Source organism: Patiria miniata, unplaced genomic scaffold (genome assembly GCF_015706575.1).
Source record: "Patiria miniata isolate m_02_andy unplaced genomic scaffold, ASM1570657v1 HiC_scaffold_9, whole genome shotgun sequence".
NCBI lineage: Eukaryota > Metazoa > Echinodermata > Asteroidea > Valvatida > Asterinidae > Patiria > Patiria miniata.
The window spans coordinates 26,464,659-26,568,681 of NW_024037076.1; the positions used below are offsets into that span (position 1 = coordinate 26,464,659).

Genomic DNA, 104,023 nt, shown 5'->3' on the forward strand with positions numbered 1-104,023 from the left:
GTGTGGTGTAGTGAGAGCGGTCAGGATTAGATTTTGTCACAAAGTGCATTCTTGAAGGAGTCGAGTCTGGTTGGTTAATATTCTTGTCACAGTTCAAGGTCGTATGCCGTCATTGCTGAACATCAATCATGCAAAACGCGTCTGATACCCGACAGTTCAGTGTGTGAATGAAGTCATTCAGGGATGTTCAGATTCAGACACAGTCATAGTTCCTAAAGATTTTGATTACTTTTATAGTCTGTTTCGACCAGTGAAAATTAGCATCTCTCATGAATTTCTCAGCGAGTAACGACTACTGCGGGCAGTGGCGTAGCCACGGGGGTGGGGGGGGGGGGGGGGGTGCGACAGCCCCCCCCCCGTGAAACATTGTCGCCCCCCCCCCAGTCGCCCCCCCCCCCCCCACTGAGATTTTGAGTTTCTAAAAAAATTATCATTGATCTACATGACGGCCCCCCATGAAATGTTCCAGCCCCCTCAGCGCCCCCCCCCCCCCCCCAAAAAAAAATTATGGCTATACGCCACTGGAACAGACAAACAGGCCGAAATCATGTCACTGTTTGAAATTTATAATTTTTTTCGTTTAAAAAAAGAAAGCAAAAAAGGAGGCGGGGACACTAAACATGTTTTTTTTTTGCCTTAAAAGATTTAAATTGATGGTGAACGCATCGACATCATGGGATCGAGGTTGATGGTTACGGTCATTCCTCCTTCGCGCAGTCAGGGTCGCGATAGAGGGCGCCCTAATACAAACAACTGCACATGCACGTGCACCGTACCACTACCACAGTACCAGTATTCCAGTATATTAATAATAATAGGGAGTTTGGAAAAATGGACACTTGTGATCTACACTTACTCGGAAACAGCGACGAAAATGCACTGAAACTATCCCTGCAGTGTGCTGCCAGGCGTAAGTGCAGCCAATTTGCAATAATGGTCATTTATTACAGATATTAAATTAATGGAAAGAATGTATCCAGCAATGTCTAGTTAAGTTCTAGCTAGCTGGAGTTACCCAGCCCTGAGTTTTATCATTGGGTTGTCACCTAGATGACAACCCAATGATAAAACTCAGGGCTGGGTAACTCCAGCTAAGTTCTAGCCCCAAATGTGGCCAGTTTACTGGACTGCCTCTATGTTTACGGAGGCAGTCCAGTAAACTGGCCACATTTGGGGCTAAGCAATGTCCAGAGACGCCCTCGCAGCAGACCTGGCAGACCAGACAACTGTCATGACTGTAGGCCTAGCCATGGCTGAGCTTGAGTATTTAAACTCCAGCTTAAAGGGAATATACATCATTTGCTTTTGCTGTAATTTTCAGAAATGGATGGAATTGGGGGTTGGAAATATATAGCAAATATAGTTACACCATGGTTACACTGACTTTTTTGAGGTTTTGGGTTCGAAAATGCTATAAAAACCAAGAAAAACAATCATTTTCCTGTAGTCTGGTTCCCTGACTCCATATAAGAAGAAACAGAGCAGTTTACATACAATGGGGAATTGTAAAGTCAGGGAACCAGTCTAGCTGGCTTGTACCCGTTCATAATCATAGGTGTGTAATCGATTGCAAACAAGTGCGATGGTCAATTGGGGCCAGTAGGCCTATTTGAAAAAAAGCCAGTGTTTTCCAACGCTGGTCGGCCGACCAGCGTTGGAAATTGATACAAAAATGACACTTTTCTTGAACATGTTGAAAATGACAGTATACCAGGTGCCATGATTTTACAGGATGCTTTACACTGTCATTCACTAACAGTCCAGCAAGGTATTTCAAAATGATTTGGTAGTTTTATTTTTGATGTTTGCAAATGTTGTATTTTCCCTTTAACAAGTTCATCTGGAATTCAGATGTTCCTGATGAGCTTGTTAAGCTGGAGTTATCAAGCTAAGTAAACTGACTAGTGTTGTGGAGTATGAATGAGCAAACTGATGAGTATGACTGAGTCAAGAACATTGTCCACAAAGTACTAAGTTAAAGGGACACTAGGTCCTGAAATCCCCGAAAAGGTTATGTTTTGGATTGTTTACTTAGCCTATTTCAAACATTCTGGTTGAAAGGAAACCAACCTAATGTCTTACCGCTCCCGAGAAAAGACGTAAAAAAACCCGCTTGTTTACATCGGACATGACGGAGTACGAATACGTTTTTCGTGTCGTTCTCATGTACGCTATACACGGTGTGTGTCTCGGGAACAGTGCGCGGTGACCAATCACCAATGCAAAAAAATGTGGTTTCTTCAACGTCCGCAAAAGGCGAACACTTTACGCGTACGAATGAAATCACTAACTAGCATCCAAACAGCTCGAATTTATGGGGTCGCAAAAGTGGACCCCGAAATTCGTTCTCGCACGCATAATACAGGAATAACACAAAAACGCCCAGTTTTGAAAGGATAGTTGTGTGGATGTTTATATCCTACTTTTAAAAGTTATTTCCGATTATCATCATCTCGTTCAAAGCGCGTTTTGTAGCCCAATCTGGCTGTTCCAGGACCTAGTGTCCCTTTAAGTAGGCCCATTTCCTAGCAAAATCATATTTATGTTTGATATTGGATATTCATGAGCGAGAACTAGGTACTGTACTTTGCCCCCGTCCAGTGAAGGCGATCGCTACATACATTTATTTAAGATAGTGGATATTTTGCCGGAGGTAATGCCGGCAAGCTACATGTAACGTTTACTAAAGGTTTGCCGGCGGCAATCCATATCAACAGAGGGCGCTGTACTCTTTAAGATCGGGCTGAATTATAAGAAGTATTAAATTCCCACCAACGGTTGTTTAGCACACTTGGCCAAGTGGATAAGCAACGGATCTCATGAGCGGGAAGACCCGGGTTCGATCCCGATCCCTGCTGACGACATTTTTAAGGTTTTTTTCCCCCATCCCCCAAAATAAGAACTTTCATCTTTTATTATTTTAACATGTCTCAAACATTTTATTGCAGAGTATTACATTTTCTTTTCAGATTTGTGGCTCTGGAGGATTTTTTTTAAAGGGAAATAAAGTCCGAAATTGTAAAATGGTCTGATTCCCATCTTGAGGATACGAAGTTACAATGATAGTGTTGGCATGGAGCCAGACTAAAATTTGTCTCCGGAAAATGTCTTAGTACAAAAAAATAGTACTTGCGCACTCACGGTACATTGAGCTGTGATCGCCATCTTTATTTTCGTGTTGCGTTTTGTCGTCATTTTACCCCCTCAATTTCCCTCAAAAATTAAAACCCTGCCCTTTATCTATGACATACTTGCATGTTCTTAATGTCGCCAACTAGTTTGGTAGATAAAATAATTTAAAAGTGGATTTGTTCCCTTATAGGAACCGGGCCCGTAAATACACGATCGCCGTTAAAAAAAAGTAAAGAAATAAACTTAAATCTTAAATTTCCTAAACAAAACCATTTTATTTTTGGGTCTGCAGTGGGGTATGGAGTTGTTGCAATTGGCTACAACTGCCCAGTTCAAGAGAAACAAGGCGGCGACAAAAACAAGGTGAGATTTCTGTGTCGGTGTGAATACTTCTGTTAGTATCCAGAACTAAAAAATAGTGGTGGGAGAAATCAGAGATTTCAAAATCCGGTTATCCTAATTTTTTTTCACACCGAATAACGGTTATCCGATTTCACCGGAAGTTCTTATTTATGCCAACAAATAGTCATGATATGACAACAAATGGTGACAAATGAGGTGTCTCATGCTTGCCCTCCATAGTGATTGGATATACGTACATTAGTCCGAGTAACTAGGACTCTACGAATCACCTTTTTTAACATTTGGAGATGGTCGGGCGATAGTAGGGTCCTAGGATCTTAGATTACATGGCGATACCAATAACCTATTTTGACCATTTTCACTCGTAACCCTATTAAAAATCTTCAGATTTCACCCCAAAACAGTCCTCAAACTGCCTGATGCAAATGGTGGTGGTTAGGTTCACATACCTTTGGGAAGAAAAGAGAAATTTCACCTTCAATTCGGGAAACATCCTTGTCACACACGCCTTGTTGGGGGCTGCCATTTTAAATTCAGGAAAAATTGACTAGCATCAGACAGACCAATCACAGGGCACTTTGGTTGGTCACCTGGATTGGTGACCAATCAAAGTGCCCTGTGATAGGTCAGGTGACCAATCAAAGTGCCCTGTGATTGGTCTGTCTGATGCCAGTCAATTTTTCCTGAATTCAAAATGGCAGCCTCCAACAAGGCGTGTGTCACAAGAATGTTTCCCGCATTGAAGGTGAAATTTCTCTTTACTTCCCAAAGGTATGTGAATCTAACCACCACCATTTGTATTTTCAATTCCCACTGAAGCCTTCAGTGGCGCATCAGGCAGTTTGAGGACTGTTTTTGGGGTGAAATCGGAAGATTTCGATAGGGGGTACGAGTGAAAATGGTCAAAATAGGTTATTGGTATCGCCATCTACTCTAAGATCCTAGGACCTACTATCGCCCAACCATCTCCAAATGTTAAAAAGGGCGATTCGTAGAGTCCTAGTTACTCGGACCACATTTGCATGTAATTTTGCAGGATCAATGACCACTTGGCCTTTACAAAAAAAATCCAGAGTTGTAAAGTTGAAAAAAAGAATGGTAGGAACTCTCTGATAAGTTGAATGGGTAGGCTATTCCAAGAAGACCACTAGCAAGTGAATGTAGTTACACTTGGAGGCTACGGAGCAAATTGGGAGAATTGTTCCAGTTGTTTTCTTTAGCTGTGTCACAAAAAAAAGGAAGCCTTATTTTTTTGTAAGGTAGGTTTCGAATATCCGGATTCTAAAATCGAAACCAAATAGTGGGATTCAATCCGAATTTAAAAAAATCCTGATTTAAGTCCCACCACTAATAAATTAGTATTAGTTTTAAAAATTGATTTCTGTTATAGGCCTAGTATTTTTATTTTTATGCTGCAAATAAGGTCCTGATTTCAATCTGGAGTTGAAGCCTGCACAAAATTGAGCTTGTCATTACAAGAATTGTTCGACCATAAGATGAAGAAATTTATAATGTTTTTTTTTTTTTCAATTTTACTCATTCAGTCATCTAGCCCCATTGGACTTCCTCTGTATTGCATGCCAAATTTCCTGAAAAGTTGTGTTCCTTGAATTGAAATCTAGACTGTTTTCCTCGCCTATTGTTTGCTATGAAAAACTAACTTCCACACCTGTAATTTTCAGGGAAAATATGAAGAGAGTTTATTTGCAATTACAGCAGGATTTTTCTCAAGGTCATGGGTCATGTTCATTTGACCTTTGATTTTGCCTCGTTTTTAACCAGGTTAGTAGCTTTCAGATAGCGGATATCAAGTGAAAAAGAAATCAAATTCGGGAAAACTCAACTTGTCGAGAAATTTAGCAGGCATCATTGTGTTGCTGTAAATACTGAGAAAGTCCAGTATTTGAGAAAGCCCGGAGATTTCAAAATTTGGAAAGATCGTTAATAAGAACAAAGGTACATGTATATACTTTCGGACAATGGATAACTCGAAAACGTGTGGTCTATTATGATCATGCAATTGAATTTCTAGGTGTACAATTTTTACTGTTTTTCAAAATGTTTAGGTGAAACTCCCAAATGCACCTGCTGCTGTTAAGCTAGATGGTCAGACCAAAGCGGCTGTGGGGGTAAGTATTCAAATATCTAGCCAAGCTGTCAGCATTCATCTAAAGTGGAGGGATATTTTGTTTGTGGATGGATTTTTACTACACTTTTCTTCGTGTTTTGGTTCATAATCAGAATTTGGGGAGAAGGCTTGATATTTTGCCCCCTACCATGCCTACCCTCTCCAAATTAGAACGTGTTTGGAGACCTGTCATTTCTGCAAGAACCGTCTTAAAGAGGTTGTGGAATGCTCGAAGACATTTCCGTCATTTTTCGGGTATATGTAGCTTAAGGTGTGATGAAATATAAATGACTATTGCGTTTGTCATGAAATGAGTACAAAAGGTACTTTTGAGAGCTGTTTTTTAGGTCCCGTTTCGACACGAACGTTCAATTTGTGTAAGAGTCGTCGTTGGGGGCAGCAAACAACACGTAGTAAATCGTGACGTAATAAACAGGACTCGTTTATACTACGCTGCATAGGGAGTCCTGTTTATTACGTCGCGATTTACTGTGCTTTGTTTGCTGACCCCAACGACGACTTTTACACAAATTGCACGTTCGGGTCGAAACAGGACCTGAAAAACAGCTCTCAAAAGTACCTTTTGTACTCATTTCGTGACAGACACAGTAGTCGTTTTTATTTCATCACACCTTAGGCTACATATACCCGGAAAATGAGGGAAATGTCTTCGAGCATTCCACAACCTCTTTAACTTGACATTGGTCATCAAAGCAATGAAGTATTTAGAACACTTTTACAGCATTTGAATCACACACAACAGGGCCAGATCCAGGAATTTTTGCAAGGGGAGGGGGTTCAGGCCTGTCAGATTTGCTTATATATAGAATTGTTGATGACACGCGGACATGAGAGAATATGCAGCACATTGTTACGGATGCAATAATTATAATAATTTTTTTTGGGGGGGGGGGGGTTGTCAGAAGGGGCGGGGAGTGGCTTTAACCCCCCCCCCCCTTCTGGATCTGCGCCTGCACACCAGCTAAGATACATGCGTGGAGCAGTCTCTCTAGGATGGACTTTTTTTCTACGGTGTCGTTTGCTGGATTCATGCCAGTGGACGGTTTTGTATTTTGAGTGAATCTTTGTTTTGCCTGTTTTTTTTTTCGAAGTGATGTTCCTTTTTTTTCCCAAACAGGTACAATCAAAAGGTTTCAAACAGTTGTCACGGGTGAATATGGTGTTATCAGAAGGCTCAGAAACACACAAATTGGTGAGTAAAAATGGGTAGAATTCATCACTTTTATAAACGCTGTCCGTTTACAAGACCAAATCGGAAGGTACTTCCTGTGGGATAAACTGTTCTTACTTCCGTGGGATTAAACCCCGCTCCGATCATGGTGGATTGCAACATGGATAGGCAAGACGACAGTTTGAGAAGGCCTATTTGAATAAACTGTGGGAAAGACAAGCGTATCTCACTGTTTCTGTGTTACTTGTGGCCTGATATAGGATTTGAGTGTTGACTTTTCGGGCATTCGAAGTTGGGCAGGGGAGAATTAGAAAAGGTTCATCACATGTTTAAGTATCCTATTTGTAACTTTACCAGCCTGCTACTCTCCCAATTGTGGCCCCCATCCATTTTTGTGTGTGTGTGGTGCAAGATTCCATGAACTTTATATCAAAAGTTAACCCTAACCGCCCTGGATCCTTCAAAATCCTCTTTGTCAAAGTGGAGGAATTTGGAGGAATGTGGTTACATAGCAAAAGTGCGTCACTGATTTCGTAGGATCTTTGTCAAGGTCTTGGGCCAGACCTTGTGTTGGTTTTTGCTCAGCCATGCATAGATATAGGCCTGGATTATGCTTGAAATCCTCCGTACTGCTCCAGGATGTCACTGGCCAAGCCTCAACATATTGACAGTCACTGCAGCAGGATTTTGCAGGATTCAGGCAGTGGTCACCCCTCCACGGACCATATTTGGAATTTGCAGGGTTGAGGCTATAGGATATTTTTTCATGAGGCCAATTGGAGGATTTTGCAGGATTGAGGCTACATCCTAGCAAAAAGGCCTAGGGAGTTAGGGTTAATCAAATATAAACATTTTTTTCCACCATACAATATCTCCAAAATTTGACCATGTCGCGTCAATTTGACATCTTACATATATACAGCAACACTCCCTCGCATCAGATGGCTTCCAGCCCCCTCCCCCCCCCGCATGTTTTTTTAAAAAGAATATTCCATACGGGCCTGTATTGACTTATGATCGTCTCAGTTTACAGCTTTGCCTCCCCCCATGTTTTCTGCTTTCAGAGGCAGGACAATATACAGTCCTATGACCTGCTAGCCGTGCAGCCGACCACAGAGAAGATGTTCCACATGGCTTGCACCAAGCTGGAGATTGACATCGTCTGCGTGGACATGACCGAGAAACTTCCATTTTACTTCAAGAGAGTGGCGATAAACGCTGTAAGTGTCACCGTTGCACACCCAGGATTTGCAATCCGAGGGGTGCAAAAACTCCCCCAGTATTTTCTTGATGACTCGACCTGGGTTGGGGATGGACCTCATTTGGCGCTAAGGCCCCCTTTACACACGGCTGCGACCTTTGTACCACCTATGAGCGACCAAAAATTGGCCAGGACGCTCAATGGTCGCCTAAACCCAGAAAATCCTGTTTCTATGTACAATGTACATGTAACTGCCCCAGCGATCCTTATGCCTCCCTTGAACCACCAAAACTGCAACTTTCGGGCATTTTCATGTCGAGCTACGAACTACCTGTGTGTCCTCTGAGCCACTTGCCTGCCTCCCTTGTGCTTCCCCTGTGCAACCTATGGCCATGGTGGCTCAAGGGTTCCCGTGGTCGCTGAATGGAGGCATAGCGGTCACCACAGTCATCGTTCAATGTACACTATTGGTCGGCCAAAGGAGGCACAAGGGAGGCAGAAGCATCGCCCAGATTGACGGTAAAATTTGCAACAGAACGGATCTATTACGTAGCAATCATTGGCCGACCATTGCGCATCCATTCTGCAACCACGCCAATGCTTGTGCCTCCCTTCTGCCTCATTTGAGCCACCTTTGAGCAACCAACTTCCTCGGTGACCTTTGTGCGACTGTTTTGAACATGTTCAAAAATTTACGGCGACCATGGCTTCCATGGCGATGTCTGAACATCCTGTGTACCACCTTGAACGACCTAGGCAACCATTCGCCCTCCTTTTAGCCTCCAACAGCGACCTGGCCAGTTTTATGGTCCCACAAGGGAGGCCCAAAGGTTGCAGCCCTGTGTAAAGGGGGTCTAAGCAAGCTGTTTATGATATTTGCTGTGCACTGTGTATTGTTGATCTCCATTTGGGCAGTTTCTGTTATTACTAGTGTCATGGTCACACACTATGAAAATGTACACGGTTAAAAATGCAGTTTGACGGTTAAAAAGCAAACCACCGCGTTTCAACCACAATTTAACCGTGTGCATTGAGTTTTAATCCTTAACCCCATTTTAACCGTGTTTCCACCGATCCCTCACACCCATACCACTTCATTGTTATGCAGTACTAATCCTCTCGCCGCCCGCGCTCTGGCCAAACAAAGGGTCACTCATTTTAACCGTGTGTAAAACCATGCTCTGTAAACCGCAACGTACCGTTAGGTAAGACTTCTTGACGCCTTTATTATATCCAATTAAAGCGTGTCAATTGTAATTATGTCAATCACCTGGTAAAGTCTGCGTGTTCGCTAGGTGCTAAACGGTCTTTTGTTGCAATTGTTGGTCTTGAACAACGACTGTGTTGATGGTCCACATAATTTGAAGGGTATGAGACCGCTACCAAACCGCGCGTCCAGGGGTAAGTAGATGGCCTGATTATCTTAGAAAGGCTTAGTTGTAATTTATGAATGGCATGTTTTTTTTCTAAACAGACACGAATTGTTGCGCCAATGGGCCGCACTGGCATAATGGCGAACCTTTAGGCCAACAAAACAAAAAAACACCTTTGGTTCGGGTCACCCGACCGACCCCATTTTTGAAAGCGATAAATGTGACCCACACAATTGTATGGGTTTATTAGAGAACAAAACTATTACTATATCGACTTCCGATCAAAATTGGTCAAAATCGCCGACCGCCAAAATGATTTAAAGTCATTATCAGCAAGTGAATTTGTTTTCTGTCTTATTATCCAAAAGAAAACATCGTGTTATAGTTTGAATGTACTTCAAAACTTCGTCAATGCAGTCCAAAAAGTCTGGTCGTGTGTACGTCTCATGTTCCTGTGCGTGCGCCATGCCGGGGCGGGGGTTACGAGCGAAGTTCTGAGCTAGCTAGCTGTACAGCAGCGCGGTATTGCGTGACAGGGGAAATTCCCACGAAAATGTCCGTGCCTATACAAGCAATTCTATTGGTTGACCGCGAGTTACACGGCCGTACAGACTTTCGAGCCTAGGGACGTCATGCATCATGGAAACCGATTTTTGATGAAATTGTTGTTTGAAATTGTGGCAGAAATCATGGAAACAAAGTGTCCTAACGATCATTTTTTAAAACTAAACGCTTTCAGGTTGCTGAAAGCAAGTCTTTGTTGACATCGCGTTAGCCAATAGAAAAATTCGTTATGCTATATCATTCTACAATGGCCACGAGGTTACGACTTCACTGCGGCGTACGTATACGGCTCTCGTGCACGTGCACGCAAGACGGCAATATTTGCTCTACACATCGGAGAATGCGAACATTTTCCAAAAAAACAAAAACAGGAAATTTCTTTCAGTGGAATCTTAAAATGACATTCAAGGAATTCTTTGTGAAAATCCATAAAGCCCCCCCCCCCCCCCCCCAAAAAAGTCTCCGGTTTCTGGTATGCGCGTTGCCGTGGCCGGCCATGCGCGTCGGCAAAATCAAACAGTTTTTTTTTTAATGAAAAAAAAATGTCTCAAAACAGCCAAACTCACTGGTTTGACTGAAATCCTGCTGCTGCACAATTCTAACGTGTTTTTAGGTAGGGTTATGATCGAGAATAAGCTTTATGTGGCCTCTCTGGACTCCATATATTTGCACTAAGTTTGCAGTCGGGCACCATTTGCAGTCATCAGCCGACATTTGAAGCAAAAAAAATCAGGTAAAAAAAAAAAAAAAGCCCCGTCGCCGTACCACTTTTTGGGCAAGCTCCATACCAGAACCGGAGACTTTTTTTGGCCTAAGTTGACGACGATTTTTTAATTGATATCGCCGCAAGAGTCCAACCTGACGAACCATGGAAAAGCGCAAGCGTAGTCTAGAGAACGTCGGCACGACAGTGGTTGAAAATTGTCCCTTGCTCCGTGGTTGATGAACTTCCGAACGTCTTACGATAAAACCTGTCTCCAAACTCATCTCAAAATACATAGATTGTGGACCAATTAAACGTACATGTATTGGCTCCCGAGAAAAAAAATAAAATAAAATGTCATGCCGACCGACGACTCAATAGTCGCAGTGTTTACGATTTTGTGACAGGAGTACGCACATTGTTTGAAGTCTCTCTACTTTTCCACTCAGGATCACAGATGGAAAACTTGTGGGCATTATTTTGGTCGTTCTGGAACTACACTGTATATCGTTCCGATCGTGCTACTTCGGCTCTCGTGTATCTCCGCGTTGCGGCGGCGTGCAGCGGTCTTCAATTCATGCACCCCAAGTGGTACTATGTGGGTTTTTTTGCAAAATGTTCCCATATAAGGTATGTGCACGTGTTTTTTTATGTACATCTGTGGTTCAATGACACGATCCCAGAGAAAACACTATTTTATTTTTTTTTTGCAAGCATTGGAAATCTTTTGACGTGAACTTTTCGTTACAACCGTAGGCCTACGCAAGTTTTGCGAACTCCAAGTTTTTTTGCGAGATTCCGCAGGTAGCCAATATTTTCAGACTACATTTGGAAGGACTCCCGGTGTAGCGTGAATATCCGACTCCATGAAATGTGGACTCTTTATTAAGAAAAAGGTCCTTGTTTGAGAAGAGAGAGTGACCTGTCACGTGTGAAGGATTAACCAATAATAGGGTTCCGATTTTCACAGCAGTCGGATTTTCACATGACACCGGCACAAATACAAGAAACTAGCTTCTTCTTTTTTTTATAAAAGTTTGGGTTAGAAATACTTTATAAAAGTCAGAGGTAGAGGTTCAGACTGTGAGTGCGTTTGGGCATAGAGCAAGGACGGCGACGACACGACAGCGTGTTTCCCAGCCTCCCGCGCCGGGCCTCTGCGTTTAGAGGCCGGCCGGTCAAGCTGTCCGTACGTGCACTGGTTGGGCGGCACGTGCGGTTCGCTGTTCGCATTAATTGTACGTACGAATAATTTCTCATCATTAAGTGATCGGACATCCAGTGATTGGGAGTTGCTGTTTTATTTGTCATGCATCTAGGATTTGGCAAGGACAAGTGGCATATGAAGATGTTTGCAGATATTAATAACGTTAATTTAGAAATTCGTTTGGGAACTTTTTCAAAGATTTAAACTGAAATTTATTAATGATATATTTATATTCGCACCCAATCATTTGTAAAAGAAATTACGTTTGTTATTGCAAAAAGTTCTGTTCGATAATAAATAATTGTGACATTTTAAAGAAAAAAAAATCGTTTTGGAAACTTGATTAATTAATTCAAATTTGTTTAGCTTCCATTTAAAAAAAAAATTACACTGATTTAATTCATTATATTGTCATATTCGCCCCCAGTATTCGTTAAAGAAACTGTTTGCTTTTGTTCTGCCATGATGTTTTGCCAAGAAGTTTTTGTTGAAGTATTTGTGAAGTTCGCGGGCGATAAGCTCCTTTTGTTAATTCAGAATAAACTCCTATTGTATTTTCTCTCTTTTACCTTTTAAGTGTATTTCTATCCGATTAATACCTGAAGCAATCTTTGAAAACTATAGCTTGTTTTGCTAGAAGTTTCGTCATAGTCTGACTTATTTAAAATGACACGGGATGGGAAAATAAAGTCCGAGAACCTTGTGCGCACTAGCGAAAAAAAACCTGCCGGATGGACTGGGAGCTAGTCGAAAAGCCCACATGCAAAGTAGTGTGGTTCCTCTTGTTCCATGGCATATCATAGTAGGGACTTAAGTTCAGGCTCCAGACAATATGGCTAAAGCTCCTTTTTTTTAGAGACTTTGGAAAACGGAGTCGGTCGATTTGGCTACGTTTAGTACTTATCGATATAGTTTTAGCATGGTGTTAGAGAGTTTATGGAAAGAAAAAAAATAAGTACATGGTTACACGTCGGGATAGTTGTGTAAGATTTCAGAATCTAATTTTATTGGGATCGTGGTGTCCATCACGATGCCGATCGCGATGAATGGTGTACATGCATGTATTGCATGCACTGTTGCAGTGCAACACCGGCGATGTAGGCCTACGTGTACTGTGTTTTGTTCACCATGGTCCATGGTTTGAACATCAACGAAAACTTATAACACAAATCTGAGGCTGGCGCATTAGCAGATAAGCGCAGTGCTAAGCGGTAAACATTGTTGGAAGGTTGGGTACATGCATGACATTTTGGTCAGTTGTTTGTAGGCCTAGACTAGTCATAGTATTTACATCATTATGCCAAGACCGGTTTGCAAATTTTGGGGGAATTGTTTCTATATAGTGTTTTTGTTGATATCAAACGCTTTTCCTTGATGCAGCACTAAACAAGAGCGTGTTTAAAATGAAATTCCCTCGACATAAACCAGGATGTCGCAATATAACTTAAAAATCATTGGTCTCATTGAAGTTAGAACATCATTCTTAATAGGGACTCTTTGACCAAATGTTTTCCCCGGTCAGTGGGAATGTGCAGCAGGCGCGGATCCAGACGGGGGCACACCCGGCCCGTGCCCCCCCTTTTCGCAACTTTTTTTTTTTTTTAAGAGTCGTCTTAGGGCTGGCGGGCATTAAATACATTCCTTTGAGAACATGGCTGTCTTTTTCGTTTTTGAGGAGTCATTATGGCGGGAGGACGGGCGGTTATCAAATCAATCGCTTTGAACATAACTATCATACATAATTATAAACAAAAATATACAATGTATAAGTTTTGAAGGTAGCCTGTCAATCATTGTCTCAAAATTTATTTCAAAGCAAGAATATATTTTTATAAGACACGTTTATTTCCCGGCTGGAATAGGGGGCACATTTAATACAGCACTTGCATTTAATGCTTCATGTCAAAATATATTCCAAAATATATTCTAGAGTAGAACATGTACCGGTACACGAAATAATGTAGGCCATGTGGGTTTTTTTAATAAATGAAGAATAAAATCGTCAATCCCTTTTTTATTTTCCCGACCTCAGAGAGAGATTTACGTCTGGTTCTCTAAATATTTTGTTAAAAGCAAAATGATTAAAAAAAACCTCGCCCGTTAAAGTTTGCACTCTAAGTTAATTCTTTTGTAGATTCCAGGGGAAATAATACGAATTATGCTCGGTTTTTCTTATTTTTAAATGAATATATCAGGATTAACAACATCCCTCAAATAATAGCGTCAAAATATATTCCAAAATATATTCTAGAGTAAAACATTTTCACAAAATAATGTAGGCCATGCGTTTAATTTTTTAAATACAAGAAGAATTAATCGTCATCCCTTTTATATTGTCCCGGCCTCAGATAGAGAGAGACATCAAATAAATAGGGGTTATTTTAATACGATTTAGTATGTCTTGTTCTCTCGATTTATTTTTAAAGTAAAACGATTTTAAACACCCTAGCCCATTAAGTTCTGAACTCTCCGTTAATTCTTTTGTAAATTCCAGGGGAAATCTTAATACGAATTATGCTTAGTTTTTCCTAATTTTAAAAGGAATACGAATAAGATCATCAACAGCCCTTTGACTTCAAACTTAATTTCAAAATGTATTCCGAAATAATTATATTCTAGAGTAACATTTACAAGAATAATGTAGGCCATGCAGTTTTATTTTTTAAATATGCGAAGAATAAAATCGTACTACGAAAAAAAGACATCGGGAGCCCTACATTTAATGAATTATTTGGACTTGGAATATCATCCCCCAATCGTGTATCTATGTGCATGTAGGCCTACACAACACGGAGGTGAAATTTCACGTTCAATTCAGTTTCCCACATTTTTCGCATAAAGTTTTCTACGAAAGCCCGTTAGTGCCATCGAATGTATAAATTGCTCTTTTGCAAGTATATGTTTGGTGAATCTTGTTTTTCGGATGTATATGTTTGTGGAATCTTGTTTTTCGGATGTATATGTTTAGCAAATCTTGTTTTTTGGATGTATATGTTTAGCAAGTCTTGTTTTTTGGATGTATATATTTGGTGAATCTTGTTTTTTGCAAGTATATGTTTCCCGAGTCTTGTTTTTTGCAAGTATATGTTTCCCGAGTCTTGTTTTTTGCAAGTATAAATTTGGCAAATCTTGTTTTTTGCAAGTACGTTTCGCGAGTCTTGTTTTTGTGAAGTCTATTTTTAGTATCAGTCTTGTTTTTTGGAAGTATATGTTTCCCGAGTCTTGTTTTTTGCAAGTATGTTTCGCGAGTCTTGTTTTTGTGAAGTCTATTTTTAGTAACAGTCTTGTTTTTTGCAAGTATATATTTCCCGAGTCTTGTTTTTTGCAAGTATATATTTCCCGAGTCTTGTTTTTTGCAAGTATATGTTTTCCGAGTCTTGTTTTTTGCAAGTATATGTTTCCCAAGTCTTGTTTTTGTGAAGTCTATTTTTAGTAACAGTCTTGTTTTTTGCAAGTATATGTTTCACGAGTCTTGTTTTTTGCAAGTATATATTTCCCGAGTCTTGTTTTTTGCAAGTATATGTTTCCCAAGTCTTGTTTTTTGCAAGTATATGTTTGGCGAGTCTTGTTTTTTGCAAGTATATGTTTGGCGAATCTTGTTTTTTGCAAGTACATGTTTGGCAAATCTTGGTTTTATATGCCCCGCGGCGAAGCCGACGGGGCATACTGTTTCCGCCTTGTCCTTCCGTGGGTGTGCGTGTGGGTGTATGGGTGGGTGTGAGTTTGTGTTACATACCCTATGTGGACTTGTGAACAAAAGAGGTCCACATAATGCAGGTTGTGTTAACCTTATGTGGACTAAGCCGTGTCCACATAAGGTTTTGCCCTTTCTGGAAAACAGGTTTAGAGGCATTTTTGGGTTAGGTTTATCTGTAGCAGAATGAAGAGAAACACTATAGGGAATCATAGAAAAAAGATTGGGTTAAAAGAGTTTTCACAGTTTAAGTAAAGTTATTTTTTGTACCGAGTTTTCCTACACGAAAACAAAGCAATGTCCACACTAGGTATGTAATGTAAGTCTGTGTGGGTGTGTGTGTGTGTGTCCGGACAAATCTTGTCAGCGCGATAACTTGAGAAATCCTTAACATATGAACTTCAAAAATCTTGTATTTATTCTGAGATCATAGGGATTAGGGATTAATTCATATAAAACCTTCAGAAAACACTAATGCTGTCAATGAACGTTCCATGTGACCAAGGTACATGTAAGTTGATGTTAAAAGAGTGGTGTTATGTCATGGGAATAGTCACGGTTGCGGGGCATTTGTGTTTTTAAACACAACTGACTTGTTTTAAGTCTGTTATAGCTGCGGTGTGCATCATGAGGACGCTGTTGTTTGTGATGAAAGCATAGCCATGCCGGTAGAGAGCAACCAATTAATTCGTTATTACTTCAATTTAGGCCTTAATTACGACGAAATAATTGCATCACTTCTCGCAAACAACAATATTATCATCAGCAAACGGCATCTTAACCGGAAACCGCGAGTTTTAGGTATTTTTCGGCGAAAAAGTCACACCGATATTGTAGACGTCGCCACCTTTATTGAAGGAGAGTTGCAAAAATGATCCGGGCAGCTGCATGGCTAGGGCCTATAGGGTGCACTGAACTAATTCAAGCGAGAATTTCTACGCCAGCTGATTAGCATAAAAAGTGCCCCCCCCCACAATTTCTTTTGAAAACGGAGACCGTTTGGATTTAAAAGCGGTGGAATTGTTTAAATATACCCAAGGATCAACTCCCTGGTTTTGGGGCTTCCATCGGAGGGTAGGCTTGATAAAATCACGGATGAAAAAATGGGTCCTTTTTGCCTGTGAAAGTGGAAGGGTGCCACTTGTAAAATGGCTACATGCAGGCTCGGGAACTATCACTTTTCGGGAGGTGATTTTATTTGGGTGTGAATATTTAAAAATGTAATTGGCTAATGTACTTAAAATTGAAAAGAAATGAAAAGATGAAAGACAAGACAATAATTTAATTTTTGTTTCAGAAACCCCAGTGATGTTGGCTTGCATGTTACTTGGGCCTGAACTTTGTTGATTTTACACTGTTTTCAATGGGGCTTGAATTAGTACAGTGGATCCCTATAGATGAATGCACTTGCAATGCGTTCAGAGTGGTATCAATATTGATAGAGAAACTATCAATATTGTCAAACTCGTTTTTTTAACAAAAAGTTAGCCGAAAATCGTTAAAACGGTCACCATGAGTACTAGCTAGTAGGACTATTCCAAAAATAAAAATAGGGGTGCAACAATTTTGTGTGGGGAGGAGCAGATCAGGTCCCTACATACTTCCTAAAAACAAGACTCGCCAAACATGTACTTGCAAAAAACAAGACTGTTACTAAACATAGACTTCACAGAAACAAGACTCGCGAAACATACTTGCAAAAAACAAGACTCAGGAAACATATACTTCCAAAAAACAAGACTGTTACTAAAAATAGACTTCACAAAAACAAGACTCGCGAAACATACTTGCAAAAAACAAGATTTGCCAAATTTATACTTGCAAAAAACAAGACTCGGGAAACATATACTTGCAAAAAACAAGACTCGGGAAATATATACTTGCAAAAAACAAGACTCGGGAAATATATACTTGCAAAAAACAAGACTGTTACTAAAAATAGACTTCACAAAAACAAAACTCGCGAAACATACTTGCAAAAAACTTGACTCGGGAAATATATACTTGCAAAAAACAAGACTCGGGAAATATATACTTGCAAAAAACAAGACTGTTACTAAAGATAGACTTCACAAAAACAAGACTCGCGAAACATACTTGTAAAAAACAAGACTCAGGAAACATATACTTCCAAAAAACAAGACTGTTACTAAAAATAGACTTCACAAAAACAAGACTTGGGAAACATATACTTGCAAAAAACAAGACTCGGGAAACATATACTTGCAAAAAACAAGACTCGGGAAACATATACTTGCAAAAAACAAGACTGTTACTAAAAATAGACTTCACAAAAACAAGACTCGCGAAACATACTTGCAAAAAACAAGATTTGCCAAATTTATACTTGCAAAAAACAAGACTCGGGAAACATATACTTGCAAAAAACAAGACTCGGGAAACATATACTTGCAAAAAACAAGATTCGCCAAACATATACATCCAAAAAACAAGACTTGCTAAACATATACATCCAAAAAACAAGATTTGCTAAACATATACATCCGAAAAACAAGATTCCACAAACATATACATCCGATAAACAAGATTCACCAAACATATACTTGCAAAAGAGCAATTTATACATTCGATGGCACTAACGGGCTTTCGTAGTTTTCCCCCTGTCTCTGAGAAAAAAATGCCCAAATAAAATGTCAGCTCCGAAAAACCTTTCCAGAGAATGATTGATAGCCGCATTGTTCAAATTGATACAATGCCACTCTTGTTCGTTACAAAGCATATACATTTGGGCTCAGCTGTAGGCCACCGAACTTTAAGGCCTTTGAGAACTTGCCGTCAGTAATTGGAAGATTCTTAAATGATAAACAGTGATGATAGTATCTCAGCCAATGAAATGAGCCGGTTCCCGGCAAATAAATATGCCATAGGTTGCTTTCATCACGGGCCGTCTGCTTTCATGAATATGACTTCCTTCAACGCGCAACTGGAGTGATTATCTATCTGAGCCACAGGTGCATGGCCGCATGCCCGTCACATTCCAACCTGGTTGCTTGGAAATACTGTTGCTAGGAGGCTCCCCTGTGATGCCTGGGACTGCCGGTTGCGTAGCCAGAAATCTTTTATGTGACTATTTTGAAACCTTGTATGTGAAAGCGGTAGCTCAGGAATGCTGCCGCTTTCGGGAACTTTGTGCTGGCAAAGTTTTTTATATTTTGGAAATTGGAATTTGGATGCAGTTTGCATTTCCGTTAAATAAAAGCTTTTTTTGTGTGTTTTCTTTTTAAGAAAATCGGAGGCCCCCCCCCCAAAAAAAAAATAAACGATTTTCCTCAGGCCTTGACATTTCTTGAAGTGATTCGACAACACTTGCAGAATGCAGACGATTCATTTCGTCTTAAATTATTTAGCCTGCAGACTTCAAAAGAACATGGAAAAAATGGTGGTTAAAGTGTATGCAAGTGTATATACAAATTAAGTATATATGACCGCAGTTACCACACATTATACTGGGACTCAAAAGTGAAGCCAATCACATCCGCGCGAGCTCGATTTACACCATAAACAAACCCACACACACACACACACAAACGGGATGATAATGTAGAAAATACGAATTGAACTAAAATCACCAATTACATTACATGGTAAAAGAAAGAAAATACCAGGAGAGGGGCAAAACGAAAAGGATATTATTAATGATGATGGAAGCAACAAAAAAAACCAAAAAAAATGAAACGACAATAACATCAACCAAAATGGGGTGGGGTGGGGGTAGGGGCTGCTTGGGGCCAAGGGCGGATCGGGGGGGGGGGGCAAAGGGGGCCATGGCCCCCCAAAAACAATTTTTTTTTTTTTATATATGACATCGCAAAAAAGGCAGGCAATGAGTACACCACCATCTTTTCCTCAAAAAAACATTGGTTAAAGTGGTCAGAAATTGCCTCAGATCGCACCACAGAGCATCTAGAATCCAATAATTTTTCGGGGCCCTTAAGCGGGCCCCGAACCCCACGCCGTAATTTTTTTGACCCACTTTTTTGGAGGACCAAATTTGTTTTTGCCCCCCCCCCCCCAAAAAAAAATTGTGTTCTGGATCCGCCCTTGCTTGGGGCAGGCTGTCCCCTAATGAAATTCAAATTATTTTATTTTCTTTGTTTGCAAGGCAAATTTTTGGGTAGAAATGTATGTTTTAATAGTAAACATGACTTTTTTTTGGCTCGCTCGCTCCGCTCGCTCGCAAAATTACATATTTCATTTTTTTTTTTCACCCGGGGGCTGTCATCAGCACCTTCTAATTTTGGGGTTTCTTTTCAGCTAACATCAACAGTGACTTTAAATTCTATATTTGATAGAAACAAAAGTATTATTAAAATTAAAAAATAAACATTGTGAATTTTGATCTTAATGGCTTAAAATACTCATGATGTAGGAGAGAACATATAAAATCGTAGAGCTTCCAGTGCCCTCAACCCTGCCTGCAAGGGATTTCGCGCTTCAGTCTCGTTATGTGTGCAACGCGCACAAAGTTTTTGTGCCCCCCCTTTTTGAAAATCCTGGATCCGCCCCTGATGTGCAGTTGTTGACTATCCACATGTGATAATGAAGAGTACTGGTCACTGCCTTTAATAAGTCCTTTGTCCCTTTACCCTCAGAATTTACCAGTTTATTATCCTGACATGCTAGAGGATTTGCATAGCTAATGAGGCCCCTTATCATCCGCCCATGGGTTGCACAGTACATGTATCTAGTCATCCAGTTTATGATGGGTTAATCCCTGGCTTAACCACACACATAACATAAAGCCAGTCTGAAGAAATCCTATTGTGCTGTGATTTCAAAAAAGTCACTGAGGTGTACTCATGGGTGTATCAACAACAAGTGTGTATATTGGTATAGTTCTGCATAATATTCGTGTGTTGTTTGATGCCTGTACATGTTTTTGTGCATGGTCAGGGAGTGTTTGAAAACTTTCAGTAATACATACATGTATATATTTTAACAGTTACTATTTCTACTTGTGTGCAAAAATGATAAATGAGGGCATTGGACACATCGCCAAAGCATAATATTGAAATTTTGCTTTTTGGACCTAAAATGAGAACCGATGCGTCAAATGTCACGAAACTTGATGCTAGATGTCGTAACCACCTCCCAAACAAGATATATTAAGAAAAATTTCCTTGTTTGAAAAAATAAAATTTTATGTGCAAAAATGATAAATGAGGGCATTGGACCCATCGCCAAAGCATAATATTCAAATTTTGCTTTTTGGACCTAAAATGAGAACCGATGCGTCAAATGTCACGAAACTTGATGCTAGATGTCGTAACCACCTCCCAAACAAGATATATTAAGAAAAAGGTCCTTGTTTGAAAAAATAAAATTTTATGTGCAAAAATGATAAATGAGGGCATTGGACCCATCGCCAAAGCATAATATTCAAATTTTGCTTTTTGGACCTAAAATGAGAACCGATGCGTCAAATGTCACGAAACTTGACGCTTGATGTCGTAACCACCTCCCAAACAACATATATTAAGAAAAAGGTCCTTGTTTGAAAAAATAAAATTTTGTGTGCAAAAATGATAAATGAGGGCATTGGACCCATCGCCAAAGCATAATATTCAAATTTTGCTTTTTGGACCTAAAATGAGAACCGATGCGTCAAATGTCACGAAACTTTACGCTTGATGTCGTAACCACCTCCCAAACAACATATATTAAGAAAAAGGTCCTTGTTTGAAAAAATAAAATTTTGTGTGCAAAAATAATAAATGAGGGCATTGGACACATCACCAAAGCATAATATTGAAATTTTGCTTTTTTGACCTAAAATGAGAACCGAGGCGTCAAATGTCACGAAACTTGACGCTAGATGTCGCAACCACCTTCCAAACAAGATATATTAAGAAAAAGGTCCTTGTTTGAAAAAATAAAATTTTGTGTGCAAAAATGATAAATGAGGGCATTGGACACATCACCAAAGCATAATATTGAAATTTTGCTTTTTTGACCTAAAATGAGAACCGATGCGTCAAATGTCACGAAACTTGACGCTAGATGTCGCAACCACCTCCCAAACAAGATATATTAAGAAAAAGGTCCTTGTTTGAAAAAATAAAATTTTATGTGCAAAAATGATAAATGAGGGCATTGGACCCATCGCCAAAGCATAATATTGAAATTTTGCTTTTTGGACCTAAAATGAGAACCGATGCGTCAAATGTCACGAAACTTGATGCTAGATGTCGTAACCACCTCCCAAACAAGATATATTAAGAAAAATGTCCTTGTTTGAAAAAATAAAATTTTATGTGCAAAAATGATAAACGAGGGCATTGGACCCATCGCCAAAGCATAATATTCAAATTTTGCTTTTTGGACCTAAAATGAGAACCGAGGCGTCAAATGTCACGAAACTTGATGCTAGATGTCGTAACCACCTCCCAATGAAGATATATTAAGAAAAAGGTCCTTGTTTGAAAAAATAAAATTTTATGTGCAAAAATGATAAATGAGGGCATTGGACCCATCGCCAAAGCATAATATTCAAATTTTGCTTTTTGGACCTAAAATGAGAACCGATGCGTCAAATGTCACGAAACTTGATGCTAGATGTCGTAACCACCTCCCAAACAACATATATTAAGAAAAAGGTCCTTGTTTGAAAAAATACAATTTTATGTGCAAAAATGATAAATGAGGGCATTGGACCCATCGCCAAAGCATAATATTCAAATTTTGCTTTTTGGACCTAAAATGAGAACCGATGCGTCAAATGTCACGAAACTTGACGCTTGATGTCGTAACCACCTCCCAAACAACATATATTAAGAAAAAGGTCCTTGTTTGAAAAAATAAAATTTTATGTGCAAAAATGATAAATGAGGGCATTGGACCCATCGCCAAAGCATAATATTCAAATTTTGCTTTTTGGACCTAAAATGAGAACCGATGTGTCAAATGTCACGAAACTTGACGCTTGATGTCGTAACCACCTCCCAAACAAGATATATTAAGAAAAAGGTCCTTGTTTGAAAAAATAAAATTTTATGTGCAAAAATGATAAATGAGGGCATTGGACACATCACCAAAGCATAATATTGAAATTTTGCTTTTTGGACCTAAAATGAGAACCGATGCGTCAAATGTCACGAAACTTGATGCTAGATGTCGTAACCACCTCCCAAACAAGATATATTAAGAAAAATGTCCTTGTTTGAAAAAATAAAATTTTATGTGCAAAAATGATAAATGAGGGCATTGGACCCATCGCCAAAGCATAATATTGAAATTTTGCTTTTTGGACCTAAAATGAGAACCGATGCGTCAAATGTCACGAAACTTGATGCTAGATGTCGTAACCACCTCCCAAACAACATATATTAAGAAAAAGGTCCTTGTTTGAAAAAAAAAAAATTTATGTGCAAAAATGATAAATGAGGGCATTGGACACATCACCAAAGCATAATATTGAAATTTTGCTTTTTTGACCTAAAATGAGAACCGATGCGTCAAATGTCACGAAACTTGATGCTAGATGTCGTAACCACCTCCCAAACAAGATATATTAAGAAAAAGGTCCTTGTTTGAAAAAATAAAATTTTATGTGCAAAAATGATAAATGAGGGCATTGGACCCATCGCCAAAGCATAATATTGAAATTTTGCTTTTTGGACCTAAAATGAGAACCGATGCGTCAAATGTCACGAAACTTGACGCTTGATGTCGTAACCACCTCCCAAACAACATATATTAAGAAAAAGGTCCTTGTTTGAAAAATACAATTTTATGTGCAAAAATGATAAATGAGGGCATTGGACACATCACCAAAGCATAATATTGAAATTTTGCTTTTTGGACCTAAAATGAGAACCGATGCGTCAAATGTCACGAAACTTGACGCTAGATGTCGCAACCACCTCCCAAACAAGATATAAGAAAAAAGGTCCTTGTTTGAAAAAATAAAATTTTATGTGCAAAAATGATAAATGGACCCATCGCCAAAGCATAATATTGAAATTTTGCTTTTTGACCTAAAATGAGAAATAAACAACACAAAATTTCAATATATTTTTAAGACATCGTGTTATTTTTGAACTACGAAAGCTATACAAACAATGGCCACAAAAAGTGATTAAAGCTTACCTTAAAGTATTTACGTTCGATAATTCTTAAAAAAATAATGGAAATATCAGGTCGTGCACACCATGATACACCCCGCAAGTCAAGTACGGGAAACTGGCCAACACTGTCATGACAAATATACGACCAGTACGACCTCGAAATAAATTCACGAACACGGAGAATACATACAAAGACAAGATTGATCAAGTTCCGTGAATTAACTTGCAAACAATTCCGTGTTTTCTTGGCATTTCATTTTCAGTCCGCCGTACTTGTAATATTGTTGATGTACCCTAACGTGGCGCGGCCCCTAACGTGGCGCACTTTTATTTTTCGCCTGTAGCGCCTAGCTAGAGCAAAAGTTTAAACTGAAATTTCACAGAGAGTGAAATTTCATCAAGTTCTAAACATTCCCGTTCATAAATCGCGAGTTTATTTACCCGCTACAAAGTTAAAAGAAAAAAATATTTTGGCGTGATTTTCCGATTTTATTTTCAAGTGCAAAGTGAACCCTTTGAAAATGCCCCGAAAAATAAGAAAATAATTTTCTGACAAACATCTGGCTGGGTTTGTAAGTAAAGATAATAATGATTTATCAGAATTTATCAAGTTTACAGAAATTCTTAAATGTTAATTTGGAATTTTCTGAGATTTATTCAAGTGCGCCACGTTAGGGAACACTCCGCAAATTTGTGCCCAATTTCCGGACGCGACCGTTTTTGCATTTCGGATTAAATTTTATGAAACTGAAATTGTTCACAGAGGTTAAATAACAAGCGTTAATAAGGTAAAAGTACCAGTATTTCACTGCATGAATTTGAAGTTTATCAACAAAGAGGTTTGGCAACACTACACGAGGAAAGTTGGGTAAGCTTCGAAGTGCGCCACGTTAGGGAACACGACTATACACCGCGCGGCTGGCATAGCGTGCATAGACTGGTTACCGCATTTTCATCATGCCTTCCTTGGCCCGGCGGTGCGGCGGGAACACGGTCATCGCACGTGTTCTTATCGTCACCGCGACATCGAATTGCGAACTCGTACCGTTAGGCCTAATGCAAAGCGAACCGAAAATAACGGAGGTAATAGGCTGAAAACAAGTTAGTAAGTAGGCGAACAAATTAATACCACCATTTTTGACACATGTTTTGTGAAGACAGAAAAGACAACATAATTTTTTTAATTAATTCGTTCATTTATTAGTATTATTTTTTTTAACTTGCCGAAACAATGTTTAGGGTAGCGGCTTAAATAAATAGGGTGGGCCTAATAGTAATAAAACTGTTCCGTCGTACGGACGCCTACAGCAGCGCGCTGACGGCTGCCGCCAATCTATACTCTGCGTCCGACCTCGATTGGAGGGGGATGAGCCGTTTATCGGAAATGAATGCGGGAATCAATGTGCCTGTTGCTAGCTTGCGCCACATCACTTGCAGCCGACTAAGGCAACAAACTTGTCAATCACAAACCGTTATGCACCATTACTTGATGAGCCATTAGCCACCTATTTGTTACAGGATTATCACCTTACACAAAGCACTTAGCCTGACCGTGCGGGATTAAAAACCGCAAAGGCAAAGCGCCCGAAAACAACCCCATTTTAACCGAGAAGCAAGACTGGATGTGAGGGATTAAATCCGCGAAACTGACCGCAGAGTTAATGAGCAACTCTGGAAGCCAAGTCCCGAAAAGACACCTGTTTTAACCGTGTACTTTTTGGTCCCATTATTTAACCGTGTTTCAATCGTGTGCCGGCACGGTTAAAATGTGTGGTTTCCATTTTTAACCGTCAAACTGCATTTTTAACCGTGTACATTTTCATAGTGACATTTGTCAAATCATGACTGTTTGATTTATGGGCAGGAAGGATCTGTTGCAGGTTCTTAGCATTTACATGTACATCCACCATGAATATTCCTAAAAGATCTGCTGATGTTGTTGATCAAACAGGCAATAGAGAGGGGCTTGTACTTTGAGATCCCGTACGCACCGGCCATCCGCGATTCGACGATGCGGAAAAACGTCCTCAGCAACGCCATGGCGTTGATCACTCTGTGTCGAGGCAAGAACGTCATCATCACCAGTCAAGCTACGAAGGTGGGCAAAATGGGCCGAATTTCAAGCCAGGCCCACTCCTGTTTAATCTTTTGCCAAAATTTGTCAAACATATTTCTCATCCCTCGTTGTTGTGACCAGAAGGTTTGACCTTTGTATGAGATGCGTGAACAACGTCAATTAAAGGAATGCCTTCGAATGATGGGCTAATCATTCGACTTGATACCGTATGATTTGTGAGGACTTGTGTTTACAGCTTCAAGTCCATGACTGACTCCAAACTGACTCATATTAAGCTCCTTTTCATTTGGATGATTTGTTTTTGTAGCCGCTGGAGATCAGAGGGCCCCATGATGTTGCCAACCTGTATCCTTTTCAAGCAGTATCATTAGCAGACGACCCTGTCATTAAAAAAATCCTCTGCCATCATCTTAAGTTTAGAAGATTTCCTTTGGTTGGGGGGGGGGAGGAAGGGGGAAGTGGGGGAAAGGGGGGGGGGGGGCGCCACAGCGATTGTGTGAAGCAGACTCTCTGTGCTTGAAGATAGCCAGGATTTTTTTTCTCGTTAAGCTGACCACCTCAAAATAAAACAGTGCGGGGGGGGGGGGGGGGGGGGGGGGGGGGGGGGGGGGGGGGGGGGGGGGGGGGGGGACACCATCGTGCTATAGGAGGCACTGCTCAATGCAGACAATATTGCATACCATTAGACAATAGGTGGCGCTCTTTGTTGTGGCAAGTAAACACAGCTGTGAAACACCTGTTTATTTTACACCACTGCGGACCTCCTGTGTACTAATGCAGACGTCTTAAGCACTCTACTACCAAATTTTCCAGGGTCAGCTGGCTGGTTTTCTACAATCGCTCACAAAGCACTGATCATACAGTGCTAATAACGCCGGAGAAGGGCGGAAACACAGTATTCAAATGTACATCTCCAGACACAAAAAGTCCATTTTATAGGTACTCTGAAACAGGTCGACTTAATTGAGGTATCAAGTTACAGAACTGACAAAAATGTTTCCTTAATGGCGAACCCCAGAGGCCTGCTGTTTGGGTTATCGGAACAAGAGGCCAAGAACGCCGTGTCTACAAATTGTAGAGCCGTACTGTACCATGCAGGTTGGTATGCCTGATGATACAGCATGATTTGAGGGGATTTGGGGCGAAATTACTAGTTTGGGCCCATTTGTACAACTTTCTGATGCAGATGGAGGGTGTCAAAATCAGCCAATTGCAACAGACCAGCAATTTCGCACATCTACCCCGAGAGTATAAATGTAGTTCTGATATGCTTGTGTGGGCCTCAAACAGTTCAGAACAGTCTGTGGTATGCCAATATACCATGCACTTGCGTAACTCTTTCAGTAAAGATGAAATTTCTTGTGGGCTTTCCTAAGAGAACAGCCTCCAGATTTTCTGTACCCGAAAGGCAAGCCTACTGTCTTGAGTCACCGACTGACTGGCCGACTCAGTGACTGAACAACTGGCTAACTGACACGTGTATAAATCAGCCCTAAGGCCAAAAAAAAAAGTCTCCGGTTTCTGGTATGGAGCTTGCCCCAAAAGTGGTGCGGCGACGCGGCTTTTTTTTTTTTTACCTGGTTTTTTTTTTTTTTTTGCTTCAAATGTCGGCTGATGACTGCAAATGGTGCCCGACTAAACTTGGTGCAAATATATGGGAGTCCAGAGAGGCCACATAAAGCTTATTCTCGATCATAACCCCACCTAAAAACACGTTAAAATTGTGCAGCAGCAGAATTCCAGTCAAACCAGTGAGTTTGGCGGTTTTGAGACATCATCTTTTATTGAAAAAAAAACTTTTTCATTTTGCCGACGCGCATGGCTACGGCGACGCGCGCGCATACCAGAAACCGGAGACTTTTTTTTTTTGGCCTAACCTCCTGGGGGTACTTTGGCAAAAAATCCTGCTAAAACGCAGCAACATGTAACACTTGTCAAAATGACCAGCCTGCTCCGTGTAGCAAGATCCATCCTGTCAAAGCTCCGGAGGCCAAACTGCATTTGAGTCTGTTGTCACCAACTGCAGCAGGATACAGCTGTGATATTGCTCAGTGGAACAAGTTGTCATTGTTTCAGAATTGGTCGTTTATGCACTGGTGTTGATGGCTCAATGCAGCAAGGCAACACAGACTTTTACACCAGATGCACTGTGTTGTGTCTGGCAGGGAAAGGGTGACATACTTTTTGGACCAGCTCGAATGGTCAACCCTATAAATTCTTGAAATCTTCTTGACATCAATTTTGCTTTTCTGTCCTCCCGTCAGCCACGAGACGGAACACCATCAAGTCCGTGATGTCGCTCCAGCAGATCGGAGACCTCTCGGGCAAAGACCGGTGGAAAGTAAAAGCAGGCCAGGAGGCGTGTGGTATGAGTATCCAGGAGGGGGGTGATCCCACAGAGGACGAGGGGTCAGGGGTCGTGGCCCAATCCCTTGAGGGGTCGGAGGGCAGGGCCAAAACCAGCAAGAGAAGGAAATCAAAGTCCAAGCGTAACAGCGTGGACGAACAGTCGGCAATGAAGAGAACGCGACAAGACTCGGCAGGTGTGGACTAAGGAAAGACTCTTAAGCTTCCGACTGTCGGAACGATTTTGGATGTCAGCTGATAGACTCCGTGCGTAAAGAGTAGAGGGCGCTTTTGTGACCACCTATGACAGCCCCAATGGGAGGGACACTGTGTGCGCACTGGTTGGCTCACGTACGGCAAGATGTACGCGTTAGGCGCCATCGGCAGTACTTTTTGAATGGTTCCTCCCAGCGGTCTCCTCCAACTCTCCCTTTGTAAACTATTGAGGGGGTTCTTGTGCTCCGAGTCCTTTGATCACAGCTTACAAAGCTTTTAAGGTAGCAGACCAGTAAATAAACTTGCATAGACCCCAATGGTAAATGCTCCCACTTCAAAAATTCGGGAAAATACTCACAACTCTCCAAGATGTTCGAGACACACATCAAATTAAAGCTAATTTCATCATCTTTCATTTTCTTTTCAATTTTCGGGGGGTCAACTGATGACTTTTAGGAGAAATTTCCATCTGAAGATGATCACCCCTGAAAATAGTCCTGAAGCCCATCGCCATTTTGAAAAACGATGCCTACACTCCATTGCAAAATAGAGCGCTTTTAGGGTCCAAATTACATCCAAATTACACAGAACTGCAAGCTCTCAGTCCTGTGCACGGCTTCCACCCATATTTTTTACAAACCCTCAAGTTCATGGCCCACAGCATGCTCAAATACTGAGGATTTTGAGGGCATGCAAATCGTGATTTGGCCGGCGTAGGCAATTTCGGACAGATTTACTGGTCTGCACCCTTAAAATCTCTGTTGGTATAATGTAGCGCAAACATGTACATAAAGCTACATGTATATGAAAAATGAAACAACCCATGTTCTATTTCCATACTTCCTAATGAGGATTAGGTGGTAAGTACCTATATCTTCGTTGTGAAAGAGACATGTCGAAAATTAGTGGAATATAAATGAAACCTATGCTCACACAATACACCGTTTGCAGCATTTTTATTTTCAAAAAATTAAATCCTATATTAATGCAATTAACACTGTTGGTAATGGTTACAAGTTTGTGGAAGTGCAAGCATTTCTCGTGCATCTTGTTCGTTTTAAACCAATAAAAAGATGTACTCATGTTTGAACCCTAATAAAAAAAACCCCGATACCCCAAACAACCCTCTTTGAAGAAAAAAAATACAATAATTGTCCCCTTTTGGGGGGGGGGGGGAGAGGAGAAATATAAACATTTCAATTCATGTTTAAATTCTGAAAAAAAATAAAATAATTTACAGATCAAACTGAAGCAAGTATGAAGTCATCTAAATTTGGAAAAAAAAATATCATATTTCTGTATGCAAACATGCACCACATGTTTTATATACATGTACTTAAAAGTAGGATGACGTCATGCATTGTTTTTCTGCAAAAGCTGGCTTAGCTGGGGAACTGTCTACATCAGTAATGTGAAATATCCACAATCCATGAACCACTGTCGCTATTCTTAACCGCAGGTAGGCTTAACATGCCATAATGTCAATGTCACTTATCGAGCGGATGGCTGAATACATCATACAGGCTGCTTTGAGTTCAGACCACAAAATCCATGTTGTACAGTTGAAGGGTTAGGAACCAAAAGCTCGGCCCAAAAGCAAAACAGAACGCAAACGTACGACGTCACATCAAGTAATCGCCTGGCAAAATTCTTAAAAGCTGAGCATGTTTCAACTCCAAAGTTTGGCCAGACAACAAATTTGCTGTGCATTATAACATTTCCTTGAAGTATGAACAAATCTTTAACCCTAACCCCTTGGGTATATTTACTAGAAAGTATCCTGAATCCGCCAAAATCCATCAATTTTGCCATGCAAAAAAAAAATGTGGTGGCCAGTGAGTCCATCAGAATCCACCAGTTAGCCGGGAGTAAATTTGTTGAGATCCTGAATCCATCAAAGTTCCCCAACTGCTCAATATGGAGGTATCCTGAATCCATCAAAATCTTGCAGTACCGCTAGGCTTCATGTCCTGAATCCATCAAAATCCCCCAACTTTTTCAATATTGAGGTATCCTGAATCCGCCGAAATCCGAGTCCCCCGAAACAGGGGTGTCGATTTTGATGGATTCGGGTACGTTAGGGTTAAAACTTGGCTAGATCCTCTCGTCAACTTGACATCTCCTTCTTCGCTGCCGCCTCTTCTTTCCTCTTCTCCTGTTTCTTGGTCCAGAGTTCCAGGTTCAGCTCCTCCCGATTCCTGGCGATCTCAACGGCGAAGAACTGTATCCTTGTGACTGGCATAAAAAAGTAACGACAAAAATTATCCTTGTAAAGTTGAATCATTCTCCCAAAAAATAAGGAAAAAAAGGATTATGTTGATGATTGCCGTATTGTGATGACTTTGTCACAATTTTGTAGCATCAGCGAGAGCATTTACCAGTCAATTTTACTACTTATGATGTCTGATCATCCAAATTAATGGGTAATGAGGGCCCATGCTAAGGTGGGATATAAACCCAGACCAATTGCTGAGCACATTTTGTCGTTTTTTTGTTTTCATCAACAAGGCAAATTGTTGGCACTTTCTGTAAAAATGAAAACACTTCTTGGCAACAGATCGACAACAGATTTTCTTGAAAAACTTGCCAAAACAGTTTTTCCTCTTGACAAGGACGGTTAAATGTTTGAAAATAGACAAAATTATACCCAATAAGAGCTCATATCACAAAGGTGAAGTCATAAATACACATTTTGGTTATGCATTTCTCCAAATGATACACCTCCAGAAGTCAACCCCCCCCCAAAAAAAATCCACTTTTGAGGCATTATTTTGAACTTAAACAGTATAACTACATTTTAAACATTGTCAAAATTTTGCAAAAAAATCTGAAAATAAAGAAAATCCTCTCCAACTTGTTTTTTTTTTTATTATTATATCTCCATTTCATTTTCTGACCAGAAGTGTCTGGTTTTAACAGCGCGTCAAATGTTAGACTTGTTCAATGTCAGCATCTCACCAAATATGGAGTTCTGTTCCGAGTAGTCTCCCTTGCAGTCCAGACGCAGCAACGTGCCAAAGTTGAAGTCCTCCACCACACCTTCGTACTGGGTGCAGAAAGGTCTCCATTTCTGAGTTTGAAGAACAAAACTGATTTAAATCGGAGGAATTGAAAGATCTCCATTATTTTTCACTCACTTTTCAGTCCAACAGAAATGAAATATTGAAATTTTTTTTAGCCAATTTACAACTTAAATCCTTAGTAAGATTTGAGGCTTTGCATGGTGGAGATACTGAATAATGAACATGATGAAAGGTTTGCGGAAACACCATGTGCGAACAATTTCTCAACTAAGAGAATGTTTCTGAAAAGAACAAGAGGTATAAACTCGACGTTCCGGTCAGTATGCTCTGACCGTCGTCAAGAGACAGTCAGAGCATACAGACAGCCACTCTCTTGAAGACGGTCAGAGCATACTGACCGGAACGTCGAGTTTATACCTCTGGTTCTTTTCAGAACCATTCTCTTAGTTGAGAAATTATTTGCACATGGTGTTTCCGCAAACCTTTCATTATTTAACTTAAATCCTAGTTGCCAGAGAAATTTCCGGTAACCTTGAAAACTTACTAATGCTTTTCTCCACAAGGCTTGCAAATGTTTTTTTTTTTTCACTAGATTTCTAAAAGTATAATTCTTTTAAAGAAGATTTTATACTACGTATTGCACCTTTTAAGATTTAAAATGGAAAAATTAGGAACATCAATGAAGTAAGATACCAGGGTTAAACTTTTAGGTTAAATTTTGTTCATTTAATTTATATCAATTGACCCGAGTCCAAATGATGTCAGGCTTCATTTCACATATGCCCTTCCTAACGTGGTTTTCGTCTCCACCTGGCTCCCGTAAGATAGTGGCAGAACTTTTACTCGCTCAACCAAACATACATCCAAACTCTCTAACCATCAACTTTACAATAGATGCACCGTGGTTTGAAATCAGTCAGGAAAAAAATTTACTGACCAACTTTGCCGCCTCAGATTTCAACTCTTCCTGGTCGATGACGTCGACCTTCAAGTCGGGAAAATGCTCTCTAAAGCTGTGGTAGATGTCATCGTCTTGTTTGGTTAACTTTAAGACACGATTATCCACGGAAGAGATCAGCTGTAGAGGATGAAAAAGTAAAGGCACAAAACATTTTTTCAACGGATTCCATTTTTTTTTTAACAGCCTGAATACATTCTGGGAAGGAAGTGCGTGACCCAGTACACATACAAACGCCCTCTATTGTTCTTAAAAAAACATTAGCAGAAGCTAGACCTGTGAACGTGGCTATATACATAACCACGCTCCTTTTATATCTGTGGACTTTCGAAAAAATTCTACAGTAGAAATTCGTATGGGCTCCATTTCCCTCGAATTTCTTTGGAATGACAGATCCTATGCCACTGGAAGTTCTTGGATAAACTCTTATGTACCGGTAAGTACTGAACATACAGTGCTCGTTAAATTTCGAGATTGTAAGTGGAAGGTCTCCAACTGGGATTTCGAACATGTCCAAAGTCCAGAGAATTTAAACGAACTGTGGCTTTGTTTATAGCCACGTTCACGGGTCTAGGAAGAAGCCGAAAAAAAGATTTCACATTCTAAACACAGCTTACGTTGAAGTACGTTTCGGCGTGATGGTAAGCCTTGATGGCCCAACGCAGCTCCAAGTTTTCCTGTGACAGAAAAAAAAAGTACCACAAAAATACGAAACGGAAAACAATCAGAACAATATAAAATTTTTCCTTTAGTCTGTTACTGGTAGTGTCAGCAACCATGTGCTACATTTGTACGTGTATAATCGACAACTGTGTCTAATATTTTGAAATTTTGCATCGGGCATTGTCGGAGAGGTGCGAACATCAAGAGGTGGTTTCAGGCTGGACAAATTCTTCCATTTTCTTGACTGTTTCAATAATACTTTTTGTGTCCAAACTCCAAAGGAGTCTTCACCCTTTCTAACAGAGTTTGAACTTGCACACATACATGAAGCTAAAATTTTGGTAATCCTTACTTTTAGGACCCCTTTCCTATATAACAATTATAAGGTTAAAAGACTCACCAAAACAGCTGACTAAATGACACTCAAAAGTGACATTCTGATCATATTTATTGACACATTTGAACATTTGGCAATGACACCTCTTGAATATCAGCAGGTTCGATTTTGTAGAAAGAGGGCAGGGTTTTCAGTTATGAGGGGTTAAAGATGACAAACAGAAAATAAATTTAAAAAGAAAGATGGCGAACTGCAAAAAAAGGTAGGAAAGTCACATTTTCTTTGAAAGCGCTTTCAAAATTATAACTAACATGAGTTTGTCTGAAGAAAAAAAGACTTCTTCAGCCTGCAAAAGTCACTTTGGTACTGGACAGTCATCTGCAAAAGTCAGTTTTGAACAGAACTCGTACAAAATAGAGGTGTCCTAAAAGTAAGGATTACCAAAATTTTGTTGGAAACAAATAAAAAGGAAATAATATTAATAGCCACTGTTGCTCTTCTGTTGACATTTTCAGCAACAATGTTCGGTACGTTTCGTACATAAAAACTGGGAGCCAAGGACAATATTCGGTATAGCCGAATGTTCGGTATAGCAGTGTTCGGTATAGCGACGTTCCACTGTAGTGTACTTCACACTCACATCATTGCCAAACTCCTCTGCCGGTCTTGACAGTACATTGACTGCTGCGGTCATCCCTCCAACACCCTGAAATAAGGAAACACAGAACACCATGCATGAAGAAATGAACGATGCACTGCCCATTGTCCGCAGAGAGCCGTGATTAATAATTTAAATTAACACAACCTGTTGGTATCCTAGGCTCGTCACATGTCTGTACATAATCGTAGCTATCGTTACGGCAGCCGTAATGCAATTTTCGAATGCTATCGTTACGGTATTTTAAATTCACCATTGGGAATCTATATCAGTTTTTTATCACATTTATGAATTATAACTACCCGTCCAACCTGGGCCCAATTTCTTGGCTCTGTTACCTGCTTATTGTAGCAGAAAATTCCATGCTTACGGCAAGCGTATTTCACGGATTAGCGAGGAATTTTGGCTTCTGCGCATAGCGTAACTAAGGATTCTGCGCTAGTCATGCTAGTTACAGGGTTAGCGCAGAATATTTCTGCTTGCGCTGCTGTAGTGTAAGCACAAAATGATGTTCGTCAGCACGGAATTCCGTGTTTTTTTTAAGGGAAATTTTCAAATAAAGTCCGAGAACCATTCGGTTGAATGATTGTCTGTTTCCAACAGCCAAGTCTAAAGATCCTGACGTCGTGGACGTTGAATACTTAAGTTGTAGGTCATGGAACCAGATGGTTGATATAGATTTGCAATGTTTCTGCAATGACCTAACGAGTAACGATAGCAGTTGGAAATTGTATCACGGCTGCCGTAACAATAGCCACAGCGAAGTTTTTGAATTAAATGAACACACAGTCACAGACTACAGTCATGACAGTCAGAGATAAGACGTTCTTACTAAAGATTTCATAACTTCATGATCCATTGTTTTCGGCCCAATGCAGTCGCAGAATTAAGTATGCACACGTAGTAGACGTACGACTAAAACTGCAAGTTGTCAGGTTGTGCCAATGTAACGTGTACGCGATGATTCATAGTATCACACATGCACACTGCATGCACTGTATCTCGTGTTATTTATTTTGTGACACAATTGTGTACACTTTGACGGTAAGTCTGGATAGTAGACTTCCTATTAATGGTACCAGACTAGATTTTATTTAAAAGCTTTAATGTGCAATTAATTTATCGTATAGACTTCAGCTACTTATCTTACCTTAAGCATTACATAATAAATAATTGTTAGCATAGAATTTACTTTTTAACAAAAAATAGATTCCAAAAAAATGTTATAGTAAAAAGCATATCTTAACGACTTTAAGTAGTATTTTAGACGTCACAAACCTTTACAAGCTCCATGGTTCCCTTCTCAAATGCGTGCAATTTCACCCATAGTACTGGAACCAGCGAAACTAAATCGACACTGCACTTTCTACGTAAAAAATAACATGAACTATTTTTGTGCACAATTCCGCGCATCAGGGTGGTGACGACGTTGTCCAGTCCACGACAGATTTGTCACCGTGAAATTTGACAATATCCCACAACAAAGATGGAGATCAGTACTATGAATGAAGATTCGGAGTTGATATCAGAGTTACCAGAAGGAACGGTGAGTATCTTTACCTCGTCTGAAAAACGTTTAATCACAAGTGTTTTGTTGCGTTTACTGGGCCGGCCAGTTCTTCATCAGTTCTTCGTTGTTCTTTGGCATTGCCGGCCATTGCCTGTGTGTTAACGAATAGGTCTAGTGCCAAACACTAATTTAACACTTACTTACTGGCATGACTGGTAATATTAACAATAGAAATAAGTTTTTAAACTTGGTTTTGCGTTATCCCTGCATTTTCCACTGTACGGGGGGACTCTGTTTAATTTTTAATTTTGTTCTAGAGCTAGCCTAATAAATCAGTGAGTCACTGAGTGCTAGGCTAGCCTAATTAAATTATTTCTTTTTTGTTTGTTGTTAATGTTATTGTTAACTTGTCTTAATCTGTATCATTATTAATGTGAAAATTGCGCATGAATCAAATTAAACAAGTAACACTAAGGCCCCTAACACTTACATTGTTGTACTTCCAGAACAGTGAGTAAGGTTTTTACTAGACCCACTAACTGGGCCGGCCCTAGAACTCCTTTTTTGACATGTGGGATGTAGTCTGTCGTACGCTACAACAGAGTGAACAGACCACATCCCAAATGTCAAAAAAGGAGTTCTAGTAGTGCCCCAGTTAGCAGTGGGTCTAGGTTTTTACAAACCTTACAGAAAGATCCAAAATTTTAAATTTTTTCAAACCTCCAAACTCTCCTGTCACGAAATGTTCGGCCTCAATATTTCACAAGTATTATCTTCATGTGGATACATGTACATGTAGGTACCTCTAGGATGGGTTGAGATCCATCAAATGTGACATACATTGACATACATGTTCTCGGTACAGTACTATGCATCAAACAAACATGGGTGGAATCGGTCCCGATTTTGCAGAAATCATGGAAAAAAATCCCCGCACTGAGACAACATTCACGTGCACATGTGAAACATGACGCGCCTGGGTTATGGCAGGGTTCGACCTTAGCGGTGGTCCGCTGGCCAAATGCCAGTTGAATTGCCGGCGGACCAGCTGAAACACCTTGCCAAGTGGTCCGGCTGGCCAGCCAAAAAAATCTGCGTCAAAAAAATGGTTGTTGTATTTATTTGGTTTCTTACTTACATTCGCTATTTTTTTCAAAAGAAACCTCCGTTATTTTTACAAATTCGATATGACTACTTCGCAACTCGATGTCACGGTGACTTTCATCATGTGCGTAAACCCAGCTCAATGCGGCGATGACTGGTTCCCGCCGCGCCAATTTAGAAGACACGATGAAAATGCGGTAACTAGTCTGTGCACGGCTATGCGATCGATTACTCCTAGAGCCTCATAGATTAAGAACCCCGCAAAATTGTTTTCAGCACAAAACACTAATTAAGTACAAAAACGTCCATCAAAATGCAGAAATTTCTCACAGAACCGCTCCACAGTTTGCCCCTAAACTCCGTACCACATCTCATGACATACTCACAAAATATGCGCAGAACAAACATCGCTGGATTTTGTCTTTTTTGGGGCTAAAATGATGAAAAATATGCCCTTTCCGGACTGAGCTACTTGAAACGTGCAGGATGATTTTCAGTTCGCGCGGAGCGCGCCGCGGGGGGTACGGTACAAGCACTTGTACGCATGCGCATACTATCATTTCGCTTGTACCGTACCCCCCGCGGCGCGCTCCGAGCGAACCGAAAATCATCGTGCACGTTTCAAGTGTCAGGTTGGCTCAGTGCGGAAAGGGCATATTTTTCATCATTTTAGCCCCCAAAAAGACAAAATCCAGCGATATTTGTTCTGCGCATAATTTGTGAGTATGTCATGAGGTGTAGTACGGAGTTTGGGGGCAAACTGTGCAGCGGTTCTGTTGGAAATTTCTGCACTTTGATGGACGTTTTTGTACTTGATTAGTGTTTTGTGCTGAAAACAATTTTGCGGGGTTCTTAATATATGAGGCTCCACTACGTGGAGCATCATACTTTAGTTCTAGGAGTAGCGATTGACAGCGCTAGCATGGCTATGCATTGTGCAGACGCCAGGCACGTGCTCTGTCAACTGGTCGGATTCGACATCGTAAAAATGCCAAGAAAACACCGATGGAGAAAGAACATTTTTTCAAGTTAATTTACAAAATTGATCAAGCTTATCTGTGTATGTATTTTCTGTGTTCATGAGTTCATTTTGAGATCGCACTACTCGTATTTGGAGTGATACATGCCCCGTGTTTCCCGAAATTTTTGACGGTAAAAACGGGTCTGTCGGCCCATGGTGGGCCGCTCACCACACACGCACGCATCACACACCTCGGAGTTTTGGCCAGCTCCCCGCGTCTTGACTAGCGTTGTGCATATGGTGCGAACAACCTGAATTTTCCATTATTTTTTGAAATTATCGAACGTAAATATATTGACAAAAATTAAAGCCTTTGGTTTTATTCACTTTTTGTTGCCATTTCGTGTATAGCTTTCGTAGTGCAATGAAACTAGTTCAGGCTAAAACTTCGCATATAATTGAATACCCCATTCAATCTGCATAAAAAAATTGGCAAAAAAGAGAAGAATTTCCGACCGACCGACCCTATTTTTGAAAGGCATGTAATCGGAAGCAGAACTATTTTTTTGGCCTAATTAAGGTAGGTTTTATTCACTTTTTGTGGCCATCTTTTTGTGTATAGCTTTCATAGTGCAATAAAAATAAAATCAGGCTAAAACTTCGCATACTGAGGCCTAATTGAATACCCCATTCAAGCGGCATAAAAAAAATGGCCCCCCAAAAACCCAAAAATCCGACCGACCGACCCTATTTTTAAAAGGCATGTAATCTGAGGCAGAACTATATATTCTTTTGCGGCCTCAGATCATGGAGGAAGAAAATAGACCTCTATTGCTCAGGTGACATGATGACATGGGTGTTGATGACAATAGTCTTGTTATGACTTATGTGAAACTGATTAACTGGTGGGTACACGCTGTATAAGACGGACCAGTCAAAAACCTGGCGGACCAGTCAAAATTCTAGCCAACTGGTCCGGCTGGCCAGTCAAAAAAAAAGTTAAGTGCAACCCCTGTATGGCCGTAGCATACATTTGTAAGCGGGAAACAAAATTGCATGTGGGAGTCTAAAGAGCCAATCACAGGGCGCCTTGATTGTTTATGTTGAGTATGGCATCCAACAGCTTTTAGGGTCCGACTCCGCGTCACACTAGGGTGCATCAACAATACACTGCCAAACAGATTAACTTAAAGTTGTAGTAAGCAATGTTGAAAACCAACAGGAATGTCACAGAAAGATGGCAAGGTTTTTATAATGAGGGAGATGAAAAAATGATGAAACACTGAAAAAAAATCTGATGTGGGCGGGAATGAGAAACTGGTTCATTTTTTTTTTTGGCCTAAAATAAAGATGGTGATCACAGTGAATGCTCAGTAGTCAAAACTGTATTTATAATTGCATTGCGTCAACTGTAAAAACTGGTAAGAAAAATTGTGTATTCCAGAAAGTGTGGACCTACATTTTTGTAACACTAACAGTAACTGTTCAAAATCACAAAAAATTTGCTCTAAATTAAACAACAATTGATTGCTTTTAAAGGTTGAAGAAGTCATTTTGGAACTGATAAGAACACTAAAAACGAAAGAGCGGCCTGTAACTTCACAATCACCAACTTTTTACATCCACTCTAGTAGGCCTACAGTCTTAACCAGTTCGTGCCGGGATTATTTCGACAAGAACGAAACGTGGCACGGAATTATTATTCACTCGACCTCAAGCCAGATGGGTTGAAGCCATCACCCTCAGGCAGCACACTCGTATTTCCAGCCCCGCTCACTGCGAGCGGGTCTCTGACGACATATTTCCGCCCTCGCTCCCTAGGTGTTTATCTGTCATCCGTTCCGAATACCGCTAAACCTTTGCGTGTACACGTCATCTGGCCCGAACTGGTTTAGTGAAAGACTTAGCGGTGTCGAAATACTTCGTATCATCATTCAGAAAGGTTGTTGTCCACATTGGTGTTCAAAGGCCTAGTTGTAATTTTAAGAAATGAATACATTTGGTGTCTACATGTACCATGTGTGTTCCGTAGTAATATCGTTCCACTGACGTGTTTAGTGTTTTGTGTCAATTTGTTTCAGAAAAACAAGAAAAAAACAGTGTCTGTTTTTCTAATGATTGTTGATTCAAAATATTTATCTGGAGAATAAATTTCTTTTCCAACAATGTAGACTGATACAAATGTTTATGAAAATATCAATTTATTTTTAATAAATATATACTCTCTAGCCCTCAGCGGGCTTATTGCCCTATCTCCCCTCCTTAGCCTTTCTGAAAGTACCCCATTGAATTTAACAGGATCCACCAACTGCTAAAAAAAATGAATTCGGCTGAATTATCTAGATTCTATTGGCCCTACAAAATTCTACAGAAAAACAATTAGAGATCCTTTGTTCACCACTGGAGTCAGTGTGGTCCCAGTGGAGTTGCTAAACAATGGTGGACTGAAATGACTAATAGAACTCAGCAGAATACACATGTACATGTATGTACATGTACATTGTACAGGAGCTGCAGGTTGTACACACAGTGTTGTGTTGTATGTAGCATCGTGTGTGTAACAGGAGCACATTGCAGAAATCTTAATCTTAAAGGGAATAAACAACATTTGCAAACATCGAAAAATAAAACTACCAAGTTTTTACGAAATACCTTACTAGGATGTTGGTAAATGACAGTCTAAAGCATCCTGTAAAATTATGGCACCTGGTGTCAAGTCATTATCAAGAAAATGGTATTTTTGTATACATTTCCAACGGTGGTCGGCCGACCTGTGTTGGAAAAACCTATTTTTTAACTACTGCATCAAATTTACCATTTTTTCAGACCAAATTTTGTTTGCTATTGGTTACATGTTCATGAACGGGTGCAGGCCAGCTAGACTGGTTCCCTTACCTTACAATTTTCCGACATCTATAAATTGATCCATTTTATCTTTGGTGGAGTAAGGGAACCAGACTACTTAACCATTATTGTTTTTCTTGGTTTTTCAAGCATTTTCGAACACAAAACTTCAAACATGTCAGTTAAACAATATTTGATCTACATGTATTATACTAACCCCTCAAATAGTTCATTTCTGAAAATTACAGCAAAAGCCAATGATGTACATTCCCTTTAAGATCTGTAAATAAATTATACACGGGTGTGTACATGGGCGTATTCAGGTATTCAAACCGTGGACGAAAAATACCGGTACCAGAGAACAAAAGAGGAAAATATCGTCCACGATTCCCAGCATACATGGATCCGCGATTGGGGTCGTGTACAAAACATATGGGAGTCTTCCTAAAAAGTTAAGAGTACAAACAAAAGAGGGACAATAGGACGTCCACGATCGACAGTGTGAGAACTGTACCCTATGGACTGGTACAATGTATGGGCATGATGGGCTTTGTCATAGGACTAACTTTGTGTGGGCAAATCAACAGTAATTATTAATAACTTTCAATCCTGCGCAGTGAGTAGCCTTGGAATGAGATGACTAATATAAAGGTGGAGTTTTCCTGCCGCAGTACTGTGTACATGTACGTGTGTACATGACATACATGTATGTTCATGGACCATTTGGAAGTGTTCCCTAATGCCTGCATTTGGGGAATGTGCAAAAAATGTACACTTGTAGTGAGACATGTCGACATGCTTGCCTCATGACTACTTGCAGCTCCAATTTTCATGTTATACGTACAAGAACACTTGGATTTCGTTGGTTGTGTAAGACCATAGTCTAGCATAATGGTATCAGTGCAGGATGTTGATGCATATTGTTCATTATGAGTCGCCAACGTTAGTGTCCCTTATGGTCTGTGACAATATCAATCACTTGTACATGTACATGGATTCATGTGCATATATGTACATGTACATGAAGTACATATTTCTTGAATCACAGATGAAACTTATTTTCTGATACGAAATGTCTTAACCTAACCCCCTAGGCCCTTTTTGCTATGAACAATCCTCAATCCTCCAAAATGTTGCTCTTAGGCAAAAAAAAAAAGTCTTTGGTTTTTGGTATGGAGCTTGCCCCAAAAGTGGTGTGGCAACGCAGCTTTTGTTTTTTGTTTTTACTTGTTTTTTCTTCAAATGTCGGCTGATGACTGCAAATGGTGCCTGACTAAATTTAGTGCAAAATGTATGGGAACCCAGAGAGGCCACATAAAGCTTATACTCGATCGTCACCGCATCTAAAAACACGTTAAAATTGTGCAGCAGCAGGATTCCAGTTAAAGAAGTGAGTTTGGCGGTTTTGAGACATCATCTTACATTGAAAAAAAAACTTTTCAATTTTGCCGACGGGCATGGCTACGGCGTCGCGCGCGCAGACCAGAAACTGGAGCTTTTTTTTTTTGGCCTTACGTTCAAATGAAGGATGCCCAATGCCTCAATCCTTCAAATCATCAGACAGTCCTGCATCTCAAAATGTGTCCATCCTCAATCCTCCAAATCATCCTCTTCAAACACCATTCATCCTCAATCCTCCAAAACCCATGAATGTGCTTCAACACCATTCATATTCAATCCTCAGGCATGCAACTTTTCCTTGGATCCGTTGATTTCCTCATTTTTTGCTCTCACGAATGCCATTACAAATTGAAAAAACACTGTACAAACTCTAGTTTGTTTTGGAGGTTTTCCTTGTTTGTTTCTAATTCTAAATTCCCATGCTTGAATCCTCCAAAATCCTCATGTTTCTCAAACACTATTCATCCTCAATCCTCCAACAATCCTCCAAAACTGCCGGGAGGATTTTAGAGGATTGAGGAGGGTAAGGCTTATTAAAGATGTATTCCCGTGTTATTTTCGACTTCCACCTCGAAAATATATATTTTTTCCACTGCTATTTTCCTAGCAATGAAAAAGTTAGCCTATTCATTATTGAATGAGACACTGAACCACCAAAAAAACCACTGAAAGTTCAGGCTGTTGTGACTGTTTTCAGGCTTACATTTTGTAATTGAAAAATTCCCAGGAAATCCTGATTCTTGGAAACAGACTTTGATACACACATGTACAATACATACATAGGAACTAGTCAGAATCAGTAAACATTAACAATGCTAGATCCATGTAGTATTTGGGGAGAAAAAAAGAAAGCGACCAAAAAAAAAATGTACTAAATTGCATGCGAGGTACCGATATGATTCTGAAAAATCAATATTTATAAGGAACATTTTCAGAATGTGTTTGTGTAGACCACAAGCTTTTGTTTCCTCTTGATCAATTATTCATATCAATTCATAGAACACACTGCCAAAAACATTTAAAGAAATGGGGGAAGGATAAAACCAAGTTGCCCTCGTAATTAAGAGTTGAGTTTCATGCACCAATTGAAATTATGCTGAACTCCCACAGGGCAGACATATCAGATTCCTATGCAGTATGGGTCATCAATTACCATACTCATATCTTGTATGATATGCAGTGTCTTATAACCGGTTCAGACCTGCGCTGTACGCTCGCATGCCATAACAGCGATTCAGAATTTTGATGTGAAATCTAAGGCAGGGCTATGAAATTTCAAAGTTTATGTTTGTTGGCTGCATGCGTGTGTATTGAAAGCACCTGCCTATAATAAGTACCGGTATTACGAGGCCTATTGGCTTGGCTGTAGAGACGTTGGCCAACCATTGCTCTGGCAGTATAGGGTTAGATGGAAGCTTGTTTTTTGTTTGTTGGGTACAGTCTTCCGACGCATACGTGTCGTTCTTTACCGTAAGGGCGTCATGCGATCCTGCTTTTACGATAGTACATGAACCTCGCCATCAGGCAACACCGGTTCTTAGGATTAGTGATTGGTGGGGAAGATATGATGAATAAAAATATGAATGACCTAGTTAGGATGGACTCAGGTTTACATACATGAACATGTACCAGTATGTACACACTGTACCGTACCGGATACATGTGGATGTATTGCAAATTCACCTGAAAAACAAAGTCCCAATTATTTAACAACAAGTTATCCGTGTTCCATTGTTGTAATGTCTGTTTATTATTTACCTATAATGTCTATTTATTATTTAACTATACAAACATTGAAGGAAATTTTTTTTTTTACATAATTTTGTGTACGACAGCTGCACTTTTGAAAGATACATTGTACATGTAAATGTACATGTGTGAATGTACATGTACATGTACATGTACATGTACTGTACATGTACATGTACATGTACATGTACATGCAGGGTTTGTGTATAGTTTTTGCACTGCTTTGAACTGCCTGCTCAGTTTACACTTTTGAATAAACAAAGAAAATTCACAAAGTTTTAAAATATCAGGGAATAAAAGACATGTACATGTACATGTATACCAAAAATAAAATGTAGTACATGTACATGTATGTAACTGTACACGCACATTGTACATGTACATGTACATGCATACTTTATGTACATGAACTTTCATCTGATGAATTTACATGTACATGTACAATGTACATATATACATGACATATACATGTACTATGTACGTTCATCATGCCTGTGCATTGGACAATAGCTGTGTTGCCAACCACGGTCGTTGAAATTTATGCAAACTGTAGCCCACCCATACAAAACGAAGTTCATTGTTAACAAAGAGAGGTCAGTTGTGTTCAAGTTAGAGGAAGTCCCTAAGTTTTGAAATACCTGTTGCAGCTGCCAAAATTGTCATTCAAGGAGGGATTTTCCCCAATTCACATTCATTTGTGTAAATATTGTTCTGATTCTTGGATAGCAGTACTACTGTACATGTATGTGCAGTGTACATGTACATGTACATACAGTAGTACTAGTAAGCATCATGTCTACAAATGGCTGTGGATATGAATGAATTTCTGCATGTATACTGAATTTTTATCCTTGTGGAGACATTTCTTTGTTCTCGTGTAGTAAAGTTTTTCGAATTTGAAAGTGAAGTTTCAAATTGCTCTTATTTTAACCCGAATTAATTTCTTCGGCTGCATTTCAGACTTAATATCCCTTTTCTAAAACTCTTCCTTTTGTGACTGATCAACCCACCTTGGAAATTCCTAGTTTTTGAGTAAAATCCATATATCTACATGTATTTTGTAAAAACCTTGTGGAGACGTACAGTATTCATCTATAGAAATTGCCCTCTGGAGACGTATACAATCTTTTGTTCCCTATTGTGTGCACGTCTCCAGAGGGCACGGTGTATCAGATCATACAGTCCTGTTTATGTATGTACATGTACATGTATGTACCTACCCATACAGCATTTCGTAACCTCTCGACAAAAGTACAACAGGAAAGGTGCATGTACATGTATCTATGTGAAATAATGTATGTGTGGGAATTTGTATGGAGATCTGTGCATGACATGACAATGTACATGTACATTGTACAATTCGAGAGTGTTCGTTGTTTGTGTACATTGTCATAAAAGTATTACAAATAATAACATGCACCTGTAATTTGGTGGGTTTTTTTGGGGGGGGGGGGAAATTTTGATTAGAACTGTGTTATTTTATTATTATTCTTACTTATTTCTGGTAATGAAACCAAAGATTCCTCAAAAGCGCCCTAGGCACTGTAGCTCGCAAGCCTGAGGAAACCTGTAGAGGGAAGACAGTGAACAAAATCACAGTTTTAGACGTGGGCCGGAAAACCCCTGAAGGATATTCTGGGGAAAAACCCACGGAATCAGGCTGGGACTGTTGCCCATTGTGTATTTACAATATCAAATCTGCCTTTGAGCACAGTGTTCCTGGTACATGTACATGTATGTGTACACGTAAGCATTGTATGTAGTACTGAGAAACAGCTTAACAAAAGATTTTTTGTACAATGTGTATGTACAATGTACAAGTCCAGTCCACAAATTGTTATTGAAATTTTTTTCAACCCAATGGGACATACATGTACATCATACATGTACATGTACATGTATGGAGTATGTGAATGGGCAAGGATTTATTGATGTCAAATACACAGATTGACAAGGCATACAGTTCACACTTACACCTGTCTGTACATGGGTTGGCCGTAGATTTTGGATTTTCCACCAGGGTAGAGCCTCTCTACCCTGGTCCTAAGCAGGTCTGAATTTCGACCCAAATAAGCGCTGGACCCGAGTAGGAACTGTGCTTTAATTAACCCTAACCCCCTAGTAGTAGTTCTAAGGACTACCCTGCTAAATCCAACAGAGTCCAACCGGAGTTTCCTGCTCAATCCACTGTGCCTCATTTTCAGTTGTCTGCTGAATCCAACGGAGGCCAACTTGGCGTTGTAATGCGGTTCAGTTGCCTGCTGAATCCAACATTTTGCATCAGGAATGCACACAAGGGTTTACTGCTCAATCCAACAGGCTCCATCGGGTATATGATTTAGTTGGATCCTGTTGGATTCAGCAGGATTAGGGTTTTAATCTTGCTAATGTGAAACTTAAAAGAGATTCTTCAAAACTTTGCGGTTTGACGCGGGTCCAGCACAGTGATTAATTTTTTTGGTACTTGTCTCATAATTCTGTTTTTTTTCCTTCCCCTCTACCAGACGATACCAGTGAGGTCACTCTCCCGCAACAAGGAACCCTCGCCAAACTATGAAGGGGAGAAGGAGACATGCCTCAAGTATTTCGACCTGTGGAAGGAGAACGAGCAGTTGGAGTTTGTGGAGCACCTGATAGCGCACATGTGCCACTACCAGCATGGCCAGCTCAACTCCTATCTCAAGCCCATGCTGCAGAGAGACTTCATCTCGGCGCTACCCAGTGAGTGTGGCCAGTGGCGTATTTAGGGTCTAATTTATGCAGGGACACTTAAAGAGGGTCATTATTTCCTGGAAGGGCGACTCTCAGTGGGCAATGTCATATAATCCTGAATTTTAAGGGGCGGGAGGGGAAAGGCGATTGGCCGGGGGGGAGGGGACCAAGGGCAAATGAAGGGGGCACAGCCCTCATGCAAGGGAGGCTTTGTCCTTTCTTATTACAGGGTGAGTAAAAAAAAATGAAACCCAAATGTTGGGACCATTGTTTTAGGGAAGTTCTGCATGTAGCATTTTTAAAATCTAGGATATGAAAGCCCAATTCATAAGCTTTCTTTTAGTACAAGAATCATTCCAATCACTCATGTGCTTTTTAAGTTACAGAACTTTAAACACAACCACCGTTTTAAGGTTCTGTTCACAGATCACATAAAAGTTCGGTGTTCTTTCAGCAAAACGAAAAGAAATCACATAGAGATGTGTGCGTGAATTGTTTTCGTTTTGCTGACAGAACGCACACCTTTTTTGTGATCTGTGGACAGAACCTAAAAACGGTGGTTGTGTTTAAAATTCAGTAACTGGAAAAGTACATAAGTGATTTGAATGATTCTTGTACTAAAAGAAAGCTTATGAATTTGGCTTTCATATCCTAGATTTTAAAAGTGCTACATGCAGCACTTCAATAAAACAATAGTCCCGACATTTGGGTTTAGTTTTTTTTTACTCACCCTGTATAGGCAATTTATTGTAGCTAGTCTCAAGGTCAACTCTAGTACAGTAAACTTTCGTTAACTCAAAGTCTGATACCTTGAAACTCTGTTTAACTCGAACTAGTACTCCATTCCTGTCAAGAGATTAGGATTTTATACCCCCATACCTCGAAATATCCGCACCGTTACCTCTTACCTCAAACTTTTGTATGGCCAGTCCATGCAAAATGCCGCCAAAACAGTCACAAAGAAGCATTTATTTAAACAACTTCGCAAAAATGTTTTAACTCCAACTTTTGTTCGGCCAATCCATAGCTACTGCTGCCGAAACAGTTGCAAAGAAGCGTAATCAACATCGCGAAATGTTTTTCATGACTTGCTACTGCCCAGCAGACTTGATCTTTTCATGCGGGGATGCAGCTTGTATGCAACGTTGTAATCAAACATCAGACTCTGGAAAGCTCAATTTTTTTTATCCATTCCCTTGGGGTTCGACTTCATGGGAGTTTTGTACTGTACTTGATGTTCTCTTCAGATTGATTGCTTAGTGGTGATTGCGCTTAAACTGTCATGGGGCATCAAGCCCATCCTAACCCTGCTGAACCCAACAGGATCCAACTATATCAAAGGCCCGTTGGAGCCTGCTGGATTGAGCAGTAAACCCCTTGTACAAATGTACATGTACATATTCAGAGTCGGATTCTGTTGGGTACTGATAAATAACGCCAAGTTGGACTCTGTTGGATCCAGCAGACAACTTAGAATTAGGTACAGTTGAATTCTGTTGCATTTAGCAGGAAGTAATCGTTGGATTTAGCAGGGTAGTCCTGAGGAACCCCTAGGGAGTTAGGTTTAATGCTTTTTTACTGTACATTTTTTATGTAATTACTGCCAAACATCCAACAGTTTACAAAGTTTCACCATTTTTATCCAAACAAAAATGGATGAACTGAGTTAAATTTTACCTGTTGTGACAGGTCAAATTTAGTTGTGCTTGTTCGTTCTGTCTAAGTCAGTTTTTGTGTCTAGATAATTTCACCCTGTGACATGACGCCCTTTCTCAATCTGGCAAAAATCCTCCAAAATGTCTCGGTGGATTTTGAAGGATCTGCGAGAATTAGGGTTCAAATATTGGATCTACCCAGACTTTCGCCCAAAGAAGACCAGACCTGTACCGATTAAGTACCTTGTAACTTGTTCCTCATCCCTCCCAAACTGTCTTCTTCCCCCACAGAAAAAGGTCTAGACCACATAGGGGACAAGATTCTCTCCTACTTGGACGCCAAGTCGCTCTGCGCGGCCGAGTTGGTGTGCAAAGAGTGGAAGAGGGTCATATCAGACGGGATGCTGTGGAAGAAACTCATCGAGCACAAAGTCCGGACCGACGAACTCTGGAGGGGGCTGTCAGACAGAAGGGGATGGTAAGAGAAAAACTTTTCAAGTCACGGAATTTTGAACACAACACCGTTTTAAAGTTCTGCCCACGGATCACAAAAAAAGGACATGTAAGTGTTCTTTCAGCAAAACGAAAACAATTCACATGCATCCCTATGACAAATGTATGAGAATTGTTTTTTTGTACATGAAAAGCACATGAGTGATATGAATGATTCTTGTACTACAAGAAAGCTTAAAGCCAGAGTCCATCATTTGCAGCTATCCAAAAAAGTAACTGGCGTAATTATTGTTGAAAAACATACTGGTTGAAAGATAGTAAGGGGACTAAACTCCCTGTGAAATTATTCTTTCTGGCAAGCTCTCATTTTGAAGAAATCAACGAAAGAAGGCATTTCCAACAGTGCGTCTTAAAAAGCACCGTAGGAAAATTTAAATTAGTAGTTCGTTTTGTTATTCGGCGCAGCGTGCGCAAGCATTGGCACAACGCACAGGTTGCTATAATTCGTCGGATCAGTGCGCGACATCGCGTAAAGCTGCAATTCAACACAATTCGAAACCTGATTTAGCAACTTTTGATTTGAAATTGAGATCCTAGAATGCTGTTATTCTCGGAATATACAGCTGAAGCTGAGCTGAAACTTCATCAGGTTAGTAGTTCAGTATCCTTCATTAGATTTTGAACTCTTTTGTTGCTTCAAACGAACAAAATGCACAAATTACAAATGATGGACTGTGTCTTTAATGACTGAGCTTTCATATCCTAGATTTTGAAAGTGCTCCAGGCAAAACTTAATTCAAAAATTGGTCCTGCCTTTTGAGTTTCAGTTTTTTTTACTCACCCTGTACATGTAGTATCTGAAAATACTTCCGAGACTGAAATTTTGGGGTTGGGTCTCCAGGTGGCCATGTTTTTTTCAATCGGGTACCTGGTTCCCGTGCTTCCCGTAAATTACACATCCCTACACTTGGACTTGCAACTGAATTGCTTGTGCTTTATGACTTAACCCTAACTCCCTGGCGTCTTTTACTAGGAACTGGACCAAGTCCATCAAAATCCATCAATCACTTTGCGTCCAATACAAAACTGTACATGACATAATGGAATCCACCACTGACGCACTGGTTGACATTCATGGACTTGCGACACATGGCTTTTATCACAATAGCAGTACAGGAAGCTAGGCAAAATCAGTTGGATACCCCTAGCACTGCTTCAGGCCATTAGGCCCAAGTCCATCATACTCCATCAGTATTTAGTCACGCCAGGCCTTCTGGACCAAGTCCCCCAAAATCCACCAAAATGGGGGGGGGGGGGGGGGGTGGATTTGATGGATTTGGGGTGGTTAGGGTTAATAGCAACAACTGTGCAGAACAGCTTGAAGTTCAAATGAAACAAGTTCTACAGTTCTAGATGAAGTTCGTCAGTTTTAAAATGACCTTACACAACTGTCTAATGCCAGTTTCTGTTTTAGTTTCATGAAATTCATGTATTCACAATTTACCTCAACTATATCTGTAAAATGAAAATACCAAAAGTCATTGACATCATGTCGGAATAACAGTGACTACAAAACCTAAACTCAGTCATAGTCTCACAAACTCTGCCTTTTTTTTTTACATACACTGCACTTGTACTTGCACTTTTCACGATGTTTGCATAACCGGCCGATAACCCGTACACTATTTATTCTTAATTACACCCTGCATATCCGGAAATCCACGAGGATTTGCTACGCGCTCTACCAACATCCGTTTGACATTTTGAAAGTTGGTCGGCGCTTAATTTCCCCACGTACTTGCAGTCAGTCTTGCCAATTATCTAAGCACTCTTTTGTCATCCATATATGCGTACCACTCATGTACGTGTACTCGCGGATCTTTGTTCAGCAGATAAGTTTCATCAATAATGTATTTTTCACTTGTTCTCTGTTCACGTCATTAACAAGTGTAATTTTTTTGTTGTCTCTGTTTGGATTCTAGGGGGCACTATCTCTTCAAGCCCAAGCCCGGAGAAACGCCGCAATCGGATATTTACTTTAGGAAGCTCTACCCACGAATTATTCAGGACATAGAGGTAATTAGCTTGATTCAGTTTTGTATTTCTATATCTCATTCAAGATTCTTTGTGGAGGATAACTTAAAGGGAAAATACAACATTTGCAAACATCAAAAAATAAAACTACCAAATCATTTTGAAATACCTTGCTGGACTGTTAGTGAATGACAGTGTAAAGCATCCTTTAAAATCATGGCACCTGGTATACTGTCATTTTCAAGAAAAGTGGTATTTTTGTATCAATTTCCAACGCTGGTCGGCTGACCAGGAAAAAACTGGCTTTTTTTTTTCAAATACTGGCCCCAATTGACCATCGCACTTGTTTGCAATCGATTACACACCTATGAACGGGTACAAGCCAGCTAGACTGGTTCCCTGACCTTACAAGTCCCCAATGTATGTAAACTGCTTTGTTTCTTCTTATATGGAGTCAGGGAACCAGACTACAGGAAAATATTGTTTTTCTTGGTTTTTATAGCATTTTCGAACCCAAAACCTCAAAAAAGTCAGTGTAACTATATTTGCTATAAATTTCCAACCCCCCAATTCCATCCATTTCTGAAAATTACAGCAAAAGCAAATGATGTATATTCCCTTTAAACATGTATGTACGTATCTTTACATTCGTTCCAGTGATTGCCCGAGATTTACATTAGTTGCTCTTTAATTTGCTTTTGTTGCTTCAAGTGGTTTATAAGGATGCATGCCAATTGGTTTTCTTGCGGTTTTCCTCGTTTCGTGTTATTGTAAGACATTTATATTACCACAAATTGAAAATGCCTGTGAAACATAATGAGCCAGTCTCATATACTGTTTCTTTTTCCTGTAAATTATTTATCTTAGTTGGTAAAATTCTAATCTTTCCAAAGTTTTTAACATTTTCTCGGAGCGGCTGAAGTCGAAAGGAAACAAGCTACATTTGTAATTTAATTCCAATGATAGGAAATGAAATGAGTTTTCATACTTCCTTCTTCAAAGGGAGATTTTTGAAATCTTGGCTTCGTCTCAAGTTTCGCTTCAGGCTTGTTACAACTGATAATGTAGTAACCAACGGATAACATATCACCAACCGATAATGTCACACAAATTGACAATTTTGTATCTCTAACGGGTAATGTGACAAAAAATGACGGATACTATAGTAATTGTCGCTACACTATCATCAGTCAATTTCTGTTACATTATCGGTTAGGACTGATAATGTAACAATTGACTCATAGTGTAATACATTCTATACTACATTATCAGTCAATTTTTGTTACATTATCGGTTAGTGATACAGTATCGGTCAATTGTTGTTACATTATCGGTTGGTGATACGTTATCCATTGGTTACTACAGTATCAGAACAACAAGGCTCCATTTGCATGATTTTAGTTGCAAGACTGTGGCTTCCAACAACTCTAATTTCTTACCGAACATAAAATCCTATTTGGTAAAAAAAAGCCAGGATTTTACAATTTGGCGTATTTGGTTTGAACAGAAAAGCTTCTAAATGACTCTGGAGCAAGATGCTTTGCCGAAGCTAGAGTTGAACCGTACGATCCAAATTCTCCTCGTTGGATCCGGGTCCAACACCAAGATTTCAGGGAACCCTTTTCACTTATTCTTGACTGGCAAGAACCCAACATGGCTTGTACACGGGTCCGGCGTCTACACGGGCAAAAGCCAACCCTGGTCGTTGAAAGTTGTGGTCATGTGTTTCACTATCTCTCCGTTTTCAGAATATAGAGAACAATTGGCGGTGCGGCCAGCACGAGTTGTTCAAAATCCAGTGCCACAGTGAAAACTCCAAGGGCGTGTATTGCTTACAGTATGACGACCAGAAGATCGTCAGTGGGCTTAGGGACAACACAATCAAGGTAAGTGGAGCTGCGTTTAGTAGACCAACGAGGTTTAAACCAAATAGCCCTGGATCCTTAACCTTAGACATTAACAAGGAACCTTCCCGAGTCCTCAAAAGTACAGCACTGTAGAAACAAGCGCGAGTGCACAATAAGCTCTGGCCCAGTTCCGGAATGTCTCACTTCATATGCAAAATAGCCGCGCATGCGCATCGATCGAGACAAAGGGGCGTGCTGCGAACACGTTCGCCAAGAGTGCATTTACTGACGACGGCATTGCATGTGGTCATTTTTTTGTCAGTTGGTAGTTATATTTTATGGGAAACTTCGTGGGCTCGTTTTTTGGTCAATTTTCCGGGGACAGACCGACCGACCGACCGACCACAGAGTGACATGTAGAAGCTCCTGCCAGAGTTTGAAAAACAAATTGCACATTCCTTTTACTTCAGGGGTGAGATCGGAAGAAAATGGAAAATCCCTGAAATAATCGGCAGAGGGTTTGAGGATCAGTGGGGGATACTTTAAAAAGCCTGATATCAGGAAAAATCCTGACCCCTGGTACTTACACAAAAATGTACATGTTCATTTAAGCCACGTTAAAATCCTCCAAAATGTAGTGAATCTTGAAAGAGTCATGATAAAAGTTACCCATTTAAAAATTACCAATTTTATGACAATAACAGACTTGAAACTCTGGCCGTGTAAGAAAGTTGTGACTGCGGCTGGAAAATAACACATGCGCCTATGGAAGCCACTGGCTTGTGGCTACAGCCAATTCCCATAGACATGTGTGTGTTACTCCCAGCCACTGCCAGTTGGTTCGGACACGTCCTCTGACTTGGAATAGCTATTTACGCTCTCCTGAATTCTCTATTTAGCATGTTTAGTATTATTACTATTGATAAAAGACAATAAAGAAAGAAAAATTCAGTCTCAAAAAAACGTACAGAAAGTTAAGTTTAACATCTTGAGCAGCTCCAAATTCTTACTTTTTTGGGGATTACGCACTTAATTTCTCAATTTTCTCCTGAAAATCCTGTGTTTTTTTGTAGATCTGGGACCGTCAAACGTTGCAATGCATACAGGTGCTCACTGGTCACACAGGCTCCGTACTGTGCTTACAGTACGATGACAAAGTCATCATCACTGGGTCAAGTGATTCTACAGTCAGGTGAGAGCCATTGGGGTGATTTGGGTGGATGGGCTAGTGTCCGGGGAGGGGTGGGGGGGGGAAACAACCAACAAAAAAGGTTCATGACAAAAAAATTACATGTTTGAAAGGGCTTCATGCGATTAATTGTATTTGTTTAAATTACTGTACTCATTATTATTGTTATTAATTACTTCTGGTAATGAAACCAAGGATTCCTCAAAAGCGCCCTAGGCACTGTAGCTCACAAGCCCGAAGAAACCTGTAGAGAGGAGGAATTACAGTTTTAGAGGTGGGAGGAAAACCCCAGAATGATATTCTAGGGAAAACCCACGAAATAAGGCAGGGACTGAAAACCCAATCCACTTATTGACCCAGGCGGGATTCGAACCCTGGTCACAGCGGTGGAAGGCGAGGAAAGTACCGCTACGCCAACCTGACTCCCCATGCGGCTATGATGGCCAATTTTCAGCTCAATTCACAAGATTGTTGCATGTACCAAAGTAAAATTTATTAACCCTAACCTTCATCTTATTGCAAAATCCATACATTGTGGTGAATTCTACACCCAAACTTTTGGACTCTGATTATGGTGGTGTGCCTGACCCCATGTAAAGCATAATCAGTTTACTAGTGCAGTACTCACTCCAACAGATTCCAACGAAACATGCAGTTGGATTTTGAAGGGTTGGGGTGGTTTTAATATAGGGTTAATGATGACTTAAAATGTAGGAAAGTGAACATTAAGAAGAATTGTATTGAGCAACCATTGTTTCGATCAGAAATATCTCGGAAGCTGCAGGCCAACAAATTCTGGTTTTAAATTTAAATATTACAGTTGAACCTCCCCTCCCAACCCTCTCCCCAAAAATGGACAATTGCAACAAAACAAGCAAGTTGTCGCATCTGCAATCACTAAGCCATATTTTGAATAGTTTAATCACATGAGGGATTGCACTAGATTACCATTAGCCTAGTGGTGATGAATTGATGGGGATCTTGATCTATTCTTGCAGAGTATGGGACGTCAACAACGGCCAGATGCTGAACACACTCATCCACCACTGCGAGGCAGTGCTACATCTCAGGTTCAGCAACGGCCTGATGGTCACCTGTTCAAAGGTACGTTTGTTGTCGGCTGCTTGGTGCCGTACATCTCTGAATCTCATTTCTGGGTCAATATTGGCGTTCAGTGAATGTAGGAGACAGAGTTTGTTGACAAAATAAACATGGGTAATGTGTGTAAAACATAGGCTGATATCAAAATGAAATGGCCTTTCCTTTTGACTAGTTACTTAAACTTCACAAATTGTGAATTAGAGAAAATCTAAAATTTAGTACGATTTGAAAACCCAACTGAGTAATGTTGTCGCCTGAACCATCCCAAATCCACTGTTACTTTACATGGGGCTGGCTGGTATCTCCAGGAATTTACCATCTGCTTACTACATGGATGTAGGCAGATTCGAATGTACATGTGTCGGCTCTGAAAAATATCTATGTCATTATTTGGGTCATCACAAAGGTACTGTTTAACTTATAATCTTGGTAAAGGATATTTGGGATACAGTCAACTCTCGTTAATACAAACTCAGTTGGACTTTAGCCAAAACATTTGTTGTATCAGCTGTAGTTTGTATAAACAGGAGCATCGGTCCCATTCATTGTGCACATAAATGCACAGTCGGGACCAAAGCTTCATGTTTGCTGATTGCTATAACCAGAATATGTTTTAAAGGGAATATACAACATTTGCAAACATCAAAAAATAGCACTACCAAGTTTTTACGAAATACCTTACTAGGATGTTGGTAAATGACAGTTTAAAGCATCCTGTAAAATTATGGCACCTGGTGTGAAGTCATTTTCCAGAAAATGGTATTTTAAAAAAAATTTCCAACGGTGGTCGGCCGACCACCTTTGGAAAAACCTAACTTTTTTTTCAACTACTGCTCCAAATTTACCTTTTTTTTTCAGCCCAATTTTGTTTGCTATTGGTTACATGTTCATGAACAGGTGAGGCCAGCTAGACTGGTTCCCTTACCTTACAATTTTCCGGCATCTGTAAATTGATCCATTTTATATTTAGTGGAGTCAGGGAACCAGACTACTTGAACATTTTTGTTTTTCTTGGTTTTTCCAGCATTTTCAAACACAAAACTTCAAACATGTCAGTTAAACAATATTTGATCTATTATACTAACCCTTCAAAGAGTTCATTTCTGAAAATTACAGCAAAAGCCAATGATGAATATTGCCTTTAACAGAGTTTGTATTATTTTTTTTGAGGGGGAGAGCTTTTTTTAACAAGAGCTGTGATAAATTTTTTGCGCCTCTCTGTAGGACCGGTCCATTGCAGTATGGGACATGCGGTCGGCTACCGAGATCAACCTCAGGCGAGTGTTAGTCGGTCACCGGGCGGCGGTCAACGTCGTGGACTTCGACGACAAGTACATCGTCTCGGCTTCCGGAGACAGGACCATCAAGGTAAAAAGCTTTGGGACGGGCGATAATAGGGAGGTTTGGCATCTGAATGGATACGTGCACTCGTATGTTTAGCTATCTGTAATCATTATGGACCATTTTATTGTTTCGTATCATGTACGCGTATCCATACCCTTAGTTATTGGAACCGTTACCAATAAAAGTAGTAATCTAAAATTTTAGCCTCCAATGAAAGCCTGGTATCTGCGGCTAATCCTGCTTAGAAACACAGACAAATGGCACATATGTTAAGTAATTCATCCTCTTTAACCCTAACCACCCTGAATCCTTCAAAATCCTCTTTGTCAAAGTGGACGAATTTGGAGGATTGAGGTTACATGGCAAAAGTGTGTTACTGATTTCGTAGGATGCACTTTGTCAAGGTCTTGGGCCGGACCTTGTGCTGTTTTTGCTCAGCCGGCCATGCATGAATATAGGCATGGATTATGCTTGAAATCCTCTGTACTGCTCCAGGACGTCACTGGCCAAGCCTCAACATATTGACAGTCACTGCGGCAGGATTTTGCAGGATTCAGGCAGTGGTCACCCCTCCACGGACCATATTCAAGAAATAATGGACGAATTTGCAGGATTGAGGCAATATGCTATTTTTCTATGAAGCCAATCGGAGGATTTTGCTGGATTGAGGCTACATCCTAGCAAAAAGGCCTAGGGAGTTAGGGTTAATCAAATAAAACTGCTCATGTGCACATCAAGATTTGACAATGTTTTCTTTCGGGATAAACATTTCAACATGTGCATGCAAAAGTGTAGCACGGTACCAGCAAAATTGAAGAGATCATCGTGTTCTGACGTAACCTTGTGCAAAAAAAAGTTTGGACAAAGAGTTTTTTTTAGGTGTCTTGTGTGTCCAAACTTTTGTGCGTACGAAAGTTTCTCTTTTTGATTGCAAGAAAAATTGCACAGGATGCAGATTTGGTCACCACGTTGCCGATAGCCTTGTTTGCACTTATCTGCCGCGGTTATCCCGAAAAAATGGTTCCGTGTTGTTGTGCACCAGACTATTTTGGAATACCGAACTGGCCTTTTGTAAATTCAGAAAAGAGGGTGAAAATCTACAATTTGCTCAATTTACTGATGTGTTGTGTGTGATTTATCCGTGCAATTTACCCGTGTAGCGGATAGCGAATTGCATCCGGCGCTCTAACCGCATCCGTTCGTTTGCGAAACCTCTCCAATCTTTAGGGCTACAGTTTTACTATCTTTGATAACCACGTTTGCTGGTTGTGTCCTTGTTTTCTAAGTTATTTTGTTTGCATTTTTGTGCTGGAAAGGTAAAAATTAAAAGTTGGTTTAAAAACCTCCGGAACACGTGCATTCATTTTACTTATGCCTGTTCCACAGGTTTGGAACACGTCAACGTGTGAGTTTGTCCGGACGCTCAACGGCCACAGGCGAGGCATCGCGTGTCTACAATACCGCGACAGGCTAGTGGTCAGCGGATCGTCGGACAACACTATCAGGTAAGGAGGGATCATCTTAAATACCCGTGATAAGTTTATCGGCAGTTGGCCCATTGTATCGGGTGTTAGTTGCGGGATTATGAACAAGTTCGCCAGAATCTTCACCCAATTATTTCAGTTATCAGTTTGTTAACCCCTTAGCGCTGGCTGACGGCTATAGACGCAGCTCGATAAAAGCCAATAAGCCAGGAACTGCTATGCCGCATTCATGCTGCATAGCGCATCCATTCACAGACAACGGCTGAATGCTTGCATGTACACATTCCACCTAATGTGCAGCTGTTCACGGCCAAACAATACCGGCGTCAAGGGGTTAAGAATATTGATAACTTCATTACGGGAAGATTTTGGTGCGGTTGTTCTGAACCCTGCAATTTATACTCGATATAATTTGCATATTATGGATAAACTTGTCCACAATTTTTTTTCCTTGATTTTAAACGAGATGACTCGTTTGAAAAAGCTTGAAAAAGTATCTCTGCTTATCTTAGGGGTGAGTTTGGGGAAAAAATGAAAAATCAACAAAATAATTGGCAGAGGGTTTGATGGTCGCCGAGGGTTCAAAAGCAATATATATGTAAGGTTGTATTTGCCTAAAGGCACCCCTTAAAATGACCGTTTCTTTTCATCAAAACTTTTATAGATATAAAAACACCTTTACGGTGAAATCTCAGGAATTCAAGATTTCAAACAGGATTCTTTCAAATACCCGAAATCGGGAAAAATCTTGGAAAATTAATTAATAATTGTGCTTATATAGCGCTTTCTATCGTATCAACGATCTCAAAGCGCTTTACAATTATTACCCCATTCATCAGGCCATGGGACCACACGGCAGCCGATATCAGCGCTCAATCGGTCCTCGACCCTCACAGGTACCCATTTATACTCCTGGGTGGAGAGAGGCAATTGTAGTTAAGTGTCTTGCCCAAGGGCACAAACACCATGTTCTTGGCAGGGTTGGAACCCACGCACCTTCGTATATGAGTCAAACACCGTAACCACCGGATCATGGCATTCTACAATCTCAGCCTTGTTAAAATCTCAGCCTTGTTACCTTGGAGTCTTTCTTCAAATTGTAGACAAAAGTGCAGTCAGTCCTAAGAGAGAATAAAAAAAACAATCAAAGAGAAACTGGAGAAAAATGTCACAGTATTCACAGTGTTGCTGTTAAAAGTTGTGCGACTCTTTGCTTTTTGGTTTTGACAACAACTGTAATTTTTTAATCATGACGACATCCTGTGAAAAAAACAAACAAATCTTGAAATAAACAAATGTGAGTGCACAATAAGCTCTGGTCATCTTGCATGAAAGTCTTGCATAAAAGTCTTGCAAAAAATCTATCAAAATGATCCCTGCCAAAGCTTACAAATTGTGACGCCCAAAAATGCGACGCCAATGGCACATATGGAACAGCGTACTTTGGATTAATACCTAGATTTACATGTACATGTATAGCGATTTGTGATAAATACCATGTGACTATAACATTCCTGCACACATTTTGCTTCCATTAACAAAGTTTTTGTAAATATCTCTCCGAATTGTTACAAACAATTTTTGTTCAGTATTTATTTTATTTTCTTTGCTTTTTTTGAAAATTAAAATTTGGTAGTTATATTTTGTGGGGAACTTACACGCATGAGGCTTATTTGGGTCAATTTTCTGGGGACAGATCGACCGACCACCAAGTGACATGTAGAAGCTGCTTTCAGAGCTTAAACATGGTTCTGTATTTAAATACCAAGGCATAATGATAATAAATAATAATAATAAAAACCATTCTTATATAGCACATATCACCGTGAGGTCCCTATGTGCTCTCATGAAATCAACAATTATACAAATTGAACAGATATGTTTTGACCCGGGTTTTGAATTGTTCTGATGTTTCGGCCTGTTTGACAATATCTGGTAAGTTGTTCCTTAGCTGAACTGCAGCTGATTGGAAGAAGCGGGAACCATAGGACTTAGTTTTAATGACTGGGGCTGACAACAGAGATTTATGGGTAGAACCCAGATTTCTAGCTGGTTTGTACTCCTGAACTAAACTTTGAAGATAAACAGGGGCTATACCATGGCAAAATTGATATGTGAGACCCAAAACTTTAAAATCTATTCTTGCCCATATCGGCAACCAGTGCAAATCATGTGACATTGTTGCCACACTGCCCTTATTCCAACAAATACTTCCAGTTGTCGGAACCCTGCCAAGACTTCTGATGACTATGTATGTGTGGGTACATGTGGTTGGGATGAGTTGCACAAAATGTTGAATAGTTCTGACTTTCCTTGGGGACTTGTCTCGCGTGAGTCATGTCATTTACTGCTTTCTGGACCGGGATTATACAGCCTTGACAAGTGACATCATCCAAGGCTCTGACAGAGCACCAGAGATACCTAAAAACTTCTTTTCAACCTTTGATCTTTTTAAAAATCTTTTTTTTTTCTCTCTTAACCCTCTTACTAGTTAAGAGGTCACAAACGGTCAAAATTTTCTTCCTCGCCTCCTGGCATACTGTGCACAAACCAATGGGGGTCTTGACTAATATTAACCCAAGTAGTGAGAAGGCTAACAATGCATGTTTCCATAGGATAGGAGGGTGAATTTCTTTGGTACTATCTTGCTAGACTCTTCATCCAATAAACGGCTGATTTTTGTTGGCTGGAGGATTCCTAAATGCCCCCAAACCCACCACTTTTTAGGAATTTAAGGACACATTCCTTGTGCCTTCATCAGGCTTTCCGTAAAATTATAGTGGCTGAGTCGTGCTATCCTTAGTCCTGTGGAATCTACCAAAAACCTGGCTGTGCTGGTGGAATTTGTTATTCTGAAAAACAATATTTTCAGAAGTGTTTAGATATAGTGCGTAGTGATAGACATTTATTGTAAAGATTTGCCGTCGTGAAGTATTTGAGAAGTGAATTATGGTCTCCGTGCACAAATAAGAGAGGGCGCTTTTTACCCCTTTCGAGAGATCAGTGGACGGGACACAATGCATGCACGTACTGGTTCGCGACCGTACAGCACGAAGTACGCGCGACTTATTTTATTCCGAGTGTGCACAAAGCCAGAGCGTCTTCGCATGAGCGTCAGATGTCATCAGCGATGCATTAGAATGGCTCTCCCAGTGGCCTCCCCCAACTCTCCCTTTCTTACCGTTGAGGGGGTACTTGCGCACAGAAGTAGAACCCAAACCAGTTAATTTAACGCTAATGAGTGTTTTAATTGCGATTGTCTTCCAGGTTATGGGACATAGAGTGTGGGGCCTGCCTTAGGGTATTAGAAGGCCATGAAGAGCTAGTGCGGTGTATTCGCTTTGACAACAAGCGCATCGTCAGCGGGGCGTACGACGGGTGAGTATTCAGACTTGATCCCTGCTCTGTACTGGCAGATTGGCTAGAACCATAAAATCTTAAATTATTTCCCTTATTATTCCAACCTTTCAACATGACACAGCTTTCCAGGGTTTAGTCTGGTTCCCAGACCAAAAGATTCTGACTATTCCTGATGAATCTTAGGTCAGGCAGCCTCCGTGGCTAAAAATAAACATGACGACATTGATGGCCCTTTTTCAAAGCTCGGCTTCGTTTCCGATTTCACTTTATCACTTTTAGCTTTTAATGTTCGATCTGATCACATTTTCAAGTAAATCACTTGCTTCGTAATATCATACAGCTATGATAATACAGTTTGATGTTTCTGTAAGATAACATTGACTAATGTTGATCTGGAATCTTCAAAATTAGGCACCCAAATAGCACTGTTAGCAGGCGGAGCCGAATGAAGACCGAGTTTTGGAAAATCTCAGTAACGATCGTCAAATTCCAAATTGTACACGACGCAGCAAAAAGTTCGCCCATACGATCCGAGTATATTTGATGCACAACATCGTCGTTGAAAAGTTTTCTAAATGAAAGCAATGAATATTAATTATCAACTCATTTAAAAAAATTTTAAGATGGGTCATTCCACCAGGTTGGGACACAATGTGTGACGTATGACCATATTATGAAAAGTATGAATGCCTTGCTTGCAGTTGCTCTACTTAATATTTGTTGTTGGGTGTTTCACTATTGCTGAAAGTTTTTAATCATTTGAATGTAGGTTGCCAAAAATATGAGCAAAAATGTCATTCAGACGTAACATTGACACCGTATTATATTTGTACTTTTTTTTTTAATTTCTGTAAAACATTACCCAAATTCATGTTATGTACTTCTTAAGTATACATGCAACACACTAAGAACAGTTTTTGTTATGGTAGTCGGCTTTCAGATGAAGCAGAAATGATAGCTTGGTTGTGGACGTAACATTGACACCGTGTCAGCCCCAAATGTCACACTTCCATTGAGTGATTTTGACATCATTACTATATTTACCGTTGCTATATTTGAACCCTGAAAATACCCAAAGAAGCTTTTCTTGGTGCATTAGGTGTCCATTCATAAATATGCAATGTCAGATTGGGTAATATTTTACATGTGTAAAGAAATAGCAAAAAAAAAGAAGAATATTTGGATGTAACATTGACACGGTGTCAATGTTACGTCTGAATTAATACATTTTGCTCATATTTTTGTCAAAGTACTTTCAAATGATTTCAAACTTTCTCAAGTATTGAAACACCCTGAAACAAATATTATGTTGAGCAATTGTTTAGAATGCATTGATACTTTTTGATAATATAACCAAATTTTGGATGTAACACGCACTGTGTCCCAATCTGTTGGAACGACCCACTTGTGATTGCCTTGTGATGGCTTTGTGAACTGCCTTGCGATTGACTTGACTGAGGCCCCACACCAGTGGTTCCTAAATCCACACAGCTGGGTCGAAGACCTTGTTCAAGTAAATAATTCAGGATTAAGAAAGTTACCCAATAAAAAAGAAGGAAAAAAAAACAACGACCTGAAACAAAAACAACTTCCATGACAAAAGCAATTTTGGGTTGAATGCCCCCAAGGCATACCTTTTGCAGGTATTGACCATGACAACTGTATTGTGTGGCACGCACCACTTGCGGTACTTGGCCGAGACCCAACCAGCGTCATTCGTCATGCATTAATCATACGCTGTGGTTGTCAGTTACTATGGATACCTCAGCGAACAATGAATTTTATGATTGAGTGGGAGACAAGTGACAGCCCCCACCCCTTGCTTATCCTCCACACCCCCCCCCCCCCCCCCCCCCCCCCGGCACACACTCGAAACCCTATCACCTGCAGTCATGACAAAATGTTATTGTTACCCCGTCTCGGGTAACGAGAACAGGAAATGACAATAGCAGGACTGTTTATGACCGGGAAGACTGATCTATCAGAGGACGTGGCGGTTTTATTTTAATGCTTAGAGCGATTTATATCAAAAGTTCTGTCTACTTGACCATGGATGTGCAAGACTGGCACACAGACTTTTGATCCCTCAAATTTGTCCTCCAAACCTCATGCTTACAAGTACATTGTACAGGCATGACAAAAAATCAGGCATGCAGCTATTCCTCAGATCACTGATTTCCTTTTTGTTTTCTCTTGTTATGTCATTAAAAATTGAAAAACACTCCACAGAGTTTTGTGAAACTTGGAATTTTCTCTTTTTTTGTGACGTCTCAGTTGCATGCTGTAAAAAAGAAATGTTTGAAGTTCACTATGATTGCAACCCATTTTTGGGGGAAAAAATATGTTGAACAGCAAAAAGAAAGAAAGCAAAAAAATGGATATCACAGTGGATTAAACTAGTCAGAAGAACCACTATCGTAGATTACAGCACTGCCATGACAACTGATATCTTGGTTGAAACCCATTTTGTGGGGAAAAAAATATGTGGTAACAACAAAAAGAAAGAAAGAAAAAAAATGAACTACAATGGATTTAAATTAGAGTCGGAAGAACCACTATCGTAGGTTACAGCACTGCCATGAAAACTGATATCTTGGTTTCAATGTAGTACATATAGCACCTTCTGTTATTCTGTGTAATCGACGTGAAACCATCATTGGGGGGGGGGGGATTTGGGTAAGCCTCTCTAGGATCACCCCCTTTGTTCAAAGGCCTTGCCCGGCTTTCTTCTAACAACCTAGTATTTCCTGTTCAGATCTAGTGCTAGGATCTCCCACAGGGGGGAAAGCTCTGGGTCAGGACTGAGTCATTCCAAGCCTCCAAGGCTCAGTGATGACTAGGCAGATGAGTTATTTTAGAAGTGATCAGGTCGTGATTATGCCCCCCCCCCCCCCACCTCCCTCATGACGTAGGCGGCGGGTGATTTCCCTTGGGGCACTGGCCGAAGAAACAGTGACCGCTGGGGGAAGATTACCCGACTCCGAAAAATCTAAGTGATTGGTTTTCTCAATCCTTTGGATGGAATTGTGGGAAGGGTTGTGATTGGGGGAATAATCCTATTAACGTTTTATTTTTGTGTTGTTCATGTAATTTCTATGTCCGTTTGCCGTTGCAGTAAAATCAAGGTGTGGGATCTGCAAGCAGCACTCGACCCTAGGGCAACCTCTGGCACGCTGTGCTTGAGAACGCTAGTGGTAAGTTCAAGCAAAAACAAACAAACAAACAATTTAGGAAACGAGTATTTGCGACCCACTCCAGGAAAAGGTGATATAAGTCGTAAAAAATAAAATTCAAGTTATATGCACGACTGGAAAGCCCTCAATGTAAGCTTTCATTTGATATATGACACAGCTCTATAGCCTTTCTCGTTGTGGAGATATGACGAATTTGCATATTAATTAGTTCCATGGAGTTCAAATTACACAAATGAGAAAACAGGCTTTGAAATAGCTGGCTCTGTTGTGGATTTATTTCACGACTAAAGCGCGACTTATTTCACCTTTTCCTGGAGCTGGTCACATTTAGGAAAGAGAATAAAATTTTCCTTACAATACTGTTTGTTGCACTTCAATCGAACAGTTGTTGCTGTTTAAAGGGAAAATACAACATTTGCAAACTTCAAAAACTAAAACTACCAAATAATTTTGAAATACCTTGCTGGACTGTTAGTGAATGACAGTGTAAAGCATCCTGTAAAATCATGGCACCTGGTATACTGTCATTTTCAAGAAAAGTGGTATTTTTGTATCAATTTCCAACGCTGATCGGCCGATGAGCGTTGGAAAAAACTGGCTTTTTTTTCAAATACTGGCCCCAATTGACAATCGCACTTGTTTGCAATCGATTACAAACCTATGAACGGGTACGAGCCAGCTAGACTGGTTCCCTGACCTTACAATTTTCCAATGTATGTAAACTGCTCTGTTTCTTCTTATATGGAGTCAGGGAACCAGACTATAGGAAAATGATTGTTTTTCTTGGTTTTTATAGCATTTTCGAACCCAAAACCTCCAAAAAGTCAGTGTAACTATATTTGCTATATATTTCCAACCCCCCAATTCCATCCATTTCTGAAAATTACAGCAAAAGCAAATGATGTATATTCCCTTTAAAGTGTGCAATTAAGGACATATCAAAAAAAGTACAATACTGAGAAAAAGGCCTTTTAAAGTTTCAATTTTTGTAGTCTTGAAAATGAAATATGCAAATTGTTTTTCACTTTTATTCCACGTTTTCTTTTTTACATTTATTTCTTTAAAATATGTGAAGTAGATACATCAGAGATTATAAATATCAATAAATATGAAAATCAAACAAACATCCCCGTTCCTTTTTTTTTGTTTTTCATTCTTCTCCCCAACGGGCTGTGCCCAGTTCCGACTCATTTTGCTAGAACGCCTCACATATTAACCGTAATTCCCTAGCGTCTTTTACTAGGAACTGGACCAATTCCGTCAAAATCCATCAATCACTGTGCGTCTAATACAAAACTGTACATGACATAATGGAATCCACCACTGACGCACTGGTTGACATTCATGGACTTGCTTCGCATGGCTTTTATTGGCAGTACAGGAAGCAAGGCAAAATCAATTGGATACCCCTAGCACTGTTTCAGGCCATTAGGCCCAAGTCCATCATACTCCATCAATATTTAGTAACGCCAGGCCTTCTGGACCAAGTCCCCCAAAATCCACTAAAATGGGGAATGGATGTTGATGGAGTTGGAGTGGTTAGGGTTAATGAAGTACCATTGTTCTTTCAGGCATAATTTCTGAACCTACATGTATTGACCAATCTGGGCGCGCTTTCAGTTTGATCGTAAAGGACGCTTTCATTGTAGCCTTGGTCAGGTGTTCAACGACAGAGTCTATGATCGATGGTTGGCCGCGAAAAACAGTATGCTATACTGTATTCACTCATCACAAGCACTGCAAGAAGCGCGAACAGCGGCCTCACGCGGCTATGCAAATCAGCTGGTACTGAACGAACGCCTTGGAACAGCCGTGGGCCTCTTGTATGAAGTGGTCACAGTGTGTGTAAATACATGTGTTTCATCCATACTTTTCTGCAGGAGCATACGGGGCGTGTGTTCCGGCTACAATTCGACGAGTTCCAGATTGTCAGCAGTTCCCACGACGACACCATTCTCATCTGGGATTTCCTCAATGTGCCCTCCACCGAGTCCCTGTCCGGCAGTGGTAAATCACCCTCACGCTCCTACACCTACGTCACACGGTAGGGGTACGATCCCTTGTCGGCAAAAAAAAAACAACAGATAAGGAACAATTTCAAGTGTGTACAGAGCGGAAAGGAATATCGGACATTTTTACGCCCAACTCCTGCTTGCGTTTCCCAAAAAAAAAAAAAAAAAATTCAGACAAAAGAATTTTTGTATGTATGAGGTTCAGCCCTTGTAATAAGTTGGTTATAAGTTTGTGATTATGGGATTGTGAACTCAGCGTATACATTCACAATGTTTCTTTGAACGAGGGACAAGCTGTTTCTGCCACATTTCTCAGAGGGAACGTTGTACCCAATGTAATCTGTAATATAGTGTAAGCACTGTGTATGATATTCAAGGGTCTCTTGTGTAACTCAGTCCGAACTCTTGAGGGCTCACTTCTGAAATTCCAACATGGAGAATTTGGTGGACCCTCTTTATGACCTCACTCAATATCCCTGTGCACAAAACAGAGGGCGGTGTATTGCCAGGGTTTATGTGCCTGTTGTGTATGAGCGTCATGCACACAGTATACATGTATGTCAATTTTTGTATTAAATTAGTGTGTGTTGCTTAAACTGTATTCCAGTGAAATGTACCTACAGGGAGAGGAAACCTCCACAACAAAATGGTACTGTCCAGACCAACCTCAAATGCAACTTTGTTCCAAGCCCCATAAATGTGGCCAATTTACTGGACTACCTCCGTAAATAAAGGCCACACTTCCACCATGTACAAAAACATGTCAAACTTTGTCAAATTTTGATTTTCACATTTAGGCTTAGTTTGTAGTTTATTTTTGCTTTAGAAGCATACTCACCCTCATTTTAGGCTAATCTGAAAGTGCTGCCATTCTCAGATGTCTATTTTTCGTGAAATTTCCAGATTCGTTTGCACACGTTTGCCTATCAAAATTTCAACATGAAATTTCACGAAAATTAGATATTTAAAAAAGGCAGCACTTTCTGATAAGCCCATAAAGAGGGTGAGTATGCTTCTATAAAAGCAAAAATAAACTACAAACTAAGCCTAAATGTGAAAATCAAAATTTGACAAAGTTTGACATGTTTTTGTACATGGTGGAAGTGTGGCCTTTATTTACGGAGGTAGTCCAGTAAATTGGCCACATTTATGGGGCTACCCTGTTCCATACAGTGGGTTGTAGGTATAGGCCTTTTCACACTAGAGCCTCTCAACCCGGGTTAAACTCAACCCTGGGCGAACCCAGTGCCGCCCCGGGTTGAGTTTTTACTTTTCAACCCTGGCCCCGCATTCAAATTCAACCCCGCATCGCTTCGCACTTGTTTCGTGCAAACCGAGCTCATTTGGCTCGGTAACTGCTGTTTTGAACCCTGGCAAGAGTTTCAACCTAGGTTGAAAATCTCAACTCTTGTCTGGAGCAGGGTTGAGTTCAACCCGGAACGAAATCAATCTCTGGGTTGACGTGGGGTTGGCACCGGGTTAAATTTTTGTACAAGTGTGAAACGTTACATGTTTTCATCCCTGCGTCAACTCCGCGTCAACCCCAAGATTTGTCTATTGTGAAACGACTTCATGCCCGTTATGATGGGCAAACGGCTAGAGTTATGAACAATGAGTTATCAAAGATTTGGAAAGAAAAACAACTTTGTTACCTCTAAAAGAAGTAAAAACACAATTATAGCAAACAGTTACATTTTGAATTCAACTGTGGATGATACTTCTTTGCAAGATTGAGCACTACATACCAACTCACCGTCGAAGCATTTTGTCATAATGGCCCGGGTCAATACACTTTCCTTGACGACGTACCACGTTTTACGCATAGCAACCGGATCAGCCATTTTATGGCGAACGAGCATACGGCATTGGATGATTTTTCCACGATCACATATTTATTTCTGCTCAACCGTGGTTAATTGTTTTGCCAGTGACTGCAAAACATGCAATTGAAAGTCGCTGGTGTCATTTCTACCGGTGAAGGAAAAAACGCAAAACAGCTTTTTAAACTCTGGGTGGTCGCGATCTTTGGTGGAGCGCGTGTTCGCTACGCCAACGACCGCCCATGACCACAATTATGTCATTACTTCATTAGGCCAAATATAAAAAAAAACTTGTTTAGCGTCCCCGCCCACTTCCTTTTTGGAGGCTGCTCCTTTTTTTTTTAAATGAAAAAATAATAAAACAGTGACATCATTTTGGCATCTTTGTCTGTTGCATCTAGCCCATATAAAGCTGGTATGTCATTTCCTGAGCCCAAGTGGCGACAATTTTTTTAAAAAAGCTGGCGGCCATCTTGAAAAATAGCCCGGTCGGGTTGCCATTTTGGAGGGGGGGGGGGGAGGGCCTTCTCCTTCCTGTTTTTCAAAAAGGTTGGACGCTAAACATTTTAAATTTTTTGGCCTTTCTAGACAAAGTCTTATTCTGAGCATGAGTTGTCACATTCCAGTGCGAACTTTAGCCATTCAGGTCAGGTCTTGTAGCTTGTAGACAATCACACTTTTTTGGTTTTTGTGGTCCTGCGTGAAACCGACACAAAAACAACCAGAAAATGGTAAGCTTAACGAGCCAAAAATGGCTCAGATTGGCTCGCGTGATCTGTACAAACAACTGGTCATTCTAACAACTTTTTAAAGAGGTTCACCAATTTGTTTTTTTGGGAGGTTTTGACTATTTGTCAGTTGTAATATTATTAATCTGTATTCTGACAATCATGAACACCCATTTTCCTTTGTTAATTTTTTTTTTCCATTTACTAACGAATATGGGTTAGCAATGTACAAAACCACACATTAGCCCTGTACAGGAATTCTCGAATTGGGCACAAAAATCCTTATGTAAATAATTGTGTTCAAGTTTCCTGAAATCAAATTCTTTTTTTTTTCGGCTGGGGGAGGGGGTTGTCCACTTACCTATTTTTTGTTTCTGATGCATGTGGACTTTTTTTCTGGCGACCTTGATGAACAGAATACCAGTTCAATGCGTTGGATATGTGTATCATTTACAATAGCTTCCTTTTCTTGGCAATGTCTTTTTTTTAAAAAGATACATGTACATGTCATTTAGTTACTTATTTTACCATGTTTAGTCTTGAGTTTAATTAAAATCATTTTTTTTTCAGACATGTCAGAGACTAACATGTATGTTCCCACAGCCAGTTATTTTTTTGCTCACTGCATTTCAAGAATTCAAATTTTCTTGTGAACATTTCATTTTGAAATAATCGTTGCATTTTTTACTCAGAAGTATAAAATGTTATGGCGCCCTCAATTGACAAACTTGTACCAAGTTGTGATTAGTTCAAATGGCTGCTGTAATAACTGCTTGTACATGTACAAGCAAAACACATTTTTGCCTCATATAGGCTGACTTATTAGTGAAGTTGAGAATGAATGTTCTCTTAAAATTTTTTTTAAGTGATTCATTTGAAAGTAATGACAAATCGCTTCGTAACCCTTTTAAAATCGTTTAGTTCCATGCATTTACAGCATGTACTTGTACTTTTTCATGTACATCTTTGTGTGTGTTCCAAGTGCATTATATTTAAATCCGTTTATCTTGTGTAGGTGTGTACATGTACTTGCTGGTCTGGTTATGTGATTTCATTGTTCATTTTTTCCCCCGTGTATACGCTGTTTCTGCCCAGGCAGTTATCAAGACAAAAAGTTAGTTTATGATATGCATTCTGTTTTTTAAAAATTATTTTGTGGGCTAAGCCTGTTAAGAATGTCTGACAAAGTATCTGTTCTGTGCATTTAAAAACAGAAATCCCTTGAAAAAGTCTAAGAAAAGTCTCAATCTGATTTTTGTTTCGTTCCATGTTTTTGGTGTTCCTTTTGTCTATCCTTGTATTGCCTTTCTGGTAACAATTTGCATATATTTCTACAGTTGTCTCCTGAATGTGTGTTTAAATATAATGCGATTTATTTTTTGGCAGTTATGAAAATTGTTTTATTGACTTCCATCGAATATTTTCACCAATGGGCTTTATTCGCGAGTCGGCCATATTAAACCTGAAGCGAGTTAAAATCTTTATATTTGGAACTTGCGAATAGAAATGAAAGCAATGAAATAGTTATTTAACAAATTAAAAAAATACCAGTCAGCTCTGATGAACAATTCAAAATTTGCGATTAAACAAAGGCTAATGTTTTAACCCCATGAGCTCGGGAAGCGGTCATGGCCGCGGCCGCTAATCCTCATTGGAATGCAGTTGCCAGCTGTGGTATGCCGTGGCACATGGCTAGTGGGTAGTTCCACAGCTGCTGCTTTTGTGCAGTCCCGCTACCACACAAAGGCTGTGCAGTCATGCGGGTCACTTGCTCTATGTGTGGAGGAATGTCCCCATTATAACCCGTGCTTAAGGGGTTAAGCCACATTAAAAAAAATGAAAGTGAGGCTTGGAATGCATAAATAGTCTGGCACCATCCCATTCAACAGTTTACAAAATAAAATTCAGTCAGGGAACATGATCAAAAATGGCTACCTCGCGAATAAGGTCTTTTTGGGCATATGTCCGTAGAATTGGGATATTTCTTCTTTTTTTAAATTCAGCTGAAAAGATAACAGCGTTGCTATGTGGATGTTATAAAAGGTTAATGTCTCATTGTCTCGTACATGTACGAGGATTAAATTATTGATAATAATAAGGCATCAATTTATTGATGTCATCAACTCCTAGAGCAGGAATCAATGTGATTGGTTCAGGTTTTGATATGAAATTTACATGTGTTTTGCATAAGAGAAGACAATATCATTGTAATATCTTTTCTTCGTGCCACAGTGTTCAATGGTACAGTGATAATAATGCCTTTTGTATTTATTACAATCATTTGATTGTCCTTCCATTATGTTTTTTGGTCTGACATTGTTTTGTGCTTTTGCTACATGCATCTTACAATATATTTTGGTTCTAGATGATTCTCAGTAGTCGTTACTTATGGTTAAATGAAACATTTTTGAAGTAATTTTCAAGTATAGACATTGCATCTCTATTTCTGCTTCATGACCACACATTTCAGGATTATTATTTTGTTCCTGTTTATATGGCTCATACATGATGTGTAGAAAGATTTTGTTAAAATCGAATTAAAAGTTTCTTTTTTTTTCTTTGAAGGGGGTTGGAATTGTGTAAAATTTAACCCTTTTTAAGAGACAGTTCTTAAGATCATTCATTATTTTTGGGGGTGGGGTGGGGGGGGGGTTAACATATATGCATGGATATTCTAGGGCCAAAACGTACATAAAGTATGTAGTTATTTATACAAATGGAGTTATGTCTGTACAGACCGTTCAAGTATTTGTCTGGATAGAATTGACAAATATGAAATTCACTGGCCTTGTATCTAGGCAGATATTTGGTCACCCCTAGGCAGATAATTATTGGTAATTTGGTCGCCCCTTACAGGTTTTATCATTGATTATTTGTTCAAAACTCTAGCATTTCAAAAACAATGTCATCCTGGAGTTTCCAGCGAATAAGAGAATTACTCCGTAGTTGTTGATTTGATTTTTGTTAAGTTATTATTTTTTTTGTGTATTGAACATAAACTTACAAACGGCGTTGTCGATGCCGGCTCCTACTGGTGGAAAAACGTGACCAAAATTATGCCTGTTTAGTGTTGATTGGAAAAGTATTTTAAAAGTTGTTATTTTTTTCAGTGAACATGACGCAAAGTACCAGCAGGTCCAGAGATTTTCTTTCATTAGGTTAAAAAAAATGTGTCCTATTAGGACACAAATTCAAGCCATCGGCTTCTAGGTTTCAGACAATTATAGTTGCGCAAAAGTCGCCAGTTAAATTGTCACAAGCTTCTTGACCACGGCAATGTGTAAAATGTCTTAGCCTAATTTTTATATTGCACAAATTTCGTTTTTGATTTTGTTATCAAGTGTTTTTTTTCGGGGGCCATATGGCTTCATGTTGTACGAAAAAAATCTATGTTTTGATGGAATTATTGCCACAGTTGTTTAAAATGGTGGATTTCTGTTATATCCTTCTAGCTTTTTGCCAGGGACCCTTTTTTCAGCGTTGTAGAATGTATTTAGATGAAATTAGAATGTTCGACAGACAAAGTAGTAAATTGATTGTACATGTGTATTAAAACAAAATACAGAAACAAATGAACTGTTGTAGCATTGTCTGTCTTCCAATAGCCTCTCTTGTTTCCAGAAATATTTATTTTTGGTCAAATTTCGATGAAATTGTAAGCCTAACCCCTTGCAAACTATTTTAAGAACTTAGGTCGAGAAATGAACATGCTGGAAAGCTACATGAGGCTCCCTCGAGCACAGAAATACTCTTAAAAAGAAACTATTCATCTTAAATGGTGGGGAAAATCAATCAAAAATAGTTATTTTACGGAATAACTTGACATATTTTTCCCGAAAACGTCAAAATGTTGGGTGTCTGAGTATTCAATTATGCTGGTCTTGGTCGAAAATATGGTGGAAAATCAATCAAAATATCAATTTTTACTAAAAATATTTCAATATTTTTGCCCATTACCTCAAAATTATGGGTGTCTGGGTATTCAATTATGCTTGTCTTGCACCCATTAGCATTTCTCACTTGTTTTCAGAAAAGTAATTTTTCGGTCAAATTTTAATGTAAAGGTAAGGCTAACCCCTTGCATTTGTATTCAATTTTGGATGGAAAATGAAATTTTTCCAAATTTGAAGGGAAGTTGCCTAAGGGTCCCTAGATTCCATTCCGACTCGATTTTTAGATAGAGGAGTTCTTTTGAATGAATTATTCGTCGTAAATATGGTGGAAAATCAATCGAAAATGTCAATTTTCATTAAAAATATTTCAATATTTTTGCCCATTACCTCAAATTATGGGTGTCCGAGTATTCAATTATGCTTGTCTTGCATCCAATAGCATTTTTCTCCTGTTTTGAGAAATGTCATTTTTGGGTCAAATTCAATGAAAATGCCTTGCATTTGCATTCAATTTTGGATGAAAAATGAAATTTTTCCAAATTTGAAGTCCATTCCCACTTGATTTTGGGAGAGAGGAATTCTTTAGAAGGAATTTTTCGTCGAAAATATGGTTGAAAATCAATCGAAATATCGATTTTCATTAAGAATATTAATTTTATCTAAATAAGTCGGCGATTTTTGCCCAAATCTTCAATATGTTCAGTGTTTGAAGGTCGATTGATGTTCCTCTTGCATTCCAAGACATTTCTGAGTTGTTTGGAGAAAAGACAATTTTTTGGCCAAATTTGATCAAAAAGTAAGGCTAACCCCTTGCAATTTTTTTCAATTTTGGCCGAAAAATGAAATTGCTTGAAACTTGCAGGGAAGATGCCTGAGGGTCCCTAGAGAACATTGAACTGGAATTTTGGACAGATAAGGCATTTTAAAGATAGTTGGCGTCGATAATTTAGGTCAAAATGAGTGAAAATTATTATTTTTGTCTCAATTAATCGGTGATTTTTGCCCAAATCTTCAATATGTTTAGTCTTTGAAGGTCGATTGATGTTCCTCTTGCATTCAAAGACATTTCTGAGTTGTTTGGAGAAAAGTCAATTTTTGGCAAAATTTGATCAAAAAGTAAGGCTAACCCCTTGCATTTTTTTCAATTTTGGCTGAAAAATGAAATAGCTTGAAACTTGCAGGGAAGATGCCAGAGGGTCCCTAGAGCACATTCGAACTGGAATTTTGGACAGATTGGGCATTTAAAAGAAAGTTGGCGTCCATAATTTAGGTCAAAATTAGCTAAAATTATTAATTTTGTCTCAATTAATCGGTGATTTTTGCCCAAATCTTCAATATGCTTAGTCTTTGAAAGACGATTGATGTTCCTCTAGCATTCAAAGACATTGCTGATTTGTTTGGAGAAAAGTCAATTTTGGGCCAAATTTTATCAAAAAGTAAGGCTAACCCCTTGCAATTTTTCTCAATTTTGGCTGAAAAATGAAATAGCTTGAAACTTGCAGGGAAGATGCCAGAGGGTCCCTAGAGCACATTTGAACTGGAATTTTGGACAGGTTGGGCATTTAAAAGAAAGTTGGCGTCGATAATTTAGGTCAAAATTAGTGAAAATTATTATTTTTGTCTCAATAAGTCGGTGTTTTTTGCCCAAATCTTCAATATGTTTAGTCTTTGACAAACGATTGATGTTCCTCTTGCATTCAAAGACGTTTTTGAGTTGTTTGGAGAAAAGTAAATTTTTGGCCGAATTTGATCAAAAAGTAAGGCTAACCCCTTGCATTTTTTTCAATTTTGGCCGAAAAATTAAATTACTTTAAACTTGCAGAGAAGATGCCTGAGGGTCCCTAGAGCACATTCGAACTGGAATTTGGGACAGATTGGGCATTTAAAAGAAAGTTGGCGTCGATAATTTAGGTCAAAATTAGCTAAAATTATTAATTTTGTCTCAATAATTCCGTGATTTTTGCCCAAATCTTCAATATGCTTAGTGTTTAAAGGTCGATTGATGTTCCTCTTGCATTCAAAGACGTTTCTGAGTTGTTTGGAGAAAAGTCATTTTTTGGCCGAATTTGATCAAAAAGTAAGGCTAACCCCTTGCATTTTTTTCAATTTTGGCAGAAAAATGAAATAGCTTGAAACTTGCAGGGAAGATGCCGGAGGGTCCCTAGAGCACATTCGAACTGGAATTTGGGACAGATTGGGCATTTAAAAGAAAGTTGGCGTCGATAATTTAGGTCAAAATTAGCTAAAATGATTAATTTTGTCTCAATAATTCCGTGATTTTTTGCCCAAATCTTCAATATGCTTAGTGTTTGAAGGTCGATTGATGTTCCTCTTGCATTCAAAGACGTTTCTGAGTTGTTTGGAGAAAAGTCAATTTTTGGCCGAATTTGATCAAAAAGTAAGGCTAATCCCTTGCATTTTTTTCAATTTTGGCCGAAAAATGAAATAGCTTGAAACTTGCAGGGAAGATGCCTGAGGGTCCCTAGAGCACATTCCAACTGGAATTTGGGACAGATTGGGCATTTAAAAGAAAGTTGGCGTCGATAATTTAGGTCAAAATTAGCTAAAATTATTAATTTTGTCTCAATAATTCAGTGATTTTTTGCCCAAATCTACAATATGCTTAGTGTTTGAAGGTCGATTGATGTTCCTCTTGCATTCAAAGACGTTTCTGAGTTGTTTGGAGAAAACTCATTTTTTGGCCGAATTTGATCAAAAAGTAAGGCTAACCCCTTGAATTTTTTTCAATTTTGGCCGAAAAATGAAATTGCTTGAAACTTGCAGGGAAGATGCCTGAGGGTCCCTAGAGCCATTCCAACTGGAATTTGGGACAGATTGGGCATTTAAAAGAAAGTTGGCGTCTATAATTTAGGTCAAAATTAGCTCAAATTATTAATTTTGTCTCAATAATTCCGTGATTTTTTGTCCAAATCTTCAATATGCTTAGTGTTTGAAGGTCGATTGATGTTCCTCTTGCATTCAAAGACGTTTCTGAGTTGTTTGGAGAAAAGTCATTTTTTGGCCGAATTTGATCAAAAAGTAAGGCTAACCCCTTACATTTTTTTCAATTTTGGCCGAAAAATGAAATTGCTTGAAACTTGCAGAGAAGATGCCTGAGGGTCCCTAAAGCACATTCCAACTGGAATTTGGGACAGATTGGGCATTTAAAAGAAAGTTGGCGTCGATAATTTAGGTCAAAATTAGCTAAAATTATAAATTTTGTCTCAATAATTCCGTGATTTTTTGCCCAAATCTTCAATATGCTTAGTGTTTGAAGGTCGATTGATGTTCCTCTTGCATTCAAAGACGTTTCTGAGTTGTTTGGAGAAAAGTCAATTTTTGGCCGAATTTGATCAAAAAGTAAGGCTAACCCCTTGCATTTATTCAATTTTGGCCAAAAAATGAAATAGCTTGAAACTTGCAGGGAAGATGCCTGAGGGTCCCTAGAGCACATTCGAACTGGAATTTGGGACAGATTGGGCATTTAAAAGAAAGTTGGCGTCGATAATTTAGGTCAAAATTAGTGAAAATTATTATTTTTGTCTCAATAAGTCGGTGTTTTTTGCCAAAATCTTCAATATGCTTAGTGTTTGAAGGTCGATTGATGTTCCTCTTGCATTCAAAGACGTTTCTGAGTTGTTTGGAGAAAAGTCAATTTTTGGCCGAATTTGATCAAAAAGTAAGGCTAACCCCTTGCATTTTTTTCAATTTTGGCCGAAAAATGAAATTGCTTGAAACTTGCAGGGAAGATGCCTGAGGGTCCCTAGAGCCATTCGAACTGGAATTTGGGACAGATTGGGCATTTAAAAGAAAGTTGGCGTCTATAATTTAGGTCAAAATTAGCTAAAATTATAAATTTTGTCTCAATAATTCCGTGATTTTTTGTCCAAATCTTCAATATGCTTAGTGTTTGAAGGTCGATTGATGTTCCTCTTGCATTCAAAGACGTTTCTGTGTTGTTTGGAGAAAAGTCATTTTTTGGCCGAATTTGATCAAAAAGTAAGGCTAATCCCTTACTTTTTTTTCAATTTTGGCCGAAAAATGAAATTGCTTGAAACTTGCAGAGAAGATGCCTGAGGGTCCCTAGAGCACATTCCAACTGGAATTTGGGACAGATTGGGCATTTAAAAGAAAGTTGGCGTCTATAATTTAGGTCAAAATTAGCTAAAATTATTAATTTTGTCTCAATAATTCCGTGATTTTTTGCCCAAATCTTCAATATGCTTAGTGTTTGAAGGTCGATTGATGTTCCTCTTGCATTCAAAGACGTTTCTGAGTTGTTTGGAGAAAAGTCAATTTTTGGCCGAATTTGATCAAAAAGTAAGGCTAACCCCTTGCATTTTTTTCAATTTTGGCCAAAAAATGAAATAGCTTGAAACTTGCAGGGAAGATGCCTGAGGGTCCCTAGAGCACATTCCAACTGGAATTTGGGACAGATTGGGCATTTAAAAGAAAGTTGGCGTCTATAATTTAGGTCAAAATTAGCTAAAATTATTAATTTTGTCTCAATAATTCCGTGATTTTTTGCCCAAATCTTCAATATGCTTAGTGTTTGAAGGTCGATTGATGTTCCTCTTGCATTCAAAGACGTTTCTGTGTTGTTTGGAGAAAAGTCATTTTTTGGCCGAATTTGATCAAAAAGTAAGGCTAATCCCTTACTTTTTTTTCAATTTTGGCCGAAAAATGAAATTGCTTAAAACTTGCAGAGAAGATGCCTGAGGGTCCCTAGAGCACATTCCAACTGGAATTTGGGACAGATTGGGCATTTAAAAGAAAGTTGGCGTCTATAATTTAGGTCAAAATTAGCTAAAATTATTAATTTTGTCTCAATAATTCCGTGATTTTTTGCCCAAATCTTCAATATGCTTAGTGTTTGAAGGTCGATTGATGTTCCTCTTGCATTCAAAGACGTTTCTGAGTTGTTTGGAGAAAAGTCAATTTTTGGCCGAATTTGATCAAAAAGTAAGGCTAACCCCTTGCATTTTTTTCAATTTTGGCCAAAAAATGAAATAGCTTGAAACTTGCAGGGAAGATGCCTGAGGGTCCCTAGAGCACATTCCAACTGGAATTTGGGACAGATTGGGCATTTAAAAGAAAGTTGGCGTCGATAATTTAGGTCAAAATTAGTGAAAATTATTATTTTTGTCTCAATAAGTCGGTGTTTTTTGCCCAAATCTTCAATATGCTTAGTGTTTGAAGGTCGATTGATGTTCCTCTTGCATTCAAAGACGTTTCTGAGTTGTTTGGAGAAAAGTCAATTTTTGGCCGAATTTGATCAAAAAGTAAGGCTAACCCCTTGCATTTTGCAGAGAAGATGCCTGAGGGTCCCTAGAGCACATTCCAACTGGAATTTGGGACAGATTGGGCATTTAAAAGAAAGTTGGCGTCTATAATTTAGGTCAAAATTAGCTAAAATTATTAATTTTGTCTCAATAATTCCGTGATTTTTTGCCCAAATCTTCAATATGCTTAGTGTTTGAAGGTCGATTGATGTTCCTCTTGCATTCAAAGACGTTTCTGAGTTGTTTGGAGAAAAGTCAATTTTTGGCCGAATTTGATCAAAAAGTAAGGCTAACCCCTTGCATTTTTTTCAATTTTGGCCAAAAAATGAAATAGCTTGAAACTTGCAGGGAAGATGCCTGAGGGTCCCTAGAGCACATTCCAACTGGAATTTGGGACAGATTGGGCATTTAAAAGAAAGTTGGCGTCGATAATTTAGGTCAAAATTAGTGAAAATTATTATTTTTGTCTCAATAAGTCGGTGTTTTTTGCCCAAATCTTCAATATGCTTAGTGTTTGAAGGTCGATTGATGTTCCTCTTGCATTCAAAGACGTTTCTGAGTTGTTTGGAGAAAAGTCAATCTTTGGCCGAATTTGATCAAAAAGTAAGGCTAACCCCTTGCATTTTTTTTCAATTTTGGCCGAAAAATGAAATTGCTTGAAACTTGCAGGGAAGATGCCTGAGGGTCCCTAGAGCCATTCGAACTGGAATTTGGGACAGATTGGGCATTTAAAAGAAAGTTGGCGTCTATAATTTAGGTCAAAATTAGCTAAAATTATAAATTTTGTCTCAATAATTCCGTGATTTTTTGTCCAAATCTTCAATATGCTTAGTGTTTGAAGGTCGATTGATGTTCCTCTTGCATTCAAAGACGTTTCTGTGTTGTTTGGAGAAAAGTCATTTTTTGGCCGAATTTGATCAAAAAGTAAGGCTAACCCCTTACTTTTTTTTCAATATTGGCCGAAAAATGAAATTGCTTGAAACTTGCAGAAAGGATGCCTGAGGGTCCCTAGAGCACATTCCAACTGGAATTTGGGACAGATTGGGCATTTAAAAGAAAGTTGGCGTCTATAATTTAGGTCAAAATTAGCTAAAATTATTAATTTTGTCTCAATAATTCCGTGATTTTTTGCCCAAATCTTCAATTTGCTTAGTGTTTGAAGGTCGATTGATGTTCCTCTTGCATTCAAAGACGTTTCTGAGTTGTTTGGAGAAAAGTCAATTTTTGGCCGAATTTGATCAAAAAGTAAGGCTAACCCCTTGCATTTTTTTCAATTTTGGCCAAAAAATGAAATAGCTTGAAACTTGCAGGGAAGATGCCTGAGGGTCCCTAGAGCACATTCCAACTGGAATTTGGGACAGATTGGGCATTTAAAAGAAAGTTGGCGTCGATAATTTAGGTCAAAATTAGCTAAAATTATTAATTTTGTCTCAATAATTCCGTGATTTTTTGCCCAAATCTTCAATATGCTTAGTGTTTGAAGGTCGATTGATGTTCCTCTTGCATTCAAAGACGTTTCTGAGTTGTTTGGAGAAAAGTCAATTTTTGGCCGAATTTGATCAAAAAGTAAGGCTAACCCCTTGCATTTTTTTCAATTTTGGCCGAAAAATGAAATTGCTTGAAACTTGCAGGGAAGATGCCTGAGGGTCCCTAGAGCACATTCGAACTGGAATTTGGGACAGATTGGGCATTTAAAAGAAAGTTGGCGTCTATAATTTAGGTCAAAATTAGCTAAAATTATTAATTTTGTCTCAATAATTCCGTGATTTTTTGTCCAAATCTTCAATATGCTTAGTGTTTGAAGGTCGATTGATGTTCCTCTTGTATTCAAAGACGTTTCTGTGTTGTTTGGAGAAAAGTCATTTTTTGGCCGAATTTGATCAAAAAGTAAGGCTAACCCCTTACTTTTTTTTCAATTTTGGCGGAAAAATGAAATTGCTTGAAACTTGCAGAGAAGATGCCTGAGGGTCCCTAGAGCACATTCCAACTGGAATTTGGGACAGATTGGGCATTTAAAAGAAAGTTGGCGTCGATAATTTAGGTCAAAATTAGCTAAAATTATTAATTTTGTCTCAATAATTCCGTGATTTTTTGCCCAAATCTTCAATATGCTTAGTGTTTGAAGGTCGATTGATGTTCCTCTTGCATTCAAAGACGTTTCTGATTTTTTTGGAGAAAAGTCAATTTTTGGCCGAATTTGATCAAAAAGTAAGGCTAACCCCTTGCATTTTTTTCAATTTTGGCCGAAAAATGAAATGGCTTGAAACTTGCAGGGAAGATGCCTGAGGGTCCCTAGAGCACATTCGAGCTGGAATATGGGACAGATTGGGCATTTAAAAGAAAGTTGGCGTCGATAATTTAGGTCAAATTAGCTAAAATTATTAATTTTGTCTCAATAATTCCGTGATTTTTTGCCCAAATCTTCAATATGCTTAGTGTTTGAAGGTCGATTGATGTTCCTCTTGCATTCAAAGACGTTTCTGAGTTGTTTGGAGAAAAGTCCATTTTTGGCCGAATTTGATCAAAAAGTAAGGCTAACCCCTTGCATTTTTTTCAATTTTGGCCGAAAAATGAAATGGCTTGAAACTTGCAGGGAAGATGCCTGAGGGTCCCTAGAGCACATTCGAACTGGAATATGGGACAGATTGGGCATTTAAAAGAAAGTTGGCGTCGATAATTTAGGTCAAATTAGCTAAAATTATTAATTTTGTCTCAATAATTCCGTGATTTTTTGCCCAAATCTTCAATATGCTTAGTGTTTGAAGGTCGATTGATGTTCCTCTTGCATTCAAAGACGTTTCTGAGTTGTTTGGAGAAAAGTCAATTTTTGGCCGAATTTGATCAAAAAGTAAGGCTAACCCCTTGCATTTTTTTCAATTTTGGCCGAAAAATGAAATGGCTTGAAACTTGCAGGGAAGATGCCTGAGGGTCCCTAGAGCACATTCGAACTGGAATATGGGACAGATTGGGCATTTAAAAGAAAGTTGGCGTCGATAATTTAGGTCAAATTAGCTAAAATTATTAATTTTGTCTCAATAATTCCGTGATTTTTTGCCCAAATCTTCAATATGCTTAGTGTTTGAAGGTCGATTGATGTTCCTCTTGCATTCAAAGACGTTTCTGAGTTGTTTGGAGAAAAGTCAATTTTTGGCCGAATTTGATCAAAAAGTAAGGCTAACCCCTTGCATTTTTTTCAATTTTGGCCGAAAAATGAAATAGCTTGAAACTTGCAGGGAAGATGCCTGAGGGTCCCTAGAGCACATTCCAACTGGAATTTGGGACAGATTGGGCATTTAAAAGAAAGTTGGCGTCGATAATTTAGGTCAAAATTAGCTAAAATTATTAATTTTGTCTCAATAATTCCGTGATTTTTTGCCCAAATCTTCAATATGCTTAGTGTTTGAAGGTCGATTGATGTTCCTCTTGCATTCAAAGACGTTTCTGAGTTGTTTGGAGAAAAGTCAATTTTTGGCCGAATTTGATCAAAAAGTAAGGCTAACCCCTTGCATTTTTTTCAATTTTGGCCGAAAAATGAAATTGCTTGAAACTTGCAGGGAAGATGCCTGAGGGTCCCTAGAGCACATTCGAACTGGAATTTGGGACAGATTGGGCATTTAAAAGAAAGTTGGCGTCTATAATTTAGGTCAAAATTAGCTAAAATTATTAATTTTGTCTCAATAATTCCGTGATTTTTTGTCCAAATCTTCAATATGCTTAGTGTTTGAAGGTCGATTGATGTTCCTCTTGTATTCAAAGACGTTTCTGTGTTGTTTGGAGAAAAGTCATTTTTTGGCCGAATTTGATCAAAAAGTAAGGCTAACCCCTTACTTTTTTTTCAATTTTGGCCGAAAAATGAAATAGCTTGAAACTTGCAGGGAAGATGCCTGAGGGTCCCTAGAGCACATTCCAACTGGAATTTGGGACAGATTGGGCATTTAAAAGAAAGTTGGCGTCGATAATTTAGGTCAAAATTAGCTAAAATTATTAATTTTGTCTCAATAATTCCGTGATTTTTTGCCCAAATCTTCAATATGCTTAGTGTTTGAAGGTCGATTGATGTTCCTCTTGCATTCAAAGACGTTTCTGAGTTGTTTGGAGAAAAGTCAATTTTTGGCCGAATTTGATCAAAAAGTAAGGCTAACCCCTTGCATTTTTTTCAATTTTGGCCGAAAAATGAAATGGCTTGAAACTTGCAGGGAAGATGCCTGAGGGTCCCTAGAGCACATTCCAACTGGAATTTGGGACAGATTGGGCATTTAAAAGAAAGTTGGCGTCGATAATTTAGGTCAAAATTAGCTAAAATTATTAATTTTGTCTCAATAATTCCGTGATTTTTTGCCCAAATCTTCAATATGCTTAGTGTTTGAAGGTCGATTGATGTTCCTCTTGCATTCAAAGACGTTTCTGAGTTGTTTGGAGAAAAGTCAATTTTTGGCCGAATTTGATCAAAAAGTAAGGCTAACCCCTTGCATTTTTTTCAATTTTGGCCGAAAAATGAAATGGCTTGAAACTTGCAGGGAAGATGCCTGAGGGTCCCTAGAGCACATTCGAACTGGAATATGGGACAGATTGGGCATTTAAAAGAAAGTTGGCGTCGATAATTTAGGTCAAATTAGCTAAAATTATTAATTTTGTCTCAATAATTCCGTGATTTTTTGCCCAAATCTTCAATATGCTTAGTGTTTGAAGGTCGATTGATGTTCCTCTTGCATTCAAAGACGTTTCTGAGTTGTTTGGAGAAAAGTCAATTTTTGGCCGAATTTGATCAAAAAGTAAGGCTAACCCCTTGCATTTTTTTCAATTTTGGCCGAAAAATGAAATAGCTTGAAACTTGCAGGGAAGATGCCTGAGGGTCCCTAGAGCACATTCCAACTGGAATTTGGGACAGATTGGGCATTTAAAAGAAAGTTGGCGTCGATAATTTAGGTCAAAATTAGCTAAAATTATTAATTTTGTCTCAATAATTCCGTGATTTTTTGCCCAAATCTTCAATATGCTTAGTGTTTGAAGGTCGATTGATGTTCCTCTTGCATTCAAAGACGTTTCTGATTTTTTTGGAGAAAAGTCAATTTTTGGCCGAATTTGATCAAAAAGTAAGGCTAACCCCTTGCATTTTTTTCAATTTTGGCCGAAAAATGAAATGGCTTGAAACTTGCAGGGAAGATGCCTGAGGGTCCCTAGAGCACATTCGAACTGGAATATGGGACAGATTGGGCATTTAAAAGAAAGTTGGCGTCGATAATTTAGGTCAAATTAGCTAAAATTATTAATTTTGTCTCAATAATTCCGTGATTTTTTGCCCAAATCTTCAATATGCTTAGTGTTTGAAGGTCGATTGATGTTCCTCTTGCATTCAAAGACGTTTCTGAGTTGTTTGGAGAAAAGTCAATTTTTGGCCGAATTTGATCAAAAAGTAAGGCTAACCCCTTGCATTTTTTTCAATTTTGGCCGAAAAATGAAATAGCTTGAAACTTGCAGGGAAGATGCCTGAGGGTCCCTAGAGCACATTCCAACTGGAATTTGGGACAGATTGGGCATTTAAAAGAAAGTTGGCGTCGATAATTTAGGTCAAAATTAGCTAAAATATTAATTTTGTCTCAATAATTCCGTGATTTTTTGCCCAAATCTTCAATATGCTTAGTGTTTGAAGGTCGATTGATGTTCCTCTTGCATTCAAAGACGTTTCTGATTTTTTTGGAGAAAAGTCAATTTTTGGCCGAATTTGATCAAAAAGTAAGGCTAACCCCTTGCATTTTTTTCAATTTTGGCCGAAAAATGAAATGGCTTGAAACTTGCAGGGAAGATGCCTGAGGGTCCCTAGAGCACATTCGAACTGGAATATGGGACAGATTGGGCATTTAAAAGAAAGTTGGCGTCGATAATTTAGGTCAAATTAGCTAAAATTATTAATTTTGTCTCAATAATTCCGTGATTTTTTGCCCAAATCTTCAATATGCTTAGTGTTTGAAGGTCGATTGATGTTCCTCTTGCATTCAAAGACGTTTCTGAGTTGTTTGGAGAAAAGTCAATTTTTGGCCGAATTTGATCAAAAAGTAAGGCTAACCCCTTGCATTTTTTTCAATTTTGGCCGAAAAATGAAATAGCTTGAAACTTGCAGGGAAGATGCCTGAGGGTCCCTAGAGCACATTCGAACTGGAATTTGGGACAGATTGGGCATTTAAAAGAAAGTTGGCGTCGATAATTTAGGTCAAAATTAGCTAAAATTATTAATTTTGTCTCAATAATTCCGTGATTTTTTGCCCAAATCTACAATATGCTTAGTGTTTGAAGGTCGATTGATGTTCCTCTTGCATTCAAAGACGTTTCTGAGTTGTTTGGAGAAAAGTCATTTTTTGGCCGAATTTGATCAAAAAGTAAGGCTAACCCCTTACATTTTTTTCAATTTTGGCCGAAAAATGAAATTGCTTGAAACTTGCAGGGAAGATGCCTGAGGGTCCCTAGAGCCATTCCAACTGGAATTTGGGACAGATTGGGCATTTAAAAGAAAGTACTAAGGCGTCTATAATTTAGGTCAAAATTAGCTAAAATTATTAATTTTGTCTCAATAATTCCGTGATTTTTTGTCCAAATCTTCAATATGCTTAGTGTTTGAAGGTCGATTGATGTTCCTCTTGCATTCAAAGACGTTTCTGTGTTGTTTGGAGAAAAGTCATTTTTTGGCCGAATTTGATCAAAAAGTAAGGCTAACCCCTTACTTTTTTTTCAATTTTGGCCGAAAAATGAAATAGCTTGAAACTTGCAGAGAAGATGCCTGAGGGTCCCTAGAGCACATTCGAACTGGAATTTGGGACAGATTGGGCATTTAAAAGAAAGTTGGCGTCTATAATTTAGGTCAAAATTAGCTAAAATTATTAATTTTGTCTCAATGATTCCGTGATTTTTTGCCCAAATCTTCAATATGCTTAGTGTTTGAAGGTCGATTGATGTTCCTCTTGCATTCAAAGACGTTTCTGAGTTGTTTGGAGAAAAGTCAATTTTTGGCCGAATTTGATCAAAAAGTAAGGCTAACCCCTTGCATTTTTTTCAATTTTGGCCAAAAAATGAAATAGCTTGAAACTTGCAGGGAAGATGCCTGAGGGTCCCTAGAGCACATTCCAACTGGAATTTGGGACAGATTGGGCATTTAAAAGAAAGTTGGCGTCGATAATTTAGGTCAAAATTAGCTAAAATTATTAATTTTGTCTCAATAATTCCGTGATTTTTTGCCCAAATCTTCAATATTCTTAGTGTTTGAAGGTCGATTGATGTTCCTCTTGCATTCAAAGACGTTCCTGAGTTGTTTGGAGAAAAGTCAATTTTTGGCCAAATTTGATCAAAAAGCAAGGCTAATCCCTTGCATTTTTTTCAATTTTGGCCGAAAAATGAAATTGCTTGAAACTTGCAGAGAAGATGCCTGAGGGTCCCTAGAGCACATTCGAACTGGAATTTGGGACAGATTGGGCATTTAAAAGAAAGTTGGCGTCTATAATTTAGGTCAAAATTAGCTACAATTATTAATTTTGTCTCAATAATTCCGTGATTTTTTGCCCAAATCTTCAATATGCTTAGTGTTTGAAGGTCGATTGATGTTCCTCTTGCATTCAAAGACGTTTCTGAGTTGTTTGGAGAAAAGTCAATTTTTGGCCGAATTTGATCAAAAAGTTAGGCTAACCCCTTGCATTTTTTTCAATTTTGGCCGAAAAATGAAATAGCTTGAAACTTGCAGGGAACATGCCTGAGGGTCCCTACAGCACATTCGAACTGGAATTTGGGACAGATTGGGCATTTAAAAGAAAGTTGGCGTCGACAATTTAGGTAAAAATTAGCTAAAATTATTAATTTTGTCTCAATAATTCCGTGATTTTTTGCCCAAATCTTCAATATGCTTAGTGTTTGAAGGTCGATTGATGTTCCTCTTGCATTCAAAGACGTTCCTGAGTTGTTTGGAGAAAAGTCAATTTTTGGCCAAATTTGATCAAAAAGCAAGGCTAATCCCTTGCATTTTTTTCAATTTTGGCCGAAAAATGAAATTGCTTGAAACTTGCAGAGAAGATGCCTGAGGGTCCCTAGAGCACATTCGAACTGGAATTTGGGACAGATTGGGCATTTAAAAGAAAGTTGGCGTCTATAATTTAGGTCAAAATTAGCTAAAATTATTAATTTTGTCTAAATAATTCCGTGATTTTTTGCCCAAATCTTCAATATGCTTAGTGTTTGAAGGTCGATTGATGTTCCTCTTGCATTCAAAGACGTTCCTGAGTTGTTTGGAGAAAAGTCAATTTTTGGCCAAATTTGATCAAAAAGCAAGGCTAATCCCTTGCATTTTTTTCAATTTTGGCCGAAAAATGAAATTGCTTGAAACTTGCAGAGAAGATGCCTGAGGGTCCCTAGAGCACATTCGAACTGGAATTTGGGACAGATTGGGCATTTAAAAGAAAGTTGGCGTCTATAATTTAGGTCAAAATTAGCTACAATTATTAATTTTGTCTCAATAATTCCGTGATTTTTTGCCCAAATCTTCAATATGCTTAGTGTTTGAAGGTCGATTGATGTTCCTCTTGCATTCAAAGACGTTCCTGAGTTGTTTGGAGAAAAGTCAATTTTTGGCCAAATTTGATCAAAAAGCAAGGCTAATCCCTTGCATTTTTTTCAATTTTGGCCGAAAAATGAAATTGCTTGAAACTTGCAGAGAAGATGCCTGAGGGTCCCTAGAGCACATTCGAACTGGAATTTGGGACAGATTCGGCATTTAAAAGAAAGTTGGCGTCTATAATTTAGGTCAAAATTAGCTAAAATTATTAATTTTGTCTAAATAATTCCGTGATTTTTTGCCCAAATCTTCAATATGCTTAGTGTTTGAAGGTCGATTGATGTTCCTCTTGCATTCAAAGACGTTTCTGAGTTGTTTGGAGAAAAGTCAATTTTTGGCCGAATTTGATCAAAAAGTAAGGCTAACCCCTTGCATTTTTTTCAATTTTGGCCGAAAAATGAAATAGCTTGAAACTTGCAGGGAACATGCCTGAGGGTCCCTACAGCACATTCGAACTGGAATTTGGGACAGATTGGGCATTTAAAAGAAAGTTGGCGTCGACAATTTAGGTAAAAATTAGCTAAAATTATTAATTTTGTCTCAATAATTCCGTGAGTTTTTGCCCAAATCTTCAATATGCTTAGTGTTTGAAGGTCGATTGATGTTCCTCTTGCATTCAAAGACGTTTCTGAGTTGTTTGGAGAAAAGTCATTTGTTGGCCGAATTTGATCAAAAAGTAAGGCTAACCCCTTGCATTTTTTTCAATTTTGGCCGAAAAATGAAATTGCTTGAAACTTGCAGGGAAAATGCCTGAGGGTCCCTAGAGCACATTCGAACTGGAATTTGGGACAGATTGGGCATTTAAAAGAAATTTGGTGGCGATAATTTAGGTCAAAATTAGCTAAAATCATTAATTTTGTCTCAATAATTCCGTGATTTTTTGCCCAAATCTTCAATATGCTTAGTGTTTGAAGGTCGATTGATGTTCCTGTTGCATTCAAAGACGTTTCTGAGTTGTTTGGAGAAAAGTCAATTTTTGGCCAAATTTGATCAAAAAGCAAGGCTAACCCCTTGCATTTTTTTCAATTTTGGCCGAAAAATGAAATAGCTTGAAACTTGCAGAGAAGATGCCTGAGGGTCCCTAGAGCACATTCGAACTGGAATTTGGGACAGATTGGGCATTTAAAAGAAAGTTGGCGTCTATAATTTAGGTCAAAATTAGCTAAAATTATTAATTTTGTCTCAATAATTCCGTGATTTTTTGCCCAAATCTTCAATATGCTTAGTGTTTGAAGGTCGATTGATGTTCCTCTTGCATTCAAAGACGTTTCTGAGTTGTTTGGAGAAAAGTCAATTTTTGGCCAAATTTCATCAAAAAGCAAGGCTAACCCCTTGCATTTTTTTTCAATTTTGGCCGAAAAATGAAATTGCTTGAAACTTGCAGAGAAGATGCCTGAGGGTCCCTAGAGCACATTCGAACTGGAAATTGGGACAGATTGGGCATTTAAAAGAAAGTTGGCGTCTATAATTTAGGTCAAAATAAGTTAAATTTATTAATTTTGTCTCAATAATTCCGTGATTTTCGCTTAAATCTTCAATATGCTTGTTTGAAGGTCGATTGATGTTCCTGTTGCATTCAAAGACGTTCCTGAGTTGTTTGGAGAAAAGTCAATTTTTGGCCAAATTTGATCAAAAAGTAAGGCTAACCCCTTGCAATTTTCTTTAATTTTGGCCGAAAAATGATATAGCTTGAAACTTGCAGGGAAGATGCCTGAGGGTCCCTAGAGCACATTCGAACGCCCCTAGTGGGATGGTTGCCCCTAGAGGTAGGAGGCAGTGAGTAATTGAGCTAAAACGCGTTGATTTGTTTCTCAATCTCGGCGTTCATTGTCCAAGATTCTGCTACATACAGGCACACTGGGATCACCAAAGATCTAAAGTAGGTGGAGTTTTGATGGCATGGAGATGTTACGGTCAGGCCATATCCTCTTCAGTTTAGCTAGGTCAGCTGCAGCTTTGGAAATTCGTGTTTTCACCTTCTTTAAGGATGTACCGTCTTATGTTTATATTAATACAAATTATAATTATTCAAATGCATAATTTGGTATACGTCCATTAATCCTTGAACAAAATATTGCCACTCATACTAGTCACCAATCTAATCACCACTTTAAAAGGCGGATATTGTCCAAGCTTTTAAATAAAGAAAATCGTTAATAAATACTGAATCTTGAAAACAGTTGTTTTTTTGCCAGCTGCTGTACAGGCCAAGTTCGGGCAAGGACCATTAGTCGACTAGTGGTTGATTTGTGACGTACCTTACGCCTGCGCACTAATAGCAAAGTGCGAACGTCTCCAGTTGAACGCTGGTCAAAATGTCATTGCAAAACGTCTGGATCCTGGCTCCCTGCTGTAAGTTTATGAATGCGTGCGGCTATTGGTTACCAGCGAAGCAACCAACCCCAGTAGGCTGGTTCCAAATAGTCGACTAGCGTAGTTAACCATCGTCGACTAGACAGAGTTCGGGCAAGCGTTAGTCGACCAATGGTTAACTATAGTCCTTGCGCGAACTTGCCCACAATTGATGAAGCAGGCGATTTAGATTGTAGTGCGCCCTCGCTTGATGGTTTTTGACCCAACATTTACTCTACGGCTGCGCCCGATCAAATGCATATTTTTTTCCCCCTCCCATAGGTGGGTAAGGCATTTTCATAAATATTTCAGTACTTTCGATGGAATACAAGACACTTAGGTTCAAGGACTCTTTTTTCCCATTTAATTTATCCCAACGATAAATTTGGGAGAAGAAAAATTGTCGATGAATAATGACGAGCAGGGGAATTCGAACTGGGAATCTTTCGATTCACAGTTGATCTCTCTATCCACTATGGTGCTGTGGAAAAACGGCAACGGAACTTTAAAATGATTTAATGTAAATAGATGATAACAGTACTGTTACGTAATTAGTGCTTTCTTATGAATAAACGTATTTTTCTGTCCAAACTACTGAATTATTCATGATAATTGCTTCGCCCACCTATACGGAAACAAAAATTCGCCGCCCGCGGCAAAGACAACATTTACAGCTAAAAAATGCTGGATAAATGTACTAGGATTGTAAGATAATTAAGGGCGAGTTAGCTTGATCCTATAGGTCAGCGGGTCATGCGTTTAATAAACAAGGCAAACCCATGGGAAAGCTGGTCAAAGAGTAAACACAATTCCATTCAAATGATTCAGATAACGGTATTCACTGGCCGCCTTTTAATGCATGTGGTCTACGCAATGGGTCGGATCATGCAGCAAGAAAGCCCACCACATCCAGTAAGATAGGTAGAGGACATAAGCCTATAGTCTTGCCTCAAGACTAGTAAAAATCGGGTGTCCAGCGGCGATGTATGGCGCTGCAGCAGGCAAGCGCAACAAAACGACATCAACGGTAGAGGGCGCTACCGACGAGACCAATCAAAATTTGATTTGATCTATTCTTGATTCGGCTTCTTAACAACGCCCTCTATCGCCGATACCGCTTGACTACATGCACCAGAGAATATTTCCAATCCAGTCTTCGCCCAAGACTAACATTAGACTGGTCCTCTTAGACCAGCCAACCAGCCGAAAAAAGCTAATAACAGTTACTGCATGAAAGTGACGAAGCCTTCGAAGACGACACATAGGTTTTTTTAATGCAAGAGTTTTGTTATAATTACAGCACAGCGCAGCGGGTAACACTTTGAGTAAAACAAATATTGGAACAGCGCATACCAATCATAGGAGGTGGTAATGAGGGGTAGTAGAAAATCCTTGAATAAGAATCCGGGATAAAAGAGCAAAGCCCATGCAACAGCTGGATGGAAGGGAGCGGACGGGCACGAAAACCCGCAAGGCGAGGAAGTAATTACTTTGTGACCCTCACATTCCCCCCCCCCAAAAAAAAAGCAGTGAAATGATTAGGCATTCTCTCGCCACTTGAGATTGTTCCAAATACATGGTCATTTGGATTGATCCCAAAAAGCACCTGCCTAATGAGTTTTAAAAAAGCTTCTAGCACTTTGTACTATAAATCCCGAGAAATTCTTCCGTCTGGCTTGCTGTAATTTAGAAGAAATCAAGAAATTTCAACAATCAGTCAATTGACAAAATTTTTGGGAAAAAATATTTACGAAATCGTGATTCTTGATCAAAAGGTTGTGCAGGGATTTTCACCGTAAAAGGATATAATTATTTAATAACTTCAACAGCTAGGTTGGGTTTTGAACATTTTCGTTTGGATTTTGAGAGGCAATATTAAAATAAACGAACAAAATGCATGAAAAGCAAATGAGCATATATGCCCATAAGACATGTCAACATCAGCCACACACTTAATATTATGTGACCATGATGTGACAAACTATTTCCTCATACCACGGTGCCGTCTAAGAATAGACGATGTTTCATTTCAACTGGGCCAGTCTCTCCGTACATTCCAGGCCAAGGCCTCCGGACGCGTGTTCTGACACGTGCGGTAAAGTTGGTAAGCTGGGAGATCTACACTTTCTGATGTCAGTTTCACACCCCAAAATGTTTACAAAAAGTGACCCCTTTGTGTTATTCCCTGTTGTCTCTAACTGAAGATAAAGGAGAGAACATCAAAAGAAAAACACAATAAGAAAAATCCGGCCAACCCTTTCATCGGTATATTAATTGTGCGCACTTCTTCAACCCAGAAAAAAAAAATGACTTTCGACCATTTCGACTGACCAAGACGCTAGGGGATAATATTGGTCCATTGTAAACTTAAGCCATTCATTTGTCAAGTTAATGGGGAGTGACCATTTACTTTCTCGTAAACAGCAGGGGGTACGTCACGGATGCGCAATTTTCTACAAGTTACTTTCGAAACTCACATACAACAGACCAGGCTGGGCACAAGGATGAAAAGCACCGCTAGCAATCCGTTGTGCGCACAGTGCGTGAAATTTCTGTGTGTTCATTTATAGTGAGTTTTTTGATGGGTCATCAACAGAAGGAAATATCTGTACTGCCGCTCGGCCGTGAAGGCTCCGTGATTCGCCCCAGGCTAGGCCACAGCAAGGGTGATTTATTTTCCTGAAGCGACTAGCCTGTGCACAGGTGTATCTTTTGTGCTACTAACAATAACGAACTATCAGATTAATAAACACGATACTTGTTTTTAATTTTGCCGAAACAATGGATTCACAATTCAGTAAACAGCACCATCAAGCGATTACATCCCGGCCCCACAACTTCTCAAGCAATTTGCCAAATTTTCTTCCGGTTATATGATCCGTCCTCATGTTGTTTATGTGCGATATTACGCAAGCACTGCCAACTTCAAGTGAGTTGTCTCCTCAATTGTGTCATCCTACTTCTTTTTTTGGAAATACTCACCCACAATAATTGTACATGTCGACTTATACCATGATGATTTGCGATAAAACAGGATTTGCGCCCAAACGACATTTTTTTTTGGTAATCGAAACGATACTGGTGCTGCTTCAACGTAGAATAAATAAGTCTAGAATCAATACACATCATGCACAAAACGTTCTACCAAGATCGTTTGGTTTACTTCAATTCAACCTCGTTTTCGCCAACTAAACAGTGGCAGAAACGAGCGTTAACAAGGGAAACTACGGCAGCATCCTGTTAAGTATGGGCAATTGATTATTGGCAGTGAAGACTATTGACGTCATCATGACGTCAGGGCGAGATACAGCGGACGATAAAAAGAAATCAGGTCCCAGGTGCGGCAATCATCGATAATTACACGGCAGATGCCAAACTGTGAACGATTTCATTTCCTGCTTCATAGTGAATACACTTGGCACGGTTGCCATCATGGTGCGTATGACCCTGACCAAAAAAAACAAAAAACCTGTGAGGGAGTAGACGTTGATGCAGCTGAAGTGCATTGTATAGCATCATCAGCAGAGGAAAAGACGGAGTAGACCTAATTGCATGATAATCTAAGAACAGATTGGGAACTGTACCATATAACCAAGGAAAAAATAAGATGACGCAAGCCTAGTAAACTGATCCCACAGCAGCTTACAGGGAATGTACAACATTTGTTTTTGCCGCAATTTTCAGAAATAATTGGATTTGGAGTATTAGTATGTTATAGCAATGTTATTGTGTTATTTAGTTATTGTTTAACGGACTTGTTTCACGTTTTGGGCTTGTAGATGCTGGAAAAACCAAGAAAACCATTCATGTTCTTGTACTCTGGTTCCCCGACCCCACTTAAGATGAAACAGAGCAATTTATAGACTTGGGGGAAATTGTAAGGTTAAAGAATCGGTCCAGCAGGCTTGTACCCCTACACAGATGTGTAATCAACTGATAAGAAAATGTTCTTACCACATCAAGATTTTTCTGTAATGTGACAAATGCGTCTATTGGTTGTTTATATTCGTGTTTCAATTACCAATTCGTCATTCACTCACCTATTTTGTTTTTGAAAATAAATTAAGATTAGTTACCTACGGCTGTCGTGTGTTTGGGAACCGAGACACCTGTGCCGCCCACAGGTGCAACTGATTCAGGGGCGGATCTAGCTTTCAGCAAACGGGGGGGGGGGAGGTGATATGAAGAGGGGAGATTGAGTGAAGGCGTGCCGAGGGCATGCCCTGCTAGGGGAATCCAGGGGCATGCCTCAGCCCCAGAAGATTTTGAAATCTATGATGCTTTCTTCTGTATTCTATAAGGCAATTTGAAAATACTATTGAGGAACTTGAACATTCTACGTGTATTTAGGTCTATCATTTTTCTACTATCATATTAACATTACTGCGGCTACACGGGGGTTTGCCACCCTCCCCGGCCCCATCCAGATCAGTCAATGCGTTTCGAAGTGACGTTGGAATAATGAAGAACGTGATCGTTCGTGCAAACACCACCTTATTTTGGGACATTGACCTACATAGACTTGACTGGCAAGTCAAGGCAGTTTCTTCACTTGGTGAACTCCGATGCAGGGTCAAGTTAATTGAAATATCGGACGCGCTCACACAAGCTAAGCTCACTCTTGCGACAACCGGCCAATCAGATTACGAGGACATTTGTTTCGTCACGGCCACAGCGACCAACGAAATCGCAGGAGCTGAGGGCCGTTGCCTGTTTTCGTTCAGTGAGGGGTCTCACACTGACAATGCAAACGCTTTGCCGCCGTTGGCAACGTCTGCGCAAGTGGGACCGACTCTTTGCCACCAACTAGCTAAACCAACGCAAACATGTTCGCTTGATTGCGGAACACACGCCTCTTTTCTCCAGTAATTATGTCGCTTAGTAGGTCATCGGCGCAGCATAGTTACATTGATTAGCTCTTTACAAATGGCGTCCTTCAGCATGTATTAACTTTCTGTCCTTTCGCCCCAGTACACGCTTGCAACCGGCCATCACGATAATGTTTTCCGGGTAAAGCTCGAGGACGGAACAAAAAAGGAATTGATTGACGTTGCGCTTGCGTGGAATGTCTGAGCGCCGAACCGCTTTTTGAGATCAATGACCGCAGTGAAGTCAAAACCCATTTCCGACTTCACTGTAAAAATGATCGATTTACGAGACCAGATATATTTCAACGTGAAGAGTGATGGTTGCTCATTATTAAGTTGGTATTGCTTTTTAAAAACCTTTAATTGCGCTTAGCTTAGCGATATAAGATTTTCCGAATTATACCGTTCAACTGAGTTGCCTAAACTATTTGAAATCGGGACACGTTGGTTCTTTCTTAATAGGCCTAAGGGAAAATCTTGGTAGAACCCAGCAATTTTATTGACATCTATACGTCAATTGATAATGATAAGTTGGGTGGAAAAGTTCCTAAACTTGAAATAGTTATCGACAAAAGTATCATTCCGGATTTTCTTGAAGGGATGGACATGATCGTTCAGGTCAGTATTGTTCTCATCAGTAATGATTATAATTGTTTTATGGAATGTGCGAATCCAAGATGCTTGTAAAATTTTACGGGGATTTTGAACCTGAGAACCTGAATGGAACTATAAGCGAACGCTGAAAAGTGGTCAAGATTTATCCCTTTTTTGACGAATCTCTGTGTAAAAAGTTGTGTGTGATTCTAAATCGTATTGGGATAATGCATGGGTGCAAACCTGTGTTCCCCAATAGCGATGTTCCCCAATACCGATGTACCCCGAAATCCTTACCATATAACCCTAACCCTAACCCTAATCCGAAAGATTTCGGGGAACATCGGTATTGGGGAATATAGGTGTTGGGGAACATCGGGTAGACCCCGAATGCATCGATAATCTTTCACTTCTGTCTCGTTGAAGAGTTTTCCACGAAACAAGCTTTGTAAAAACAAAACAAATACGAGATGAGACTAGTAAGGAAGTCGACATGTGTACTGTGGTTGATTCCATTATTGTGTGGTTATACGGTGTGAGTCAAAAAGAAAGTGACCGAATTGCAAACAATATATTTAAACTATGTGGCTCGCTCAATTTCATACAAATAACACAGGGATATATACGTGTTCTTGACTAGTTACTGTGAAAATTTCACGTAATTTGCATACTCTATTCCCAAGTTATGACTATTTTTATAAAAAGATCACAACACTCAGCTGTCCACCACTGATCATTTACCGTTCTACGAACTGATGAATACTCATTAAATACAATGAAACATGGACGTTTTCCCACCTCCATAAATGAACGAAAACTCAAAGGAAAACAGAAAAAAATCGCCATCAATATTTCATGAAAAAAAAAGAGTTAAGTTGTTAATTTCTCATATTCAAAACACAAAATCTGACAGTAAAAATAATGTTTCAGTAGTGACACAACATGATTAAAGTCTCATTTGTATTTGAATGCCCGTGTGTATAATCTGAGATTCTCACTCAGCTCAATAGCTTCCAATGGCATTCCATGGACAGCTATAAAATAGGTTCTTTTAGTAAAACATGCATTACTTCTGATCGCATGGATCAATTTCAGTTATTCTTTTTTTTTTTAAATGAGTGGAAGAACATGCTCTGTTAAGATATACGTCATTGGTATATAAAATTATATTGCTTTTTAAGAAAAAAATCATTAATCCAGGTCACTTTCTTTTCGACTCACCCTTTAATTAATATCTGATGATTGTTTTATTTTGTTATAGGCCTACTGATTTGTCATTCTATTTATTTTCACTGTCGGTTGTCAGTGAAGGTGTCACACCTTTTCCGAGACCTTTCGCGATCTTTTATTTTTGGTAAATTCATTTTAAAATTTCAGGAACAATACAAAACATAAGTCAAATAACTTCACTGAAATGTGGGTCTTCACTCCGTTCGTCCAGCAAAAGTGTTTCTCGGAGCCAAAATGTCTGCACCGATACACCTCTCTCTCAAAGCCTTCTCCCGACTTTTTAGAAATTTACCCAATTAAACGATAATGTTTACATCCCACAGTCACATTGACACAACCCGTCTCTGTTTTGCAGGTCAAAAGTCCAAGCATCGAGAGTCTTATAGCTCATTCATGCTGGACTTAAATCAAATCCGACGGTTCCATCGGAAGAGGTCTCGATCGACGTCATCACTGATGTCCGCTGGACGACCTTCTGCGTTTGACAATAAGTGGCGATATCGATCCAGAATTTTTTTTTAATCTCTTGTGGCAGACACAACGCGAAGTGGGCCTTGCCTGTCTAGTGAAATTTCTTCCGAGAAATCGTGAAGCCCCACAAGATATCATCTGGAAACGGCCATTGTCTGTCTCTTCAAAAGATTGGAGATGAGAGTCGGAAGGGGTTGCTTTCATATTTGCAGCTCGTACCCGACGGAGGATTTGTTTGTTTCTCCACAAAAAGAATTGGCCCTGATTCTTCATTGCATCTCATGCACTGACTAATGGCGGGTCCTGGTGGTTGCAAACTCCCGTTCACCGTTAACTAATGTCATGGTACTATTATGTTTTCCCGGCCAATTTCCTAAAATGTTCATTCACTTCTGAAAATTCGTCATTCATTTTCGACTAAATTTGAGAATCGCTCTGAACACGCGTTTCATTTTCGCTACCAGAGCATTCGATTCCATTTCAGTTCAATCAATTAAGTGATTCGGGGCAGCACCTTTCGTTTATGTCCAAATCAGATTCGTTTACAAGACTTCTTTTTCGCTTTAGGAGGGCGATTTCAAACATTCACCATTCTATTTCACTTTTAATTTAATGCCATCACCACCAGATACAATTAGGAGTTTCTTTTTCAGTAACCGGCAATCAAATTAACTGTACCTGAAATCAATTTAGAAAAGGTATGCTTGCGTAAATGAATGCACAGGTAACGTAATTGGACGTCTGTTTCCCAAAACCTAATGCACAGACAGTGAAAACGATTGAACGTTTGTTGAATTGAAATGGGATTAAAGACGTGCGTTCAAATTCAGACAAAAACGAATGACCGATTTTCAGAAGTGAGTGAACATTTCAGGAAATTGGACGGGAAAACCGGCTATTGTAAAAGATTTTTTCACTCAATTCACCAACTCTAACTAATTAAGTCATTTACCATTCAAATATAACAATTTGGTTCAAAATTCGAAATACGTTTAGACAAGCCAAAAAACCATTGCCGAATCAGATGTAAATAAACGGTTTTCTCCTGAACAGTATTACAGATCCTATTTTGATATCTTGTAACCCAGACTTTTCAAATAAGGTAAAGTATCAATAGAGGCTAACACATGAAATGTGTGCAAAACCTGGCCGAATGTTACCTTTAATCGTGCAATCACTGCCGAGTATCATTTAATTTCGTCCACGAAAAATTGCCCAGGCTTTTAACGAAACTAATCAAGTCATTTACCATTCAAATATAAAGTTTGGTCACCCTCTTTAGTCGCCGGGTCGAGAATATTTGTCATTACAGATCAAATTCGTCTAAGCTGTTGCCAGATGGCAGCATTCAGAGATCGAATTTGTCTTATATATCGATCAATAATTAGACGAATTTGATTCTGAAAAACACGATTCGGCGTAGACGAGACGAAATCGAATACTCCGGGTCGAAAACGTGGTGCGGTCATTGTTTTAATGTTGTAGCTTTGTTGACAATGTTGTATTTCCAACAATTAAATAATATTTTGGTTATCTGTAATAACTCTTCTTCATTTTTGCAATGTTAGACCTTCCATAGTTGTATTCCGTGGTTGGCAAAATGTGCAGTTTGCCAACCAAGCGTAGAAAGGTCTATATCTCACTAGCCGACTGTCACTAGCGAATTAGACTGGTTACCTCACTGACTGACTGTCATCGCGACTAATAGTGTATGTGGTCTGGGATTACCTCCATATAAAAGCCATATTCTGAATCCACAGAATAGAATAATGTGCATTATTATAGGCCCTAATACTTGCCCTGTCTTGTTACTGCGATATGAACTAAATTAGATCATAACGTCCATTGCCATCCAACCACATTCGAACATGATGTATGATCCACCATAAAGTGAACAGTCTCCCCAGCTAATAAACGGTGCTCGCGTGACCTTAATTAACGAGCCATTGGCTAATGTGATTAAGCCGACGGTATTCCAAGTAAAACTGTACAGATAATCAATGGCGGTATGTACAGAGATGTTAAGGACCGAAGGGGGGGGGGGCACATCACAGCTGTTCATGTCGATGACCCTGTCATGTCGATGATGAGAGTATGAGACAAGTCCTTTAAGTAAAAAATTCAAGAGAATGCGCCATTTTGTGCTCGAAAAGATAATAGGAAAGACCGTTACAGATGAGAACAGGGATGTTCACACAACTTTACCTTGTGATTTTGCTGTTTTGCGTAAATATACCGCGCGAAGGAATTTCGGATTTTGGTCCTCAAAAATCGAGCCGATGGAGCGTAATTAGTCGTCTTTCCAGTCGATCTTTTCGAAAGTCTTTCAAACGCATGTGCGATAGGATTTCCCTAGTGTGAATAGGTCTGGGACCTGATATCTCTAAGTGAATTGTCACACTGACATTTTATGCGGCGCCAACCTTTATTTTAACAATTTGGTTCAAATTTCAAAATTTAGACAAGCCAAAAAAACATTGCCGAATCAGATGTAAACAAAAGGTTTTTCTCCTGAACAATATTAAAGATCTTATTTTGATATCTTGTAACCCAGACTTTTCAAATAAGGTAAGATATCAATAGAAAACATGAAATATTTGCAAAAACTGGCCGAATGTTACCTTTAACCGTGCAATCACTGCCGAGTTGGGCGACCGAGCGGACGCGGGCCGCTTGTACGCGAGCCGCTTCCTCTCAACATGCTCTTAATGACTTCACTTGCGTAATTGTCCACTTGTGAGCTAATGACATTGTGATCCGTTAATGTCACGACACCTGCCGTAGGACATGTTTAACGGACGTAACACGCACAATATTTTCCAATCAGACTAGACAGTAAGTATTGATTTCAAGCGCGCATGCTGACGCCACAGCCGGTCGGCTATTATTACGGCAGGTTGGTTTTGGAGCAAAAATATTCGCCGCTTTGGGATTTTAAGACTGGTGTACTCATATGGCACAAGAATTGTCTATTTTAACGTCCCTATAAACAACTTGCCTTGTGCGTGTACATGCCAGTCACGTTGGGGCAGTGGTTACTTTCCTTGCCTTCCACCACTACCGTCCGGGTTCGATTCCTGCCCTGACCACATGTCGATTTGGTTTTCAGTCCCTACCTGATTCCGTGGGTTTTACCCAGCAATATTCCTCAAGGCTTTTCCTCCCACCTCTTAAACTGTAATTTCTTCTCATTGTCTTCTCCCTTCAGGTTTCGTCAGGTTTTCGAGCTACAGTGCCTAGCCTATAGGACACTTTTGAGAACTCTTGGTTTCATTACCAGAAAGAAATACAAGACGTTAATAACCGTAGATGACTCAAATCAGGTTTTGCCCTTCACCGACGTTTAAACACTGTATACTCAGTGTGTAACCTCCCGAGTGAAAGATGGAAAAAAAATCACTCGGGTGGGACTCGAACCCACGACCTCCTGCTTTCTAGTGCAGATGTCTTACCACTTGACCACCGAGCTAACGGGATCGGTTGGCTGGTTCGAATCTGATGTACATAGCAGCGGGTACCGCATGAACTATTATAAAATCTTATAATATGATTTTTCATTTTCCATCACTGGACCACTATACCGCTGATTCTAAGAACTTTCTAGCCATTCGGAATCAATTGAATAGAATTTTGTGAACTCTGGGACCAGCTTTACAAGGCTTGTCTTGTCTTGTTTTTTATTTGCAATGATTTCTCTAATTGACAGGCCTTTCTCAGTATAATAATGGATCGGTATCGTAGAACGTAGGGTCATTTATTTGACAAGGTAAAACTGGTTAAACCGAACCATAACGTAACAGATATTATGATTAAGATGAAGTAGTATAGAGTGATTAATATACCCCCCCGCCAAAAAATACATCTATTATAACCTTACTAATGGCGATGCAAGGCCACCGTAGCTCAAATGCAATGCCTAATGGATCTATTTTGACCATGCCTGTCAGTGTAAATCGTTATCAGTATATTTCAACCATGGTTTTTCCGCTTCGTTGTACAACTTGTTGAGGTTTACCCTGGCTTCGGTGACATTCGCTGGAAATTAATATGCACAACGGAAATAGCGAAATAATTCAAATTACTACATGTAATGGATGAAAAGAGGCCACACGGAATGGCGCCAATTATTTTGAACACAAAAGGAGAGTCGATAGGATACAAATAATACTGTCCCTTATAGTTAGGGGGAATGTACATCATTGGCTTTTGCTGTAATTTTCAGAAATGAACTATTTGAGGGGTTAGTATAATAGATCAAATATTGTTTAACTGACATGTTTGAAGTTTTGTGTTCGAAAATACTTGAAAAACCAAGAAAAACAAAAATGTTTAAGTGGTCTGGTCTGGAAAAAAATTGTAAATTTGGAGCAGTAGTTGAAAAATAGTTGCATATTTATTGTAATTAGCAATGGAGTGTCAATCCGGAATTCTGGCTTGATAAGAACAAACGAAGAGCTGAATCTGAATCATGGGCTTTTCCGGGGGGCAAAGCACATTTCTCCCCCCCCCCCCCCCAGTGCCCGTCTGACTGTTTTTAAAATAACTACAAAACCGCAAAGTTAATTTTGAAAATGTTTGGTTGTGGAGATACTATAGTATATAGGGCGAACCGCGTAGTGTTGGCGGTTTCCGCTGGATTAAATTACGTTCCGCCGCTTACTAATGTTATATGATACAAGTAAATTGGGGCCCAAAATAACAAATTAGATGCTAAATTTCCTAAATTTATTCTCAAAAAAGCCTTACAATGCCGGAGAAAGCGTTGTAGGTGAATTTTCTGAGGGCGTGCCTCCGAAGCCTCCTAGCAAGATGTGACTTCGGCACACCTTCACTCAACACCCAACACCCCCACCCCCACCCCCGCTAAAAGCTAGATTCGACCGTGGAGATATGCTCTGTCCGGACATGTTATTGGTGATAGTATGCGCCACGGTATTTTTCTGACATCTAGCCTACACTTTTCAGATCTCGACCACAACACCTGTAAATAGGCCTCGTACTTTCAGTCGGTCTCCTGGTTCCTATTTGACAGGGTGATGTTTGTTTTTAACGGTATACAATGAATGAAGACGTTGCAGTGGCGTCTGTTTCTCGTTCGTTTCACAAGACAGTATATAGACCAGGTATAAATGCCGTCATAACCCTCACAAAAACGTGTGTTGGGACCGCAATTCCGCCGACTGTTAATCGTGGGCAAGCAGAAAGGGAACAAGCAAAAAGGGAACACACTATTCATGACGGGTTATGGTGGGGTATAGTACACCCTCCTTATTCAACAATAGGCTAGTCGTAGGTAAATACAATGCTCAAACAAAAGCACGGTAAACTGAGTACACACAGCAATGTAAACATCGGCGAGCTGTATATGTAGCGCCCGGGGAAAGTTTCTGCCAAATTTAGCACTGATCATCCGAGAGCAACTCTTGAAAACAACAAAACCCAAAAGCCTTTTTAGTGATAAAAAAAACAACATTCTTTTGGTTTGTCAACCAATCCAAACTTTACTGTACACGGAGAATATGTCCATTATAGTGCCGAGGTTTGGTTTAGCCTACTTTTTGTCTAAAAGAAAACACCGAGAATAAAGAGCGAAAATGTCGCCGTGGTCACGTCTTGCCGGAAAGGGTTTTAAGCTAAGGATTCATCTCATTTATAAGTTGCATGGCTGGGTGTTTTTTTCTCTGCCACAAGTAATCCGCGTTACTGGCGGGAGTGCGGTGCTCGATCAGTGAATCTGGTGTTGTTAAACACGCTGGCAGCTTGCCATGATAATGGTGCGGTTTTGCGGCATCCAGAGGCGCTAATTGGCAATGTGCAGTGGATTAAAGTGGATTATAATGCTCTGTCTCCTGCAGCACGGTGACTTGATATCCCACTCTAGATGTCACATCAAGTCACCCATTATACGACAAACCGGTAATAAGCTAGAGGCTTTTATTCTATCAGACTGCATATTTAAGGTCCCGGTACAGGCATCCCAATTAGTTCAAATTGCCATCGACATAATTTTTTTCGGTGATGCGGTTATGAATCTGACAAATTAAAGTTGCCCTCCCGTGCTAGTTTCGGGTCTCATCCGATTGTGCTTCTTAAATTGCAATTTTCCTATAGCAATTCAAAGGTTATTTACTATATTAAAGGAGACTTCACGCAAAAGTTGCATGCTTGCATCGTGACTTTGGGCGTGGTCCCTGGTTGCATGGCATATAGATATGGGTTTATGGCTTCTGACTAGCGCCCATTGAACAAAGACACTGACAAATTTGTAAACCGCCAACATAACGCTAGATAGCTCAGTTGGTAGAGAACCGGAACGGTAATCCGGGGGTCGCAGGTTCAAACTCCGCTCTAGACAATGTCTTTGTTCCATCTTTGAAAAAAATAATAGAAAAACAGTAGGAAAAATCGTTGAGAAAAAAAAAACTATCGAATGTGTTGAGGAGCATTGGTAGAGCACCTTTAACTTTCTCTACAACAAAAAAAACCCACAATTTTTCCGGATATAATTATCTCTACGCAAGCACACAGTCATGTTGGCGAAGCGTCATTTGATTGCCTTTTCTACTATTAAAGAGGCCCAAGTTGTGACAAAATGAAATTTCCGTTTACAATTACGTCAGTTGATACGCGCACGTCATCGGCTCAAATGAGATAAAGTGAGAGATGCAATTCCGAGACAACTGCGGTATAGATAGTTGTGATCGACTTGTAATTTAGCAGTTTTTCAGAGCTTCCGGGATTGATTGAGCGGTATGGATAATTGGCTGGCGCGGGTGTTTGTAATTTGGGCCGATAATAGTGCGAGATCTATGCGGCCGTGAGGAGTCAAAATTCCGACGAGACCTTGAGTCAAAACTGGGACTCGATTACATAAAAAAATTTCATCAACGGTGATGGCCCTTTGAGTGACAAGCACGTCTGAACATGAATTGTTAAAGGGCAATGTTTTGGATTTAAAAATATAAATAAACTAAAGTCCCTTACATCTTTTTAAGTCCGAGTCACCTATATTAGTTACATTTACCAGCCTTCATATTGTCATTTCTCAGGCTGCTTTATGGTCTTTTCTGCCAATTAAAATTTCCATATTCATGAGCAAACTAGTGATGTCACCTTAGACATAAGCTTCAGAGTTACCTGCTTCAGCATAACGAACGAAAAAAACTGCAACTTTTTTTTTTGGTTTTCCGCAGTAGTCAATTCTCGATTCCGATGTTGTTTATTTTTGTTTATATATTATTTGACAATCATTCGTGGAGTTATGCACAATTTTTTTTCAATGAGCAATTTTTTGAATTCATTTTGTTGAACAGAAAATCCTTTTAAACAATTCAGCGGTTTGCCTAAAGTGAATAAAAGTAATAACATGCGCTCTCAGTCGTTGAGAATGGCGTGGACTTCACGAATGGTGAAAAACCGCCGTTTGAAAGGTCTGTACTTTGGACAAACCGTTGTTTGAAAATAACTCAACAAAAGATTCATTTGATATTTGACCCAAAGTACGGTGTTAGTGTAAAAATCCACTGCATGGCCACTTTAATGCCATCAACATATCCTATATCATATTAGCGGTCATATAAAAATGACAAGCTTCATTGTAATACCGAATTTCAACTTCCCCAAAAGGCAAGAACCTCTGCTTGCCCAACAACACAATGAAACAAAATACAATATGTCCTTTTTTCAAATATATTGTTAGTAACATATTCATATTTTTCTTCAAAACGATAAATATTTTAAGCATACTGACATTCAGTATTTACAGATTTGTTTCACTTTATTACATGTTTCCTCAGACCAACTGGCATAAAAACCCGAAGACATACAAAATACGTTCAAACGGCAGCCTTTCTTAAAGGGAAGATACAACATTTGCAAACATCAAAAAAAGGAAATGATCAAATTATCACGAAATACCTTACTGAATTGTTAGGGATTGACAGTCTAAAGCATCCTGTAAAATTGTGGCTCCTGGTGTGCTGACATTTTCAAGAAAAACTGGCTTTTTCAAAAACTGCTCCTATTTTTTCATTTCGTTATTCCGAATTTTCCTTGCAATTGATTACACACTTGTGAAGGGGTACACGCCTGCTAGAGTAATTCTTTGACCTTACAATTCCCCAAAGTCTTTACATTTCTCCGTTTAATCTTAAGAGGGGTTAGAGAACCAGACTACAGGAACATGATTGGTTTTCTTGGTTTTTCCAGCATTTGCAAGCCCAAAACGTGAAACAAGTTAGTTTAACAATATTTGCTATAACATACTAATTCTCCAAATCCATTTCTTTCTGAAAATTGCAGCAAAAGCAAATATTGTAC

The 104,023-nt window shown here is 39.4% G+C and overlaps 3 protein-coding genes across 3 annotated transcripts; 2 read left to right on the forward strand and 1 right to left on the reverse strand.

Annotated features, from left to right (window-relative positions):
- Positions 1–724: 724 nt before the first annotated feature.
- On the forward strand, positions 725–28,648 carry LOC119720370 (ribonuclease P protein subunit p30-like). The gene is made up of 9 exons (XM_038190026.1): positions 725–910; positions 3,425–3,495; positions 5,562–5,624; positions 6,762–6,836; positions 7,880–8,035; positions 25,596–25,742; positions 26,029–26,066; positions 26,740–26,819; positions 27,986–28,648. Exons 1-9 carry the CDS (start codon positions 760–762, stop codon positions 28,273–28,275), a joined length of 1,071 nt encoding a protein of 356 aa, XP_038045954.1. The 5' UTR covers positions 725–759; the 3' UTR covers positions 28,276–28,648.
- Positions 28,649–29,712: 1,064 nt separating this feature from the next.
- On the reverse strand, positions 29,713–34,918 carry LOC119720371 (protein PBDC1-like). The gene is made up of 6 exons (XM_038190027.1): positions 34,755–34,918; positions 33,905–33,970; positions 32,882–32,941; positions 32,244–32,384; positions 31,242–31,353; positions 29,713–30,518 (listed from the first exon to the last, which is right to left on the reverse strand). Exons 1-6 carry the CDS (start codon positions 34,779–34,781, stop codon positions 30,391–30,393), a joined length of 534 nt encoding a protein of 177 aa, XP_038045955.1. The 5' UTR covers positions 34,782–34,918; the 3' UTR covers positions 29,713–30,390.
- Positions 34,919–35,239: 321 nt separating this feature from the next.
- Positions 35,240–66,026, forward strand: LOC119720446 (F-box/WD repeat-containing protein 11-like). Its single transcript, XM_038190109.1, has 12 exons — positions 35,240–35,468; positions 45,996–46,212; positions 48,150–48,336; positions 50,294–50,387; positions 52,094–52,231; positions 53,266–53,384; positions 54,380–54,485; positions 55,707–55,850; positions 57,213–57,331; positions 60,578–60,688; positions 63,786–63,864; positions 65,745–66,026. The coding sequence occupies exons 1-12, from the start codon at positions 35,409–35,411 to the stop codon at positions 65,910–65,912; spliced, it is 1,542 nt and encodes a 513-aa protein (XP_038046037.1). The 5' UTR covers positions 35,240–35,408; the 3' UTR covers positions 65,913–66,026.
- The last annotated feature ends 37,997 nt before the right edge of the window (positions 66,027–104,023 follow it).

Excerpts from the sequence above, each read along its gene's own strand:
- LOC119720371 (XM_038190027.1), bottom strand. The coding sequence starts at position 34,781 with ATGGATCATGAAGTTATGAAATCTTTA. Across the intron at positions 33,971-34,754 it reads ATGAAGTTATGAAATCTTTA|GGTGTTGGAGGGATGACCGC; the intron begins GTAAGAACGTCT and ends TCCTTATTTCAG. Across the intron at positions 32,942-33,904 it reads CAGAGGAGTTTGGCAATGAT|GAAAACTTGGAGCTGCGTTG; the intron begins GTGAGTGTGAAG and ends TTTCTGTCACAG.
- LOC119720446 (XM_038190109.1), top strand. The coding sequence starts at position 35,409 with ATGGAGATCAGTACTATGAATGAAGATTCGGAGTTGATATCAGAGTTA. Across the intron at positions 52,232-53,265 it reads TTAGGGACAACACAATCAAG|ATCTGGGACCGTCAAACGTT; the intron begins GTAAGTGGAGCT and ends GTTTTTTTGTAG. Across the intron at positions 57,332-60,577 it reads TCGTCGGACAACACTATCAG|GTTATGGGACATAGAGTGTG; the intron begins GTAAGGAGGGAT and ends ATTGTCTTCCAG.
- LOC119720370 (XM_038190026.1), top strand. The coding sequence starts at position 760 with ATGCACGTGCACCGTACCACTACCACAGTACCAGTATTCCAGTATATT. Across the intron at positions 911-3,424 it reads CCTGCAGTGTGCTGCCAGGC|TGGGGTATGGAGTTGTTGCA; the intron begins GTAAGTGCAGCC and ends TTGGGTCTGCAG. Across the intron at positions 8,036-25,595 it reads AGAGAGTGGCGATAAACGCT|GCAATAGAGAGGGGCTTGTA; the intron begins GTAAGTGTCACC and ends TTGATCAAACAG.